Source organism: Oncorhynchus nerka, linkage group LG6, assembly GCF_034236695.1.
Source record: "Oncorhynchus nerka isolate Pitt River linkage group LG6, Oner_Uvic_2.0, whole genome shotgun sequence".
NCBI classification, from domain to species: domain Eukaryota; kingdom Metazoa; phylum Chordata; class Actinopteri; order Salmoniformes; family Salmonidae; genus Oncorhynchus; species Oncorhynchus nerka.
Genome location: NC_088401.1, coordinates 68,330,644 through 68,474,822, shown reverse-complemented (window position 1 = coordinate 68,474,822; position 144,179 = coordinate 68,330,644). Strand labels below are relative to the sequence as shown.

The 144,179-nt window shown below is 43.4% G+C and overlaps 3 protein-coding genes across 5 annotated transcripts in view; 1 reads left to right on the top strand and 2 right to left on the bottom strand.

Moving 5' to 3' along the window:
* Positions 1 to 37,481: 37,481 nt before the first annotated feature.
* On the bottom strand, positions 37,482 to 44,715 carry ky (kyphoscoliosis peptidase). The gene is made up of 7 exons (XM_029662436.2): positions 44,608 to 44,715; positions 42,789 to 43,565; positions 42,436 to 42,574; positions 41,632 to 41,749; positions 41,287 to 41,478; positions 40,393 to 40,583; positions 37,482 to 40,124 (listed from the first exon to the last, which is right to left on the bottom strand). Exons 2-7 carry the CDS (start codon positions 43,530 to 43,532, stop codon positions 38,812 to 38,814), a joined length of 2,697 nt encoding a protein of 898 aa, XP_029518296.1. The 5' UTR covers positions 43,533 to 43,565; positions 44,608 to 44,715; the 3' UTR covers positions 37,482 to 38,811.
* A 1,115-nt stretch (positions 44,716 to 45,830) lies between these two features.
* Positions 45,831 to 88,549, top strand: LOC115130879 (solute carrier family 4 member 11). Of its 3 annotated transcripts, none has more exons than XM_029662433.2 (20): positions 45,831 to 46,030; positions 64,580 to 64,630; positions 65,638 to 65,742; positions 66,319 to 66,374; positions 66,614 to 66,833; positions 67,366 to 67,447; positions 67,586 to 67,709; positions 67,909 to 68,127; positions 69,688 to 69,772; positions 70,159 to 70,284; positions 70,520 to 70,633; positions 70,743 to 70,875; positions 71,224 to 71,297; positions 71,681 to 71,951; positions 72,249 to 72,355; positions 72,518 to 72,683; positions 74,384 to 74,557; positions 74,884 to 75,079; positions 84,434 to 84,603; positions 84,968 to 88,549. In XM_029662433.2, the coding sequence occupies exons 1-20, from the start codon at positions 45,973 to 45,975 to the stop codon at positions 85,032 to 85,034; spliced, it is 2,598 nt and encodes an 865-aa protein (XP_029518293.1). In that variant the 5' UTR covers positions 45,831 to 45,972; the 3' UTR covers positions 85,035 to 88,549. The 3 variants fall into 3 exon arrangements, with proteins under 3 accessions (XP_029518293.1, XP_029518295.1, XP_029518294.1); XM_029662435.2 differs by lacking the exon at positions 45,831 to 46,030 and adding an exon at positions 55,179 to 55,349; XM_029662434.2 differs by lacking the exon at positions 45,831 to 46,030 and adding an exon at positions 59,094 to 59,246.
* Positions 88,550 to 106,232: 17,683 nt separating this feature from the next.
* The window catches only part of LOC115130060 (ecto-NOX disulfide-thiol exchanger 2-like), a 203,399-nt gene continuing 165,452 nt past the window's right edge, over positions 106,233 to 144,179 (bottom strand). The window contains exons 12-13 of the mRNA XM_029660835.2: positions 123,846 to 123,931; positions 106,233 to 107,933 (exon numbers count right to left, since the gene is read on the bottom strand). Of these exons, the coding sequence (XP_029516695.2) occupies positions 107,802 to 107,933; positions 123,846 to 123,931 (218 nt within the window). The 3' untranslated portion in view covers positions 106,233 to 107,801. The remainder of the gene's footprint in view (positions 107,934 to 123,845; positions 123,932 to 144,179) is intronic.

Here is a 144,179-nt window from a genome sequence, read left to right as displayed (position 1 = left end):
ACCGAGAGACTGAAAAACAGCTTCTATCTCAAGGCCATCAGACTGTTAAACAGCCACCACTAACATTGAGTGGCTGCTGCCAACACACTGACATTGACTCTGACCCAACTCCAGCCACTTTAATAATGGGAATTGATGGGAAATGATGTAAATATATCACTAGCCACTTTAAACAATGCTACCTTATATAATGTTACTTACCCTACATTATTCATCTCATATGCATACGTATATACTGTACTCTATATCATCGACTGCATCCTTATGTAATACATGTATCACTAGCCACTTTAATTATGCCACTTTGTTTACTTTGTCTACATACTCATCTCATATGTATATACTGTACTCGATACCATCTACTGTATGCTGCCCTGTACCATCACTCATTCATATATCCTTATGTACATATTCTTTATCCCCTTACACTGTGTATAAGACAGTAGTTTTGGAATTATTAGTTAGATTACTTGTTGGTTATTACTGCATTGTCGGAACTAGAAGCACAAGCATTTCGCTACACTCGCATTAACATCTGCTAACCATGTGTATGTGACAAAAAATAAAAATTTGATTTGATTTGTATAGTTAATACAGGTATCACCATCCAGACTCTTGAGGCTTCTATGTAGCTATTGCATGGCTACCTGGAAATGGGTGGCAATAAGGTTTTACATTGATGCTATTTCCTTAATCCAGACTTGTAAAGTCTTTGTGAGTGAAGACATGGCGAGAAGGCACGGTAGTGCATATTAAAGTGACATCTGAATTCTGGTACAATACATCTACAGTGTGAGATATCTGCTCTATGGCTCCTTACTGCTGGTTTGCACTCTGTACAGGAGAGGACAAAAAGGCCCAACGACACATCAACACAACTCCCACCCTCACGTCCTTGGAGACTTCTGTATTATATGTATTGCTTGTTTTCCCACCGTTGACTCTGCCTCATAGCAATATGTGTCAAACCTGTGTCACTGAAAGGGTGCACTCTAATTAAGCCGGTCCAAGGTAACATACGCTTGCACTGTAATAACCAGCGAGAAGAGTGCGAACAAATCAATAAACAGACTGAATAGAGACACGTCGCAGGAATTCTCATCTCACACAAGACGAAAGTAGGGGTCAATACACCCTTGATGGGTGTTGAAGAGCTCTGTTCCAGATAATATGGACTTCCAGTTTTGCACATTTAAATTGGAAAGCACCACGGTATCATCAAATTGAGCATAAGAATAGAGAAGCAGAATGTCAACAGCGTGCTTGACAGTTGAAAAAGCCCCAGACTCCCATTAATTGGCTGACGAAGCTGAGAAACCCCTTGACTTTACACAACTTTCAAGTGGGAAGTCGAGATTTCCAGCCACCATTAGAATACTTCATTGGGAAATTACTTTGAAGTTTCTCAAGTAATTCATCGCTTAATCTACATCTGTCGTCTCTCTCGACAGATCAACTGTGGGCTTTGAGCTATTCCTGCTGAAAAGAGAGAAAAAACTAACCTAGTTCTCAGTCTGTGGCTCAATCTCAATTAATCTTTCCACGATTCCTTGATCGCCAGGGCTTGCACTATTTATATATTTGTTATAATATTTTCAACCTATACATGTAACTCAAGCAGTAAACAATGTGAGGTTCTGGTACTCAATACTGATGTGTTCAGGCCGAATTCAAGTACTGTCGGTCGCACAATCGCCATGCCTCTTGAATTAAAGGTCCCAGGTCCCTCCCCTTGGACATTCTTCTCCAATGCGTTTTAATAAGGAGGTGAGGAGAGAGAATACGAGGTATCAAGGAAAGATGAATTGAGAAAGAGCCTTTGTTTCGGTCTCGATGTCTTGACTCAAAATTATTCGTTGACCGTAAATCTCTTTTGAGCGTTGTTTGTGCATTTCTGGTTGGTTGCGAAATAAGACATTCTGAACGCAACAGGCTGGTGAGGTCAGTGCACGGGGATGTCAGTTCGCATGACATCTGATCCCCTGGATGTCCTCGCTTGGTCAGTATTGTTATGAGGGAAGCTGTGCTGAGTGGAGCCGGCATAGTATTTTGCCCTGGGCGAAGACTCTGGATAGGTAAAGATATGGGCTGGGGGTTAGCATGTTGACTCTGTCGCTCGCTCTCTTCTACGTTCTGAGACAGACATCAATCACTGCCGTGTATTTCCATCCATATGGCTCCAGCTGCAAGCCAAAGCCAGCACCTGTCTGTAATGTATAAAGAGCCTGACCCAGGCTCACCTAGAGCTAACAATGAAAACAGCGTTAGCTAAACAGATGTGTCTGCTCTATACCTAATAAGAGCCAGAATGACATTGCACAACACAATGAAACCAACTGCCTTGATATCAACTCATGACCTTTTACTGAGCTTAATGTTAAAGATGATAGCCTAGTAAAAATATAACATGTTTCCGGTCTTCAAAAGCAAACTTTTCTGATTGTATTTGATTGTGTTGAATCCTTCTTTTTACAGATTTGTGCAGTATACAGACGACAAATGCTTTTGGCTTGCCAATATTTTGTCAAGATGCAAAGGCAATACTCATTGTATGTTTTCAATTGTATGATTGTAATTGTGATCCGCAGCTAAGCTAAGTTCAGGTGGCGTGAACGTTTGTTAGAACACAGGCAGGGTGCAATTAGCAATCAAAACACACGGAACAGGCAATCAGTAGAGTACCTTAGACAATCAAACACTGATATAGGTCATTAAATGCTTTAGCAACACAGGTCCGCTTTAGGCTACTGCTGTTTGCTGAGATACCCAGGCAACAATCTAATTTCCATGCGCTCTTATTCAAAGGCAAGACCTTAGTTAACAAAAGGAGGAAGGAACAGAGGGAGACAGGGTAGGAGCTCTTGCTTAGGTGACTCATATGAATAACAGACTTTGGCTCTGTCTCAGATGCTTGAAAATCCATCCTCTCCTCATCTCCTCCCCCTAATCAAGACTGGACAGGTGAAAACAATGTAGTGGAAGCTCATAAGGTTAGCTTTCACCTGGTCAGTTCCTTTAGATGGGAGTGTTGAAGGAGCGGCGAAGGAGAGGAATAATTGCGACAGAACCCTGGAGCTGTTAGTGGAGGAAACGAGGCTGTTGCTAGACTGCCCCCTTCTGTTTAGAAAGTGCACTGCAGACCTACTCCAACAAATCTCATTCAATGGAATACAGAAGTGAGTCAATAATAACTTTAAATCCAGTTCACTCCAGTTCAGAAAGATTTTGCTTTCTTTAATCACTTAGTTCTAAAATGAAAAAACATAATTACTTGGAATGGACACGGCAGACCACAGTATGTCATTTGTTCATTACAAGGTTGTGGAATAGTCCCTGTAGCTTTTTCTTTTTTTTACATTAGAGGTCTGTAATAAGCACACTCTAGGGCTAGGCAGCAGGTGGCCAATCAGCCTCGCTGCTGTCATGGTAACCCAGGGGGTGGAGAGAGGACATCCTTCACAGGTGGTCAGACACTCATATCAAGAAATGTCAAGTTTAATGCAGGCCACCAAAGGTTGATATCTGCAAATGGCAAACTGCATTTATTAGAATAGAACTTCCAGGTAATCTCATGGAAATAAATTACGCATTTCTCTTGTGGTACATTTCAGTCACCATAAACAATGCTCCGATAGCTTTTATTTGAAGCAAGCCTGGACCTGAAGTTGATACTGACATCTGGGACATCTGGGAAGTAGTGTTAAAGCAACAGGAAACACTGACTGGCAAGTTGTGTGACCACTGAGTGTGACTATCAGTGGTCATTTAGGTTTATTGCACATATCGCAAGAGTAGCGTCGTTAACGCCAGTGAACAAGTGGAATTCCTAACCTGGATACTACCATGGCTGTCTGATAAACCTCGGCTTGACCCCTCTTCTCTTCTCTTCTCTTCACTTCTCTTCTCTTCTCTTCACTTCTCTTCACTTCTCTTCTCTTCTCTTCTCTTCTCTTCACTTCTCTTCACTTCTCTTCTCTTTCTCTTCTCTTCACTTCACTTCACTTCTCTTCACTTCACTTCTCTTCTCTTCTCTTCTCTTCACTTCTCTTCTCTTCACTTCACTTCACTTCTCTTCACTTCTCTTCTCTTCACTTCTCTTCTCTTCACTTCTCTTCTCTTCACTTATCTTCTCTTCTCTTCACTTCTCTTCACTTCACTTCTCTTAACTTCTCTTCTCTTCTCTTCACTTCTCTTCTCTTCACTTCACTTCTCTTCACTTCTCTTCACTTCTCTTCTCTTCTCTTCTTATCTTCTCTTCTCTTCACTTCTCTTCACTTCTCTTCTCTTCACTTCACTTCTCTTCACTTCACTACTCTTTTCTTCTCTTCACATGTTACTCTGGTTGTTGTAAATGATGAGTCTTCAATCAACCTACCTGGTAAAATAAAGTAAATCTTCAAAATTTAGTTAATGCAGAAAATGTATTCATGTTTGAACCAACACAAAATATCAGAGAACACTGATATCCTAATCAGATTTTGGAAAGTATAAGGAATCCTGGAGTGGCCTGCTAGAGTACCATCAAGATGGCACTGTGGTACTGTTGTAAGTGGTGGCATCACTAGTTTTACACCCAGCACCAGCTGGAGTGTATCAACAATGCCATGCCACTTAAGTCTCAGCACTCGCCTTCTGATCTAGAGGGTGTGGAGTGGAAGAGGGCACTGAACACTATCCCAGCATGCACAGCAGTGTGGAGGGAGGGAAGGAGGGAGGGAGGGAAAGCCACATGTTGGGGCTATTACTTTACTATCACTGACTCCTGTGGGAGCAGAACCACATGGGACACTGTACTGCTCATAACCTCACTGACCTTGGCCTCCCTGACCTTGGCCTCCAGCTCTTAGGCAACCTGACAGACATTACCTCCAGGTTACCAGCTATGAAGCTGAAAGTGTGGTTTAGGGGGCTGAGAGTTTGGGGCTTGAATATTATTCTTCAGCTGGCACAAGTACTTGAAAGATCACCGCTTAAGGGATGGTTTGAAATGTACAGAATGGGGACCTGTACATAATAGGGGGAGGGTCATACTTTTTCAATTTCAGTTAAGGGGAGGGTTTAGCATTTTTTTAAAATCTAGTCCAGGGGAGGGTCATGTAATTTCTAATTGATAAAAACATTTTTTTTAATTAGTTGCTTATTAGGCTATATATCAATGTGTGCCCGATGCCATTCCTCATCTCTGATTCTCTTCTGGGCGTGCAATATCAAGTGAACTTACAGGCTATTTATTTTAGTATGATTTAGTACTACGAAGTGCATGCTCGGAGAAGCACAGAGCAAAGTTATATTTCTAAGAAAATATACTTCCTTTCCAAGTATTTTGCACTGCTGGTATGGTGTAAATAAAACGAGGTTGCATTACACACTTCAATGGATATTCCAACCCGTAACCCTCGCCTGCTCTGCTCTTGCTGATCAAAAATGTGTTTTGTGCTACCTAATCATTGGCTGTGCTGTGTAGGCCTATAATGGCAGTTCAGGAGAAGTCCAAGGCTTCTTCACAAAAATAATTTTTGATTAGACCTAGTCAAAAAACGTCAATATTGTGTACATATTCTGTTCAGCTTGGAAAGAATAGAGCGATGACGAGAAAGAGGACCAGAGGTCAACTTTGATAACTTGCTACTACTATAATATATTTTATAAAAAATAATATGTTTCTAGTCCATTATCTATTTATCCAGATTTGAGTAATTTACTGTACATAGTGGTGCTGAAACTTGAAGTGGCATCCGCAGCACAATAATTTGGAAATGGACAGCACATGTTTAAATTATTTATTTTTTAATCCACCTTTATTTAACCAGGTAGGCCAGTTGAGAACAAGTTCTCATTTACAACTGCGACCAAGATAAAGCAAAGCAGTGTGACAAAAACAACAACACAGAGGTACACATGGCATAAACAAACGTACAGTCAATAACACAATGGAAAATCTGTATACAGTGTGTGCAAATGAAGCAAGGAGGTAAGGCAATAAAAAGGCCCTAGTGGCGAAGTACAGTGAGGGGGAAAAAGTATTTGATCCCTGCTGATTTTGTACGTTTGCCCACTGACAAAGAAATGATCAGTCTATAATTTTAATGGTAGATTTATTTGAACAGTGAGAGACAGAATAACAACAAAAAAATCCAGAAAAACATGTCAAAAATGCATTTTAATGAGGGAAATAAGTATTTGACCGCCTCTCAATCAGAATGATTTCTGGCTCCCAGGTGTCTTTTATACAGGTAACGAGCTGAGATTAAGAGCACACTCTTAAAGAGAGTGCTCCTAATCTCAGTCTGTTGCCTGTAAAAAAGACACCTGTCCACAGAAGCAATCAATCAATCAGATTCCAAACTCTCCACCATGGCCAAGACCAAAGAGCTCTCCAAGGATGTCAGGGACAAGATTGTAGACCTACACAAGGCTGGAATGGGCTACAAGACCATCGCCAAGCAGCTTGGTGAGAAGGTGACAACAGTTGGTGCGATTATTTGCAAATGGGAAGAAACACAAAATAACTGTCAATCTCCCTTGGCCTGGGGCTCCATACAAGATCTCACCTCATGGAGTTGCAATGATCATGAGAACGGTGAGGAATCAGCCCAGAACTACACTGGAGGCTCTTGTCAATGATCTCAAGGCAGCTGGGACCATAGTCACCAAGAAAACAATTGGTAAAACACTATGCCGTGAAGGACTGAAATCCTGCAGCTCCCGCAAGGTCCCCCTGCTCAAGAAAGCACATATACATGCCAGTCTGACGATTGCCAATGAACATCTGAATTATTCAGAGGACAACTGAGTGAAAGTGTTTGGAGGAGGAATGCTGCCTATGACCCCAAGAACACCATTGTGGAAACATTATGCTTTGGGGGTGTTTTTCTGCAAAGGGGACAGGACAACTTCACCGCATCAAAGGGACAATGGACGGGGCCATGTACCGTCAAATCTTGGGTGAGAACCTCCTTCCCTCAGCCAGGGCATTGCAAATGTGTCGTGGATGGGTATTCCAGCATGACAATGACCTAAAACACACATCCAAGGCAACAAAGGAGTGGCTCAAGAAGAAGCACATTAAGGTCCTGGAGTGGCCTAGCCAGTCTCCAGACCTTAATCCCATTGAAAATCTGTGGAGGGAGCTGAAGGGTCGAGTTGCCAAACATCAGCCTCGAAACCTTAATGACTTGGAGAAGATCTGCAAAGAGGAGTGGGACAGATGTGTGATGTGTGCAAACTAGGTGGCCAACTACAAGAAACGTCTGACCTCTGTGATTGCCAACAAGGGTTTTGCCACCAAGTACTAAGTCATGTTTTGCAGAGGGGTCAAATACTTATTTCCCTCATTAAAATGCAAATCAATTTATAACATTTTTGACATGCATTTTTCTGGATTTTTTGTTGTTATTCAGTCTATCATTGTTCAAATAAACCTACCATTAAAATTATAGAGTGATCATTTCTTTGTTAGTGGACAAATGTACAAAATCAGCAGGGGATCAAATACTTTTCCCCCTCACTGTAATTACAATTTAGCAATTGACACTGGAGTGATAGATGTGCAGATGAGGCTGTGCAAGTGGAAATACTGGTGTGCAAAAGAGCAGAATAAAACAAAAAACAAATATAGGGATGAGGTAGATAGTTGGTTGGATGGGCTATTTACAGATGGGCTGTGTACAGCTGCAGCGATCGGTAAGCTACTCTGGCAGCAGATGCTTGAAGTTAGTGAGGGAGGTATAAGTCTCCAACTTCATTGATTTTTGCAATTCGCTCCAGTCATTGGCAATAGAGAATTGGAAGAAATGATGGCCAAAGGACGTGTTGGCTTTGGGGATGACCAGTGAGATATACCTGCTGGAGCGTGTGCTACGGGTGGGTGTTGCTATGGTGACCAGTGAGTTGAGATAAGGCGGAGCTTTACCTAGCAAAGACTTATGGATGACCTGGAGCCAGTGGGTTTGGCGACGAATATGTAGCAAAAGAAGGCACATTTGAATAGGCATAATTCATTTGACCCGTCTTAATTTTAAATTGACTTTACTAGCAACAAGAGGGCTTTGTGTTGAAGCCTATTTCTTCTTATACTTGTTTGACAGACAAAATTAAGCTATAGGCTTGTCGGCCAATTACACCCACCATGCACTCTTTAATAGCCTAGCCTAGCCCAGTGTCAGTGAAGGGCTATTAAGTTAAAACCAGTACTCGGATTGAGTGGGAATGAGAGGGTATGCCACCTGTTATTACAGAAAATGGCAAAAAGCATAGACCTTGTCACGCCCTGACCATCGAGAGCCTTTTTATTCTCTATTTTGGTTAGGCCAGGGTGTGACTAGGGTGGGTAATCTAGGTTGTTTTATTTCTATGTTGGCCTGGTAAGGTTCCCATTCAGAGGCAGCTGTTTAGCGAGCGTTGTCTCTGATTGGGGATCATATTTAGGCAGCCATTTCCCCACTGGGTTTTTTTGTGGGATCTTGTTTATGTGTAGTTGCCTGTGAGCACTCCATAGCTTCATGTGTCGTTTGCTCTTTATTGTTTCTGTGCGTTTCACTAATAAAAAGATGTGGAACCCATATCACTCTGCGTCTTGGTCCGAATGTTATTACGACGATCGTGACAGAAGATCCCACCACACCAGGACCAAGGTATCCTGGGCTTGGGAGGAGATCAAGGAGGAGAAGATATCCTGGACTTGGGAGGAAATAATGGGAGGACACGAAAGCCTTCCTTGGAAGCAGATGCAAGGAGAGAAGGGAGGACAGCGACAACGCTGGGGTTCGCTGCCACAAAGAAAGCCCAAAAGACAGCCCAATTTTTTTTGGGGGGGTGGGGCACACGGGGTGGTCGGCAGAGCCGAGCAGTGAACCAGAGCCAATCTGGGAGAAGATGGAGACATTGGAGGAGACTGAACGGAGGGAGTCAGAGACCGTCAGTGAGTTGTTGGAGAAATTGGATGAGAGAGAAATGAGAGAGTTGTTGTGTTGGTGTCTGAAGCACGGCATTCGCCCTAAGGAGCGTGTTATCAGTCTGATGCCAGCTGAGTCAGCTCTCCGGACTCGTCCCGAGGAGCGTGCTATCAGTCTGGTAAAATCTGTGCCGGCTCCACGAACCAGGTCTCCAGTACGCCTCCCCAGCCCTGTACGTCCTGTGCCAGCTCTCTGCACTTGCCTTGAGGTGTGTGTCACCAGTCCGGTACCACCTGTGCCGGCTCCCCGCACTAGGCCTCCAGTGTGCCTTCCCAGTCCGGTACATCCTGTGCCTCCTCCTCGCACTTGCCCTGAAGTGTGTGTCACCAGTCCGGTACCACCTGTACCGGCTCCACACACCAGGCCTCCAGTGCGCCTCCCCAGTCCGGTATGTCCTGTGCCTGCTCCTCGCACTCGCCCCGAAGTGCGTGTCACCAGTCCGGTGCCACCTGTGCCAGCTCCACGCACAAGTTCAGAGCTTCCGGCGACGGTCCCCAGTCCAGATCTTCCGGCGACGGTCCCCAGTCCAGAGCTTCCGGCGACGGACCCCAGTCCAGAGCTACCGGCAGCGGTCACCAGTCCAGAGGTTCCGGTGACGGTCCACAGTCCGGAACCTCCTGCAACGGTCCACAGTCCAGAACCTCCTACGACCATCCACAGTCCGGAACCTCCTACGACTGCCCACAGTCCGGAACCTCCTACGACTGTCCACAGTCCGGAACCTCCTACGACGGTCCACAGTCTGGAACCTTCTGCGACAGTCCACAGTCCGGAACCTCCTGCGACGGTCCACAGTCTGGAACCTGCGACAGTCCACAGTCTGGAACCTTCTGCGACAGTCCACAGTCCAGAACCTCCTGTGACAGTCCACAGTCCGGAACCTTCTGCGACAGTCCACAGTCTGGAACCTTCTGCGACAGTCCACAGTCCGGAACTTCCTGCGACAGTCCACAGTCCGGAACCTCCTACGACGGTCCACAGTCTGGAACCTTCTGCGAAAGTCCACAGTCCGGAACCTCCTGCGACAGTCCACAGTCCGGAACCTCCTGCGACGGTCCACAGTCTGGAACCTTTTACGACGGTCCACAGTCCAGAACCTCCTACGACGGTTCACAGTCCGGAACCTCCTGCGACGGTCCACAGTCTGGAACCTCCTGCGATGTCCACAGTCCGGAACCTCCTGCGATGGTCAACGGTCCGGAGCTTCCAGGCAAGGCGTCGAGTCCAGCCTCAAGGCCGGAGCCTCCCTCTGTGCCGGTACCCAGTCCGGGTACGGTGTCCAGTCCAGCTCCATGGCCAGAGCCTTCCTCTGCGCCGGTGCCCAGTCCAGGCATGTCATCCAGTCCAGCTCTAAGGCCGGAGCCTTCATCTGCGTCGGGGGCCCAGTCCGGAACCTCCTGCGACGGTCCATGGTCCGGAACCTCCTGCGACAGTCCATGGTCCGGAACCTCCTGCGACAGTCAATGTTCCGGAGTCAGCGGTCCGGAGTTAGGTTTTGCGGCCGGAGTCTGCACCTTTTGGGGGGGGTGGGGACACTGTCACGCCCTGACCAAAGGGAACCTTTTTATTCTCTATTGTGGTTAGGTCGGGGTGTGACTAGGGTGGGTATTCTTGGTTGTTTTATTTCTATGTTTGCCTGGTATGGTTCCCAATCAGAGGCAGCTCTTTAGCATTGTCTCTGATTGGGGATCATATTTAGGCAGCCATTTCCCCACTGGGTTCTTGTGGGATCTTGTTTATGTGTAGTTGCCTGTGAGCACTCCATAGCTTCACGTGTGGTTTGCTCTTTAATGTTTTTGTACGTTTCACGAATAAAAAGATGTGGAACCCATATCACGCTGCGCCTTGGTCCGAATGTTATTACGACGATCATGACAGACCTACCCCTTTTTAGCTTAAGATTTTGAATACAATTAAACAGATTGATTATATAAAGGGATCTATAAGAGCACTTTGGTCTGTGATGCTTTATTTTAGAAAGACTGTGACTCCAATGCATATGGGGATATCATTGTTTTGTTTCTTTGACAACCTTCTATAGCTGAGGAGACAAAAAATGTACTTTGCTTGGGAAGTAATCTAATTCTGTCACTATCAATTAATTAAGCTATTCACTTTCTGTAGAATAGAAGATGTTTAAATCCAGACAGCTTTTAGAGAAACACTTGTGACCTTCTCTCGTTGGGTTAAGCCACAGAAGAAGAGTAGCCAGCAGATAAAGCATACATTATTCTTTGTCAGTTGGCCTACTCTGTCTGGGGTGGAAAGGTAGGCCTAACTTTTGAAAGTACCATGCTCAGATTCATAATGTTTCAGGTGACATTTTTTGCAAACCGGGACAGTTGTGTGGCAAACAAGACACACTGATTTGGCATTGGAGAAATACGATAAGATGAACACACAGGCCTATCTCTCTGCCTATCTCTCTGTCCTGTAATTAAAACAAATGTGTGTGGTATTAAAACATATTCTGCTAAATTCTCCAGTCCTGTAAAAGGATGTCGAATTGTATGAAATATTTTATGCTATGTTTTATTGGACCCGCAAATATGATAGTTTCATGGAATGCATTTACATTAAAGGAGATCTTTCCACCCCTACTCTTGTCCATGTTGGTCTGCGAAACTGTAATCATCTCGCCCGCAGTCCTGTGTTACCATGTAATGCTCACAGGGCATAAATGCTAAAAACTGCCTATCTAAGTATCTGGTCTGTCCTAGTAGTGAGGGTAAACCGTAGACATGTTCTCTGCTATCCACTTTGTTTTAATGATTATTTTGGGTATATATATATATATATATATATATATATATATATATATATATATATATACAGTGCATTTGGAAAGTATTCAGACCGTGTGACTTTTTCCACATTTTGTTACGTTACAGCCTTACTCTAAAATGGATTAAATAAATGTTTTTCCTCATCAATCTACACACAATACCCAAAATGATAAAGCGAAAACAGGGTTTATTAAGAAATGTTAGCAAATTTATTACAAATGAAAAACAGAAATACCTTATTTCCAAAAGTATTCAGACCCTTTGCTATGAGACTGGAAGTTGAGCTCAGGTGCATCTTGTTTCCATTGATCATCCTTGAGATGTTTCTACAACTTGATCCACCTGTGGTAAATTCAATTGATTGGACATGAGTTGGAAAGGCACCCACCTGTCTATATAAGTTTCCACAGTTGCATTTCAGAGCAAAAACCAAGCCATGAGGTTGAAGGAATTCTCTGTAGAGCTCCGAGACAGCATTGTGTCGAGGCACAGATCTGGGGTAGGGTACCAAAACATTTCTGCAGCATTGAAGGTCCCCAAGAACACAGTGGCTTCCAGGGAGGTGACCAAGAGGCCAATGGTCATGCTGACAGAGCTCCAGGGTTCCTCTGTGGAGATGGGAGAACCTTCCTGAAGGACAGCCATTTCTGCAGCACTCCACCATTCAGGCCTTTATGGTAAAGTAGCCAGACAGACTCCTCAGTAAAAGGCACATGGCAGCCTGCTAGGAGTTTGCCAAAAGGCAACTAAAGGACTCAGTCCATGAGAGACAAGATTCTCTGGTTTGATGAAACCAAGATTGAACTCTGTGGCCTGAATGTCAAGCGTCACGTCTGGAGAAAACCTAATACAGTCCCTACGGTGCTGTGGGGATGGTTTTCAGCGGCAGGGACTGGGAGACTGGTCAGGACTGAGGGAAAGATGAATGGAGCAAAGTACAGAGATGTCCTTGATGAAAACCTTCTCCAGAGTGCTCAGGACCTCAGACTTGGGGGCAAAGGTTCACCTTACAACAGGACAAGGACCCTAAGCACACAGCCAAGACAACACACGAGCGGCTTTGGGAGACATCTCTGAATGTCCTTGAGTGGCCCAGCCACTTGAACCTGATCAAATATCTCTGGAGAGAAGATCTCGTACAAATAGCTGTGCAGTGACGCTCCCCATCCAACCTGATGACTTGAGAGGATCTGCAGAGAAAAATGGGAGAAATTCCTCAAATACAGGTGTGCCAAGCTTGTAGCGTCATACCCAAGAAGACTCGAGGCTGTAATCGCTGTCAAAGGTGCTTCAACAAAGTACCCAGTCAAGGGATTGATCAAGGGGGGGAAAAACAATTGAATCAATTTTAAAACAAGGCTGTAACATAACAAAACGCAGAAAAATGTAAGGGGTCTGAATACTTTCCGAATGCACTGTATATACACTACCGTTCAAAAGTTTGGGGTCACATAGAAATATTCTAGTTTTTGAAAGAAAAGCACATTTTTGGTCCATTAAAATAACATCAAATTGATCAAAAATACAGTGCACATTAATCAACATTTCAGTAAACGTGCCGGTTTTAGCCAGCCTGTTAATTTTCAACCGCAGTCCCTGGGCAGGTTATTAAAAACAATTACATTAACAATATAGACAATCATTGAGCAGTGAGCACACACAGAGCAACATAGGACAAGCAAGACGTAGCATGCAGACAGAGCAACATAGGACAAAAAGCAACAAGATAAAACCCATAAAAGCAACAGTCTTTCCACACCTCACAAGCTACAGACAACATAGAAAGCGTCAATACAAAACTGTTCACAAATCTGATTGGCCTTTAGCCATGTCTTCATGTTTTTTGTGAAAGTGTGATAGGTGGTGCAGTTATGTGTGTCTGATGGCAGTGTATTTCAAACATGGGAAGCTCTCACAGAGAATGCAGATTGACTAAAGGTGCTCTTCCTTAAGGGAACTATACAGTCACCTCTCATGGCAGACCTTGTGGATCTGCTGCCATATGTTTGGGTTTTCTGTTTAACAAAAGTACTGAGTGGAGGGGGAGCCAGGCCATTTAGGATCTTGAATACAAGATATGCATTGGTGTATTGCACATGATTTTTCCAACTCAGGAGCTCATGCTGTCTGAGGATGTAACAGTGATGATGGCTACCAAGCACTTTGAGAGCCTTTTTTGTAAACAGACTGAACAATGTTGTACAGCAAGCTTGGGCCCAACTAGTCAAGCAGTATGTTAAGTGGGGGAGTACCATAGATTTGAAGTACAGTTTTGCTACCTCTGTCGTCAAACAATTTTGTATACATCGGAAATTAACTAGGTTGAATTTGGTTATTTCAATTACCTTCTTCACCTGCTTTTAAAAAGAGAGGTTGGAATCAAGTATGATGCCAAGGTACTTAAAATCAGATACCACCTGGAGCTTCTCCCCTGACACATAGACATCTGGCTCAGTAGCATCAGTTTCCCTCTTTGTGAAGAACATGCAGACAGTTTTTCTCACATTGAGATGCAAAATGAGTCACTGAGCCACTTTGTAACCTGGACCATTACAGTAGTGAGTTCTTGTGCAACTTATTGTTTGCTCTTTGCATGCACATATATCACTGTATCATCTGCATACATTTGAACTTCAGACCCAGTACAGACAGAAGGCAGACCCATGTACAGGCTGAATAGGAGGGGCCCCGGTATTGACCCTTGGGGCACGCCCACATCATAGCTAAGAGTGGGTGACAGCTCATTGCTCACTCTGACACAGTGAATTCTGCCTTCAAGGTATAATTTCATCCATCGCAAGGCATCGGGGGAAAAGTTGAACTTGGACAATTTTATGATGAGCACCTCGGTTAACAGTATCAAAAGCCTTCTTTAGGTCCAGAAACACAGCCCCAACAAGGCCCCCCCCCATCTTGGACTTCACATTTTCCAGAATAAGCAGTTGGTCGTTTCTGTGGTGTGTTTTGCTCTGAAGCCAAACTGCGTGTAATGTGAAGGGGCTGTTGTTGAGGTGGGCAATCAGTTGCTCTGCTACACACTTTCCAACAACCTTCAACACCACAGGTAGTATACTAATGGGCCTGTAGTTACTCACGTCAGCAGGGTAACCCGATTTAAAGATGGCCGTTATTATGGCCGACTTCCAAACCCTTGGAAACAGCCCCCCACCAATATATGTGTTGGTGACCTTAGTAATGGGGCCAATGAGTGCCTCTTTGTAGTTTTTAAGAAAGGTAGAGTCCAGCCCAAACACATCTTTGGCTTTAGAGTTCTTTAGTGAGCTAATCACCTTGTTCACCTCTGACTCAGAAACCTCCCTTATAATGAAGACAGGTTGAGTGTCATTCACTAGCACATAGCCCAAGAAACCAGTGGAGGGGTGCTGTGTCAGTACCCTGACAGAGTCAATAAAGTAGGAATTGAAGGCTATTGCTATTTCGTTCTTTCATCAATTTCCAGATTTCTCCATTTAGCCAAGAAAGAGTGCTATTTTGGCCAGGTTTGGATTTTATTTTATTTAGGAAGCCATTTATTGTATTCTGAATTGTGGATAGAAAAACCTGACTATCAGCTTCCACATCTGTAAAGGGCAAGAGATCATTCCAGTTAATTCCCTTATTTGCGTTTTCAAGATAATGTAATTCACTCTTAGGTATTCTGAGTTGATCAGGCTTTCTGACAGTAGCGAGGTTAAACCTGTTCTTAGAAAGCTTTCTGGCTATAGTGTCAGATTATGATCAGATAGCCCAGTAACCATATTGAATGATTTAGTCACTCTCTCTGGTTTATTACTGAACACCAAATCAGTGTTTTAGAGCAACAAGTCACCCTGGTTGGCCCTTTAACTAGCTGTGTAAGGTCAAAGGTATTAGTGATCTGTTTGAGGGTTTTCCTACAAGACTTGTCTTCATAATTAATGTTAAAATCTCCCATTAAGATGACCTCTTTCCCAAAATCACATTCCCTAAGCATGTTATTAAACTGTTCAAAAAACACACTTTTGGTGGAAGGTGTTCAATACATTCCAATAAGGGTAAAAGACATTTGGGGAGACAGTGTAACGTTCAGGCCAATACATTCTAGTTCATTATCACATGACCACTCAATTTGTTTACATCGGATATGTTCTTTAATGTAAATCATCAGACCCCCTCCTCTTCCTTCAATCCTGTCTCTCCTGAAAACATTGTAGCCAGGCACAATCAAAGCAGCACATGGAGAGGTTTTATGGAGCCAGGGCTCTGAAAGGAAGAGGAAGTCAAGGTTGGAGTCTGTGAGAAGATGTCGAATTTGATCACTTTTTGGAATGACACTGTGAATGTTCAAGTGCCCCCCTAGTGGTCCCTTGGGCTTAGCTCGTGGGTCCCAGATGACTCGAGAGTGAATGACACATTGAAAAAAAGTTAAATTTTCTGTGTTTTCTGACAGCTTGGTTTAGGCTGTTTTGTTTTTGTTTTGATTAGGGGCAGTTCGGTGCAGTGCAATTAACGATCCCTCCCGCTTGCACTTAATGTTGTAAATGACTATTGTAGCTGGAAAAGTCTGATTTGTAATGGAATATCTACATACGCGTACAGAGGCCCATTATCAGCAACCATCACTCCTGTTTTCCAATGGCACGTTGTGTTAGCTAATCCAAGTTTATAATTTTAAAAGGCTACTTGATCATTAGAAAACCATTTTGCGATTTTGTTAGCACAGCTGAAAACTGTTGTCCTGATTAAAGAAGCAATAAAACTGTCCTTCTTTAGACTAGTTGTGTATCTAGAGCATCAGCATTTGTGGGTTCGATTACAGCTTCAAAATGGCCAGAAACAAATAACTTTCTTCTGAAAATCATCAGTTTATTCTTGTTCTGATAAATGAAGGCTATTCCATGCGAGAAATTGCCAAGAAACTGAAGATCTCGTACAACGCTGTGTACTACTCCCTTCACAGAACAGCGCAAACTGGCTCTAACCAGAATATAAATAGGAGTGGGAGGCCGCAGTGCACAACTGAGCAAGAGGACAAGTACATTAGAGTGTCTAGTTTGAGAACAGATGCCTCACAAGTCCTCAACTGGCAGCTTTTTAAATAGTACCAACAAACCACCAGTCTCAACGTCAACAGTGAAGAGGCGACTCCGGGAAGCTGGCCTTCTAGGCAGAGTTGCAAAGAAAAAGCCATATCTCAGACTGTCCAATACAAACAAATATTAAGATGGGCAAAAGAACACAGACACTGGACAGAGCAACTCTGCCTAGAAGGCCAGCACCCAGGAGTCACCTCTTCACTGTTGATGTTGAGACTGGTGTTTTATATTTTGATTTGATGAACAATTTTTGCCAACTACATGATTCCATATGTGCTATTTCATAGTTTTGATGTCTTCACTACTATTCTACAATGTAGAATATAGTAAAAATAAAGAAAAACCTTGCAATGAGTAGGTGTCCGAACCTTTGACTAGTACTGTAAGTATATATTGCTAAAGGGAGGGACATCCATTTTCAATTCAGAGAGGTCCGTCTTTCTCCATGTAACCCTTATTATAAATAAAGCTCACTCCCTTATGTTGTAACTTTACCTCACACCACTGTCCTTTTTGGATTGATCCGAATGTCATATGTTTTATTTTCAAATATTATGATTCGTGTTAAAGTTTTCCGAATGACACTCATGATCATCCCAACAGAAACAATCAGTCTCGGTTCAATGCATTTGAGAATGAATGGTCAGATGTGTGGTTGAACTGCAGTGATAGGAGTTCCTCTAGTCACCTCATTAGTGCTGCTTCACAGCGCCGGGCCTGCTAGTTCAGCAAATATGTCACCTTTGTGTCACATCATGTCCTCAGGTCTCTGAGAGCTCACAGTCCACATCTCACCCCAATTCACGTCCATTGTCTTGCTTTAAAGGTCCAATGCAGCCTATTTTAAATCTCAGTATCAAATCATTTGTGGGTTACAATGAAGTACCTTTCTGTGATTATTTTCAAGTGGCAAATTTCTCATTCAATCATTTTTCTAGGACTGTATGGGAGTAGTCTGTGTGGGGAGGGGGAAACTGAAAACTAGCTGTTATTTGCAGAGCTTTTAGGAACTCTGAAATATCTTTTCAAACAGATCTTTTCAAACAGGGGATTATCATCATTTGTACAATTTCACTTTATTTTTCCAAACTCACAGTGTGCAAATATATTTCAAACACAAGAAATTAATGTTTTTGGCAGCACTGGGCCTTTAACCAGCCACCAAGGAGACCTCCATTCTCTGCACAATTCAGCAAACCTGAGTCACTGATTATCTCATCCTCTCTCATTAACTCGGAAAGACATTTGATACCTTCGTAACAGTTACATAGACCTGTTCCAGCAAGCCAACTGATGGCATTCTGAAAAAGGTTTGGGTAGCACTTCATGGGCCGGTTTCCCAGACCTAGATTAAGCCTAGTCCTGGACTAAAAAGTTTGGCCAATAAAGAGTTGAAGAGAAGCTGTCGCTAGGCCCAATGAATATCAAGTAATCATGTGGTCCTATGTAGCATGTCTAAGCAAAACAGAACACCTTCAGAAACGGCATGTTTGTGGGCTGCAATAGTTCCTAGTTATTCGAATACATACGATGGGAATAAGGCACTTGTCCAGTCCACCATGTGTTGAAACAGAGTAAGATTTCTAGCAGCTCTGTGTTTGTCAAGCTGAGGCAAGTTTCAAGTTTTATTGTCACACGCACAAGTACAGTGAAATTCCTTTCTTGTTTTCTCTTTCCCAACAATGCAGTAATCAATATCAGTAGCACTATACAAAAAACGAGGGGAAAGGTGACTATAGGGGTAAGGTGACTAGGCATCAGGATATATGTTAAACAGAGTAGCAGCAGCATATTATGTGTGTGTGTGTGTGTGTGTGTGTGTGTGTGTGTGTGTGTGTGTGTGTGTGTGTGTGTGTGTGTGTGTGTGTGTGTGTGTTGAAGTGTACGTGTGAGTGTGTATGGGTGTGTAGAGTCCTGTGAGTGTGCATAGGGTCAAGGCAAAACTAAAACTAAAGTATAAGGTTCAATGCAGATAGTCCATGTAGTCATTTTGTTAGCAAAAAAAAAAGCAAAAATGTAGTAGTAGGGGGTTTAGTAGGTCAGGTACTGGACCTAGTCAGGTACAGGTCAGGTCAGGCCAGGTACTGGTCAAGTCAGGTACTGGACCTAGTCAGGTACTGGTCAGGTCAGGTCAGGTACTGGTCAAGTCAGGTACAGGTCAGGTACTGGCACTGGTCAGGTACAGCTCAGGCCAGGTACAGGTCAGATACTGGCACTGGACAGGTACTGGTCAAGTCAGGTACTGGACCTAGTCAGGTACTGGTCAGGTCAGGTACTGGTCAGGTCAGGTACTGGTCAAGTCAGGTACAGGACCTAGTCAGGTACAGGTCAGGTCAGGTACAGGTCAGGTCAGGTACTGGTCAAGTCAGGTACAAGACCTAGTCAGCTACAGGTCAGGTACTGGTCAAGTCAGGTACAAGACCTAGTCAGGTACAGGTTAGGTACTGGTCAAGTCAGGTACAGGACCTAGTCAGGTACAGGTCAGGTATAGGTCAAGTCAGGTACAGGACCTAGTCAGGTACATGTCAGGTCAGGTACTGGATCTAGTCAGGTACAGGTCAGGTCAGGTACTGGTCAGGTCAGGTACAGGTCAGGTACAGGTACAGGTACAGGTACAGGTACAGGTCAGGTCAGGTACAGGTCAGGTACAGGTCAGGTTAGGTCAGGTACAGGTCAGGTCAGGTACAGGTCAGGTACAGGTCAGGTCAGGTCAGGTACAGGTCAGGTCAGGTCAGGTCAGGTACAGGTCAAGTCAGGTAATGGACCTAGTCAGGTACATACAGGTCAGGTCAGGTACAGGTCAAGTCAGGTACAGGTCAGGTCAGGTACTAGTCAAGTCAGGTACTGGACCTACATTTACATTTACATTTAAGTCATTTAGCAGACGCTCTTATCCAGAGCGACTTACAAATTGGTGCATTCACCTTATGACCTCCAGTGGAACAGTAGTGCATCTAAATCTTTTCAGGGGAGGGGGTGAGAGGGATTACTTTATCCTATCCTAGGTATTCCTTAAAGAGGTGGGGTTTCAGGTGTCTCCGGAAGGTGGTGATTGACTCCGCTGTCCTGGCGTCGTGAGGGAGTTTGTTCCACCATTGGGGGCCAGAGCAGCGAACAGTTTTGACTGGGCTGAGCGGGAACTGTACTTCCTCAGTGGTAGGGAGGCGAGCAGGCCAGAGGTGGATGAACGCAGTGCCCTTGTTTGGGTGTAGGGCCTGATCAGAGCCTGGAGGTACTGAGGTGCCGTTCCCCTCACAGCTCCGTAGGCAAGCACCATGGTCTTGTAGCGGATGCGAGCTTCAACTGGAAGCCAGTGGAGGGAGCGGAGGAGCGGGGTGACGTGAGAGAACTTGGGAAGGTTGAACACCAGACGGGCTGCGGCGTTCTGGATGAGTTGTAGGGGTTTAATGGCACAGGCAGGGGAGCCCAGCCAACAGCGAGTTGCAGTAATCCAGACGGGAGATGACAAGTGCCTGGATTAGGACCTGCGCCGCTTCCTGTGTGAGGCAGGGTCGTACTCTGCGGATGTTGTAGAGCATGAACCTACAGGAACGGGCCACCGCCTTGATGTTAGTTGAGAACGACAGGGTGTTGTCCAGGATCACGCCAAGGTTCTTAGCGCTCTGGGAGGAGGACACAATGGAGTTGTCAACCGTGATGGCGAGATCATGGAACGGGCAGTCCTTCCCCGGGAGGAAGAGCAGCTCCGTCTTGCCGAGGTTCAGCTTGAGGTGGTGATCCGTCATCCACACGGATATGTCTGCCAGACATGCAGAGATGCGATTCGCCACCTGGTCATCAGAAGGGGGAAAGGAGAAGATTAATTGTGTGTCGTCTGCATAGCAATGATAGGAGAGACCATGTGAGGTTATGACAGAGCCAAGTGACTTGGTGTATAGCGAGAATAGGAGAGGGCCTAGAACAGAGCCCTGGGGACACCAGTGGTGAGAGCACGTGGTGTGGAGACGGATTCTCGCCACGCCACCTGGTAGGAGCGACCTGTCAGGTAGGACGCAATCCAAGCGTGGGCCGCGCCGGAGATGCCCAACTCGGAGAGGGTGGAGAGGAGGATCTGATGGTTCACAGTATCGAAGGCAGCCGATAGGTCTAGAAGGATGAGAGCAGAGGAGAGAGAGTTAGCTTTAGCAGTGCGGAGCGCCTCCGTGATACAGAGAAGAGCAGTCTCAGTTGAATGACTAGTCTTGAAACCTGACTGATTTGGATCAAGAAGGTCATTCTGAGAGAGATAGCGGGAGAGCTGGCCAAGGACGGCACGTTCAAGAGTTTTGGAGAGAAAAGAAAGAAGGGATACTGGTCTGTAGTTGTTGACATCGGAGGGATCGAGTGTAGGTTTTTTCAGAAGGGGTGCAACTCTCGCTCTCTTGAAGACGGAAGGGACGTAGCCAGCGGTCAGGGATGAGTTGATGAGCGAGGTGAGGTAAGGGAGGAGGTCTCCGGAAATGGTCTGGAGAAGAGAGGAGGGGATAGGGTCAGCCGTCACAAGACGCGAGATTTCATCTGGAGAGAGAGGGGAGAAAGAGGTCAGAGCACAGGGTAGGGCAGTGTGAGCAGAACCAGCGGTGTCGTTTGACTTAGCAAACGAGGATCGGATGTCGTCGACCTTCTTTTCAAAATGGTTGACGAAGTCATCTGCAGAGAGGGAGGAGGGGGAGGGGGAGGAGGATTCAGGAGGGAGGAGAAGGTTGCAAAGAGCTTCCTAGGGTTAGAGGCAGATGCTTGGAATTTAGAGTGGTAGAAAGTGGCTTTAGCAGCAGAGAGAGAAGAGGAAAATGTAGAGAGGAGGGAGTGAAAGGATGTCAGGTCCGCAGGGGAGGCGAGTTTTCCTCCATTTCCGCTCGGCTGCCCGGAGCCCTGTTCTGTGAACTCGCAATGAGTCGTTGAGCCACGGAGCGGGAGGGGAGGACCGAGCCGGCCTGGAGGATAGGGGACATAGAGAGTCAAAGGATGCAGAAAGGGAGGAGAGGAGGGTTGAGGAGGCAGAATCAGGAGATAGGTTGGAGAAGGTTTGAGCAGAGGGAAGAGATGATAGGATGGAAGAGGAGAGAGTAGCGGGGGAGAGAGAGCGAAGGTTGGGACGGCGCGATACCATCCGAGTAGGGGCAGTGTGGGAAGTGTTGGATGAGAGCGAGAGGGAAAAGGATACAAGGTAGTGGTCGGAGACTTGGAGGGGAGTTGCAACGAGGTTAGTGGAAGAACAGCATCTAGTAAAGATGAGGTCGAGCGTATTTCCTGCCTTGTGAGTAGGGGGAAGGTGAGAGGGTGAGGTCAAAAGAGGAGAGGAGTGGAAAGAAGGAGGCAGAGAGGAATGAGTCAAAGGTAGGCGTGGGGAGGTTAAAGTCGCCCAGAACTGTGAGAGGTGAGCCGTCCTCAGGAAAGGAGCTTATCAAGGCATCAAGCTCATTGATGAACTCTCCGAGGGAACCTGGAGGGCGATAAATGATAAGGATGTTAAGCTTGAAAGGGCTGGTAACTGTGACAGCATGGAATTCAAAGGAGGCGATAGACAGATGGGTAAGGGGAGAAAGAGAGAATGACCACTTGGGAGAGATGAGGATCCCGGTGCCACCACCCCGCTGACCTGACCTAGTCAGGTACAGGTCAGGTACTGGTCAAGTCAGGTCAGGTACAGGTCGGGTACAGGTCAGGTCCAGGTCAGGTCAGGTCAGGTCAGGTACTGGACCTAGTCAGGCACAGGTCAGGTCAGGTACTGGACCTAGTCAGGTACTGGTCAAGTCAGGTACAGGACCTAGTCAGGTACTGGTCAAGTCAGGTACAGGACCTAGTCAGGCACAGGTCAGGTCAGGTACAGGACCTAGTCAGGTACTGGTCAAGTCAGGTACAGGACCTAGTCAGGTACAGGTTAGGTACTGGTCAAGTCAGGTACAGGACCTAGTAAGGTACAGGTCAGGTCAGGTACTGGACCTAGTCAGGTACAGGTCAGGTCAGGTACAGGTCAGGTACTGGACCTAGTCAGGTACAGGTCAGGTCAGGTACAGGTCAGGTACAGGTACAGGTACAGGTACAGGTCAGGTACAGGTCAGGTCAGGTACTGGTCAAGTCAGGTACAGGTCAGGTGCAGGTCAAGTACAGGTCAAGTCAGGTACAGGTCAGGTACAGGTCAAGTACAGGTCAAGTCAGGTACAGGTCAGGTCAGGTACTGGCACTGGTCAGGTACAGGTCAGGTCAGGTCAGATACAGGTCAGGTACAGGTCAGGTCAGGTCAGATACAGGTCAGGTACTGGCACTGGTCAGATACAGGTCAGGTACTGGCACTGATCAGGTACAGGTCAGGTCAGGTCAGATACAGGTCAGGTACTGGCACTGGTCAGGTACAGGTCAGGTACTGGCACTGGTCAGATACAGGTCAGGTCAGGTACTGGACCTAGTCAGGTACAGGTCAGGTCAGGCCAGGTACTGGTCAAGTCAGGTACTGGACCTAGTCAGGTACTGGTCAGGTCAGGTCAGATACTGGTCAAGTCAGGTACAGGTCAGGTACTGGCACTGGTCAGGTACAGCTCAGGTCAGGCACAGGTCAGATACTGGCACTGGTCAGGTACTGGTCAAGTCAGGTACTGGACCTAGTCAGGTACTGGTCAGGTCAGGTACTGGTCAGGTCAGGTACCTGTCAAGTCAGGTACAGGACCTAGTCAGGTACAGGTCAGGTCAGGTACAGGTCAGGTCAGGTACTGGTCAAGTCAGGTACAAGACCTAGTCAGGTACAGGTCAGGTACTGGTCAAGTCAGGTACAAGACCTAGTCAGGTACAGGTTAGGTACTGGTCAAGTCAGGTACAGGACCTAGTCAGGTACAGGTCAGGTATAGGTCAATTCAGGTTCAGGACCTAGTCAGGTACAGGTCAGGTCAGGTACTGGATCTAGTCAGGTACAGGTCAGGTCAGGTACTGGTCAGGTCAGGTACAGGTCAGGTACAGGTACAGGTACAGGTCAGGTCAGGTACAGGTCAGGTACAGGTCAGGTTAGGTCAGGTACAGGTCAGGTTAGGTCAGGTACAGGTCAGGTCAGGTCAGGTCAGGTACAGGTCAGGTCAGGTCAGGTACTGGTCAAGTCAGGTAATGGACCTAGTCAGGTACATACAGGTCAGGTCAGGTACAGGTCAAGTCAGGTACAGGTCAGGTCAGGTACTAGTCAAGTCAGGTACTGGACCTAGTCAGGTACAGGTCAGGTACTGGTCAAGTCAGGTCAGGTACAGGTCGGGTACAGGTCAGGTCCAGGTCAGGTCAGGTCAGGTCAGGTACTGGACCTAGTCAGGCACAGGTCAGGTCAGGTACTGGACCTAGTCAGGCACAGGTCAGGTCAGGTACAGGACCTAGTCAGGTACTGGTCAAGTCAGGTACAGGACCTAGTCAGGTACAGGTTAGGTACTGGTCAAGTCAGGTACAGGACCTAGTAAGGTACAGGTCAGGTCAGGTACTGGACCTAGTCAGGTACAGGTCAGGTCAGGTACAGGTCAGGTACTGGACCTAGTCAGGTACAGGTCAGGTCAGGTACAGGTCAGGTCAGGTACAGGTCAGGTACAGGTACAGGTACAGGTACAGGTACAGGTCAGGTACAGGTCAGGTCAGCTACTGGTCAAGTCAGGTACAGGTCAGGTCAGGTACAGGTCAGGTACAGGTCAAGTACAGTTCAAGTCAGGTACAGGTCAGGTACAGGTCAAGTACAGGTCAAGTCAGGTACAGGTCAGGTCAGGTACTGGCACTGGTCAGGTACAGGTCAGGTCAGATACAGGTCAGGTACAGGTCAGGTCAGGTCAGGTCAGATACAGGTCAGGTACTGGCACTGGTCAGATACAGGTCAGGTACTGGCACTGGTCAGGTACAGGTCAGGTCAGATACAGGTCAGGTACAGGTCAGGTCAGGTCAGGTCAGATACAGGTCAGGTACTGGCACTGGTCAGATACAGGTCAGGTACTGGCACTGGTCAGGTACAGGTCAGGTCAGGTCAGATACAGGTCAGGTACTGGCACTGGTCAGATACAGGTCAGGTCAGGTACTGGCACTGGTCAGGTACAGGTCAGGTCAGGTCAGATACAGGTCAGGTACAGGTCAGGTCAGATACAAGTCAGGTACTGGTCAAGTCAGGTACAGGTCAGGTACAGGTCAGGTCAGGTCAGATACATCTACTGGTCAGGTACTGGCACTGGTCAGATACAGGTCAGGTCAGGTACAGGTCAGGTCAGGTACGGGTCAGGTACTGGTCAAGTCAGGTACTGGACCTAGTCAGGTACAGGTCAGGTACAGGTACTGGTCAAGTCAGGTACTGGACCTAGTCAGGTACAGGTCAGGTCAGGTACTGGCACTGGTCAGGTCAGGTACAGGTCAGGTACTGGTCAAGTCAGGTACTGGACCTAGTCAGGCACTGGCACTGGTCAGATATAGGTCAGGTCAGGTATTGGACCTAGTTAGGTATAGGTCAGCTCAGGTCAGGTACAGGTCGGGTACTGGCACTGGTCAGGAACAGATCAGGTCAGGTCAGGTACAGGTCAGGTACAGGTCAGCTCAGGTACATGTCAGGTACAGGTCAGGTACTGGTCAGGTACAGGTCAGCTCAGGTACATGTCAGGTACAGGTCAGGTACTGGTCAGGTACAGGTCAGCTCAGGTACAGGTCAGGTACAGGTCCGGTCATATACAGGTCAGGTCAGGTCAGCTCAGGTACATGTCAGGTCTTGTGCAGGTCAGCTCAGGTACAGGTCAGGTACAGGTCCGGTCATATACAGGTCAGGTCAGCTCAGGTACATGTCAGGTACAGGTCCGGTCATATACAGGTCAGGTACAGGTCAGGTACAGGTCAGGTACAGGTCAGGTACAGGTCAGCTCAGGTACAGGTCAGGTACAGGTCCGGTCATATACAGGTCAGGTCAGGTCAGCTCAGGTACATGTCAGTTCTTGTGCAGGTCAGCTCAGGTACAGGTCAGGTACAGGTCCGGTCATATACAGGTCAGGTCAGCTCAGGTACATGTCAGGTACAGGTCCGGTCATATACAGGTCAGGTACAGGTCAGGTCAGGTCAGCTCAGGTACATGTCAAGTCTTGTGCAGGTCAGGTACAGGTTAGGTCAGGTACTTGTCAGGTCAGGTCAGGTACTTGTCTGGTCAGGTACAGGTCAGGTCAGGTACTTGTCTGGTCAGGTACATGTCAGGTCTTGTGCAGGTCAGGTACAGGTTAGGTCAGGTACTTGTCTGGTCAGGTACAGGTCAGGTCAGGTACAGGTCAGGCAACCCCTTGTCCTGGTTCAGTCCTCTAACACTAATGAACACAGATTATAGAGTTGGACTCTGCCAAGTGCGTACCACTAGTATTACTGCCCTTTCACCACTCACCCACTGGTTCTGCTGATAAAGGCATCACTCCAGTTGGCCAACTACCTCGACTGAGGCATTTGCTAACGTGCTCATGTCCTATTGAATAGCATATTACATACCCTTCATGTCAGAATATTAGCTCTACTGTTTATATTGCTTATTAAAGGGATAGTTTAGTCAAAGTGTACATTTGTTTCTTTACCTTAAAAGCAGTCTATGGACAAATAAAGGACATTTTGACATTTTGACATTTTGGTTTAGTTCAACTAGCTACTGCCTCCAACCACTAATATCTCTGTGTTAAATATCATGACTAAATCTGCTTTAAGGAACGGAAACAAATATGTGAATTTGTAATTTGGCTTAGCTATAACTTTAACGTGACATACCGTATACTGTTAAACTGTTAATGGCTGTGTAATGTAGTTTTACACACAGTCCAGACTGTAGACTAGGGACTATATCAGTTTTACTGAAAATCCTTGTTCAACCCTGTTAATGCATTGCCAATCTTCCCTTCCAAGATCATGTGATTACCCTGCTACAGTTAGCAGGCTACTTGGTCTTTCCCACACTGTCAGGACTAGTGATCAGACGGCTTGCAGACACACACCTCAGCTGACTAATCTGGACACAGGACCCTGGCTCGCTACAGACAGTTGACACCTACTGTATGACTTCCTGTAATATTCCACTGGAATGGAAGTCCCATGGATAGAGCTGGCAGGGGAGCAGGTCTTAATTCAAAGATCATGCTGAAAGTAATGGGAGAAAAAGGACTGACATGATGGGAGAAAGATAGAGATTTTCATGGAACATAAAAAGAAAATCAAAGTAGACATTTTTTTCTAGAATTCAAACAAACTGCAATGTGCCAACATCGATCGCACCTGACTTTTAATATCAATAATAATAATATATGCTATTTATCGGACTCTTTTATCCAAAGCCATTTACAGGAATACGTGCATACATTTTACGTATGGGTGTTCCCGGGACTTGAACCCACTATCCTGGCGTTGCACGTGTTAACAACAAATATAATTGCGCAAACGTCTGGGAAATTGCCTTTAAATGTCAAGTGTAGTGAGATGTCGGCGCAGTGTGGGTTCTTTGAATCCAGCTTAAGTTCAGTATCTGATGACCTAATGATAATGATAATAATAATTTAAAAACATACAAAATAATTAAAAAGTCACTAGATAGCGAGCAACAAAATCCGACTTATATCACTCTCATTAGTTAGTTTAGTTTCCGCCATGATCACAACACATCTCCCACGTGAGTGTCCTCTCCAATATGTATTCAGGCTCATAATGTGTTACATTTGTGTCATAGCTACTTAAAGGCCTCCATCCCTGGTTGAGTACATTGTGTTCCTTCCCAGAACCTCCAGCGCTGCTGTCAGGGAGCCTGTCTGGCAAGCAGCCAATGGGGCACACGTTGAAAGCCTCTTGATGCATAGCTGTGTGTAAGTGCGTGGCTGTGCATCATCAATAAGGATATAGTGCTCCACTGTCAATACGAACCTTTCGAGCTGTACATAAATTGAATATAAATTACACTGTCTCAAACTCTTGAGTTTTCACAGTGGGTATCATAAGTATCCGCCTCCCTTGGAATTTTGCACATTTTGTTTCGTTACAAAGTGGGATTGACATAAATTTAAATATGATTTTTTTTGTCATTACCACATTTCCACCCACAGTTTTTATGCAAGTAGTCAAAGTTTCAGTACAGATTTGTATATAGTACCAGTCAAACGTTTGGACACATACTCATTCAAGGTTTTTTCACATTTATTTTTACTATTTTTTACATTGTAGAATAATAGTGAAGACATTAAAACTATGAAATAAGACATAGGGAATCATGTAGTAACCAAAAAAGTGTTAAACAAATCCAAATATATTTTATATTGGAGATTCTTCAAAGTAGCCACCCCTTGACATGATTACAGCTTTACACACTCTTGGCACTCTCTCAACCAGCTTTACAAGTCACCTGGAATATATTTCAATTAACAGGTGTGCCTTGTTAAAAGTTAATTTGTGGAATTTCTTTCCTTCTTAATACGTTTTAGCCAATCAGTTGTGTTATGACAAGGTAGGGGGGACTTTGAGAAGATTGCCCTATTTGATAAAAAGACCAAATCCAAATTATGGCAAGAACTGCTCAAATTAGCAAAGAGAAATGACAGTCCATCATTACTTGAAGACATGAAGGTCAGTCAATGTGGAAAATGTCAAGAACTTTGAAAGTTTCTTCAAGTGCAGTCGAAAAAACCATCAAGCACTATGATGAAACTGGCACTCATGAGGAACGCCACAGGAAAAGAAGACCCAGATTGGAAATCTCTCCTTTGGTCTGATGAATCCAAATTTGAGATTTTTGGTTCCAGTCCCTGTGTCTTTGTGAGACGCAGAGTACTGTAGGCGAATGGATGAGCTCCGCGTGTGTGGTTCCCACCGTGAAACATGGAGGAGGAGGTATGATGGTGTGGGGGTGCTTTGCTTGGACAAGCATCCAACAAGTTCTCAGCATATGTGGGAACTTCTTCAAGTGTTGGAAAAGCATTCCAGGTGAAACTGGTTGAGAGACTGCAAAGAGTGTGCAAAGCTGTCATCAAGGCAAAGGGTGGCTACTTTGAAGAATCTTAAATCTAAAATAAATGTTGATTTGTTTAACATTTGTTTGGTTACTACATGATTCCATATGTGTTTATTTCTTAGTTTTGATGTCTTCACTATTATTCTATAATGTAGAATATAGTAAAATAAAGAAAAGTATGTGTGTATACCCATACCAAGTATACCCATACCATGATGCAGCCACCAACACTCTTGAAAATAAGGAGGCAGTTACTCAGTGATGTGTTGTGTTGGATTTTCCCCAAACATAAGGCTTTGCATTTAGGCCAAAAGGTTCATTCCTTTGCAGTGTTTTTTAAACTTCAGTATTACATTAGTGCCTTGTTGCAAACAGGATGCATGTTTTGGAAATATTTTATTCTGTATATTTGTATTCTTCTATTCACTCTGTCATTTAGGTCATTATTGTGGAGCGACTGCAATGTTTTTGATCCATCCTCAGTTTTCTCCATTCACAGCCATTGTAGCTGTTTTAAAATCATCAATGGTCTCATTGTGACATCCCTGAGCAGTTTCCTTCCTGTCCTACAGCTCAGTCTAGAAGGATGACTGTATCTTTGATCTGTCTGGGTAGTTTAATACATCATCCACAGCATAATTGTTTACTTGACCCTGCTTAAATATGCACTGTGAGTGTACAAAGCATTATGAACACGTGCTCGTTCCATGACATAGACTGACCAGTTGAATCCAGGTGAAAGCTATGATTACTTATTGACGTCACATGTTAAATCCACTTGAATCAGTGGAGATGAAGGGGAGGAGACAGGTTAAATAAGTTGTTGACCCTTGAGACAATTGAGACATGGATTGTGTATGTGTACCATTTAGAGGGTGAATGGGCAAGAAAAGTGGCTTTGAATGGGGTATGGTAGTAGGTGCCAGGCATACCGGTTTGTGTCAAGAACAACATCCAGCCAACTTGACAAAACTGTGCCATATTTCCTGTGCTTTTTTATATGTCCTAGGACAGACACTTCAAAACCTTATTCTTTATCATTTTTTTCACTCTCTTGTTTTGCTATTTATGAATGTGTTATTCAATGTGTTTCTATGGGCACATTTTATTTCCATTTTTTGTTGGATACCTAAAAGGGTCCTAAAATGTGAAATCAAATAACTAAATTGTCCATGGTATGAACATCTTAAAACAATTCCATATGTTAACTTAGACCAGAACTTGATGTTAGATTTCACTTGTTTAGCATTTACATGGGCAATCTCAGGACTATGTCTCCTTACAAGCAATGCTAACTTGGCTGTCACTTGTCTCCTTACAAGCAAGGCTAACTTGGCTGTCACTTGTCTCCTTACAAGCAAGGCTAACTTGGCTGTCACTTGTCTCCTTACAAGCAAGGCTAACTTGGCTGTCACTTGTCTCCTTACAAGCAAGGCTAACTTGGCTGTCACTTGTCTCCTTACTATTATTCTTCAAGCAAGATGACATCACATTTGACCATCAGACCAATTCATTAAATGCCCTACTCCTTGAAGTGTGCAGCATTGAATCCAGGCCTAGGTCTGTTTACATCTGTCTTAAAGATGATTTCCACATAGCATGATCATTTGGATAGCCACTCTAGCTTAGCCCTCATGTGCGCTCAAGCAAGCATGCTAGGTAGTGCTAGGTATCAACAGCCAATCCAGGGAGTGAACCACAGTGAGTGAATCACAGGGAGTGAACCACAATGAGTGAATCACAGTGTGTGAATCACAGGGAGTGAACCACGGTGAGTGAATCACAGGGAGTGAACCACAGTGAGTGAAACAGTAACTGATAGTGTGGTGTAATAATCACCTCTCTCTGAGTGGGAGGTTGCCTGGTAATTTGTCTCCAGCCTGGGACATGGGGAACTGGGGCTATTTATAGTGCAGCTGACCTTTACCCAAATGTCTGTTTGTCTTCAAGAGACCATGGCTTTGTTCATTCACTGTGCCAAGCCGCGTCCAAGCCACGCATGGTCAAATGTGAAGTTATTGTTTGTGACTAAGTTCTGCTTATCAAGTGAATACAATGTTATTTCTCAGACTGTTGAAAGTTTTCATCTTGGGGGGTATTATTAAATAAGTCTATGTTGTAATTACGTAATTGTGTGTGTTTTAGGCCTTGGGTTGGTCTTAAAAATACTGTACAAGAAAGTGGTCAAACTTTCCGCTTAACAACTGCTAGTGTACACTGAGTATACCCAACAAATTTTGGTCTCAATTAGTCAGAGCAAGGTGTTGAAAGCATTCCACAGGGATTCTGGCCCATGTTGACTCAAATGCTTCCCACAGTTGTCTCAAGTTCGCTGGATGTCCTTTGGGTGGTGGACCATTCTTGATACACACGGGAAACTGTTGAGTGTGAAAAACCCAGTGGCGTTGCAGTTCTTGACACAAACCGATGCACTACCATACCCTGTTCAAAGGCACTTAAATCTTCTGTATGCCCATTCGCCCTCTGAATGGCACACATACCTAATCCATGTCGCAATTATCTCAAGGCTTGAAAATCGGTACATAACCTGTCTCCTTCCCTTCATTGATTGATGTGAATTTAACTAGTGACATCAATAAGAGATCATAGTTTTGGATTCACCTGGTCAGTCTACGTTATGGAAAGAGTTCTTAATGTTTTGTACGATCAGTGTAAATTACTATACTTTTGCTAATACGTGTATTACAGGATCCTGTAATAAATGGTTAACACATAATAAATGTGTTCACAAATTAGGACAAACATCTTTACACATTTCTACAAACTGTATGAATGGTCAACATACTATGTCTGTAATGGTTTACCAACCGCTTCTAAAGACTTTACCAACTGTTTATGAACAGACTATATCAACCGTTTATAAACAGACTTTACCAACTGTTTATGAACAGACTATATCAACTGTTTATAAACAGACTTTACCAACCGTTTATAAACAGACTTTACCAACTGTTTATGAACAGACTATATCAACCGTTTATAAACAGACTTTACCAACCGCTTATAAACAGACATCACCAACCGTTTATAAACAGACTTTACCAACCGTTTATAAACAGACTTTACCAACCGTTTATAAACAGACTTTACCAACCGTTTATAAACAGACTTTACCAACCGCTTATAAACAGACATCACCAACCGTTTATAAACAGACTTTACCAACCGTTTATAAACAGACTTTACCAACCGTTTATAAACAGACTTTACCAACCGCTTATAAACAGACATCACCAACCGTTTATAAACAGACTATATCAACTGTTTATAAACAGACTTTACCAACCGCTTATAAACAGACATCACCAACCGTTTATAAACAGACTTTACCAACCGTTTATAAACAGACTTTACCAACCGTTTATAAACAGACTTTACCAACCGTTTATAAACAGACTTTACCAACCGCTTATAAACAGACATCACCAACCGTTTATAAACAGACTTTACCAACCGTTTATAAACAGACTTTACCAACCGCTTATAAACAGACATCACCAACCGTTTATAAACAGACTATATCAACTGTTTATAAACAGACTTTACCAACCGTTTATAAACAGACTTTACCAACCGTTTATAAACAGACTTTACCAACTGTTTATGAACAGACTATATCAACCGTTTATAAACAGACTTTACCAACTGTTTATGAACAGACTATATCAGCCGTTTATAAACAGACTTTACCAACCGCTTATAAACAGACATCACCAACCGTTTATAAACAGACTTTACCAACTGTTTATGAACAGACTATATCAGCCGTTTATAAACAGACTTTACCAACCATTAATAAAGACTATACGAACTGTTTATAAACAAACTTTACCATTAGTTTATAAACAGAGCTCACCAACTGTTTAGAAACAGACTTTACCAACCATTTAGAAACAGATGTACCATTAGTTGTATGCCTGTGTATCCACCAGAAAGTGACAAAGATATTGTATAGGCTATGTATGAGACAAGAGTATCCTAAAATAAACTTGAACAATGGTACGTTGATTGATTGGGAAATGATATCTCCATTTAAAAAATATTGGCAATTGTTATGCTATTTATCTGAGCTCATCAGGCACCTCAATTTCTATTCTAATTTCTTTTGAATTTCAGAAATTATACACAGATTATCTTTAACAAAAGAACACCTAGGTACACCTTTTTCATCGTCAATCTGTGTGTGCATGTGTGATATGCACACCTTAAAAGTTGTTTCCCTTTATATCGGCACAACCTTTCTGTGTTGAATGGATGCAACAATAGACCTTATTATCTAGAACCTGCTGTGAATTATATTGTCTCTCACATTGCTTAACTCAACCATGCAGTGACAGCTGTGGGTACGTGTATTCAACTGAAGTGAGTGACACTAATTGTGATGATAAATACACCCGTATTCACGCCATCCTTTTCAAATACAGGGGACCCCAATATACAAGAGGACACATCTGTGTCATAACAGAATCATCTAAATAATATGACTGTCAGTGATGAAATAGGAGGAGAATAGGCAGCGTGTGGACATCTTTGTCGTTGGCACATGGATATATCATCACATAATTGACTGTAATTTGAGCACACTCCAAGTGTTGTTCAGATAACATTTGGCAGCAACACCCTCCCAGGGGCATGTGCTAAGCCCTACAGTATAAATGTATTACTCAAGCATATATGTATCATGACGACCAAGTATGTGTACACTGAATAATGCATCTACATGAAATGCATTGATTACATAATGTCCTCATTTACATTATGCCTTCATAATCAAGGGCTAAATATGTATGTTGGTACACTCTGTACTACACCATTAGACAGTCATTGACTTCTAACTCATTCAAATGAATAACAGAGAAATATGACAAGGCAAAATACACAATAGTTCACTATTTAGTGAGCAACTATATCCGCAGTTATATTTAAAGCCACTGTTAAATCCTTAATGGTGAAACTAGCATGTCCGTTTGTGATGTTACAACAACAAAGAAATTACTTCAAACAACAAACACTGTATTTTCCCCCTCGGAAATCATTGCACATCATTGCACTTCATTGCACTTCATTGCACATCATTGCACAACATTGCACATCATTGCACATCATTGCACATCATTACACACATGATAGAACAGTAGAGTATGTATTGCCATGTTTTTACCACGATGCTGGACGCTCCTCGATGCTGGACACCCCTCTCCTCCATTTCATCAACAAAACCAAAAACAATAACAGATGTGCTGGGGGGCCAACAGTGCTTCCCCTTATGCAGATTCCAGCTTTAAGGCATTAGAGGTACCAAAAGTCCAGCATTCACAGTTTCAAACCTTATGCTACAGTACATAGCCACTAGTATGTGCTAGGCTATAGTAGGTTGCGTTATGTGTAATGTGCTGTCCCTCAGGGGAATGGTGATAATCAGTCCATCCGGTGGAAGATTGTCAAGCAGACCAACACCCCTCGATGGCACAGCCAGACATAGACTTTGCCTGGGTTCAACTGACTGGTCACTACTGAGCCCCTATTGAATCAGGCTTTAATGGAAGCTCTAGCCACTTCAAATGGGACGGCTGATTGAGGTGTGTGTATTAAAACTAATCAGACGCCTGCTCACCTTGAATAAGGTGCGTATGTGTCTGTTAAAGGGACAGGTTTTCCTTGCAGTGGGGAGAGTTTTATTGAAGTCTCATCAGATGCATTTTATTCTATCAATCATATTTATATGTTTACTTGTTTAATCAGTTCACTATTACATCAGGAGAGGGGGGGGGGGTTAAATACTAGTCAATTAGCTGTGGCTGTTAGCTAGAGCTGAATGGGCATTAGTTAGGTAACTTAGCTAGCTTGCGCTTGGTTCCAAAACTGAACAAAATTTCACTGTCATTATTGATGTCCATGGGGTTCAATCTAATTGACATGTTTTGGCCATAATGATCTTTCCACCAAATTTCCCTCCATTATAAAAAATGTAGCTCGCTGGCATAGGCAGGTCAGTCCTTAAGTAGCAATGCCCCACCCAGGATCTGTCTTTTTCAGCCATCTATTTCCTGTGTTTTTAGGGTGCAAAATACACTTCTCACTTACATTTCCCTCTGTTGATTTTTTTCATTTTACTACTACGACTCTTTCATACTCTTGCTTGTGCCTGTTGTTTTTTCCCCGTTAACATTGCGACGTTATGATGTTACGTTGGTAAAAAATAAACCAAAATAGCTTCTTAGCAAAGAGCAATCTCCCAAGCAAGAACCCCGCTAGCACTTTCTGGGAGTGGTCTGAGTGGGGAGTTGAAAACGAAAAACCAGCTATTACTGGCAGAGAGGTTTGGAACTTTCTTATTGGTCTACCCTTATCGATAATAATTTTACAAATTCTTTGAATAACGTGGCTAGTACAGATATACTTTCATTGACATTCCTGACCACTTTCCATTTTTCTACTTCTCGTTGGCAGCTGGATATAAACAGACATTCTCATTGACCTCCATACAAAAGTTCCTTGCTTGGTGAGCGAAAAAAACAACATCAAAAAATGCCACCTGCAGGAGAAGACAGATTTTGGGCCCAGTTATCTCTCTCTCTCTCTCTGGTGCAGGTAGGCCTAGCCAGAGGAAGTTTTTGTGGTTACACCCCTTTATGTTAATGAATTCATAAATAAAAAATATCTTCACCCTTTCTTCAACTTTTACATTTATTAGAATTGTTTTGAAAACATTTGAACAATTTTGATGACCGTTGCTACTTTAAGTTAACAACATCGGCTAAGGTGTCCAACTTCGGTTGGAAAAGATGCACTGACTGCCTTTCCCAAGAGCAGTGGCAGCTTGCAAGTCGTGTCATTAGCTTCTGCTAGCTCGTTAGCCTCCTTCACAGCCAACTGTCTCCTATCAAACTATTAGATAGCAAGTTAAGTGTTGGCTTTTCCAAATATATATGTTGTTGAAAACACAATTTCCCGATCAGTAGGGATATAATGAATTATGCTTTCTGCGCTTATAATGCATATCAATGTTTTATAATGATACTATAACTACTTATGAGCAATTATAGTGAGTATTATAAGGAACTATAAGTGTATTATACGGCATTATAAATTGACTTACCTTGTAAGGCATTATATGTGTAAATCTCATAGAAAGTGTAACTAAATGTAACTAAATATTACATGTAATTGGCTGTTATCGAGTCTTGGATGTGTATCACAATGGACTGTGCGGCTTTGACTAGACCACTCTTAGACATGAATGGTCTGCTTGTGTACCACAATAGCAATTTCATGGAGATCAGTGTATTGCTAGGTCTCAAACATGCTGTAGTGGCTTCCTTTCGTCTTTACCATAGCCACTGCCCAAGCCTGAAGCGGGGTTGTTTGGTACGCATACAGTCCACACTCAAGGTTTCCAAACGGCCAAACATTCAATGACATCCAGGGATATGGTGCAACAAAAATGTTTATTCTTCTTATATCTAACAAATAAATTATTCTCCAATCAACTTAAAGCATAGAATACTTGATATGGAAAATACATATTATGACCTGTCTGTGTGTCTGTATGGTCAAAAAACTATACCGCTCCCGCATCTAGCAAGGACTCCCTCCCCCGAAGGCCCAACTTCCTGCCTTTATCCTAACACACTTACCACAATACAATGAATAGGCAAGAGGGGGGGAAAAAACTGAGTTACACTAACAACAAATGAATATATCTCAATCAGGTAAATATAAATCATAAAGGTACGTACCTAATATTTCATCATTTACATTAATATTTAATATATTTACACAAATATACATGGAGCTCCATATGTTCGGTCTTTATACAAATATGTCCAAATCGGCTCTAACACATGCAGTCTCATACTCTTTGCCTTAGCCTCTACCTTTGATGTTGCCAAGCAATGTTCGCAACTACAGACTGGCTGAACAAATGTTTGTCATTCTCTTTGGTGTATAAATATTGAAGGTGTGAAGCAAAGTGCAAGAGGGGAAAAATGGTCTTTGATTTGCGTGAGCGAGCAGCAGGTACAGGGAATGGTGCGAACAGGGATGAACATGATCCGTGCCTACAAGTGTAGGATCTTAATTTGATCACCCTGTTGCAGTAGAACTTTAAACATTTAAAACATGTAGTGTATCTGAGATTTAAAAGTTTTAAATATCAACCCCTACAAAAATGTCAATTTATTATAATCCACATAATTCACTGGTGTAGCAAAATGGCTCAAATTAAGATCCTACATATTTAAAAGACTATGTCTGGCTTTAGCCAGGGGGTGACATCATCTAGCAGGCAGGCTGACTAATGGAAAATATGCTGAGCTCGCTGTTGACATAGCAACTGACACAACAGTAAAGAAGGTGAGATCCACAGCCCAGATGTAAAATAAAACCAAAAATAAGTTGATGGTGAGGTGGTGACAATGTCCACAGAGCCAGGGTTCATAACTCTTCAGATTTCATAACATCTTATAAAGAAGACTGTTCATGAGATAGTGTTGCATTACTTAGACATACAGTATCAGTACATAGTGTTCATTATGAAATGAGTTTCTGTGCTAGAGGCCAAGTACAAGCTAAAGGTGTAAAGGGCTTCAGACACTGATTTCACCTTCATATAAGCTGTCAATAATGAAAGAAATCATATCCAACGGGAGTCTAATTGTCACATTCGTTGTACAGAGGTGACCAAGGCGCAGTGTGATGAGAATACATGATACTTTAATGAAGACGAAGACCACTAAACAAACTATACAAAACGAACGTGAAGCTATAATATACTGAGTGCAAACACAGGCAACTAGACATAGACAATAACCCACAAAATACCCAAAGAAAATGGCTGCCTAAATATGGTTCCCAATCAGAGACAACGATAAACAGCTGCCTTTAATTGAGAACCAATCTAGGCAACCATAGACATACATAAAACACCTAGATGGTAAACAACCCCATGAACATACAAAAACCCTAGACAGTGCAAAAAACACATTTATTTATTATTTATTTACCTTTATTTTACTAGGCAAGTCAGTTAAGAACAAAATCTTATTTTCAATGACAGCCTAGGAACAGTGGGTTAACTGCCTGTTCAGGGGCAGAACGACAGATTTGTACCATGTCAGCTCGGGGATTTGAACTTGCAACCTTTCGGTTACTAGTCCAACACTCTAACACATACATCACCCACGTCACACCCTGACCTAAGAAAACAAAGAATACTAAGGTCAAGGCGTGACACTAATATAGAGATAAACACCCATCTAGACAAAAAAAGACTTGAATAAAAAAGGAAACAACAATGATTTGTGATTTAAAAGGGTTTTATTAACCTTCAAGAGAACAGAACCTTTTGAAAACTTGAAAGTCTAACCACTAGCACCTTCTTTAGCAGTAAAAACACAAGTCAATAACGTGTAACAGACAATATAGGATCAAAGTATTGCACAGGATAAAATAACTATCATTTTTACTATTTTCTACATTGTAGAATAATAGTGAAGACTTGGCCTCCACAATCACCCGACCTCAACCCAAGACCCTTGAATGAGTGTGTCCAAACTTCTGACTGGTACTGTAAGTATAATAACTGTTTCATCCATCATTGCACAGCTCATAAAGCATTCAGCAATTCATGTTACTACTAATTTAATAGGATTCTGACAAATGGTAATGATTCTAAATGCATTTTTATACAGAGCAGCAAAGTCCATACTAATAATTATTATACACAGGAAGAATGAATTTGTGTTTCATACAGCACCTTGCAAGGAAACTTTGAGGCATAGTCAGGTATAATTCTCTGATGAACTAAACAAACAAACAAATCGGAACCAGAAACGAAAGCTACAAATCATTTCACATTTATGCCATTCAGTACCTCTGTCAAACCAAGGTATTTCTGATGGAGCACCTTATTCCTTGAGCCTAACCCATCCGTGCTTTACTGTGCTTCAACAAGGCTATGGTAAAAGACCTGTTTATACAGTCTCTTATTAATCCCTCGCCTCCCCGCCCACCTGCTTATCGCTTTACATTTCGTTCTGCTGGCTCAGCACGTCGAAGGACATGATAATGGCCATGTCAGTGGAGCCCCCTCCACCCCCGCTGGCTGCCAGTTTGAGCTGGGACATGCTGGCCCCGGTGAACACCTCTCCCTCCCACACACGGCTCTTACTGAGCTGCAGCTCCATCAGCTGCTCTCCCACCACGCTCACCCTCTGGGCCCCAGGCACCCTGACCCTGAACAGCACCCAGGACAGGGGCTCCAGGAGACCCCCGCGGGGCTCGAACAGCACGCTGCCCCTCTGCCAGGCTGTGTAGGTGCAGGGGAACGGAGGCCAGCTGCTCCCTGAGCTGTTGCACAGCACAAAGTCACATAGCAGACTGAAGTCCTGGTCAGTGGAGGTTTTGGCGTAAAGGCCCAGCTTGTAGACTCCGGCCTCGGGTAGGGCCACGCTGATGGTTACTTTGCTGCTGTTGTAGGTGAAGAAGACGTGCCGGCAGAGTGGGTGCCCCAGTCTCTTGCGTTGTTCCTTGAACAGCACAGCGTGGAGCTCCAGGTCTTGTTGGTTTTGGAAGGTAATGTTGCATTTGCCTTGCTGGGTGCTCACCAGCGCCCCCGTGTGGCTGAACTTGGAGAGGCCAGCGTCTTGCGTCCGGATGCCAGGCCCACAAGCAGTGCTAAGGGCAGTGGGAAAGAGCTCATTGAGGTTGATAGTGCCTCCTGTGCAGTGCAAGAGGAAGTTGCCTCCATTCTGGAAGCCGTCTTGGGGCCGCTCGTAGTTCCGAACAAACACAGACAACCGATAGTAACCTAGATAGGGACAGAGGACGTTACAGGTGAGGCGGTCAGATTGGATTTGAGTTGCCAGACACCTCTTGGCTATGGACGGATCAAGGTCTTTCTGGGTCAGTTCACACAGCATCATGAGTGGTCTGGAGGTGTGCAGGACAAGCTCGAAGGAGCCAGTCTCCGACACCGCAGCCTCTGCTCCGTTGCTGCACTTCTTAACCCCCAGGCTCTCTGCGCTCCGCTGCAGACCCCAGGACAAGAAGGGGTTCTCAGGGAGTTCTTCAGTTGGTTCCTGTTCTGGACACTCCACCAGGAGAGAGCAGACCCAGCTGAACGTCCCTGAGTTGTTGCCTGACCGGGCAAAGATCATGACGTCATACGTGCCACCTGTAGGGGGCAGCAGTCGTAACCTCATGCTCTCCCGGGTCACAGTGAGCAGGCCAGATGAGCTATTGACCGCTTTGGGTTCACAGCCGCTCCGCTGAGAGATCTGGTAGGTGAAGTCGACAGGCTTGGTGAACTTCATGGACACCGAGGCCTCACCATTTTCTGACCAGAAACAGAAACAGCAATTAGCAAAATCAACATATTGTACAGTATAGGCCTGAATGATGGTACCTCTTCAATGGTAACTCTTCAATGACATATTCATCTACAACTACTTTATGACTAACTGTGAATAACTTCTGTGAACAGTGTCCACTTTCAACAACGTGTTAGCCTACCATTTATGTTGTATAATTCAACCTTGAGCACTAGTCTCCAGTTTTTTATGGACTGTGCCGCCATTTTTGTTTTATATGGATGCAGGACTGACCTGTGACCAGCAGGAAGTGTTTGGGATGGAGGAGGGTCAGACCCAGTCTGTAGAACTCCGAGGTCTTTAGAACCCTCTTCTCAAACTCCTCCAGTGGGATGGGATCGTCCAGAAGCTGCCACTCTTTCTCATCTGGACAGTGGGAGTTGATGAAGTCCTCAGGGTCTGTCAGGAAGTAGAAGTCATCGTACCTGGACGACAAGGAGAATGGCTTAATAGCAGAAAAGCTAATGCTAATGCTAATCAAAGTGACAATGTTTGGGAGATGTTGCAATAGTGTTTTTAAAATAAATTCCACAAGTACACTCTGATAAAAAGATGGTATCTATAACCTAAAAGTTTTTTTTTGCTGTTCCCATAGCAGAACCCCTTGAAGAACCCTTTTTGGTTCCAGGTAGAACTCTTTTAGGTTCCATTATAAAGCCCTTTCCACATCTGGAACTAAAAAGTGTTCTACCTGGAACCGAAAAGTGTTATCATATGGGGACAGCCGGAGAATCCTTTTTGGAACTCTATTTTTACATGATTGTAGTGAGGTAATTCCAGTCTTATTTGGCACTAGTACTGTTGTATGTATGGTCCTGTGGACCACCTTGTTAGAATTGGTCCATTACAAAAATAGCCTTTGTAATGAGTGGCAATCATCATTACTTGTTTTCATCATTATCAAGTAACACGGTTCTTGACATTCCATGCACAAATAACCCACAGGGTTTATTTTAGAATAGCTAATCAGACACTAGCTCTTTGCTATTCTTAGTGATTCAATTGCATCTATTGGCAGCTTGTCAACATAATAAATGTTGTGCTCAACAGTATAGTATGTACTTAACTCTGTGCTAGCACAGTTACCAATCATGTAGGCCAATTGCTTTACTTGGAACTCATATTCACCTCTTAATAAAGGCTTTGTTGTCCATGTCTACTCTCCCTGCTCCCCAACATGCGTCCAGTAGATACCAGTGGCCTCCCAGTTTCACTGCGTTCCACATGTGGAGAGACTTGGTGTTTTGGTAGCTCTGGCCTTGCCTGTACCCAATACCTTTGCCATGGCCAGACACCTCTTGGCATTCGATTCCTGCCTCCCTGCAAATAAGCAGGAAACATGTAAGGGTGGAGTGCCTGATGTGTTTATTACTGACAATGGCATGCAATTTTAGACCACTCAATTGTCAATATGTTTGATGTTTTTATTTGATTTTTACAAATGATTTTTCAATGGACCAAATGCTGTCTTACTGGCACATCTGCATGCAGACGCTGGAGTACCCACAGCACACGCCCCGACCCGTCTCAATGACCCTTTCTGGGGAGCACAACTTGTCCGTCAGGCCAAGGTAGCCACTTACGTCGTACTCTGCAAAAAGAACCGCCCACCCCATAACATTTAGGGAAGGATATGTAGAGAATTATGCCACTATCTTGCATAACTCAAAATGTCACGATCAAGGTATTTTGCAATCAACTTCCCTGGAAAGACTCCATGTCTAACATTGGGACATATGAAAAAAGACACAGTGTAACTTAAATTGAATTATAAGGATTTAATCCCCCACTATAACCACGGGACTGCTTGCCCATTTAATTAGATAACGAGGCCACTTATCACGTCAGACTGAAACTGTGCGGCTATTTCATTAACATTTCCAGTGGACCCAGAGTGAGATGAATGAATGTCTATTTTAATGAACGTCTGTCCTCGTTAGGTTGAACCGCAAGGTCCCATCCACCAACAGCTGATCCCTGTATATACGCAGTGGAAATACCTTAGGGTAGCATTGTTAGGACAGCTGTGTAGGGATGGAAAGTTTGGGATGTATATCTAGTATGGTAAAGAGCCTAATGAGACCAACTCTTACCTTTTAGTATGGGGCTCTAGAGTAAAGCTCTCTGATGCACAGTGTTCTAAGTGGTGTTATGTTATTGGCAGGTTGCTGCATTGTCGCTGCGCTGTCGTGAGTAAGCCGTGGGTTGGATAATTGAGAAGGTGTGTAGGAGTGTACGGCTGTTAAAAGTGTGTGTGTGTGTGTGTGTGTTACTGACCGATGTTGTGGCAGAGCCAGATCCAGATGGCTCTCAGTTTCTCCAGCTCATTCTGTGCTCCTTCTGTGATGGTCTGCGTGATGGTCTGGGTGATGGTCTGGGTGATGGTCGGAACTGAGAAGATCTTTTGACTGAGCAACTGCAAAACAAACAGGATTTATGGAGAAAAATAAACTTAAATGCACACACACACACACACACACTCACACACACTCACTCAAGCATTTAAGTGCACAAATATACACACGCACGCAGAGATGTACAAATATATGCATAGACACACATACACATACACACACACACAGTGGTATCCTACATGCACACACAAAAATAATACACTATTAGAAACAGACTTTTCCAGTATTGATGGCATGGTTATCCACACTGCTGAATACTTCTGTGGTGGCAAAGAGTTCCCTTTTGAGCATTTTTTTTGAGACGCTTCCACTCTTCACTGTACTGGAGCTCTCCCTTGGTCTTGGCTGGAGTTTGGGCTTCACCGGGGCTCGTCCTTCCACATCCCTCTGTATGTCCCCCTCCTCCCTCCTCACTGTACTCTTCTTCACCACCCTGAGGGAGTAAGCAGCGCACTCATCTGACAGCTGTCGCTTGGTCATGGGTCTCTGGACCTCCAACTCCATGGCAGCCCATTTCTGAAACACAGAACTAGTCTTGGACTGGGCCGCACCGGCAACAGTTTCCACTGTCGTTTTGGTTGCTACGGTTGACGCTACAGTTTTGTGGCTTTTCATGATATTGCTGTTATTTAGTGACAGCTTCCACTCTTGCTGGACAACTGACGGACCTTTTTTGTCGTCTGACGTTGTTTTTGAGGTGTCTTTAGAGTGGCCATCTTGGGGTTTGGAGGCTTTCTTTTCACCACTTTCCCCAGTTTTGACCTCCTGACCTGAGGCCTTCTGTGTGGCCTGAGGGTAGGACTCCTCCTCGGTCACTTTAGTGTTGTTGCTGTTGTTGCTGTTGTAGCAGTAGTGCTGTTGGTACTTGTTGGTAGGGAGGGGGCAATGGACGCTGCGGAGGTTGAGGGATCTCTTTGGGAAAGGGACCTCTACAGACCTCATGTGAAGAACATTGCCCATCGTTTCCAGTTTTGGTTATATCGGAGCAGAAAACTGAGAGAGAAAAATAACTGTTAATTAAAGACACAATATTAAACCAATTAAAACTGATCCTGGGACACAGAGGTGTAAATAATAACACTGCAATAAGAGTGAAAGTTATTTGAATCTGCACCTCTGCACTGTGAAGTGAAGGGCAAATAATACTAAATTCAGACTGAAACTTGGTATCTTCAAAAAAGACAATGGTGTAAAAAAGAAGGTTCACACTCAAGGCAATGCTGCTGGAGAAAAAATATAGGCATCAAATTATACCTGAAAGCAGATGGTTACTATTGATAGTGTGGGTAAATAGTAGCTTTATGATATCTTCTTCCTCTATACATCTGTACTCATATGCCCTTCATACACACAAATATACTTCTGTAAACGCATCAAATAAATGACAGACGAAGTCATTACGAAGAGAGACCATGCTATTGCACTTGACATGTTAATTAAGGTAAAATACAAGTTTTCTCTGTGTGTTTCTGAAAATGTGACAGCAATATGTGAGTTGCAGATGATTTGTGCTATGTGCAGACGATGTTGTCTTAGTGTGTGCTATGTTAATCATATACAGTAGCAGCAGTCTGTACAGTTAGTCTTATGTTAGTCTATGTTAGGGCTGGATTCAATCCATATCGCCGAGGTATCCTGGAAGATCAACTTTAAAATGTATCGGTAACTTCCGATTGAGCTGACATATGCAGCGTTTACCGTGAATGCAGTTTCATTGCCTTTGTCAATCGCACTATAAAGTGGATCTTCAGCGCAACAGATTGAATTGAGCCCTTTGTCTTATCGCAGCAGCTTGCAGAGTTTCATGATAACCTCAAACTGAACTATACAGATAATAACTTGCAAATGAATCGTAATAATGCCCAGAAGTAAACACACACGCCATGCCTCATATTCAAGTGATATTCTCAATAAATCCTAAAAAATGGATTGGTAAGAGAGTAATGTATTTTTGTTGTGTTTATGGATCCCAGGAAGATTAGTTTTCCTCATGGTGTCAGCTAATGGGATCCCAATAAAGATAAATTATTCCTACCTGGTGTTGATGCTTTGTCAGCAATGGTAAATCTGTCTGGCTGTCTGTCTGTGTTCTCTCCATCTATGTCTTGACCGATCTCACCTCCCGAACCTGTGTCTGTTTTATACTCTGTGTGTCTCTCCTCGGGGCTGGGATGTGTAGGGTTTCCACGGCGAGGGGATGACAGACCTAAAAATACTACAAAGCAGCTGATAGAGACCAATGGCACAACTTTCCACGAGCGCTACCCTCCAGGGGTAGGGGTGGGCTGAGGGTCTGGGGCTGCAGAAGGGAGCCAATGGGGGGCTCTGGGAAAGGTGTGAGATTTTGAGGAGGTTAGAGGTGAACTGGGTTCATGCTAACACATTTTTTTGTTTGTTTACTTCAATTGTGGTACATTTGAAAGTACTGTATTTAAGGCTGACAGAGCTGTAGTTTTATCTGAGAAATGTTCCACGTGTGGGAGATAAACTCCATGGGTGGCAACATAAGTATGTTGAAAGCATTAGATTAGATTTTTATTTAGTCACACGCACACGGTCACCGATGTAGTTGCAGTGTACAGTGAAATACTGAAGATCCAAGCTCCAACAGTGGAGGTGTGAAGGAAACAAGAAAAATAAAATATAATAATAACAATACTTATAATATATACATATTTACAACTGTGACCATTATTCCGCCGTCTCCAGGAATTTGTTACAGTCGGGTGGAAAGTGAGTACCCATACTCATATTCATACTCCAATATTTCTGCCCAGGTGTATGAAGTGATGCACAAAACAAACTGAGTAAGCACATTTGAGAAAAGCACTAGACAAAAAGAGAATGTTTTTTAGCAGCTCTAGGCGATGTGCCATCTGTTGGTGCCATCTTAGCCATTGAAGGTGTTACTGTTTGCTCAATATATATGGCTGCACACCCCACCCCTTGTCTTTGATGGAATTTAGGAGTTATATCACAGGCTGCTAAGTGCCATTGCAGCAGTTGGTGCTGCAGCCACAACCAAGGTGGTCCATTGCAGAACATTCAGTTTAACAGTGAGATAGTCCATTGGTAAGTGGAAGGTCCTTCGTTCAATCTGTCATCTACATTTAAATATCAAAGGTGCCCCCCCCTTCTTACCTCAAGCATAAGTGACCAACTCCACTGTGATTGGTTAAGAAGACTGTGAAATGTTATTCATTGATAGTCCCCTGTACCCTCTACCTGTGGGGCCTGGCTGGCTTTGTGACAGTAACCACTCATGCTACACATCCCACAAAGCCTCACGAGTCTCTGTCACACCGTCTCATAGCTTCACATAGCATTTCTGGTCTGTGTCCAGCAACCTCTGACTCTGAAGTGACTGACAAAACGACAAAACAACAACCTTGACGGTGAGATGAAAACTGAGAAGGAGCCGGGGGTCGTACTCATCACAGCGAATAGTGTTTTGGAAGGTAAGAGAGTGTATTGTGTATCTCACGGTCTACAACGACTTGATGATGGTTCAAGTACAATGATGATTAACACTATGAAACACTGAATATGGGTTATTTATGAAAGCTTGTTAATTGTCAGCAGTCAAGTTAGACATATGGACTGAGTTTGGAGTATTTTGATAAATGTTCAGGGGCGGACTGGGACATACTGTGTCTCAAAGCCATATAAAATATATTGGTTGTAAAATAGTTGCTATTGAGTTGAATATTGGGAAATGCAAATTATACCTACAGAAAGCTGAGGCCCTCCTCTTTTCGACAGGGACATGGGGGCGAAGCTTCCAAGGCTGTGTTTTTCCTGTAATTGCATTTTGAAATGTTACATGATCGGAACACATTTTTCTTTCAAGTGCATGGATGGGGGAGGAGGCGAGGGCGCAGGGGCAGGGCAGACACTTTCATTACAGGAATCCTGTGGATAATGCACTTTACTGTTTTACCAAATCATGGTTTTAGCCTTCCAAAAAAAGGAAGTTTTGAGTGAGGTGACAATGTAGAATGTATTTTTTCAACGTTTACAGGCACCCTTTCCGATGACAGAGGCCCAGCAGGTCTCTTTACTGATGCTGTATTTGAGTTTGCATGACCCCAGCTCAGCTGGCCCATCTTGGTAGGGGGGCCGGCCGTTGCCCACTGATCAGCTAAAGGCTCATTATAGTACAGTGGTTCCCAACCAGGGTACTAGGACCCCTGGGGGTACTTGGCCTATCCACAGTGGGTAGTTAAGAGACCATAGGCCTACTGGTAAAATGCACAGAGAGACATTGTGCAACAACAACAAAAAACTATTATCTTAAAGGCTCAGTCCCCTTTTTTCATAGTTTTATTTTTATATAAAAAATATATTTTGGTTTGTTTGTGTCATCAACCCCAAAAATGGTGGTGGGGGTGGGGGTGGGGGGGGGGGGTTCCTTATTATTTTCTATGTTTGGTTAGGTCAGATCAGGGTGTGACTCGGGTGGGAAAATGTTTTCTATTTCTTTGCTTTTGGCCGTGTGTGTTTCCCAATCAGGGGCAGCTGTCTATTGTTGTCTCTGATTGGGGATCACATATAAGTTGTCATTTTCCTTTTGGGTTTTGTGGGATCTTGTTTTCTGTATAGTTTCTTAGCCTTACAGAACTGTGCGCTTGTTGTTTTTTTTGCAGGTTTAGCACTACGAAGTTTTACATTCGTTGTGTTGCTTATTGGTTTTTGGTGGAACATTAATAGAGAAAATGTACGCCTACCACGCTGCACCTTGGTCCGGTCATTCTCCACACGAGGAGTGTAACAGTAACAATAAAACCAAACCAACACCTAGCTCCACTTTGAGCCTTTCTACATGGGTCTTCCGGTCCCTCTCTGCTAATGGACAGCTAAGCTGTTTACCGGCATATCCAACAAAAGAGAACAGAGATCCAACAGACTTGCCCTTATTGGGATCAGGTCTACGGCCAAGTAACATCCGGTAGGTTCCTGTCCAGTTGGGTTTAATTTCCCTCCCAGTATTAGGAGGGCCCTGCATGTCAGCTCTTGCTGCTCCAGACCAAAAAACAGATCTGGCCGAAGCCAGGTTAAAACAGCCACCACCTAACCTCCAAGCTAATTATATTCAGGTGTGTGTAATTAGGCTCTTACCCTTCCGGGCCACCCTCTCTCCCAAGCAGAAATATACCGGCCTTCACACACCCACCTTCTCTCTCCATCACACTTGGTTTGTACCTGGAAATGAAAACTTTATTTCCAAAACGTTATATTCACCAATTTTTTGTATAATTGCTTATGGGTACCTTCATGTGTGTGTGTAAAATATGACTGTTCTCAGATTTTTTATTCATAGATTGTATGTGTTTTTTGCAAAACGCTATATATCCATTGTTTAGCTGGAATACACGGTTCATATCCTGCATATTTGACTGTGATATGTGCTTGTCTCACCTAGCTATCATAAGATGAATGCACTTCTGGATAAGAGCATCTGCTAAATGACAAAAATGTAAATGTTTTATGTACCGATCGTAACATTATGACTAGAACTACTGTTCCCTGAAGGAGGGAAAAGAGGTACAACATACTATATGGAGTCACACAGTTGAAGGATCTACAATCATGCCTGACAAGGCCAATGAAATCTGCACCTCCCTGGAAGCCCGCCTTCCACAGGTGATAAGCGTGAGGCTTGGATTCATTCCTTCAATTTAATACCGTTCTTCGACAAGCCCAGGGGCTAAACATGTGTTGTACCTCATTTCCCATCCGTAAAGATCTACATCGCCTCCTGCCAATAATGTCCCATACCTGAGAGAGCTTCCACTTCTGAGAGAGATGGTCCAACATAGATAAAAGATCTGCATCCTCCAAAGCGAAAGCATGTGCGCACTGCTCTCCAGCAATAGGGAGCGAGCCAAGGTTAGGAGGGAGACAGTCTCTCCCCATCTGTTGATGCATGCCGCCAGCCGGCCCAACAAAATCAGGGGGATGCGCTTGAGCGCCAGAAACTCTGGATAATCTGTCGTGATCACCTTGCAGGATACAACTCAGCCCATAGGAGCCCCCTGACAATAACAGAGGGTCCCACCACTGGGTCAAGATCCGTAGGCCTATCAGAGACACCCGAAGTGATCGGCTAAGGCTGCGAGATGCGTCCAGGTGAGGGGCTAGCACAGTATCAACAATAGCCACACGGGAATTACTTCCTCACAGAAGCCATCTTCCCCAGTAGGCATAGGCAGTGGCGTAAGCGCACAGTGTTCCCCAGCCAAAATGTGGCTAAGCAAAGCAATAACCCAGACACCCTCCGTGGGGATAGAAAAGCGTGATACGCGAGTGAGTCTAGCTCGAGACCCAGAAACAGAATGCACTGAGCTGGAGTCAGACAGCTCTTATTCTGGTTTCTTATGAAGCCTAGAGATTAAATATGGGACAGTAGCATGGATATGTGTAACAATGCTTGCCCCCTCGACTCCACCGCCACCAGCCAATCGCTGTAACAGCCGGCGGCTCGTGAGCATTCTGAGCATGTAGACTCTGAGGTACTTGCTGAGGGCTCGTAGGTCTAGAACACAATGCAAAGTCCCGCCCCTTTTCGTAACCAGGAATACCGGCTTTACCAGCAGTCCCTGATCTTCCACATAGCAACCACTTGGATTGCCTGCTTCTAGAGAAGGGAGGATATTTCCTCAAAACAGGCACTGACGCCTCATGAACAGTCGATGTGATGACGCTGCCGAAGTGTGCGGGACACACAACAAATTGTAGCCTGTACCCTGACATCACTGTTAGCATGATCCAGGGCCACACTGCGCATGCGCTCCATTGGTCGGAACAGACAGCGAGACTCCTGTGAAGTACCATCTGATGGGGCGGGATGCCACCTTGTGGACTGGGAGAGATTGGTTCTTCTTCCATTTCAACCACTCTTGAAAACCATGTGTCAGAGCATGGAGAAAGAACACTTTTCATAGAACTCACATACGGGAGACAACACTTTTAACACCTGTGAACACTGTGGTACTCAGTTGAATCAACTGTGTTTATGTGGCAAGGTTTGCCTAAAGCCCGGCCCACTCTTGGTACACGGGCTCCGGCGATCAGTGCCGTACCCTGATTACACGGGCTCCGGCGATCAGTGCCGTACCCTGATTACACGGGCTCCGGCGATCAGTGCCATACCCTGATTACACGGGCTCCGGCGATCAGTGCCGTACCCTGATTACACGGGCTCCGGCGATCAGTGCCGTACCCTGATTACATGGGCTCCGGCGATCAGTGCCGTACCCTGATTACACGGGCTCCGGCGATCAGTGCCGTACCCTGATTACACGGGCTCCGGCGATCAGTGCCGTACCCTGATTGGCCATGCCACTTGGGGGTACTGTTGTCACAACTAACCTCACTCAGTTTAGGTGGTAAGATGCGTTCAGGTAACCGGCTGGAACCCAGTGCTGGACCGCACACATTAAAAATAGACCCAGAGAAAAAACTTTATTATGGAGGTTACCCTACCGACCAGTCATGGGTACTGGTGACAAAGAGCCTTGTAACCTAGCTGAGAATGGGACAGGCAGCTCTGAAAAATGTACCCTTTCTGTTGTAACAGACATGGGTGATTTGTAATTGAATTGAATTCCCAGGAATGAAAAGCGTTGAACTGGAGACAGACAGCTTATTTGGGGGCTCATATAACCACAGAGACTGCGTGTGGGATAATAGGGTGGTCGTATCCAACTCTGCTCCTTTCCTCAACTCCGCTACTAACAACTAATCGCCTATAGAGCCAATAACCTGTACCACTAGACACCTCATAGGGACTAATGAGCTACAGGCAGGAATCAGCAAGGAATCCCAATAATGAGCCACCCATGGGGGAAGGGCGCCCCCTTGTGGACAGTGACCCAACTTGTCATTTTCACTATGGGGAGAATGATATATACCCTTTGAATTTTTTAAGTATATTTTTTCATTGAACCTTTATTTAACTGTGAACCCTGTGAAGACTGTGGAATGTGGAGTAACAGAGGGGGCAGCAATAAACATGGACAAGCGTCCAACATTCGCTGTGCTTCCATGAGACTGTATAGCCTGCAGGAAGCCTGGCACCTTTACGGGCACAGGGGGCTCTGGCAATGGCTGACATAGTACCTTGTTTACAAACATGGGGGGCATTTTTGTCACATTGTTTTCTGCCGGAGGGGGGCACGGATCACTCAGACCCGTGCCAAGGCATCTTGCTCCAGGGTCAGCCCAGCCAAGTGCTCGGGGGGCTGCTTCTTCATCAGAGGTGCATGCCAACCCCGTTTCCTTCACTGCCATACCGCTTGGGGAAATCTTGCAAGTTTCACTTGCTGGAAGTTAAGCATGCTAGCTGAAGTTAGTCAGCACAAGCTAGGCTATCTAGCCTCTTTGACCACAGCACGGTCCGTTTAGAATAACTTATTTTAAATTTATTTTTTAAAAAATGATTGTACCCCCTTTTTTCTCCCCAATTTCGTGGTATCCAATTGTTAGTAGCTACTATCTTATCTCATCGCTAGATCGCTCCCGTACGGGCTCGGGAGGGACGAAGTTTGAATGTCATGCATCCTCCGATACACAACCCAACCCACAACCCACAACCAAGCCGCACTGCTTCTTAACACAGCGCACATCCAACCCGGAAGCCAGCCGCACCAATGTATCTGAGGAAGCAACCTTGGTTAGTGTGCACTGCGCCCGGCCCGCCACAGGAGTCGCTGGTGCGCGATGAGACAAGGATATCCCTGTCACTGCATCCCCCACGCCCGTACGGGAGCGATGTAGCTCCCTAACCCGGACGACGCTATGCCAATTGTGCGTGGCCCCACGGACCTCCCGGTCGCGGCTGGTTACGACAGAGCCTGGGCGCGAACCCAGAGTCTCTGGTGGCTCTTAACCACTGCGCCACCCGGGAGGCCCCAATTTAGAATAACTTAACAACTTAAATCTCTGTATACTAAACAGGAGAGCTACCCCAGAAAATCCACCATGGGCAGGGACGAATAGCTAGTAATAGCTAGCTCACCTCGACAAGTTACCCTGGCTAGCACGCTATGCAGCCCTGTTTAGCTAGTCTGGTCTCAAAAGTCCACTTAGGACCAGATCCATTCATCAAGAAGTCTGGGAAGAGAGGCAAGCTGTGCTTGACCGAGGTGGCAGGGGGTACCCACCAAACCTGGCCACCCTCTGTCTTCAAGTAGACTCCCGTAACCGGCGACAGACTGCACAGCCACCGCATGACCCACGCCCAGGCAGGCACTGCATTCCCCACGCCCAGACAGCCACCGCATCCCCCACACCCAGGCAGGCACTGCATTCCCCACGCCCAGGCAGCTACCGCATCCCCCACACCCAGGCAGGCACTGCATTCCCCACGCCCAGGCAGCCACCGCATCCCCCACACCCAGGCAGGCACTGCATTCCCCACGCCCAGACAGCCACCGCATCCCCCACACCCAGGCAGGCACTGCATTCCCCACGCACAGGCAGCTACCGCATCCCCCACACCCAGGCAGGCACTGCATTCCCCACACCCAGGCAGCCACTGCATCCCCCACACCCAGGCAGCCACTGCATCCCCTACGCCCAGGCAGCCACTGCATCCCACGCCCAGGCAGCCACTGCATCCCCACACCCAGGCAGCCACTGCATCCCCCACACCCAGGCAGCCACTGCATCCCCCACACCCAGGCAGCCACCGCATCCCCCACACCCAGGCAGCCACTGCATCCCCCACACCCAGGCAGCCACCGCATCCCCCACACCCAGGCAGCCACCGCATCCCCCACACCCAGGCAGCCACTGCATCCCCCACACCCAGGCAGCCACTGCATCCCCCACACCCAGGCAGCCACTGCATCCCCACACCCAGGCAGCCACTGCATCCCCCACACCCAGGCAGCCACTGCATCCCCACACCCAGGCAGCCACTGCATCCCCCACACCCAGGCAGCCACCGCATCCCCACACCCAGGCAGCCACCGCATCCCCCACACCCAGGCAGCCACCGCATCCCCCACGCCCAGGCAGCCACCACAGCTTGTCATTTGCTAATCTGTAAAGGGTATGGAGAGTCACATATCCCGTTAACAATTCTGTAGCTACAGTATGTGCTATTCTGAAGTTTTGTCTGAATCAGATCATCTTGATGGGAACATTTTAAACTGATTTATTTGAAAGACATTTTAAAAAGCAAACAGTGATTTCCCAACAAAGGAATGGACACGGAGTGAATCATGCGGTCATAAATCTCCATATACTGCCTTCATTTTTTTTTGTATTCCTGTACTGAACACAATCATATTACAGTATGGAATGAAAAAGTACCTGAACTGTAGAACATATTCAAACAATCTTATTCACTGCGGGGAGTATAGTTGTTTATTGACTAGACAAGTACTGTAGTTGATTAAGGCCTAGTGTTATTGTCAGTGTTTGACCACCTCATTCAGACTGTTTGGTATGATTTGTGATTTAAGATCATTGAGTCCCTCCGTGTGTGTGCATATTTAGTTTCAAGTTTCTAGTTTCAATTAAATTGTTAACTGGATTGTTGATCTAACATGAGTTCAATCTGTACTTGACCATGCACCCAGTTAAAATAAAATAGCTTTATTTTTCCAGAGGGAATTTGGTTATACATTTGTAGCTCCAGTTCAGTAAATGATTTCACAGTTTACATTCCTCCAGTGAGTTGTTATGATGACATGGCACAGCGGGGAGAGCTTTCCTCTTTTGTTCTCTATTGCTCCTCTATTCTTCCTTAAGCGAGGGGGAGGCCGATAGCATGACGAAGCCCCATTAGACCAACTCCTTGAATGGCCTACTCCTTGAAGTTTGCGGTTGTGCCCAAGGTTTGAAATTAGAGAGCATGCAGAAGCCATTTCAATTGGTTTATCTTTTTTTTCTATATTTGTATTGGACATATGAGAGCATACAATTTACAATTGTTTACAAATATATATATATTTTTATAGTAGTATTCCAGACAGTGTTTCTCCCAGTTTGTCTGTACTGGACATGGAATTTGATTCATGTTTTACAGTAGCTATTGTGTGAAAAACTTTGTTCCTGCAATGAACCCGCTGACCATGCACCATGGTTTACAAACATCACCAATCAGCACCCCTGGGGCGGCAGGGTAGCCGAGTGGTTAGAGCGTTGGACTAGTAAGGTTGCAAGTTCAAACCCCCGAGCTGACAAGGTACAAATCTGTCGTTCTACCCCTGAACAGGCAGTTAACCCACTGTTCCTAGGCCGTCATTGAAAATAAGAATTTGTTCTTAACTGACTTGCCTGGTAAAAAAAAAAAAAAAAAAGCTATTAAGCTGCAATATGTAACTTTTTGCGCGACCCGATCAAATTCACATAGAAATGTAAGTTATTGATCTGTCATTCTCATTGAAAGCAAGTCTAAGAGGCGGTTGTCACACCCTGACCTTAGTATTCTTTGTTTTCCTTGTTATTTTGGTTAGGTCAGGGTGTGCCATGGGTGATGTATGTGTTTTTTGTTTTTGTATGTTTATGAGGCTGTCTCTTTTCTATATATAGTGTATGTCTATGGTTGCCTAGATTGGTTCTCAATTAGAGGCAGCTGTCTATCGTTGTCTCTGATTGGGAACCATATTTAGGCAGCCATATTCTGTGGGTACTTTGTGGGTGATAGTTTCCTGTCTTTGTGTTCTCTGCACCAGATAGGACTGTTTCAGACAAAGAGGAGGAAATCAGCTGTGACAGAATCACCCACCAAAACAGGACCAAGCAGCGTGGTGACAGGCAGTGGCAGGAGGAGCAGCGCAATCAGGACTATTGGACTTGGGAGGAAATACTGGATGGAGATGGACCCTGGACGCAGCCGGGGGAATATCGCCGCCCCAAGGCAGAGCTTAGAGGCAGCCAAAGCGGAGAGGCGGTGGTTTGAAGAGGCAGCACGGAAGCAGGGCTGGAAGCCCGAGAGTCAGCCCCAAAAATGTATTGGGGGGGGCACACAGGAAGTATGGCGAAGCCAGGTAGGAGACCTGCTAGAGTGGGCATCGAGCCAGGTGCCTTGAAGCCGGCTCTACGCATCTGGTCTCCAGTGCAGTCTCCTTGGGCCGGTGTACATGGCACCAGCCTTACGCATGGTGTCCCCGGTTCGCCTGCACAGCCCAGTGCGGGCTATTCCACCTCGCCGCATGGCAGGGCAACCGGGAGCATTCAACCAGGTAAGGTTGGGCATGTTCAGTGCTCAAGAGCTCCAGTCCGCCTGCACGGTCCGGTCTATCCAGTGCCACCTCCACGCACCAGCCCTCCGGTGGCAGCCCCCCGCACCAGGCTTCCTGTGCGTGTCCAGAGCCCAGTACTCCCTGTTCCTCCTCCCCGCACTCTCCCTGAGGTGCGTGTCCTCGGCCCAGTACCACCAGCGCCGGCACCAGCGCCGCTAGAGTCTTCCGCCTGTCCAGAGCCGCTAGAGTCTTCCGCCTGTCCAGAGCCGCTAGAGTCTTCCGCCTGTCCAGAGCTGCTAGAGTCTTCCGCCTGTCCAGAGCCGCTAGAGTCTTCCGCCTGTCCAGAGCCGCTAGAGTCTTCCGCCTGTCCAGAGCCGCTAGAGTCTTCCGCCTGTCCAGAGCCGCTAGAGACCTCCGCCTGTCCAGAGCCGCTAGAGTCTTCCGCCTGTCCAGGGCCGCTAGAGTCTTCCGTCTGTCCAGGGCCGCTAGAGTCTCCCGCCTGTCCAGAGCTGCTAGAGTGTCCCGCCTGTCCAGAGCTGCTAGAGTTCAGACGAAGAGAAGGAAATCAGCCGTGACAGCGGTAGATCTGTTCTATGTGTGCTATTTCCATGCTTCCTTTTCATTATGTTTAGTTTTTGCGTCTTTTGCTTTGGGGTTTGGTACACTAGCTTCAAACAGCTGAAAATACAATATTTGCAGTTTTTGAAAATATATTTCACAGTGGTTTAGATGGTACAATGATTATCTTGTCACATAAAATTAAATCAGGAGAACTATTAGAATTTTCGCAACCAGGAAATGGCAGAGCAATTTCTGCATATTGCACCTTTAAAGAGCGACTGCCTTTAAAAAGCAAGGAACCCCTTTGGAAACAGAAACAGTTATTCTAGTGTCAAAATTGAGTACATAGTGTAAATAGGATCATTTGATCATAAAGTCACTCTGCAAAAATTGAGTTTGGAACATCCATGTGTCACAACAGGTAAATTAAGGTTGGGTTTGATTTGAAGCTGTCCATCAGCCCACTAACATGGGCTGAACATCTGCGGTCATTTCTATCTATCTAATAGCTTAGCCAGAATTCAGTGGCTCTTTAAGGCTCCTGCACAGAGCCTTTGTACATGTGACTCTGCAACTACTACTGTAAACAGTATAATTTTCACTGTATGTTAGCAAATAGTGTCATGTATATGTTTTAATTGATGTGTTTGAGCTGATCTTGGACCTAGCGGTATCCCACTTTGGGTGAGGTTATATGAAGGTAACATTTAATATCCATACAGACATGCCAGATATGAGCAGAGAATACTTTTTAATTGGAGTAATGAACAGCCAGTTTTCTGGTTAAGATCACGACAGATCAGTTACACACTCTAGTAAGGCTGTTCCCTATTGGTCCACAAGATGGTGCTGTGTTGATGTGATTGGGAACTCTGCCTCCCTTTCCCTCCATCACCTTATGCTAAGCACACAGTCCGACTCCACAGCTCAGCTGCATATGGGTGTCAGATAAAATTGCCTCTCGAGCCTGATCTTGGGTCAGTTTAGCATTTTCCCCACTAATGGTTAGTGTTAGGATTGGAGGAGGGGAGCCTCTGTATGAAAGCTTATGTTTTAATTGATTACTCTGACTGGGAATGGTATGTTACCCATTTATCCAAAATGCTTAAGGCTGAATGCTCAAGTGCATGTCAACAAAAACTGGAGGGTGCAAAATTCTCCATGCCCTGAGGTCTTGTGTAAATCAACTGTCCGTCATACAGTCCTACATTTGAATGATCTCCCACATGAAGAAATTCTACAGTTTACTATAGAATACTACAGTACTTACTACAGAATTATATAGTAAACTGTAGTATACTGTAGAATAATATAATACACACTGTAGTATCCCCCAACCATGTTATACAATAGTAAATACTACAGTATTATCAGCAAAAAAAGCACTGTAGTAAATATTACAGTAATATCTGCAAAAACACTACAGTCAACAAAAACACACTGCTTTAGCTATAGTAAATAATACAGTATTTAATTTGTATATGCTATTCCCAATCCCCTCACAATTTGTGCCACCCATAAGCGTGAAACCTACAGCAACCATTACAACGTAAAATATTTGAAGAGATTCAGACATCTTTATCTTTATCTCTATTTTAAGGGGTTTTCATTATTCGCTCTTCTATAAATCCATAATCTTAATGTATATCCTGCAGAAACTTGTCTTCTCAAGCTCAGACAGCTTGTATAGTTCAGAGCTACCATTGTAAGGTGCTGCTCCCGACCCCTGGCTTTAGCCTCAGGCTACATCACACTTGGCAACAGAAACCAGCAATGAAACCACATGCACAGAGGTAACATAGTGCCTTTCCCACCTTATTACGATGCCTATAGCATCTCAGCGAGAGGCTTTACTATCTAGACTTGTTTGGCATCTGTCTATTAACACACATGCTATCTTTGTACTATCTGAAATGAAAGTTTACTGTGAGCCTACGGTGTGTTGCGGAACTGCCTTTGATGTCAATTTAAAAAGTTTTACAAGGTTTGTAACCTTTGCAGAAATAACAAGCAGGTACGACAGTTGTAATTACATCCCGATAGGAGGAATTCGATGGAAGGTATCCATGGAAATATAACACAGGGTCATCCAAACAGAGCAGACCTATTTTAAAAATATGAGCATAAAATCACTAAGCTCATTATTTGGTTGGGAAATGATTTTGAAGTCCCCCATCCTTTTATCTTTTCCCTCTGAAACTATTTTCTGAGAATATTTTACCGTATCAAATTCAAAAAGTAAAAAGGAATTAAGGATATGCTAAACTGAATCTATTTTTCATCTTGGACAAACCCCAGGAGAAGGAGGAACTATAACCAACCAGCCCAACAGAACAGGGTAATTCATTATTATGCTATTTGGTCATCAGTAAGACACATGCATCCAAAGCACCTACAGTAAAAACACGAGGCTCTGCAGATATTCTGATGCATCTTTAGACAAATTCAGACTATGGCGTAAAACATTTCGTTGCTTCATTTATTTATTTTTCCTATCAAGGCCAGTTTTCTTGGCCCCAGCCAGTAGATATGGTCTCAAGGCCCAAAACGGTTTCTATGTCTTCAATCGTACACAGTGTTACAACAACAACCTTCCACTCCCTGATGAGTAAGCCTATTCAGGCCATACCCTGAATGGAGATTTTATATAAACCCATTCCAACAAATTAAAACTGCAGTAGCGGAATGCATATTGTCTTTTATTTTCCTATGTTTATACAATATGATGTTCTAGGACATATTGAACAACAACAACATCTGTATCAGGTGTACAAAGCTGCATGTCACATTTCATCTTTTTTTGTATTTGATCCTAATCCATTTATACCAATAATTCATTTTATTTGTAGAGCGCTTTTCATTTACAGGCAGACTCTCAATGCTCTTACCAGGTTCAAAGTAATCTGATAGTAATAGGAGATAGACATGAGATTTATTCTATCTTCTTATAGTCCATACATGCTAAGATCAATACGTATTCGTTTGACAAATCATAGCTACCCTGCTCTGGCTGACGGCAAAGTCGGCTCAAAACCAAAGTGACATGGGTTAAGCATGTGGAGTAATGAGTAGTATTCAGTGTTTTCACATGCAAAAGTGATTGCTTTTGATAAAAAACACTTTACCCTACCTTCCCCCTGTACCCTACCTTTATGAAAATGTATGTTATATGGAAAAGGTGTTGTATGTTTTGAACAATGCATTATGCTGCCTTGTTGACGACATGACAGAGCGACTCAGATTACGATTTGATTAAAGAAGGGTGCTCCTCCCTCACAGCTTTTGTCCGTTCACGTCATGAGCCAAAGACCGGTGCACAGTGGTTCAGCTTAATCGAACACCCTTCATGTTCCAAATGCAGATTCTAGCTTTAAAGTGATAGTTTATTTGATCTTATTTTCCTCAAATTGTTAGCTGGTTAATTACCGATCTCTTGAGTCACTTGGCTGCTATTTTTGGATGTAGTAATGCTAGTGGAAACAAATTGCATAAATTAGTGCTTTGGAAGACACAAAAATAAAATGCAACGTCCCTTTAACTTCCAAGCATTCATTATTCGTTGTCCCAGAAATCCATTTTGATTGAATAGGCACCTTTTATGAGTGAAGGCCATACAGACATTGAAATTAACCAGGTTTACCAAATATCAAAAAAGTGGGCATGTTACTATTTGTACATGAAAGATAGACACAAGGACCCAGGAGTTGACAGCCCCCCCCCTTCCCCATGTGCTAGGGGAGGTACTGATATCCTCCCTTCCTGAGTGTGAACTCCAGTGAAGACTGTGGGCATAGGGAGTATAGCTGAGGTGATCCCACTAGAACTTCTGAGGATGATGGGTTGACCTGGGAGGGTCTCTCACCTGAAAACTTGGAAATTATGGAAGCCATAAAGGTCCTTCATTTTGTGCCATCTGGTAAGTCAGTTTGCCCAGGATTGGAGGGTTTCCCTGCTGTGCAACCAGAGAACCCTTGTGCCAGACGTGCAAGCGTGTACCATTTGCCTTCTAGACTTTACACCTGACAACCCGGAGGGAAGTCTTGTATGTTTAGTGAATAAGTAGAATTTTAGGGTAGGACTGTCCTTTTACACTTCAACAAGACTTGCCTTGATATTTGTCTAGTTTTACATGTATAATGTGTGAGTGAGTATTGTTTTTAAATGAATCTGTGGCATTATCTACGTGTGCTTACAACTTGTTACAACTGGTTACTGAATTAATCATGTTTGATATTTTTCCACCAGCATCTTGATATTGAAACCATTCATGCTAAATGAGAAGCCTTTATTGGCCTGGACAGCTGGAAATTTCAAAAGCAAATGGTGTGGGTCAATATTTACAATATGACTGTAAATGGAACCCTGGCCGTGCCATGGGAAGTACAGCTGCAGCCGTTAACTATCATTCTGAAGTGGGCTGACACATTTTATCTGGTTGCCCATGGGTGAACATAACAAGGATATCATCTGATGCGTATTTGACCATTTCTGATATGACTCGGGTTGTTTGCTTGGTGACTGACTCTTTGTCTGAGGCGCAGGACTGTTTGCCTGAGGTGAATAGTATTATGGGTTTTCTTAGGGCAGAAGATGTGCCTCTGTAACAGTCGTCCTCCCAAACACCAAGATAACCTCCTACTTATTCCTACATATAGGCTACATACAACCACAACGTCCACACCTTTTGTATTCGGCGCATGTGACTAATAACATTTGATTTCATTTCATTTGAACTATAACGTCTTACCAACTCAAGTCCTTCACCACACAAACTTCTCACTGTACAAACAACGTAGACGGCTGCATGCCACCAACCAATTAGTTACAGTATGTAGGGCACTATATATGAATAGCACAACAGGGCAGTTATGAATAGCACAGCCTTTTACTAAAAATATGTATGACACAGGTAGCTCAGACAATCTCTGTAGTTATCATTGGGGCATCCACCCCTTTCCACTTCCTGTATTGGCTCTTCTGTGGTCTTCATGGGTTAATGTGCTCTGGTTGAATTTTCTCAGGCAAGGGATTAAGTAAGATTATCCAGTAGAAAAAAGCCACATGTTCTAATCTGGTAAATTTCAAGGTTTCCACTCGTTGAATGTATTATTAGACCTGGGATGGTTTGTTGAGACTTATTTAATAATACAAATATCATGACCATACGGATTGATTTAATAAGGCACTTCATGGAGCGGATAAGACGCTCTTCCCTGTGGCCTTACTTTGAACCAGTTGCTTGAGATAGAGTTTTATTTAATCCACTTAAAAACAGAAGATAATTAGCTTGATTTTTCTCGTCGTTACATTCTTTGCCTCCAAAAGGATTATCCCTCGTTGCCACACAGAATTGGTGTCAAGGAGAAGCAACTGTTTGAAGTTGTCTTTTACTATTCATGTATTGGCACCAAGCTGGAACTTGTTATACTTTGACTGATTTCCTTGTTCTTCTACAGCATGTGTGTGCATATCTGTAACATCAGCACAGCTGCAGGGTAGGGCTTCAGTGCCTTGAAACAACGGGAGAGCATAATGGCAGTAGTTGGCATCTGAGATTCTGATGCCAGAAACCCCACAATCATACACTATTGGTCCGGTTATCTTTACGGAGACAAACCTATTGTGCACCTTGACAAGGTAATCACTCCACCTGGCATGCAAAAGCACTCTCACCGGTGTAAGGTATTGTGGTAGAAAGAGCTGTATGTCTTGCTTTCACACTGGCTTAGTGCCATGGTCTACATTACACAACACAACCTGCCGTTAATGTTATTACACCCTGTACATGTGAGGCAGTACGACTATTTTTTCTGCCGGTTGCTTTCCATGTTTACGGTAGTCCTGCATTTTTTATTCATTAATTTAATTTCTCATCCACATAAATTATACAATATGGGGAGACTGTATTTCAGAAGGGGAGATAATCATTTGATTTAGCCAAATGTATCCCATTCTTCCAGAGGGGTTATGACCTTGATAATATTTATCCCAAAGGGGGTAAAAGAAACTGCTCAAACGGAATAAAGAATTCATAACATTTCCCACTTTTTGCAACTAGCTGAATGTACTATTTGAAAAGACTTAACTAGGACAAGGCTATTCTGTTTCTAAACTCCCAAGGCCAGTTGCCTCAAGCTGATAGCCTTTTCCCTAAACAACGATAGTGAGGCTTTCCGAGCCACGCCCCAGGTATGAACCTAGCTTCTTGTCCTTATTCAAGGTAATAACTTTTCCCCAAACCACAAATATTCCCTCATTAGCTGTCATTCGGAGAGTTGAAACCATACCATTAACCGTACAGTTAACCTTACAGTTTACCATACCATTAACCATACCGTTTACCATACAGTTATCATACAGTTTACCATACAGTTTACCATACAGTTGATCATACAGTTTACCATGCAGTTTACCATACCATTTACCATACAGTTTACCATACAGTTTACCATACCATTTACCATACAGTTTACCATACAGTTTACCATACCATTTACCATACAGTTTAGCATACAGTTTACCATACAGTTTACCATACCATTTACGGTACAGTTAACCCTACCGTTTACCATACAGTTTACCATACAGTTTACCATACCATTTACCATACAGTTTAGCATACAGTTTACCATACAGTTTACCATACCATTAACGGTACAGTTTACCATACCATTTACCATACAGTTTAGCATACAGTTTACCATACAGTTTACCATACCATTAACGGTACAGTTAACCCTACAGTTTAGCATACAGTTTAGCATACAGTTTACCATACAGTTTACCATACCATTAACGGTACAGTTAACCCTACCGTTTACCATACAGTTTACCATACAGTTTACCATACCATTAACGGTACAGTTAACCCTACCGTTTACCATACAGTTTACCATACCATTAACGGTACAGTTAACCCTACCGTTTACCATACAGTTTACCATACTGTGTACCTCAAAGAGAACATAGGAATGACATGTTATCATACCTTGGAAGGCAATACAAAACAACCAGCATCATTAGAATAGAAATATAAAAGGAGATAAATAGAATTTCCCTCGAGCAGTTGTCTGAAGACATGTTAGCTCAGAACCCATATGGCTTTCTGGAAACAAAACAGCCATTTTAATGAAAAACATGCTGGGAATATCAAACCGTCAAATTTAAAACTCTATTTCTAGTCCAAGAATCTGCCTCAGAGCGCAATGTGACTGTAAAATAGATCATGTGGTCAATTAAAAGCAGATTGAATAAAAACAAAATAAAAAAATGTCACCTTCCAAAGCAAACAGGAAGATACACATTTTAGCAACTGAATACAACCAGGAGCAGGACAGTGGAAGGTAACTATTTTGGGGATTGATTTCGATGGCCAAGTTGCCATGCGGCCTGCAGCAGGACAGTATATCTCTGTCAACACCACGAGACAGCGCCCTCAGGAAGTCAGACAGCCTTCTAAACAGGACATCCACAAGCACAAGCACATGAAGAAGCCCTGGGGAGGAGACATGCTGTAGTGGAGGGAGGTGTACAGTAGTACTGCATTTTTTGTTGTTGACATGTCTTGGTAAGACTACCAGCCCACAGGGATCATCCTTTACTGCATGTGTACACCTTACTGTTACATCTGTTCACGTAGGAAACTTCTACAACAGACTGAATGGCTGTTATTTAGTCACTGTCTTTCTGAGATGACAATAACACACTGTAAGGGATCATACATCCGTATGAGGAAGTATTCCAGTGCGTTATGACCACTTCATAATGCATTATGCATAATTTCATGTATTTTTGTTTGTAATCCCCGGGAGGCCGTGGTCATCTATATAACACACAAAAAAGGCTGGCATAAAATATCATAGGGTCTCCTCACACATTGCTCACAGTCACATAAGGGCCCTGTTACGTAAGGTCCACAGTCAGTTGATGAGGTGAAACCCTGTGAAATGGGAGAGGCATGAGAATCTTCCCTCTAATCACCATAGAGATACAGTATACTGGAGCCATAGAAATAGAAGTCATTGAATGGACACTCCCATTCAAGTCGATGTGCTGTGGTCTGAATTTTTTTCTCTCTTCTAGTCCTTTTATTTCTATAGCAGAAAGGCTGTGAGGCTACTCTCTCCCAGTAGTTTGCTAGGAACAGGACTGTCTCTATGAGATACCTGACTACACACACAAACATTTCCTCATGCCCTTCAAACATCATCTGGGGTCAGGTTCACGGTAACTTAACTGAATTCATGTGTTTCTTTTGGGGATCAAATGTCTTGACACTTTCAATGATACAAATAAGAGACATATGAGAAGACACCTCTTTCAATGTCCTAAATATCTTCTCATAGTGCTCTGGCATTCTACAAAATACAATATTTCTCCTTACAGACGCATACATAAAACTATAAATTCATAGGAAATAAAAACCTTCCAGATTAAATGGAATTTACTTCAACTATGTTAGCAATGCCATTTGCAATGCTATGACTTTACACACAACTTGCTGCTGTATATCTGTCAGGCGTTTCAGTTCTACGAGCCTGCCGGTGGATTTGAAAGCTAACGAACGACATTTATTGTTGTCGCCTGCATTCTGTGAGCTGTTTTTGAAGGCATGCTAATGCCAAGAACATTGGGTTCACCCTGTGTCAGCTCTGTGTCAGATCGACTCTGTGTCAGATCCATTTTCACTGAGACCTGGGGACATTCTCTACTACACCCTTAACCTTTTACTTTGCACTGTATGGTGCCAGGTTCCACTATGTCCTAGTAACACGTAGGGGACAGGATATCCCATGTGGAAATAACAAAGTCGTTTACATACAGTATAAAGAGAAGGGACATCTGCAAGCGTTATGATTGATACATTTTTCTTAAGGGAAAATCAAGCATGACATTTCTAAGTGGAAATTACAAACTTCAGAAGCCTTTTTAAACCTCAACTACACTGCACATTTTATATTTCCAGCATTGCAGGAAAGTTCTCCTTCAACAGGGTGATCAAATGAAGATCCTACATCTGTATACTGTAAGGCCTATGCTATCTATGTTGTACAGCCAGAGTACAAATATGTCATGAGTAATTAAACATTTACAACATTGATTTGTTCAGTCTCTTGGTACACATTATAGCTGGCTTGACCGATTGTTTTATCGATTCAAGTGAAAATATCGAAAACACTCTTTGACATTACAAAACTCAGACCATTTCCTCTTTTTTAATACCCATATTTCTCTTTTTTTTCCCCACAGAGGCTCCATCATCTGGGAGGTCAAAGAATGGATATGTTTTCCAGGAGATGGGTGAGTATGGAACAGAGTTTCATTGTTGACTTTGATCCCTTTGCTCAGCGGTGCTCTCATCTGCTGCGGTCTCTATCACATGATAGGATGATGGATAGGATGTGACATGACATCATAGAATGATAGATAGGATGTGACATGACATTATATCACATGATGAGATATTTCATATTTGTTTGACAAAATGTGTCCATTTTGAATAGGTACTGACCAGTGGTAAGACATACTGTAGATCACTCTGAGCAAAGCTAATATGCACTGATTGCAGTGGTTACTTATGCTAATCCTTCATTTCATACACCAATGAGCACCGTCAGGCCTTTAGCGGTAGTAACAAAGAAAACAAACTAGTAAATAACTAGGTAGATGACAAATGAGCCGATGCCATGGAGGAATACTCATATATCACATGTGTGCAAAGTTATAGCTCAGCCAAGCTAATTACCAGATCAAGCTGCATTGTTGTTCATGGATACAGTCTTTGTGCCCTCTTTCTCTCTCATAAAACATGCATGAATCTACAACACATATTTCTCTTCAATACGATGAAAGAATTTACGAGGGGACGTCTATTGTTATATTGTGCCATTTCTGGTTTTAGGGGGATTATTTTATAGGACCTCAATGTTCTGTACTGTGTGTTCTATAACAGATGGTAATACAGCCAGAGGGCAGACCAATAGCTTCATACTCTAAATACTGTTGACCTTGTCTAATACCTTAACCTTGAGACCAAAACAGGGTTATCGTCCTGACTGAATCAATCGATATTGTAGTAGCTACATCCATTAGGCTAACACTATGCGTTTTCTGGAGGGAAAGGTTCTGAAAATATAACTGTACTTTTCCATCATTCATATATGAATGTACCATAACATCAAGCAAGGCACTCCAGTGAAGTAAACTAGCCTATTCAGAGATAGAAGAACCTGCATGGTAATTTATGACATTGGAGAGGGTATCCTAATCCCTGACCTCTGACCTTTGCTGTGTTGTTGTGTCTGCAGAGTTGCGAGACGTGGAGCGGGAGGAATGTGTTGAGGGCAAAGTGGGGAACCATGACAATACACCTAAGGACCACCATGACACTCCGATCCAAACAGGGATTTCAGGTCAGTGTGTGTGTGTGTGTGCGTGTGTGTGTGTGCATCATACTAATCAATTAAACATTATTTACCAAGGGCTGCCAACAACCACTATTCTCTGTCTATCTTCCATATTTTAGAAGAAAAGAAACGCACACCTATTTAGGCGAGGTGCTGGCTAGCGGAGTAGAAAACTTTAAAATAAAGTAGAGCCGCACACTCTAGGAGCTCAGATGCAAAAATGTAATATCCAAAGTTTCGACAGCCAGGCTGTCTTCATCAGGGTATAAACGTGATGAAGACAGCTTGACTGTCGAAACGTTGGATATTACATTTTTGCATCTGAGCTCCTAGAGTGTGCGGCTCTCCTTTATTTTCTAACTTCCATATTTTGACATTTTGTTATAGTAATGAGGTACTAGTCAGTGCCAAGAGTTCCTCAGAAGTCAAGGAAATAAACAGTCTGTCATTGTGTGTCCTTCTACTATTCCACCTGCTGTCAGAACGGACTATTTATAAATATGGAGAAACACATCTCTTGAGAGCTATGTGCCTATGTGGTCTGTTGAAAACCATGCCGACTTAAAAACCTTTCATCTGTAGTTCCAGATGACCCTGGGGATGACCCTGGGTTTGGGCTCCTGAACACATCAAGAAAAGTAAGCTACTCTTTTACAACACTCTCTGTAGAGCTCTAATATTAGCTAAAGGAACTTGAGAAGTGAATCCCAGTGGAATTATGACATATTTGAAATCAAACTTTCACCCAGACCGAGTACTAACTTCAATGGGATGTTTGCATGAGAAGGTTTGAGATTCGCATAGTGTATCTGTATGGTGTTGGTACCCTTTACAAGTCTACTCCTACCAACATCTTCCCTGGCTTTGCCTCCACCAGTATGTGAAGCCGATGAACTTCCAGGAGGAAGTGCGCGGCCACCGGGACCTAGATGGCTTCCTGGCCCAGGCCAGTATCCTATTGGATGATAAGGCAACCACTCTAGACGAGGTGCTAAGGTGCATGCTGACCCATGTAACAGAAGACGGCCACGGGGGCTGTGACATGGACGAGGTCATGAACACTGTGTTCGCAGACACAGGAGGAGATGAGGACAATGGTGTGCATCGGGGAATAAAATGCAAAATGCAGTTTGCAAATGGCAATTGCTGGAAGAGGCCAATGTAGTTCTAAAACGAGGAAGTTGATAGAATCTCGTTTTTTATGATTATCAGTAAAAATGTCCATATGTAAAAATGATAGATTACTACGTAAAGCTTTGTCAGACTATAAATGACCAACCACCCAGCTTTGGAATAGTTAGGTCAATTTCTATGCTTTTGAGAGGAGCTGGCTACTGTGCCCGGAGACTTCCAGCAATTGTGCTAAGCTAACAATAAGCTAACTTCAATTATTTTTAAACTCCACGTACAGACATAAAACTTATATCTGACTTTGGGTAAGTAGAATCCCCAAAATCGTGCAGTATCCCTTGAAGCACACAAGGTATTGGTGATAAATGAGATGGAATATTATATCAAGGTAGGCCTAATATCTCAGTGAAAACATTTATCATGATTTAGCTTTGTTTTTCAATGTACTAGAAAAAGATACACTTGTTGATATTAGTACCCTCTGTTTGCTCTCTCCAGTACAATTGTTATCCGAGACCATTCAGGGTGTGACTGCTTCTGCCACTGGAGTCCGCTACCAGCAGTCCTGGCTCTGTGTCCTGTGAGTAACAGCTGACGTACTGCATTATCGGTCATTACTTGTTATTACTTTACGTAAGTAATGTTTCCAACACAGTCAAACCTCTGAGTAGGGACAAGAGGTTTGACTGAATTTGTCTGTCTGTGTACGTCTGTCCAGATGCAATGTGAAGAGCCTCCAGAGACGCCACGTCTGCATCGCCCGTCTGGAGAGACCACAGAACTGGGGAGCAAACTGTTGTGAGGCTCGATATGTCATCCTCATTCTCTCCCCACCTAGAACGGTAAATGCTCCATTTGACCCATCTACGATTTAACAAGCAGAACATGATATTACACTAATACCAATATGTCTGGCAATATTACAGTAATGCCCATATTTATGTGTTTTGTGAGTTGAGAAATTTACTGGCAACTGATTAATATCTTAATAGTTCTATTATGTTCCTCAAATATTCTCTAAGTATTCTCTCGCTCCCCCAGAAAAGCACCAAGACAGCTATCGAGCTGGGCCGCACATTCGCCACCATGTTCTCAGACATCTCCTTCAGACAGAAACTGCTGGACGCCAAGACCCAGGAGGAGTTCAAACAAGAGCTGGTGCACCAGCGTCATCATCTCTCCATAGTCAATGAGAAACCAGCTACAGAGAAGCAGATGATCCATGCAGAAACGGACCCACGCAGCAAAAAAACACTAAAAGTAGGCAGGGACTACCTCATCAATCTGACGGGGACTGACATGGCCAACATGTAGCAGCTTCACTGTTCAGTTGGAAACACAGTGCCGTCGGAAAGTATTCAGATGGCTTGACTTTTTCCACATTTTGTTAGGTTAGGCCTTATTCTAAAATGTATTAAGTTGCTTTTTCCCCTCATCAATCAACACACTGTGTTCTTGGGGACCTTCAATGTTGCAGAAATGTTTTGGTACCCTTCCTCAGATCTGTGCCTCGACACAATCCTGTCTCGGCGATCTACAGACAATTCCTTCGACCTCATGGTTTTGTTTTTGCTCTGACATGCACTGTCAACTGTGGAACCTTATATAGACAGGTGTGTGCCTTTACAAATGATGTCCAATCAATTGAATTTACCACAGGTGGACTCCAGTCAAGTTGTAGAAACATCTCAAGGATGATCAATGGAAACAGGATGCACCTGAGCTCAATTTTGAGTCTCATACCAAAGGGTCTGAATACTTATGTAAAGGGTGTTTCTGTTGTTTATTTTAATACATTTGCTAACATTTCTAAAAACCTGTTTTTGCTTCGTCATTATGGGGTATTGTGTGTAGATTGCTGAGTATTTTTTGTATTTTTAATCCATTTTAGAATGAGGCTGTAACATAACAAAATGTGGAAAAAGTCAAGGGGTCTGAATACGTTCCGAAGTCACTGTACCTGTTAATTAAAGGGATGGTTCACTGTTTTTCAATCTTATTTTTGACACAGGGTGTGGGTTGTTTCATTCAAAAGATTCTGGAAGTAAATAACCAGCTAACAATCTTAAATTTGGTTTGGATGAAACACTAAGTCGAAAATAAGCTAAAACGCAAATAAAATAAAGAGCATTACTTTACTTTTACTTTGAGTAACTATTCCTTTAAAGCGGCATGATAAAAGTATTTTCCCTGTTAGTGGTGTGGTCCCCTTATGAGATTTCCCCCATGTGGAGATGGACCACCCTCAGGTTTTCCTTTATCCAGACATATAAAGACTCGCTCCACTATGTAGTAATACTTCAGCCAATTTATTTAATCCCTTTCCCCCCTCTATCATCAAGTCCTCAGGAATGGTAAGCAGCTGGACTGCACATTCAGCTGTATGCCAAAATGTTGTATTTCCCTGGCAGCAGACTGCATCTAGGCTCTTGTAACGACAAAGTACTTCATTATGTAGCCTTCTTTAATCAAGGGGAAATTTCTAGACTTAGTGTGTAGAGACGCAACACAGAAATGCCTGCCCGGTTAAAGAAAAGTTGCGCTTGAAGTACCTTAGTAAAAATGATTTTGAATAACCAACCAACACATCCACAATAATCCAGGTCAAATACTTATTCCAGAGGGCTTTTATTTCTGTGTGCCTTAACAAACACAACTGTGGTGGATGTTGTGGTTTCAGGCCCCTCTGGTTTAGTGTCTTGTATTACTGTATATAGACTTTATTATCCCTAAAGGACTACGTGCTTTGCAGTAGACCTACAGACCACATAATAGTACAGGATAGTTCAACCAATCAATAAAACGTTTGTTTCTCCACAGTGTGCAGATTTCTTTAAAGTTGGCCGAGGTATCTATGAGGATCTTCGTCGGCGACTACCACTCTATCCCTCAGACTTCACAGACGGTATAACTTTTAAGCTTAGCCTTCCTCTTGTCACTACATTTTAAAAGATACTTTGCCGTTACGACCCCTCTATTTAGACCGGTCATGGATAATTATTTTAGATAATTGACTTCAATATGACATTCAGTTTTTTAAATCAACACATCACATAGCCTAAACTTGTGAAAAAAGCTCAATCTTTCACCTTACAATTGCTGTTGTCATTACGATTATCACAGCTAGTTCATATCCAAGATTGTACCTGTATTTACAGTTGGCTGAGTTGTAAACTGCTCTCTGGTTGGTTAGCAGAGTTGTAAACTGCTCTCTGGTTGGTTGGCAGAGTTGTAAACTGCTTTCTGTTTGGTTGGCAAAGTTCTAAACTGCTCACCTGTTGGTCTGTACAGGTATGTACGGCAAAGACCGCTCCTGGCTGAAGTACACCACCACCGCCATCTTCCTGTACATTGCAATTCTACTTCCTAACATCGCCTTTGGTTCGCTGAACGATGAGAGCACGCGGGGAGAGATAGGTACAATCATCTGGATGTCTCCCTATCCCCCTGTCTTGTGCCTGTCCATCTGTCAAAGCCTGAATGACCCTGACTTAAATGTTTGAATAATTCAGCTTTCAATTAAAGTCAAATAAATTATATTTTCTGTTGATTGAATCCTGAAAATGTATATAGTCACTCACTGCATCTTGAAAAAAAAAAAATATATAAAATCTTTGCCTACACTAACATTATAATGGTCTGTTCTTGATAGATGTCCGGAAAGTCATCGTTGGCCAGAGCATCGGAGGAGTGATCTACTCTCTGTTCGCTGGTGCTCCTTTGGTTATCCCACTGACTACTGCACCCCTGGCCATCTTTATTAGTGGTAGGTCTACTACACTGGAAGATGATCGTAGAGAAACATCTGGACATCATAAATACTACATCAATATCCTGTAGACTTGAATTATTTGTCTGATATTTTATGTTTGTAGTGATCCGGGGAATCTGTGATGACTACGATTTGGACTTCCCTGCCTTCTATGCCTGCATTGGCTTGTGGAACAGCTTCTTTCTCATCCTGGGAGCACTTTTGAATGTCAGTCTGTTCATGAAGCTCTTCAAACGGTCAGTGGACAAACAGCCATTCAGTGAATCAGGCTTCTGCTGGATGTATAGCCAGACCAGTGCAGGCCATTGCAGTACAGCTTGGTTCAGCTCTGTTTGGCTCAACTTTGTAGTTAGGAAAGGACCTTGACAGCATGACTACTGAACCCACTAAACATGTGACATTCCTGTCTGTTTTGACTTCATTTTTCCCATAAACATCATTGAAGGTACTCATCATTTCATTGAAGGTACTCACTTGTAATCAGTGTTGTGACTTTGCCTTGGTTTGTTATGTCTTGGTCTGTGGTTTATTCTGTTCAGATAAAGGGGTATACTCTGTGTTTCTTTTATACCCTTTCCTTACAGCTCATCAGAGGAAATCATAGCCCTGTTCATTTCAATAGCCTTTGTTGGGGACTCGGTGAAAGGCACTGTCAAAAGTGAGTCTGGGGATGGGGGGCTTACATTTACACAACATATTCAGGTGTTCCGCCCACCGTGGAAATCCATCTTAGTGTAAATGTAGAGGAACCTAAGCGGGCTGCCCGTCATCTGCACAGTAAATGTACCCAGCATATATCCATCAGTCTTTTTAAGAGGCCAGCGAAGCATGCAATCAAACCATTCCCCTGGGCAGGCTCTGAAGGGAACTGACATGTGTTCCGGAGGACGCCCTTGAGTTAAGCACAAGTCAGTGGCTGAGGAAGTGGCAGACGAGCGTATACATATGTTGCGGTCTCTCTCTTATCCTTGGGCTGCCCGATTAACTCTTTCTTTCCCTGCCCTTATCCCTATTTCTACCCCTTTCTTTCTCTCCCTATAGTCTTTAATTACTTCTACCACGGGCCCACGCTGGCAACCAATAACAGCACTCGGGTGCTTCTAGAGATCAAGGAGTTAATGGAGAAGGCTGCAAATGCAACAGAGAGGCTGGGGAGTAGGACCAGCGATGGGGCCCCTGTGGTGAAGCATGTCACGCATGTGTTTCTGCCCGAGTCTCTGGTCCTGTGTACCAGGGAGAGGCCTATCCTCTGTCTCCTGCTCATGCTGGGGACTCTGTGGTTGGGGTATGCCCTCTACCAGCTGAGAAGGAGGTAAGTTCAGATCAAGTTGCACTAATATGCGGGCTGACCGCTGCCAGGCTGACCACTGCCAGGCTGACCACTGCCAGGCTGACCACTGCCCGTTCAATGGTGGCTAAAGGACACACGTTATCTCAGGGGTCTCCAACTCCAGTCTGCTGATTGTTTTTGTTCCAGCCCAGCACTATCACTTCATTGTCGAACCGTCTACTGCTAAATTCAATTTATATAATTTAGAGTAGCAAAATGTTATTGTGTGCCCAATGCATAGTTGACATACTGCTATGTGGCTTGGTTTACTTCCCACAGTCCTTATCTGCATGCCAAAGTGAGAGAGGTGGTGTCCGACTGTGCCTTACCCATCGCTGTCGTTATATTCTCCTTCATTGGTTCCTTCCTTTTCCTTGATGTAGAGCGTGAGTAGTACACATTATTGTTCAGAAAGGGGAATTGTCTGTTTTAAAATGACCAATTTGTCATTGATCAAAATGTTTCAAGCAAGCCTTGAAAAAGACTAGATAAATACCACAAGACAAATCTTGCCACTTTTCTAAACTGTTCCCAACATTTCAAAACAGTTCCTGTGTTCAACTTCCACAACGGGAAGATCTTCAGGCTGGCCCAGTTTGACAAGCTGACGGGCATGAACTGTCTGAGCGCTGTAGGCTTAGGCTTCCTCCTGGCGCTGCTCATCTTCATCGACCAGAATATTGTCATATCACTCACCCACGTCCCCGAAGCAAAGTAGGATCTTCCATATTTTTACTTTATACTCTAGGTAAAGAACGTGTGCTGCAAAGTGGATATAACTGCACCACCAGGAGAATATTGCAGAATCATTACATTAATGTTTGATGATTGCAAACAAACCTGCAAGAGAGTTTGTCACAATGATGTACTTTTGCTGCAGCACAGCACATGCATGTTTTCAACACACTCAACTGTATAGTATACTCTATAACGCTACTCTATTATTCTGAATATAATATTTGGTTTTCATTAAATATGACTTTGTCGTAAGGCTTTGACCAGTGCTTAATTTGAGGCGGATTCGGTACCTCTCGTGGCATGAAAAATTGTCACTTTTTGCAATGTAAAAATTCTAACAAACGCGATCAAAGTTCATTCGAGTTGCCTCTTCGTTAATTCTAGAGCCGCGCGAAGGGTTCTGGAGGAGCTTCAGCACGCCTGATAAATTGAAATACATTTTCCAAAGTTATAGAGTTACTGCTGTGTGTTCCAAAATAAATGAAATAATTCAGAATAGCCTACTACACCATGAGAAAGACAAAATATTTGCTACAGAGGATAAATTGCTTATTTAAAAAATAGCCTAGCTGTGGAGTGTAGCCCAATGAGGCATAGCCTACAGTAGGGAATGCAGCAACAAATCTCTCAGTGAACAAACAGCATGCAGACACAACTGGCCTTTCGCAATATTTCAAATAGTCTACAATCATGGAAAACACAGGTTGGAAAGCAAATGTCTAACGCTGAAAGGAGAATACTGTAATTTGTCAGCTGTAAGCTAACCAAATATTTGATAAACTTCCAAATATTGTTTAACAAAGTAAAACAAGAGAGAGAGGCTTTTGGCATGAGTGCATTATGCCATCACCAGTGAGTGAGCTAAGATTCATTGGGAGAGTCAGTGAAACTGGAAAGCATTTTTAGGACTATAATTTCCTCCTCATATTGTAGCCTACAATATGCGTCGACACACACAGGACTAGACTATTGATGGATTCAAGACAAGGTCGTTTTCATTGATCTCAGAAACTCAGTTTGTCAGTGTCAAAGTAGCCTGCCATTTCCATAATTTGTGGGGTATTATGGTGCTTTTAACTCTGAAAAAAACAAGGTCGAATCATGATGTCAGTGATCTTCAGATCGGAAAATTGGAGCTCTAGAAAGAATCCAGAGTTCCCACTTGGAATTCCGTGTTAAATTCCCCCATTACCCAGTTCTAAAGTCGCACTAAAGTCGGAAGTCTGAGATTTCCATAAAAAGATTATGCCAAAGTCTACATTCATGTAAAATGAGGTAGAATTGCATGAAATTAGTTTATTAAAGGCCCAATATGTCCTGGACCATAGGCCACTAAAATGTGGCCTTAGGGTCCCATGTGTGCTACTTCTGTAAGTGCCTCTACTCTACTGCTCTATGCCACTACACAAATATGATGATATGCATGCAATGCTTTTTGGTGCCCCACTCTTTTGCTCAGTTTTTGTTCCGGCCCCTCCCGATTTACAAATTATGCACTGGCTTTGACCAGCTCAACCAACACGTTGGTAGCCTATCCAGCCAGTATGTTGGTAGCCTATCCAGCCAGTATGTTAGTAGCTTATCCAGCGCGATGTCATCCATGGTCCACGATTAGTCCATGTTTGTCTGAATTGTATAATGCCAAACTGTTCTGTGTCTATGTGGTAATGTTTCAGGTTGTTGAAGGGAACTGCATTCCACTGGGACCTGATGCTGACCGGCTTCATCAACATCCTCATGTCGTGTCTGGGTTTGCCGTGGATGCACGCCGCATTCCCACACTCCTCCCTGCACGCACGTCAGCTGGCCAAGGTGGAGCTGCACGTGGAGGGGGGACACCTCTATGAAACGTGAGTGAGGGCAGCTTGACCAAAGATTTAGAGGCAGTTTTCTGCATAACTTATTGTGAACATTTATTATTTTTTGAAGCAGTTACTTACAAGGACGGTTGCACAGTCCCAGATGAAGACAACTTAAGCCTACTTTAATGAAGATTTTTCATTTAATTTCATTAATTTACATTTTTATTCCTGTAGTCTGTGCAATCTCCAATATTCTATTTGGAATCTGTTGTTCAATGGCCCTTGGAACAAGATTATGGGTGGGTGTTTCTAATGAGACTAAACAAGAGGCTCTCTCTTCAAGAATGCCTGTTTCTGTTTCTGTCGGTTTACAGCATTGTCAATGTGAAGGAGACGCGGATCACGGCTCTGACGGCTAACATCCTGATCGGCCTGTCAGTGTTCTTGTTACCCATCCCTCTGCAGTGGATCCCCAAGCCTGTCCTCTACGGCCTTTTCCTCTACATAGCAGCTACCTCCCTCGACGGCAACCAGATGTTTGACCGCATGCTCCTCCTCCTCAAAGAACAGGTGAGAGTGAGGAAAATAGGGGCATGTATGTGTTTGTGTGTGCGTGTACGTGTGTGTGTGTGTGTGTCTATTCCATCCATCCATCCATACTGTACATACATAAGTCTGTCCATCCATCCGTATGTATGTATGTATGTATGTATGTATGTATGTATGTATGTATGTATGTATGTATGTGTGTATGTATGTATGTATGTATGTATGTATGTATGTATGTATGTGTGTATGTATGTATGTATGTATGTATGTATGTATGTATGTATGTATGTATGTATGTATGTATGTATGTATGTATGTATGTATGTATGTATGTATGTATGTGTGTATGTATGTATGTATGTATGTATGTATGTATGTATGTATGTATGTATGTATGTATGTATGTATGTATGTATGTGTGTATGTATGTATTTATACAGTTGAAGTCGGAAGTTTACATACACTTAGGTTGGAGTCATTTTTCAACCACTCAAATTTCTTGTTAACAAACTATAGTTTTGGCAAGTCGGTTAGGACATTTACTTTGTGCATGACACAAGTAATTTTTCAAAAAATTGTTTACAGACAGATTATTTCACTTATAATTCACTAAATCACAATTGCAGTGGGTCAGAGGTTTACATACACTAAGTTGACTGTGCCTTTAAACAGCTTGGAAAATTCCAGAAAATGATGTCATGGCTTTAGAAGCTTCTGATAGGCTAATTGACCTCATTTGAGTCAATTGGAGGTGTATGTGTGGATGTATTTCAAAGCCTACCTTCAAACTCAGTGCCTCTTTGCTTGACATCATGGGAAAATCTAAAGAAATCAGCCAAGACCTCAGAAAAATCATTGGAAACCTCCACAGGTCTGTTTCATCCTTGGGAGAAATTTCCAAACACCTGAAGGTGCCATGTTCATCTGTACAAACAATAGTACGCAAGAATAAACACCACGGGACAACGCAGCCGTCATACCGCTCAGGAAGGAGATGCGTTCCGTCTCCTAGAGATGAATGTACTCTGGTGCGAAAAGTGCAAATCAATCCCAGAACAACAGCAAAGGACCTTGTGAAGATGCTGGAAGAAACTGGTACAAAAGTTTCTATATCCACAGTAAAACGAGTCCTATATCGACCTAACATGAAAGGCCGCTCAGCAAGGAAGAAGCCACTGCTCCAAAACCACAATAAAAAGCCAGACTACGGTTTGCAACTGCACATGGGGACAAAGACTGTACTTTCTGGAGAAATATCCTCTGGTCTGATGAAACAGAAATATAAATGTTTGGCCATAATGACCATTGTTATGTTTGGAAGAAAAGGGGGAGGATTGCAAGCTGAAGAACACCATTCCAACCGTGAAGCACGGGGGTGGCAGCATCATGTTGTGGGGGTGCTTTGCTGCCGGAGGGACTGGTGCACTTCACAAAATAGATGGCATCATGAGGTAGGACAATTATGTGGATATATTGAAGCAACATATCAAGACATCAGTCAGGAAGTTAAAGCTTGCTCGCAAATGGGTCTTCCAAATGGACAATGACCCCAAGCATACTTCCAAAATTGTGTCAAAATGGCTCAAAGACAACAAAGTGAAAGTATTGGAGTGGCCATCACAAAGTCCTGACCTCAATCCTATAGAAGATTTCCTTGGCAGAACTGAAAAAGAGTGTGCGAGCAAGGAGGCCCACAAACATGACTCAGTTACACCAGCTCTGTCAGGAGCAATGGGCCAAAATTCACCCAACCTATTGTGGGAAGCTTGTGGAAGGCTACCCGAAACATTTGACCCAAGTTAAACAATTTAAAGGCAATGCTTCCAAACACTAACTGAGTGTATGTAAACTTCTGACCCACTGGGAATGTGATGAAAGAACGTCACGTGCGCCGAATACAACAGAGTGAAATGAGTGAAATCAGTGAAATGAGTGAAATGCTTACTTACAGGCTCTAACCAACAGTGCAAAAAATGTATGAAGTGAACAATTAGTAATTAGTAAGTAAAGAAATAAAAACAACAGTAAAAAGAAAAAATAGCAGTTGTGAGGCCATAACAGTAGCGAGGACACGGTTAGTCGGTCTGATTGAGGTAGTATGTACATGTAAATATGGTTAAAGTGACTATGCATATATGATAAACAGAGAGTAGCAGTAGCGTAAAAGAGGGGTTGGCGGGTGGTGGGTGGCGGGACACAATGCAGATAGCCCGGTTAGCCAATGTGCGGGAGCACTGGTTGGTCGGCCCAATTTACATGAATGTATAGTTAAAGTGATTATGCATATATGACAAACAGAGAGTAGCAGCAGCTTAAAAAGAGGGGTTGGGTGGGGCACACAATGCAAATAGTCCGGGTAGGCTTTGATTACCTGTTCAGGAGTCTTATGGCCTGGGGGGAAAGCCATTTTGTCCTAGACTTGGCACTCCGGTACTGCTTGCCATGAAGTAGTAGAGAGAACAGTCTATGACTGGGGTGGCTGGGGTCTTTTACCATTTTTAGGGCCTTCCTCTGACACCGCCTGGTGTAGAGGTCCTGGATGGCAGGCAGCTTAGCCCCAGTGATGTACTGGGCCGTACGCACTACCCTCTGTAGTGCCTTGCGGTCAGAGGCCGAGCAATTGCCGTACCAGGCAGTGATGCAGTGATGCAACCATGCTCTTGATGTTGCAGCTGTAGAACCTTTTGAGGATCTCAGGACCCATGCCAAATATTTTTAGTTTCCTGAGGGGAAATAGGCTTTGTCGTGGCCTCTTCACGACTGTCTTGCTGTGTTTGGACCATCCTAGTTTGTTGTTGATTTGGACAACAAGGACCTTGAAGCTCTCAACCTGCTCCACTACAGCCCCTTCGATGAGAAAGGGGGCGTGCTCGGTCCTCCTTGTCCTGTAGTCCACAATCATCTACCTAGTCTTGGTTAACTTGAGGGATAGGTTGTTATTCTGGCACCACCCGGCCAGGTCTCTGACCTCCTCTCTATAGGCTGTCTCGTCATTGTCGGTGATCAGGCATAACACTGTTGTGTCGTCTGCAAACTTAATGATGGTGTTGGAGTCGTGCCTGGCCATGCAGTCGTGGGTGAACAGGGACTACAGGAGGGGACTGAGCACGCATCCCTGTGGAGCTCCAGTGTCGAGGATTAGCATGGCAGATGTGTTGCTACCTACCCTCACCACCTGGGGTTGGCCCGTCAGGAAGTCCAGGATCCAGTTGCAGAGGGAGGTGTTTATTCCCAGGATCCTTAGCTTAGTGATGAGCTTTGAGGGTACTATGGTGTTGAACGCTGAGCTGCAGTCAATGAATAGCATTCTCACATAAGTGTTCCTTTTGTCCAGGTGGGAAAGGGCATTGTGGAGTGCAATAGAGATTGTATCATCTGGGGATATGTTTGGGCGGTATGCAAATTGGAGTGGGTCTAGGGTTTCTGGGATAATGGTGTTGATGTGAGCCATTTCCAACATTTCAAAGCACTTCATGGCTATGGACGTGAGTGCTACGGGTCTATAGTCATTTAGGCAGGTTGCCTTTGTGTTCTTGGGCACAGGGTCTATGGGGGTCTGCTTGAAACATGTTGGTATTACAGACTCAATCAGGGACATGTTGAAAATGTCAGTGAATACACCTGCCAGTTGGTCAGCACATGCCGGAGCACATGTCCTGGTAATCTGTCTGGCCCCGCAGCCTGGTGTATGTTGACCTGTTTAAAGGTCTTACTCATGTTGGCTACGGAGAGCGTGATCACACAGTCGTCCGGAACAGCTGATGCTCTCATGCATGCCTCAGTGTTGCTTGCCTCGAAGCGAGCATAGAAGTGATTTAGCTCGTCTGGTAGGCTTGTGTCATGGGCAGTTCGTGGCTGTGCTTCCCTTTGTAGTCTGTAATAGTTTGCAAGCCTTTCCACATAAGACGAACATCGTAGCCGGTGTAGTATGATTCAATCTTAGCCCTGTATTGACACTTTGCCTGTTTGATCTTTCGTCGCAGGGCATAGCAGGATTTCTTGTAAGCTTCCGGGTTAGAGTCCCGCACATTGAAAGCGGCAGCTCTACCCTTTAGCTCAGTGCGAATGTTGCCTGTAATCCATGGCTTCTGGTTGGGATATGTACGTACAGTCACTGTGGGGGGGACGTCCTCGATGCACTTATTGATAAAGCCAGTGACTGATGTGGTTTACTCCTCAATGCCATCGGAAGAATCCCGGAACATGTTTCAGTCTGTGATAGCAAAACTGTCCTGTAGTTTAGTATCTGCTTCATCTGACCACTTTTTTATAGACTGAGTCACTGGTGCTTCCTGCTTTAATTTTTGCTTGTAAGCGGAAATCAGAAGGATAGAGTTGTGGTCGGATTTACCAAATGGAGGGAGAGGGAGAGCTTTGTAAGCGTCTCTGTGTGTGGAGTACAGGTGATCTAGAATTTTTTTCCCTCTGGTTGTACATTTAACATGTTGATAGAAATTTGGTAGAACTGATTTAAGTTTCCCTGCATTAAAGTCTCTGGCCACTAGTAGCGCTGCCTCTGGGTGAGTGGTTTCCTGTTTGCTTATTTCCTTATACAACTGACTGAGTGCGGTCTTAGTGCCAGCATCTGTCTGTGGTGGTGAATAAACAGCCACGAAAAGTATAGCTGAAAACTCTCTTTGCAGATAGTGTGGCCTGCAATTTATCACAATATACTCTACTTCAGAAATCTAGAGACTTCCTTAGATTTCGTGCACCAGCTGTTGTTTACCAATATGCACAGACTGCCCCCCCCTCATCTTAATGGAGTGTGCTGTTCTATCTTGCCGGTGCAGCATATATCCCGCTAGCTGAATATCCATGTCGTCATTCAGCCACTATTCCATGAAACATAGGATATTACAGTTTTTGATGTCCCATTGGTAGGACATTCGTGATCGTACCTCGTCTAATTTGTTGTCCAATGATTGCACGTTGGCGAGTAGTATTGGCAGTAACGGCAGCTTTCCCTGTCGCCTTCTCCGGGTCCTGACCAGGCATCCAGCTCTTTGTCCTCTGTACCTGCATCACTTCCTCTTGCAAATAACGGGGATGTCGGCCCTGTGGGGTGTTTGGAGAATGTCTTGTGCGTCGTCTTTGTTGTAGAAATATATACAGTGGGAAGAACAAGTATTTGATACACTGCCGATTTTGCAGGTTTTCCTACTTACAAAGCATGTAGAGGTCTGTAATTTTTTATCATAGGTACACTTCAACTGCGAGAGACGGAATCAAAAATCCAGAAAATCACATTGTATGATTTTTAAGTAATTGATTTGCATTTTATTGCATGACATAAGTATTTGATCACCTACCAACCAGTAAGAATTCCGGCTCTCACAGACCTGTTAGTTTTTCTTTAAGAAGCCCTCCTGTTCTCCACTCATTACCTGTATTAACTGCACCTGTTCGAACTCGTTACCTGTATAAAAGACACCTGTCCACACACTCAATCAAACAGACTCCAACCTCTCCACAATGGCCAAGACCAGAGAGCTGTGTAAGGACATCAGGGATAAAATTGTAGACCTGCACAAGGCTGGGATGGGCTACAGGACAATAGGCAAGCAGCTTGGTGAGAAGGCAACAACTGTTGACGCAATTATTCGAAAATGGAAGAAGTTAAAGATGACGGTCAATCACCCTCGGTCTGGGACTCTCATGCAAGATCTCACCTCGTGGGGTATCAATGATCATGAGAAAGGTGAGGGGTCAGCCCAGAACTACACGGCAGGACCTGGTCAATGACCTGAAGAGAGCTGGGACCACAGTCTCAAAGAAAACCATTAGTAACACACTACGCCGTCATGGATTAAAATCCTGTAGCGCACGCAAGGTCCCGCTGCTCAAGCCAGCGCATGTCCAGTTCCGTCTAAAGTTTGCCAATGACCACCTGGATGATCCAGAGGAGGAATGGTAGAAGGTCATGTGGTCTGATGAGATAAAAATAGAGCTTTTTGGTCTAAACTCCACTCGCCGTGTTTGGAGGAAGAAGAAGGAGGAGTACAACCCCAAGAACACCAACCCAACCGTGAAGCATGGAGGTGGAAACATCATTCTTTGGGGATGCTTTTCTGCAAAGGGGACAGGGTGACTGCACTGTATTGAGGGGAGGATGGATGGGGCCATGTATCGCGAGATCTTGCCCAGTAAGAGCATTGAAGATGGGTGGTGGCTGGGTCTTCCAGCATGACAACGACCCGAAACACACAGCCAGGGCAACTAAGGAGTGGCTCCGTAAGAAGCATCTCAAGGTCCTGGAGTGGCCTAGTCAGTCTCCAGACCTGAACCCAATAGAAAATCTTTGGAGGGAGCTGAAAGTCCGTATTGCCCAGCGACAGACCCGAAACCTGAAGTATCTGGAGAAGGTCTGTATGGAGGAGTGGGCCAAAATCACTGCTGCAGTGTGTGCAAACCTGGTCAAGAACTACAGGAAACGTATGATCTCTGTAATTGCAAACAAAGGTTTCTGCACCAAATATTAAGTTCTGCTTTTCTGATGTATCAAATACTTATGTCATGCAATAAAATGCAAATTAATTACTTAAAAATCATACATCGTGATTTTCTGGATTTTTGTTTTAGATTCCGTCTCTCACAGTGTACATATGATAAAAAATTACAGATCTCTACATGCTTTGTAAGTGGGAAAACCTGCAAAATCGGCAGTGTTTCAAATACTTGTTCTCCCCACTGTATCTATCTTAGCAATAAGTGATGTAATGGTGAATAGCAGAGCAGCTAAAATGGTTAACCATGATGTTAAACCATCTCCTCTCCCTCCCCTCAGACCTCCCAGTCAACCATGATGCTAAACCATCTCCTCTCCTTCTGCCTCCTCTCAGACATCCTAGTCAACCACAATGTTAAACCATCTCCTCTCCTTCCCCTCACACGTCCCAGTCAACCATGATGTTAAACCATCTCCTCTCCCTCTCCCTCCCCTCAGACCTCCTAGTCAACCATGATGTTAAACCATCTCCTCTCCCTCCCCTTAGACCTCCTAGTCAGCCATGATGTTAAACCATCTCCTCTCCCTCCCCTCAGACCTCCTAGTCAACCATGATGTTAAACCATCTGCTCTCCCTCTGCCTCTTCTCAGACGTCCTAGTCAACCATGATGTTAAACCATCTCCTCTCCCTCTGCCTCCCCTCACACATCCCAGTCAACCGGGGCGGCAGCGTAGCCTAGTGGTTAGAGCGCTGGACTAGTAACCGGAAGGTTGCGAGTTCAAACCCCCGAGCTGACAAGGTACAAATCTGTCGTTCTGCCCCTGAACAGGCAGTTAACCCACTGTTCCCAGGCCGTCATTGAAAATAAGAATATGTTCTTAACTGACTTGCCTGGTTAAATAAAGGTAAAAAAAAAAAAAAAAAACATGATGTTAAACCATCTCCTCTCCCTCCCCTCAGACCTCCTAGTCAACCATGATGTTAAACCATCTCCTCTCCCTCTGCCTCCCCTCACACATCCCAGTCAACCGGGGCGGCAGCGTAGCCTAGTGGTTAGAGCGCTGGACTAGTAACCGGAAGGTTGCGAGTTCAAACCCCCGAGCTGACAAGGTACAAATCTGTCGTTCTGCCCCTGAACAGGCAGTTAACCCACTGTTCCCAGGCAGTCATTGAAAATAAGAATATGTTCTTAACTGACTTGCCTGGTTTTTTTTTTTTTAAAGGTAAAAAAAAAAAAAAAAACATGATGTTAAACCATCTCCTCTGCCTCCCCTCAGACGTTCTAGTCAACCATGATGTTAAACCATCTCCTCTCCCTCTGCCTCCCCTCACACATCCCAGTCAACCATGATGTTAAACCATCACCTCTGCCTCCCCTCAGACGTTCTAGTCAACCATGATGTTAAACCATCTCCTCTCCCTCTGCCTCCCCTCACACATCCCAGTCAGCCATGATGTTAAACCATCTCCTCTGCCTCCCCTCAGACGTTCTAGTCAACCATGATGTTAAACCATCACCTCTGCCTCCCCTCAGACGTTCTAGTCAACCATGATGTTAAACCATCTCCTCTGCCTCCCCTCAGACGTTCTAGTCAACCATGATGTTAAACCATCTCCTCTGCCTCCCCTCAGACGTTCTAGTCAACCATGATGTTAAACCATCTCCTCTCCCTCTGCCTCCCCTCACACATCCCAGTCAACCATGATGTTAAACCATCACCTCTGCCTCCCCTCAGACGTTCAAGTCAACCATGATGTTAAACCATCTCCTCTGCCTCCCCTCAGACGTTCTAGTCAACCATGATGTTAAACCATCTCCTCTGCCTCCCCTCAGACGTTCTAGTCAACCATGATGTTAAACCATCTCCTCTGCCTCCCCTCAGACGTTCTAGTCAACCATGATGTTAAACCATCTCCTCTCCCTCTGCCTCCCCTCACACATCCCAGTCAACCATGATGTTAAACCATCTCCTCTGCCTCCCCTCAGACGTTCTAGTCAACCATGATGTTAAACCATCTCCTCTGCCTCCCCTCACACATCCCAGTCAACCATGATGTTAAACCATCTCCTCTCCCTCCCCCATGATGTTAAGGGATAGGTGGGGCACTACCGTCCTACCTCAACAACATCCAGTGAAATAGAAATTCAAAATACAGAAATAGTAATATTAAACATTCATGAACATACAAGTGTCTTACATCGTTTAAAAGCTTAACTTCTTATTAATCCAACCGCCATGTCAGATTTCAAAAAGGCTTTATGGTGAAAGCATATCATGAGATGGTCTGAGGATAGCGCCCCACACACAAAAGCATTAAAAACATTTTCCAAACCAGCAGAGGTGTCACAAAAGTCAGAAACAGCGATAGAATAAATCACTTACCTTTGAAGATCTTCCCCCATCTCCTATCCCTCCCCTCAGATGTGCTAGTCAACCATGATGTTAAACAATCTCCTCTCCCTCTGCCTCCCCTCAAAAATCCTAGTCAACCAAGATGTTAAACCACCTCTTCTCCATCTCTCTCCCCTCTGATGTCCTAGTCAACCACAATGTTAAACCATCTCCTCTCTCTCCCCTCAGATGTCCTAGTCAACCATGATGTTAAACCATCTCCTCTGCCTCCCCTCAGACGTCCTAGTCAACCATAATGTTAAACCATCTCCTCTGCCTCCCCTCAGACGTCGTAGTCAACCACAATGTTAAACCATCTCCTCTCTCGCCCCTCAGACTTCCTAGTCAACCATAATGTTAAACCATCTCCTCTGCCTCCCCTCAGACGTCGTAGTCAACCACAATGTTAAACCATCTCCTCTCTCGCCCCTCAGACTTCCTAGTCAACCATGATGTTCAACCATCTCCTCTCCCTCCCCTCAGATGTCCTTGTCAACCATGATGTTAAACCATCTCCTCTCCCTCCCCTCAGACTTCCTACCCCCCCACCCACTACATTCGGAGGGTGCCCCAGAAGAAGGTGCACTTCTTCACAGCCCTGCAGATACTGCAGTTGATCATCCTGTGTGCGTTTGGCATGTACCCTCTGCCCTATATTAAGATGATCTTCCCCTTCTTGATGATCCTGCTCATTCCCATCAGGTAACAGTCACATAATTAAATAGAACACATTTTATTGTACCTCTATTGAATTGGTATGGTCCTCCTGACCAGCAGGGGACAGAGAAGTCCACAAAAAACTGGGAAGCTGAACCAGGGGCTTTTGGCTTTGAACAAGGGTAGCAGTAGCCTCTAGTGGTTAGAAAAACGTGCCTGGTTGATTTCCATGGTTAAATATTCAAGATCACCAATAATTGATTGTTGTGGCTTTCTATTAATAAAGATTATAACAGGTGTATTTACCATTGAAAACAACCAAGACTGTAGTTCAATGACACTTACTACAGTAGTGAGTTTGATTTTGAATTAATTGGGTTTAATGTGTGTCTCTGTATCTCTTCACCAGGACTAACCTGCTGCCAAGGGTAATTGAGGCGAAGTATCTGGACATCATGGATTCTCAGCACATGTAGACAGACGGAGGGAGAACTCTGAAAGGACTGATACCAAGGCCTTGATTCAATTTGTAGCGTTGAACTAAAGCTCAATAGAAATTTAAAGATAATGTTCCCGCATTTGCGGAGACTGCATTCAAAGAAGGTGCTGTCGGCTCGATCAGAAATTACCGTTCATTTAAAATCGCACTACAGTGCAAATCTTCAGCTCTATGAATTGATTTGAGCCCCCTAAAATACAAAATCTATTTTGTAAACTGGGTCAAAGACGTATAAGGTTTTCAAAGTAGCAACATTTTTTAACAGCAATTACAATTCCCTTCAAATCCTTTTTATGTTCATTGGAGTGTCATATATGCCCTTATATTAGTTATATTCAAGAATAAAGCCAATAAAAAAATGTGATTGATATGAATGTACCCTAGTAAAATGTCATTCAGTATAACACTAAGTGTTAAAAAAAAAATATATGCCCATTTTTCATAATCCCAAGGTTATATTCATGCTTAGACTGGCAAAAATATAACTACCCAGAAAAAATGACCATTATTTTATTTTGAATACCACATATTTTATGTGTCACAGGTACAACTCAAAATCTATTGAAGGTATTTTACAAAAACTTCCTGCCTTACACTGAAAAAAATTGTAAAATCGCCGAAAATATCTTTCACTTCATCCTTTGAGATTTGTTTTTATCTATCGGAGTCAACAAAACAAAGTTATTGCATTTTAATATAAAATACTGGTGTTATATTGTACGACAATATTTTGTTACCCTGAATGACACATCACTACGGCCCAAAAATATTGATTAAATGTGATTCCTTTAGCAACAACAATAATGCTATGAATGATTATTAGTAGCCACAATAGTATTTTTCAAGGACTCAGATGGTTGATCCAGTTCTGGAGGTGCAGGTTCATGTTGTACTTGTACAAGTTGTTCAGGGGGCTGCTCAAAAGAGTTTCCTTCAGTGGATACTGGAGTTAAGTTCATCACCACATTCATTTGTTCGATTCTTTCACGGTGCTTTCTCTAATTTAATCTCACATTTTCCCTCTTTTTCAGCATGAGATTGTGTCATTGTATGGATCGGTGGATGATCAGGATAGACATCCTTTTTTCTTCTCTGATAGCTAAAAAACTAAAATGTAATAGTTATGACACTGGCACAGAATAGGATTCACATCCATGAAATGTTATTAGTAGTCTATTAAAAGTAGGCTATACAATGATAACATTTAATCAAAGTTTAAAAGTTAAATCAACTCCCTCTCCTTTTCTCTTTCAAGCATGTTTTGTTACTATTTCATTGCTAATGTTAATAATAATCACTTTACTATAATTTGAGCCTGTGGCAACACTTTACGTTGCATTAAATTGCATTATTACACGATTATTACATAATAGTTAATGTTATAATTATACATTGTTACACTGTAACTGGTAAATTTATTTTTAATGCAGGTACACAAATGTAATTCCAAGATACCTACACAAAATAGCTACATAAAATGGCCATCAAACTACTTCAATTCAAATTTGTAGTCTCGATTTTTCATATAGTGCCCCAAATGTGAAGCAGCAATAAACCAAAATCCATGTTTAATCCATAATCGTGTGTGTGTTTGTAATATTATATGAACTAATATACTCCATCAGTTATACCTTAACTGCAGTGCAATAAAACATTAACTACAGTGTAATAGTGCAACTTAATGTTAAGCGTTATCCACCCAGCTTTATATGCTATTGTATCCTATTCTGTTGCTGACAGTAGCATGAAACAATGAAAACAATACCTTGCTTTTCTTCTGGCTAGTCTTTCCTCCCTAGCAACTGGATCTGCATCAATCTGTTGTCTGTGCCGTGCAGCCCTCTTCTTATTAGACAACGGCATCTACAGTATGAACATAATGTGCCTTGAAATACCTTAAAATGTCATAAATTAGTTTACAATGTTAATATTCAGTATTCAAACATCAAGTAAATATCAATTGCATGATTAAATGTTGTAAACTAGTAAAAACATGGGATAACAAAGCTACTGTCATTCAGCATAATGGTGACAATGTGGTATAACATGAAACTTTTGTTGTGCTGAAGAACAAAAGCGTGATACTTAAGGATGGATTTCATAAATAAACATATTTAACAGGCAGTTCCTTGGCCATCTATATAAATGAATGACATTGACCTATAAAGATTATTCTTACTTTTTATATTTAATAGAGCTTTTTATAAAATAATAACATTAAAATAATATAATATTTTATGTATTGTCCTGAAGGAACTGCATTTTCGTTACAATGGTTACTAGAGGGTGAAAAGGTGAAATCATCAAATATTTCAGAGAGATTTACTCACCTCATTACATTGATAGAGGGTCTTCAATGGGTCTCCTTTGTGATGTCACACACTGTCACATGATTACCATCATGTGATATGCTTAAAAATGGCTTTTTACCTTTGTTATACTGAATGACTTTGATGAAACTCAAAATATATTATATTTTTTAGATACAGTATGTCGCCCATTATTCTATATATTGTTGCAAACACTAACACAATTATGCCATGGGTGTTCATTTATATTTTTAGGATTAATTTTTACATTTTAAAAACACTTTTGTCATTCTAATTTTACCCGGACAGTTACACAGAAGGACATTTTGACAGTTTAGAGCTCAATACCTCTCTTAATTTAATAGTTTGCAACACAAATATTTCTGGGTGAAAAGAAGGGTAAGAGTTGAGTGATTTAATATTATATTCATACATATTTATCCTTTTCTGTTAAATGAATGGCCTTCGGACACCAAATTTACACGTCTTTGACCCAGTACATGTTAAGGCCCTTTGACTCCAAGAGTACTAGACTGTGGGTTGCAACCGGTAGTTGACTGAAATTGAAATCTGGATGGACCACAATTTTCACCTTTTTTATTTGTTATGTATAAGCCGTGCTTCTACATCTGCATTGCTTGCTGTTTGGGGTTTTAGGCTGGGTTTCTGTATAGCACTTTGTGACATCGGCTGATGTAAAAAGCGCTTTATAAATAAATGTGATTGATTGACGTACAGTAGTTGCTTAATCTATGTAGTTGCTTTATCTATATAGTTGCTAAAATATTTAGCATACTCTTTAACCTCTCTTCTTATTGTATTATGAGAAATTCTGTACAACACAAGGCATTATCTAATTCTGCCCCTGACCCACATCCTACCTTTATATAACATGTTTAAGCTCATTGTATTGTTGTATATGAATAAGGTAAACATTTAGAAAGATCAACATTGTTTTGGTTTTAGGCTGGGATCTGCAGGTTGTTTATAGTTCAATATTTTTGGTTACTTATACAAAATCAATTCACAATGAATTGGCCAGATTGCAATGCAATTGTGCCATAACTTCAGCAATTACAAAGTAACATACAGGATAATAATGTAAAACAAACAAATATGTTGCACAGTATACTGCTTTCCTGCTGTTTAAGCTGTTACCAAACAAATAAAGCCTTTTAAATGATTTGAATGTTTGTATTTAATTATAATCATACTGCGACAGATTAACATGTTCATATTGCTAACTTTCTATACTGTATTAGCTCATTCTGAAGACGTGTAAAACAGTCCTCCCTTTCGAGTTCTTGGTTGATGGTTTCACAGCATTGCAGATCTGTGAGAGAGTTCATCCTGTGCAATTGGCCCAATAGATGGCACTATAAGCCCAACTAGAATAACCTAAACCTGGATTTTCAGAGGAGAGTTCTGTGTAGTCTTATTGTCAGACGTGTTACTTGTCAGCTGTTCTTTGCAGTGGTTTCTAGTGTCACTGCTTTTAAAGCCATTGTATACATTTCAAAAGGTGTTATGAACAAACTGTTCCCTAAAGATCACTGCTGTGTCAGATAAATTGTGTTGCCTTCAACACTTCAGAGTAGAGTTGACTTTTTTTAAGGGAAGTGCAGTCAAAAACGTATTTTCCCTGTATTTTTAAATTATATTTCCACATTATGAGGTGGAAAAAACAAAATAAAAATGTGGATTGAGCAGACATATGCAGTGTTTACCAACATTGCCTATAAAATGTGCAGTGTTGACATAGCGCGGTCGGATTGAATCCCAGTCCTTTTATTTAACTAGGCAAGTCAGTTAAGAACAAATTCTTACTTACAATAACGGCTAATGGCTAAACTTTGATTTCACTTAAGATAAATTGACAATAAATCTAGGTGAGTGAACATATACAGCTCAAACGTTTGTGTGAATTACGAACCTCAAATAGGTTCTGGATGACATCCCATCTTTGAGGAATAGAAATGTGATTCCAGAACTTCCATGCTGGCAGGCAGCAATCAGTGTTAAAGAAACTGAGCAATACTACCGCACAACTCCTTCACAATTACCATACACAGGCTGTTCTCGTATGCCTACGTCGATGCTGGCTATTTCGAGACAGAAACTCATAAGCACAACATTGTAGAAAAAGTCCAATTGATTAAATGATCCTGTTTAAAAACCACGATACATTGAACATGGATGGGCAGACTTAAGACAAGAACACAATCTGCAAAAACCACCAGCCACGGCGGGTAGTTTGAAGAGTCATTTGAATAGTACAATACTTTTGTATTATCAACAGTATGCTAATAACTGACAGTTTATCAGAACTTTTCATTCAGATCCTTTGATGTGATAAATTCTGCTCCACTTCAAGACAAAACAGAACCAAATCTTTAGGATCCAGATATAAGATCTTAATTTGAGACAGTTTGCTACAGCAGGAAAATAATCCTGAAGCAACAATACATTAGAATTATTACCGCAAAACATACGGTTATAATATAACTACTGTTCCCTGAAGAAGGGAATGAGTTATAACATACTATAGGGGAGTCAACGACCAATCAAAAATGAAATCATACCCAACAGGCTTGCACCCATTTCAGCGAGCATAAATCCCCTGACAGCGCTGGGCAAAAATATGTTACACCTCATTCCCTCTTTCAAGGAACAGTGGTTATATTCATAACCGTATACTTCCTTTCAGTCGGTCACTCTGTATAACATTCTATGGGGACATACAATCACGCCCCAAGCCGGCTCAGAGGGTACCCATGGCAGCCCAAACACATACAGGTTCCACCGGCTCCAAAAAAGGGTTCCAGAAGCCACTTTGTTCCCTAATACTTAACCAAGACACCTGAACTGTCAGAGCCTCACGAGGGCTGAACTGTCACAGCCTCATATAAGGAACCAGAACCTGCTGCAACTTGGCAATGCACACAGACACGCCGGTGTCAGGCGGTGTCAGAGGAAGGCCCCAAAAATTGTCAAAGACCCCAGCCACCCCAGTCATAGACTATTCTCTCTACTACCGCATGGCAAACGGTACCGGAGTGCCAAGTCTAGGACAAAAAGGCTTCTCAACATTTTTTACCCCCAAGCCATAAGACTCCTGAACAGGTAATCAAATGGTTACCCGGACTATTTGCATTGTGTTCATCCTCCCCCCAACCCCTCTTTTACACTGCTGCTACTCTCTGTTTATCATATATGCATAGTCACTTTAACTATACATTCATGTACATACTACCTCAATTGGCCCGACCAACCAGTGCCCCTCCACATTTGCTAACAGGGCTATCTGCATTGTGTCCCGCCACCCGCCACCCACCACCAGCCAACCCCTCTTTTACGCTACTGCTACTCTCTGTTTATCATATATGCATAGTCACTTTAACCATATCTACATGTACATACTACCTCAATCAGCCCGACTAACCGGTGCCTGTATGTAGCCTCGCTACAGTTATGGCCTCACTACTGTTATTTTTCACTGTCTTTTTACTGTTGTTTTTATTTCTTTACTTACCAATACCTTTTTTGCACTGTTGGTTAGAGCCTATAAGTAAGCATTTCACTCATTTCACTCTCACTCTGTTGTATTCGGCGCACGTGGCGAATAAACTTTGAAGGCTCAAACCTACTGGGAACTGTGGTAACCCGGATAAATGTGCAACCTGCGTCCTGCCTAACACCCAATCCCGGGCCCAGCAATACGAACACTATGAGCCACACTTGGAGCAGGTACATGCAAGCGATAAAACCTCAAAGGTATTTCACGAACCCCAACTCGCTGCAGCAGAGATTTCACCAACTGTTATGCCCTGGATAATGCCCAAGAAGCCTCCACACCTCTAGTGTGAACACACACACCGCTAGGCAACCCTTGTGCTTCGCTGTCATACGGCAGAGAGAGAGATTCCACAATTCAATGAGAGACGTTGCTTAGAAAACGTCCTATCCCGAGCTGGATTAGCGAAACAGACAAAAAAGCTCACAAACACGGATATCATTGGTCCTATCCATTCATGCATAAAGCGACCCTCAAACGCTCTCCACTTATATGTATGCAATCCTCTCATAAAAGGCGCATGCGCCAACTGTATAGTCATAATCAGGTTCGAGGGTAAACCCCTAGCCGTCAAATGCAACCTTTCAGGGGCCAAACCCACAGATCCCATTGCTGCGGTTGTGGGTGCCAAACTCTCCCCTGTGCATGGGACAATAGATTCTGACGATACTGAACCCTCCACAGGTCTCCACCCAACAGGCGGATGAAATCCAGGAACCAGCGTTGTCTGGGCCAAAGTGGCGCCACCAGAATAAACAACACACCCTCCTGACAGACCCTCTCCAAGGTGGATTGAATCAGGCCAGACCCCTCATTGAGAAGAACAGACTACAATGCGTGTTTTCTCTCTATGCTTAAAGATCTAAGTCGGCCCTGCCCGAATTTGTTGCTAAAAAACCTGCTAATATAACAACCAAATTTTAAAATACCAGTTGCTGAAAACAGGTGGTCAAGCTAGAAACATGAAGGAGAATTTGACAGCATAGCTCCACATGCGTCATGACTGCAACAGTAGGGACCAGAGAAATTAATGTTCTTCACTCACCACGTTTGAGTACGTTGGACCAGCGTTTTGAATGTGTCAAATTTCTGTGGTTTTGTGTGGTTGTTGGCATAGCTTTCTGTAACTTTGTAACAAGTATTTGTAGGCACATTTTGTGTTATGATTGCAAGGTGTCCTGATATCTTTTCTGATATCTTATCTTTTCTGATATCTTGTATAAGGGAATGATAATAGAGTACTACAGTATGAGTCATAATACCCATAAAATCTAGCGGTCAAACAGGGAAATGTTCCAATAGTTTTTCCACCATTCATTTTTATCACTTCAAATCAGGGCTGTGTTTCGTGAAGGCTATCATAAAGAACTACAAATGCCATGACGATCTGGACGACACTGCCGAATCGAGACAAAGGCGAATCGAGACAAAGGTAAGAATCTCTGGATTAATTATCAATGTTACTAAATGTAGTAACGAAAAAATGTGCTACATTTCTTCAAATTAACAATTTTGTGAACTGTCTTGTTGACACAATACCTGTCAGCAAAGGTGTCAGCTAGAGATGACATGCAGGAACTTGCAGGGATTTGTAGTTTTGCATGAAGTCTACTTTGATGCAAATTAGCATTTTCGATTTTGAAAGTAAATAGAGCCGAAAAATGTTGATAAAAATCATATTGATCGAGAGAGATTTACAGCACATGGTTATCAAAACGTCACGCCAGGGTAAGCCTAAACAAAACACGGCCCTTTTTTGAAGTGTTTCTAAAATCCCCTATAGGAAAAATGAATGGTGGAAAAACTATCGGAACCATTTCCCTGTTTGACCTCAAGGTGTTATGACTATTATGACACCTCCACTGTGGGGCTCTGTCTCATACTTGGCTACAGTTAAAAATGAGTTAGGAATTAAAAGTTAATTTCAAGAAATGTATATTTTACATATTTTGGACAAAGCATTCAGAGCAATCTTGAGGGAACCCTGAAATTTCCATCCCTAACTATAACATTTTCCGACAAGATAGAACTGCCAAAGGGGGCGGTGTTGCAATCTACTGCAGAGATTGCCTGCAGAGTTCTGTCTTACTATCCAGGTCTGCACCATCCTACAATCTAAGCTTGATGCCCTCAATCTCACACACATTATCAATGAACCTACCAGGTTCAACCCCAAATCCGTAAACACGGGCACCCTCATAGATATCATCCTAACTTAGTCGCGCTCCAAATACACCTCTGCTGTTTTCAACCAAGATCTCAGCGATCACTGCCTCATTGCCTGCATCCGTAATGGGTCTGCGGTCAAACGACCAACCCTCATCACTGTCAAACGCTCCCTAAAACACTTCAGCAAACAGTCCTTTCTAATATACCTGGCCGGGGTATCCTGGAATGACATTGACCTCATCCCGTCAGTAGAGGATGCCTGGTTATTCTTTAAAAGTGCCTTCCTCACCATCTTAAATAAGCATGCTCCATTCAAAAAATGTTGAACCAGGAATAGATATAGCCCTTGGTTCACTCCAGATCTGTCTGCCCTTGACTAGCACAAAAACATCCTGCATTAGCATCGAATAGCCCCCGTTATGCAACTTTACAGGGAAGTTAGGAACCAATATACACAGGCAGTTAGGAAAGCTAAGGCTAACTTTTTCAAACAGAAATTTGCATCCTGTAGTACAAACTCAAAAAAGTTCTGGGACACCGTAAAGTCCATGGAGAATAAGAGCACCTCCTCCCAGCTGCCCGTTGCACTGAGGCTAGGAAACACTGTCACTACCGATAAATCCACTATTATTGAGAATTGTAATAAGCATTTCTCTACGGCTGGCCATGCTTAATACCTGGCAACCTCTTCCCCGGTCAACTGCCCGGCACCCTCCACAGCATCCCGCCCAAGCCCTCACCATTTCTCCTTCACCAAAATCCAGAGAGCTGATGTTCTGAAAGAGCTGCAAAATCTGGACCCCTACAAATCAGCCGGGCTAGACAATCTGGACGCTCTCTTTCTAAAATGATCTGCCGAAATTGTTGCAACCCCTATTACTAGCCTTTTCAACCTCTCTTTCGTATCATCTGAGATTCCCAAAAGATTGGAAAGCTGCCACGGTCATCCCCCTCTTCAATGGGGGAGACACTGTAGAAGAAAACTGCTACAGACCTATATCTATCCTACCCTGCCTTTCTAAGGTCTTCGAAAGCGAAGTTAGACAGATTACCGACCATTTTGAATCCCACCATAGCTTCTCCGCTATGTAATCTGGTTTCAGAGCTGGTCATGATTGCACCTCAGCCCCGCTCAAGGTCCTAAACGATATCATAACTGCCATCGATAAGAGACATTACTGTGCAGCCGTATTCATCAACCTGGCCAAGGCTTTCGACTCTGTCAATCACCACATTCTTATCAGCAAACGTAACAGCCTTGGTTTCTCAAATGACTGCCTCACCTGGTTCACCAACTACTTCTCTCGGAGTTCAGTGTGTCAAATCGGAGGGCCTGTTGTCCGGACCTCTGGCAGTCTCTATGGGAGTGCCACAGGGTTCAATTCTCGGGCCGACTCTCTTCTCTGTATATATTTACATTTACATTACATTTAAGTCATTTAGCAGACGCTCTTATCCAGAGCGACTTACAAATTGGTGCGTTCACCTTAAGACATCCAGTGGAACAGCCACTTTACAATAGTGCATCTAAATCTTTTAAGGGGGGGTGAGAAGGATTACTTTATCCTATCCTAGGTATTCCTGAAAGAGGTGGGGTTTCAGGTGTCTCCGGAAGGTGGTGATTGACTCCGCTGTCTTGGCGTCGTGAGGGAGTTTGTTCCACCATTGGGGGGCCAGAGCAGCGAACAGTTTTGACTGGGCTGCGCGGGAACTGTACTTCCTCAGTGGTAGGGAGGCGAGCAGGCCAGAGGTGGATGAACGCAGTGCCCTTGTTTGGGTGTAGGGCCTGATCAGAGCCTGGAGGTACTGAGGTGCCGTTCCCCTCACAGCTCCGTAGGCAAGCACCATGGTCTTGTAGCGGATGTGAGCTTCAACTGGAAGCCAGTGGAGAGAGCGGAGGAGCGGGGTGACGTGAGAGAACTTGGGAAGGTTGAACACCAGACGGGCTGCGGCGTTCTGGATGAGTTGTAGGGGTTTAATGGCACAGGCAGGGAGCCCAGCCAACAGCGAGTTGCAGTAATCCAGACGGGAGATGACAAGTGCCTGGATTAGGACCTGCGCTACTTCCTGTGTGAGGCAGGGTCGTACTCTGCGGATGTTGTAGAGCATGAACCTACAAGAACGGGCCACCGCCTTGATGTTAGTTGAGAACGACAGGGTGTTGTCCAGGATCACGCCAAGGTTCTTAGCGCTCTGGGAGGAGGACACAATGGAGTTGTCAACCGTGATGGCGAGATCATGGAACGGGCAGTCCTTCCCGGGAGGAAGAGCAGCTCCGTCTTGCCGAGGTTCAGCTTGAGGTGATGATCCGTCATCCACACTGATATGTCTGCCAGACATGCAGAGATGCGATTCGCCACCTGGTCATCAGAAGGGGAAAGGAGAAGATTAATTGTGTGTCGTCTGCATAGCAATGATAGGAGAGACCATGTGAGGTTATGACAGAGCCAAGTGACTTGGTGTATAGCGAGAATAGGAGAGGGCCTAGAACAGAGCCCTGGGGACGCCAGTGGTGAGAGCGCGTGGTGAGGAGACAGATTCTCGCCACGCCACCTGGTAGGAGCGACCTGTCAGGTAGGACGCAATCAAGCGTGGGCCGCGCCGGAGATGCCCAACTCGGAGATGGTGGAGAGGAGGATCTGATGGTTCACAGTATCGAAGGCAGCCGATAGGTCTAGAAGGATGAGAGCAGAGGAGAGAGAGTTAGCTTTAGCAGTGCGGAGGGCCTCCGTGATACAGAGAAGAGCAGTCTCAGTTGAATGACTAGTCTTGAAACCTGACTGATTTGGATCAAGAAGGTCATTCTGAGAGAGATAGCGGGAGAGCTGGCCAAGGACGGCACGTTCAAGAGTTTTGGAGAGAAAAGAAAGAAGGGATACTGGTCTGTAGTTGTTGACATCGGAGGGATCGAGTGTAGGTTTTTTTCAGAAGGGGTGCAACTCTCGCTCTCTTGAAGACAGAAGGGACGTAGCCAGCGGTCAGGGATGAGTTGATGAGCGAGGTGAGGTAAGGAGAAGGTCTCCGGAAATGGTCTGGAGAAGAGAGGAGGGAATAGGGTCAAGCGGGCAGGTTGTTGGGCGGCCGGCCGTCACAAGACGCGAGATTTCATCTGGAGAGAGAGGGGAGAAAGAGGTCAGAGCACAGGGTAGGGCAGTGTGAGCAGAACCAGCGGTGTCGTTTGACTTAGCAAACGAGGATCGGATGTCGTCGACCTTCTTTTCAAAATGGTTGACGAAGTCATCTGCAGAGAGGGAGGAGGGGGGAGGGGGAGGAGGATTCAGGAGGGAGGAGAAGGTGGCAAAGAGCTTCCTAGGGTTAGAGGCAGATGCTTGGATTTTAGAGTGGTAGAAAGTGGCTTTAGCAGCAGAGACAGAAGAGGAAAATGTAGAGAGGAGGGAGTGAAAGGATGCCAGGTCCGCAGGGAGGCGAGTTTTCCTCCATTTCCGCTCCGCTGCCCGGAGCCCTGTTCTGTGAGCTCGCAATGAGTCGTCGAGCCACGGAGCAGGAGGGGAGGACCGAGCCGGCCTGGAGGATAGGGGACATAGAGAATCAAGGGATGCAGAAAGGGAGGAGACATCAATGATGTCGCTCTTGCTGTTGGTGATTCTCTGATCCACCTCGAAGCAGATGACACCATTCTGTATACTTCTGGCCCTTCTTTGAAGACTGTGTTAACTAACCTCCAGACGAGCTTCAATGCCATACAACTCTCCTTCCGTGGCCTCCAACTCCTCTTAAATGCAAGTAAAACCAAATGCATGCTCTTCAACCGATCGCTGCCCACACCTGCCCGCCCGCCCAGCATCACTACTCTGATGTAGAATATGTGGACAACTACAAATACCTAGGTGTCTGGTTAGACATCTCCAATCCAAGCATCTCCAATCCAAAATTAAATGTAGAATCGGGCTTCCTATTTCGCAACAAAGCAACCTTCACTCATGCTGCCAAACATACCCTCGTAAAACTGACCATCCTACCAATCCTCGACTTCAGCGAAGTCATTTACAAAATAGGCGCCAACACTCTACTCAGCAAATTAGATGCAGTCTATCACAGTGCCATCCGTTTTGTCACCAAAGCCCTATATACTACCCACCACTGCGACCTGTACGCTCTCACTGGCTTCAGGTCATCTACAAGTCTCTGATAGGTAAGGCCCGCCTTATCTCAGCTCACTGGTCACCATAGCAGCACCTACCCGTAGCACGCGCTCCAGCAGTTATATCTCTCTAGTCACCCCCAAAGCCAATTCCTAATTTGGCCGCCTTTCCTTCCAGTTCTCTGCTGCCAATGACTGGAATGAATTGCAAAAATCACTGAAGCTGGAGACTCTTATCTCCCTCACTAGCTTTAAGCACCATCTGTCTGAGCAGCTCACAGATCACTGCACCTGTACATAGCCCATCTGTAATTAGCCCATCCAACTACCTCATCCCCATACTCTATTTATTTATTTATTTTGCTCCTTTGCACCCCTGTATCTCTAATTGCATGTTCATATTCTGCACATCAATCACTCTAGTGTCTAATTGGTATATTGTAATTTCTTCACCACCATGGCCTACTTATTGCCTTAACTCCCCTTTCTTACCTCATTTGCACACACTGTATATAGATATTCTTCAACTGTATTATTGACTATGTTTTATTTATTCCATGTGTAACCCTGTGTTGTTGTATATGTCGAACTGCTTTGCTTTATTCTTGAGGTTAAGACTGTTCGGAATGATGATATGATAAGAGGTAATGATTAATAAGATTACTGTTTATCGATGTAATAGATATATACCTTCTAGAGCTTAATTCAGGTGACGCTTTAAACAACCTCTTCCGTGGTGCCCCAAATCCTAATGAGGTCATTGTTACATGACTAATTTAATTGGGTAACAATTAAACATAGTCAGATGATTAAATAAGTAACAGTCATCAGATTAATGAAAGTAAGGTCACGCCAAGTGCTTTCAGAAAGTGTTCACACCACTTTACTTTTTCCACATTTTGTTGTGTTACATTCTGAATTTAAAATGGTTTGAATGACCTACAAACATTTTCCCATTATTTCAAAGTAGAATTGTGTTTTTTTTATTTGTACAAATTCATAAAAAATGAAAAGGTGAATGTCTTGAGTCAATAAGCATTCAACCCTTTTTAATGTAATTGAATGGGTGAAATGATGGAAGCTTGTACAGAATAAAAATATCTCAAAACATGCATCCTGTATAAAACAATGCACTAAAGAAATTCCACGAAACATTTGGCATAGCAATTCACTTTTTGGGGCAAATCCAATACAACACATTACACACTACCCATCTCCATATTTTCAAGCATAATCTTTGCTGCATCATATTATGTGTATGCTTATAATCATTAAGGACTGGAGAGTTTTTCAGGATAAAAATAGTAATAAATGGACCTAAGCACAGGCAAAATCCTAGAGGAAAATCTGGTTCAGTCTGCTTTGCACCTGACACCGGGAGATGAATTCACCTTTCAGCAGGAGAATAACCTAAAACACAAGACAGAATCTACACTGGAGTTGCTTACCAAGAAGATAGTGAATGTTCCTGAGTGGCCAAAAATCTATGGCAAGACTTGATAATGGTTTTCTAGCACTGATCAACAGACACATTTTCCGAGCTTGAAGAATTTAAAAAAGAACAATGGGCAAAAAGTTTATAATCCAGGTGAGTGAAGCTCTTCGAGATTTACCCAGAAAGTATTTAACCGCTACCAAAAGTGATTATAATATGTATTGACTCAGGGTTATGAATACTTGTAAATTAGATATTTCTGTGTTTCATTTTCAGTAAATTTGCAAAAAATATGTTTTCACTTTGAAATTATGGGTATTGTGGGTAAATGGGTGAGCATTTTTTAAAATCCATATATACAGTACCAGTCAAAAGTTTGAATACACCTACTCATTCAAGGGTTTTTCTTTTTTTTTACATTGTAGAATAATAGTGAAGACATCAAAACTATGAAATAACACATATGGAATTATGTAGAAACCAGAAAAGTGTTAAACAAATCTAAATATATTTTATATTTGAGATTCTTTAAAGTAGCTACCCTTTGCCTTGATGACAGCTTTGCACACTCTTCCATCCATAGGTGGTGTGCAACGAGCCCTTCTTCCATACAATGTACATTCATGAATTCGCCATAACCTGGTAGCACCAGCCTGGCTGAATGAAATTCCAGGTGTACTTTAGCTCGTCGGCGAAATCTTTAAACAGGGATAGGCGACACTTCACCGCTGCAGGGACAGGAGGTAAATACCTTCCCCAAAACCTGGAGGAACTGCGGGGGAGAAGGCGGCCAATCCACCCCCAGGTGATCTGCTGCCCTAAGAGTTCACCCTCTCATGCCGAATCCAAAGCCCGGGCTTTAGACTGTTCCAGAATGATGTCGTCCATTTTATACTCTGAAAACCCTCCAGAGCCAACCAAGGATAGTATATCATTCCTGTAATCTGGACTCTGAACACTGCCAGAGAAACCGGAGTGAGCCTCACTCGGCTGGGATGACACCCCTATCAACTCCGACCACCGCTGCTGCTCTTTCCCGGCCTTAGACATCCCAATTCCCGAGATTGCTTCACCGAAAGACCCTTCCCCAGCAGCCCCAATCTTTCTCACAAAGTCAGCCCAACATCCAATGGAAGTTGAGCCCAGTGGGCGACATTGGTCACATCAATTGTTCTGAGCCAAAGCCACCCCAGGTAAACAGGACAGCACTAGGGCACGGTCGGAGTTTCAAACTTGGCTGGTTAGCCTTTTTGAACTTAACCACTGGCCATCTTACTCAAGCAAAGAAGCACTGGCTCCACAAGCAGAGCAGAAAGTAATGGATTTTTAGCAAACACAAAAACCGAAACCAAGACCCAAAACTGTCAACAACTAGGGGGACGAGTACTCTCTTCCCAATAAAAGACACCTATGCCGGAGCCAAATCTCATAGTCTTCGTCTGCATGAATAGTTTGAAAATTGCGTGATTCGTTCTTTCTTCAGGGGAGCAAAGGATTGAGGAAATGGATGCTAGCCCTGACATTATAGCTAGGAAGGCGGGGCTTCCGAGGGCGGGCTCGGCATCCATTGGCCCATTGGGCGTGATTTCTGTTTTCTTCAGGTGAATATGATTGTTCGTTGACTCCTCCATAGTATGTCGTATAGAGTGACTGACTGAAAGGGAAAATCAGTTAATAGCCCAGGGGTTTATTTGCTTCAATCACTGAACACAACAGCGCTTATTAGAGACAGGCTTCTATTTGAGACAAGCGTCTATTTCCTTTCTGGAAACAGCTTTTGCTAAATAAAATGTTGAAAAAACTCCCACACTGTTTATTGTGACCAGTACGACCCGTATAAACATTATAGTAACAAATCCATCACAGAGACTATAGGCTGCCTATCATACGTATACCCCTTATTTTGTGTTTCAGCACCATTCTCTTAGTTATTGCACCTCCTTGCACCTTGTATCCCCTGTAGTTGCAACACAATCACACCAGATAGACTTTAGTATTCAACGTTTGTCCAGGTTCCCAGGACATTGGGAGTTGCCTTTAAAACCATCCACTAGGAGCAATTTAATCGTCGAGTTGTTTATGCTTAACCGTCAACCTTAACCCTTACCCACTTTCACTTCACCATAGATGTTTATCCCTCCCTGGACAAACATTGAATACTGAAGTAAGACCACTAGTTAAGCCGAGCATTGCAATGTCTGCTTCCAATTCACACCCTCAAACACGTAGATCCCCTGAACGCAGCTCACTTTCCAGCCCACACTCTCAAACACCTAGATCCCCTGAACGCAGCTCACTCTCCAGATCCCAATCACCTGAATTCTAATCACCTGTTCACACACCTGTATGTCATTATCACACACTATTTAGTTCAGTTCTTTGCACCCCATTACTGTGAGGTATTGTTTGTTTTGTGACACACGTCTTCAGAGCGCTGGTTTCCCCGTGTATTATAGTTTTTGCCTACCTCGCTAACGACCCCTATTCCCTGCCTGTACTTTAGCCTATCGGATTTCCTGTTGTCTACCTATTGCCTGATCTCCCGGACTACTTAACTAGCCTTTTCCCTGCCTGTACTGTTGCCCTTTTGGACCCCCTGTGTATGGTTTTCTGCCTGCCCCTGTGGTCCTATGCAATAAACACCTGGTGCGCCCTGCGCTTGAAACCAGCTCTCTGTCGCCCCTCGTGTTCATTACAAACATGTCAAATCACCCTGCTGTTTCATGCATGGCAATAATGTTGTTCTTCTTTTGTGTAATCTTTACAGTACTCACTGAAGTACACTCCTAAACAACTAATTTACACCCTGTGTTAATTTGAAACAGGAGGTTATTTCCTTAAATGTGTGTCCCTATTAAAAGGGACAGGCGTCTATTTGAGATTCAGTTTCACGGTATGTGGATTAGACTTAATGGACATCTTTAATGAACAAAAAGCACATAAAAGGCTTCACACTTCATAAAGGTCATGTTAGCTGAATGATATTATCTCACAGAACCAAATGTATAAGATCTAAGCCTGTGTTAACCTCAGACCTTATTTTCTGCATTTATCCCAACACTCTATTCCTTCCCCATTAACTCTCCCCATAGGACAGACTGAACTCATATCTGTTTTTTAGGACTACAAGCTGAAAAAAGTCTAGTTGTCTGGGCATTTGGGGCAAGTTCCTTTTCTTCCTTGTTAGAAACATTTTCTATCAAGTTATCTAGCTAAGTTAAGCTACTTCATAGCTATGCTATGGGGCGGCAGAGTAGCCTAGTGGTTAGAGCATTGGACTAGTAACCGAAAAGTTGCAAGTTCAAATCCCCGAGCTGACAAGGTACAAAATCTGTCGTTCTGCCCCTGAACAGGCAGTTCACTGTTCCTAGGCCGTCATTGAAAATAAGAATGTGTTCTTAACTGACTTGCCTAGTTAAATAAATAAAAATATGCTGTCTGTCCATAGTTAGCGTTAGTTGGCTAGCTGCTATTTAAAAAGAGACCACCAAGTACCAGTTCTAAAGTCTTTTTGCTTGTTAGAGCTAAGAAGAGAGGTTAACCAAACATAAGTGTTTGTTTTATTTTGATAGCTAGCTATTAACAAAGGGATTTATTTTGATTTTTTACAATAGATCCCATAAAATATTAGGCAGTCTTTTAGCTTTATCTCAGAGGAAGGAATGTCCTGAATTCTAATTGGGTGAGACTTGGCCTCCTCTATTTCCGCCAACGCACATCAGATGAAGATTCAAGCCAAATACTCAGTGACAGCTTAAATGCCCAATAGCAGAGTTTAAAGTTGGGTAGAGAAATCCCTCCATACTAATTTTAGGATGTTTACCATTCCAAATTACATTTCTCACCGAGATATCTATTTATGTCCTCAAAGAATAATGAGGAAGCATTGAAAACAAGAAATTCATACGGGGGAGGACATTCATTTTAATAACGAAACTCTCGCATAAAGAGTAACATGAAGTGGGGACCATCTACTTAGATCTTTTTTATTTATGTTGCACTAAAATTCTCATTAATCATGAGTTGCAAATTGGATGGAATTTGAATGCCCAGGTATGTAAATCCCTTATTTTTTAAAGCGATGGGTAAGAAGGTAATCTGACTTGTTCGACTGTGGGATTTAGAGGCATTAAGATAGACCTGGACCAGTTACATTTATATCCAGATAAAGAGCCTAAATCTTTAAAGATGTCATGTCCGTATGGTATAGAATTAGAGACATTGGACAAATACAGTAAGATGACAGTATACTGGGAGATATGGTATACTGTTTCTTTGATCTTAATAGGCAAGATATTAATATTTGCCTAATGGACTAGCACTTTAATGAAAGGGCAAATAGGCCATGATTCAGAGGACAATCATGTCTTGTGGGTCTTTGTAGGGAAAACTCTGTGGCAGCGAAATGACCAGTTCGGACATTGCAGTTGAGCCGGTCTATAGGGTGCGGACCATACTAGTAAATGATGATCCGAAGCCAAAATGTTCCAAAACAGCCCATAAATACTCCAATTCCACACGGTCAAACATTTTCTGCACATCTAATGAGAGGACAGTGCAAGTCTGTGGTTGAGAAGCGGCGGAGTCTATAATATGGAATAGTATGTTGTCCGAGGACCACCGACACTTTATGAATCCTGATTGGTCAGGATTAACCAATGATGATATGCAAGTTCCTAGTCGTTTTGACAAGACCTTGGCTAAGTTAAAAATGCGCAGTTCAAAATTGATAAGGCCCTGTAGCTTGAAAATTCAAGAGGGTTCTTGCCACCTTTCAATAGCAAGGAAATAAGAACTGTTTTGTGGTCGCTATGGAATGTCCCAATCTCCAGCAAGTGGTTTATTAAGTCTAGTATTACAGATATGACTAAATTCGACACAGCCAACAATAATTCAAGAGGGATATCATCCAAACCTGGAGACTTGGATTTTGACATTGTCAGTCTTCAGTTCACTTGTTAAATCCACTCCAGTTAGTGTAGATGAAGGGGAGACAGGTTAAAGAAGGATTTTTAAGCCTTGAGACAATTGACATGGATTGTGTATTTTGTCTTATCAAGAGAGGCGGATTGTTATGGCTGCAATAACAGCAGGCACAAAAACTATTCTAAGGAGTTACTTTGAACCCAGTATTACCCTTTGCAGATGTTGGTTGTTTATGTACTTGGACATTGCACAGCTGGAAAGAGCCACTGTCAGAACACGTGGGGCCAAGCCCGCAACTCTGATCATTTGGTCACATGCTATCTCCCACTTGCAAGAGCTAATTTAACAACAATGTTTAGTTTGGTGGATGGCAGATAGCACTGCCCGGCTCTGTCATTTATCTGTTTTCTATGCCACTCTGGGTTGGTAGCCTTTGAGAATTAGATTTGAATGGACCGACTGAATTTGGAAATACTTAAACATATTTGTCTTTAATCTGTTCAGTTTTGTCCTTTTTCATTTGTATGGTGTACTTTTTTTGTTTTTATAAATGTTGTACTTGTTTCCCCCCCTACTGAACCGTACATACAGTATGTGTATGTATTGTATCTTGAAACTGTAATTGTTTAGCACATGCAAAAATAAAAGCAAATAAATAATTGTTCACAATTATGTAATTAGCTCCAATGTAGTTTCCTCCATATTAAAGGAATAGTTTGAGATTTTAGCAATAAAGCCCTTTCTCTACTTCCCCAGAGTTGAAAGAAGAGGAACAGCTAACCTGCTAACTGTTCCTGTAGACTTCCAGTCATTGTGCTAATGCTAGTTAGTATTGGCTCGTGAAACTACCTATAACTTCCTTCATTCTGAACACAGAGACATAAAAATGCTATCCACAATGTTATTCTGTTGCAGCTAGCACATAATCCCCACTTATAAAAATCCTCCCAAAATATTTTGATCACAAAACCCCTGCAGTACCCCCTCGGACTCTAGTTTAATTAGACCTACAGTTGCATAGTGCAGGACTACAAGATGCAAAACCGCATATAGCAAGCTAAGCCCTGTCAGTTTAATTGTCCTATCATGTTGCCTTCTCTGTGTATAGGAAACCCTCATTTAAAGAAGGACTTCTTTAAAAATATAATTAATATGAACAGTACATGGTTGCTGCAGTTTGACAGGGTTTTCATCCTCCCCAAGGCCAGGAGTTTTCCAGGAGTTTTTTAAACCATGTGACCTGATAAGAAAAAAATGTGAAACATTTAAAAAAGGTATCAATTTTAGATAAAACTATACTAAATATAATCACCTCACCAAATAACAGATTAAAACACAATTTCGCAAAGAAGGTCTACAGTAGCCTCAACAGCACTCTGTAGAGTAGCACAATGGTGTAGCCGGAGGACAGCTAGCTTCCGTCCTCCTCTGGATACATTGACTTCAATACAAAACCTAGGAGGCTCATAGTTCTCACCACGTTCCATACACTTACACAGTAATTGTTGACAACTTCTGGAGGACGTCCTCCAGCCTATCAGAGCTCTTGCAGCATGAACTGACATGTTTTCCACCCAATCAAAGGATCAAAGAATTACTCTAGTACTGAAAGCATAAGCTACAGCTAGTGAGCACTGCAGTGTACAACATGTGGTGAGTAGTTAACTCAAAGAGAGAGAAAGACAATAGTTGAACAGTTTTGAACAAATTAATTCCTTCCAAAATTAAGGAGATGCAAGAGAGAAATAGAGAGAGAGATTTCTTCATTCTTTTTCAGTTTCAGTTTCAGTTACTTAGCTAGCAAATGCAGCTAGCTAGTTTAGCCTACTGAAACACCCTGCTTAAACAGAGGGATGCTATGTTAGCTAGCTGGCTATGACTTTCCAACACAACACTGGAACTCTTCCAAGTCAAGGTAAGCTTTTGGTATTACTAAATGTATTGCCACCGGGGCCCGCCGGTATAACTGCTTACTGACTGTACAGTAACGTTACTGCATGATTGTAGCGGGTTTACTAGCGCATTAGTTCTATTAGCTATGCTGACTATGACGTGACTTTAGCTAATATGCTGACAATGATGTCCGCTGTGTGCAGAGGTTTGGCTTGGAACGTTTTTTTTCTTGGTCACATACAGCTGAAGTGTTGTGTGTTTAATTCCACAAGCAAATGGAAGAGGTGAGAGGAAGAGAGTTGCGAGAATGAATACAACGTGGCGGCTATGAAAGTAAACTGTGTTTACGCGTGATCAGGGGTATTCATTCCGCCGATTCTGTTGAAAAACACTTCTTAAACGGAAGCAAACGGAACAAAAGGTGGATAAACATACCTGAATTTGTCCAAAATAAACTATTGTTTGCAACTGTTGGACTAATGATTACACCCTATATCAGCTAGACGCAGGGAAGAGTGTGCAAGGCGATATTGAATGTCACTGTCTATCTACCTACGTTGTAAACTTTCATTCATGCGTTGTAGCAACCTCATGATGGGTATAGGTCAAATTTAAGTATCATGTAGTAGCCTTAATCTATCGCTGTTGCATTTCAGGATATGGTTGTTCACTTTTACACACCGCATAACCCCCTAATGTTATTCTTTAAGCTGTTTGAGATGCATGTAAATCATGTTTACCCTCTGACAAAATAAATCACATCATCGTGTCATCAAACTAACATTTTTATCAAAACGCACTTCACCAAACATCTTCAAATAACGACACAAAAATGTACATCAAATGATTGGCTGGTCAAGTAACGGCAGGAGCGTTGGGCCAGTAACAGCAAGTTCTGTGGTTTGAATACCCGAGCTGACAAGGTGCAAACATCTGTCAATGTGCCATTGAGCAATGCACTTAACCCTAACTTTCTCCAGGGGCACTGTACTACTATGCTGTATATGATGATAACACTTTTTTTTTTACACAGTAAGACATCAAGTATGGTTGATATCAAGTAAAATAAGAAAATAAAAACATACAAACAAACAATCCCAACAATCCTCAAATGAACTAGCCACAACAGGAAGGCACTGCGTAATAATAATTTGGTGGGTGCTTATATTTGTTCTATTTCACACATGTACAAGTGTGTATTAATACACGTGTGAATTGGAAATGTGGTTTTTGCATCCACCCTCGGAGAGTGGGATCATAGCTAGGGTCTGCCATTATCAACAGCAAACCTGGTGCAATTAGGGTTAAGTGCCTTGCTCAAGAGCACATCAACAGATTTTTCACCTTGTCAGCTAGGGATTCGACTAGAGACCTTTTGGTTACAGGCCCAACGCTCTAACCTAGACTACCTAACACCCCTACCACATGAAAGTATACTCGTAAAAACGCTATTACCCCTGCCAACTGCTGGAAGTCCATTATGTTTACCAGGGTTGTGTTCATTAGTTACCAAACAGAAAAATGCAGATTGTAGCGGGGAGGGACTACCTAGACTTGGGCATAGGAAATGCTAATTGTTGGTCCTTGATTATTCTTTGAGTTCAAACAAAGAGCGCTGAATACTAAATTAAAACTGAATACACATTGGTTGAGAATTTTCAGTTGGTTCACATGGAAAACAAACAACAACCACCTGATAGCTCCTGAAATCATCTGGTATGACGATGCCCATACAAAAAGTATGGTAATATATACAATCTATTTATAGAATTGCCCAAACAAGGAACAAAAGAGAGAAAAGAGAAAGGCAGAAGGAGGTGGAAAGTGTTCAGCAGACCCTGATATCCTCCCTGGGGCACGTTCAGCAGACCACAACATTTAGGAACTTTCCGATAGAAATGTACAACATAGAACAAACATGCCTTTCCGAACTCGTTGACTGAGGAATCATGTTGGCTATTCATGGCATTTCTATTTGCAACTTTCAACAACGTTTGGCAACTGAACGTGGCCCTGGGTAGTAGTCTTGGTTGATTGACAGCAGAGTTAACCAGTTAGAGGCTCTGAGAACGGTTCAGTCCACCAATGTGATGGACTAACAGCCAATCCCCTGGCACCTCTGGACTGATACTCCTCTGGGAATCCCAGTGTTCTATCTCATGAGGCGTTGCAGAGTCGGGCACAGAGCAGAGCAGTGTGGTGTTGGAGGTGTCACCCTGGAGACGAGTCACCCTCTCTGTCACGTACACAGAGGTTGTTTCCTCAGTGTCCTCATAATGCAGCCTAATGCTGTTTCTTCTGTGTCTCTGTGATATCCGCTGTGTCTCTGTAATGCTCTATTTGGTCTTGATTCCCTCGAAACCACAGAACTTCCAGCGTTTCTCCAGGCTGGCACCCACCCCTGTCAGCTCCTGTCTGAAGGTACAGGGCAGCCGACCCAGTAGAGCCCCCACCTGTCCGGTGTTTATCTGAAACACACACACACACACACTATAAATACACATTTGATAAATACACTGACACACATCCACAGATACAATCACAATACAAACGTAACACACAGATTTGATACACACTCCTACAAACTCAAAGAGCCCCACATCTCAGATGAACTGATCTGAGTGACAAACGCCAACACCAACACAATACTCATCACAAGATGATTGCATACAAGGCCCTCCCCCGCCCCCCTTTTGGCAAATCTGACCATGACCTCATCTTGTTGCTCAAGTAACTAAAACAGGAAACGCCTGTGCTATCTATTGCTGGTCTGACCAATCGGATTCCATGCTTCAAGATTGCTTCGATCACATGGACTGGGATATGTTCTGGGTTGCCTCAGATAATAACATTGACGTACAGTATACGCTGACTCGGTGAGCGAGTTTATAAGGAAGTGTATAGGAGATGCTGTACACACTGTGACTATTAACACCTTCCCTAACCAGAAACCATGGATTGATGGCATAATTCGCGCAAAACTGAAAACACATACCATCACATTTAATCATGGCAAGGCGACTGGAAATATGGCCGAATATAAACAGTGTAGTTATTCCCTCAGTAAGGCAATCAATCAAGCAAAGTGTCAGTATAGAGACAAAGTGGAGTCGCAATTCAAAGGCTCAAACACGAGACGTATGTTGCAGGGTCCACAGACCATCTCAGATTACAAAAAGAAAACCAGCCGTCGCGGACATCGAGGTCTTGGCTGCCAGAGAAATTAAACAACTTCTTTGCACGCCTTGAGGACAATACAGTGCCACTGACGCGGCCTGCTACCAAAGACTGTAGTCTCTCCTTCTCCGTGGCCGACGTGAGTAAAACATTTAAACGTGTTAACCCGCGCAAGGCTGCCAGCCCAGACTGCATCTCTAGTCTTGTCCTCAGAGCATGCACAGACCAGCTGGCTGGTGTGTTTACGGACATATTAAATCAATCCCTATCCCAGTCTGCTGTCCCCACATGCTTCAAGATGGGCACCATTGTTCCTGTTCCCAAGAAAGCTAAGGTAACTGAACTAAATGACTATCGCCCTGTAGCACTCACTTCTGTCATCATGAAGTGCTTTGAGAGACTAGTCAAGGACCATATCACCTCCACCCTACCTGACACTCTAGACCAGTGGTCACCAAACTACGGCCCGCGGGCCGGATACGGCCCGTCAGCACATTTGGCCCGGCCCTCTGAACAATACCAGAGACGCTATCGAATTTTTTTCCTATTTGGCCTCCAGAAAAAAAATCCTAGGCCCGGCCCTGTCAAAGAGAGAACGGAATAATGGCGAAAAGGTTAGTTAAGAGAAAAATTGATTCAGAATGCAGGGTATTTAACCTGCAGTGGACAAACGATTTTTTTTTGTTCAATGCAAAGAAAAGGCTGTTTGTCTCATCTGTCAAGAGACGGTGGCGGTATTCAAAGAATACAATCTTCGCCGACACTATGAATCCCGTCACAAAGACAAGTACGATAGCTTGCAAGGCCAAATACGAGCAGACAAACTCTCAAAGCTAAAAAGTGGACTACTATCTCAGCAGAATACATTTGTACGCCAAGCTCAGCTGAACCAGGCATCCGTTCGGGCCAGCTTTCGGGTTGCTAAACTGATAGCAAGAAGCGGTAAGCCTTTCACTGACGGAGAGTTTGTTAACCTCTTCAGTCGACCCTCTACTTTTTTGAACATTCTGTTAAAAATCGCGCAACATTTCAGCGCCCTGCTACTCATGCCAGGAATATGGTATATGCATTTGCTTAGTCTGTGTGGATAGAAAACACTCAGACGTTTAAAAAACTGGTTAAATCACTGCTGTGGCTTTACCAGAACGGCATTTACATCGAAAAGCACAGGAAAAACTGATCACTGAAAATGGGGAAAATATATCCATGCGCTACTTGAACCCATTGATAAACGTGAACCACAATTAATTGACTGAGGTTGCAGTACCTACAGCTTCCACAGGGTGTCTAGAGTCTTGTCATTTCCCTTCGAGTTTTTTCTTGGTCAAACACATACAGGACACCGTATCTAATCCGGTCTAGGACCGGATATTTTCGTTGAGTTTCTAGCCGGACATTTTTCCAGACGGACAGCTAATGATCTTTACATCGCCTCCTGATGAATTTTATCGCTTATTAACGTTTACTAATACCTAAAGTTGCATTACAAACGTATTTCGAAGTGTTTTGTGAAAGTTTATCGTCGACTTTTTGAATTAAAAAAAAATGACGTTACGTTTTGAAACAATGTTTTTTTCGTTTATCACACAGTCTACATATAACAATATCTAGGCTTTATATGGACCGATTTAATCGAAATAAAGACCCAAATAGTGTTTATGGGACATCTAGGAGTGCCAACAAAGAAGATGGTGAAAGGTAATGAATGTTTTCTATTTTATTGTGCGGTTTGTGTAACGCCGAAATGCTAATTATTTTGTTTACGTCCCCTGTGGGTCTTTTGGGGTGTTGCATGCTATCAGATAATAGCTTATCATGCTTTCGCCGAAAAGCATTTTAAAAATCTGACTTGTTGCCTGGATTCACAACGAGTGTAGCTTTAGTTCGATACCCTGCATGTGTATTTTAATGAACTTTTGAGTTTTAACTAATACTATTAGCATTTAGCGTAGCGCATTTGCATTTCCAGAGCTCTAGTTGGGACGCAAGCATCCCGAGTAGAAGCAACAGGTTAAGAAATGTATGGATGCTGTCGCGGAGGAGGTGTGTCCCGAGAAGAAAGATGCATTTAATGCCGTAAGTCTGTCGGCGAGTACAATCACCAGACGCGTTGAAGAAATCGGGAGTAATGTATATGCCCAGCGGTCCCGTTCCCAGCTGAAAAGTGCGTGGAAGCACTGGAAATGCTGAAGGCGGAGTTCGGTGTGCGATTCAGTGAACTACATGTTCATGCAAAAGAAATCCGTCTTTTTCAGAACCCCTTTGTTGCCGACATTGATGAAGCCCAGCCTTCATATCAGTTTGAGTTGGCTGAGTTACAGAACTGTGATGTTCTGAAAGACGCATTCAAGCCCAACAGTCTCATTGACTTCTATGCCGCCCTCCCAAACGATACATATCCAAACATCAAAAAACACGCAATGAAAATGTCCACAGTTTTTGGCAGCACGTATATCTGCGAGAAAACCTTTTCTCGCATGAAACTGCTGAAAACCCCGATGAGATCAAGATTGACAGATGAACATTTGCATCAGTGCTTGAGACTGGCTGTAACTAGAATGGAACCTGATATTCAACTTCTCACCAGCCAGATGCAGGCCCACAGTTCACACTGATGAACATACATAGGTAAGCTCACTTTTCTCATTCTGAGCATAAACAAATATAATCATAATAAAATCTACTGGGATAAAATCCATCTTTACAACCATACTGGTAGTGAAATGTATTGTGCTGTGTAGGTGCTGTATCACTTAGTTCAGTTTCTCAACCTGCTTCTTTTGTGGTTTTCACAGGGAAGTTGATGAGAGAGAGCTGCAAACAGCGGTGTCTACAAGCCTACTGGAACCTACAAAAGGATTATAAGGAAGGAACACAAGAACTTTAAGAGACTGCTCATATGTGTCAGAGAGATTCTGCTCTGACAACTGAGCTGAACTTTTATCTGTTAAGATTGTGCATGGCACGACAGAAAGTTAATGTTCCATGGCTTTTTTTTCTATGAAGAACCCAGAGAGAGTTATTTAGTTATTATTTATTTCCTGTTTTTTCTGTGAAGAACTCAGAGAGGGTTATTTAGTTATTATTTATTTCATTAATAGTGTTATTATTTGTTTCCTGACTTTTTTTCTGTAAAGAACCTGGAAAGGGTTATTTGGTTATGTGTGGCTTTCTGGAAAACAATAAATTTTTTAAGCTCCCCTACGATCGTCACACTTTTTCTGTTACAAACTGACACCGGCCCCCCATCAGAGAAGGGAAAAGTTATGTGGCCCTCACAGGAAAAAGTTTGGGGACCCCTGCTCTAGACCCACTTCAATTTGCTTACTGCCCCAATAGGTCCACAGTCGATGCAATCGCCAACACACTGCACATTGCCCTATCCCATCTGGACAAGAGGAATACCTATGTAAGAATGCTGTTCATTGACTACAGCTCAGCATTCAATACCATAGTACCCTCCAAACACATCATTAAGCTTGAGACCCTGGGTCTTGACCCAGCCCTGTGCAACTGGTTCCTGGACTTCCTGACGGGCCGCCCAAAGGTGGTGAAGGTAGGAAACAACATCTCGACTCTGCTGATCCTCAACACTGGGGTCCCACAAGGGTGCGTTCTCAGCCCCCTTCTGTACTCCCTGTTCACCCACGACTGCGATGCCATGCACACCTCCAACTCAATCATGAAGTTTGCAGACTACACAACAGTGTTAGGCTTGATTACCAACAACAACGAGACAGCCTACAGGGAGGAGGTGAGGGCCCTCGGAATGTGGTGTCAGGAAAATAACTTCTCACTCAATGTCAGCAAAACAAAAGAGATAATCGTGGACTTCGGGAAACAGCAAAGGGAGCACCCCCCTATCCACATTGATGGGACAGCAGTGGAGAAGGTGGAAAGTTTTAAGTTCCTCAGTGTACATTTCACAGACAAACTGAAATGGTCCATGCACACAGACAGTGTGGTGAAGAAGGTGCCACTACAACTCTTCAACCTCAGGAGGCTGAAAGAATTTGGCTTGACACCAAAAACCCTCACTAGCTTTTACAGGTGCACAATTGAGAGCATCCTGTCGGGCTGTATCACCGACTGGTATGGGAACTGCACCACCCACAACTGCAAGGCTCTCCAGAGGGTGGTGCGGTCTGCACAATGCATCACATGGGGCAAATTACCTGCCCTCCAGGACACCTACAACACCCGATGTCACAGGAAGGCAAAAAACATAATCAGGGACAATAACCACCCGAGCCACTGCATGTTCACCCTGCTTCTGTCCAGAAGGCGAGGTCAGTACAGGTGCATCAACGCTGGGACAGAGAGATTGAATATTAGCTTCTATCTCAAGGTAATTAGATTGTTAAACAACCACCACTAGCACAGAGAGGCAGCTGTCTACCTACAGCTGGCCACTTTAATAAATGGAACACTAGTCACTTTAATAATGCCACTTTAATAATGTTTACATATCTCGCATTACTCATCTCATATGTATATTATGTATACTATATCCTTCACTATCTATTGCATCTTAGCTGCTCTATCACTGCTCGCTCATCCAAATATTTTATGCTTATATATTCTTATCCCATTCCTTTACTAGATTGTGTGTATAAGATTTTGTTGTGGAATTTGTTAAATATTAGGTTTTGTTGTGGAATTGTTAGATATTACCTGTTAGATACTGCTGCACTGTTGGATCTAGAAACATTTAAAAAGCATTTCGCTACACTCGCAATAACATCTGGTAATCATGTGTATGTGACCAATAACATTTGATTTGATTTGACAAACCCACACGTACAGTTGAAGTCAGAAGTTTACATACACTTAGGTTGGAATCATTAAAACTTGTTTTCAACCACTCCACAAATGTCTTGTTCAAAAAACAATAGTTTTGGCAAGTTGGTTAGGACATCTACTTTGTGCATGATACAAGTCATTTTTCCAAAAATTGTTTACAGACAGATTATTTCACTTATAATTCATGGTATGACATTTCCAGTGGGTCAGAAGTTACATTACACTAAGTTGACTGTGCCTTTAAACAGCTTGGAAAATTCCAGAAAATTATGTCATGGCTTTAGAAGCTTCTGGTAGGCTAATTGACCTCATTTGAGTCCATTGGAGGTGTATATGTGGATGTATTTCAAGGCCTACCTTCAAACTCAGTGCCTCTTTGCTTGACATCATGGGAAAATCAAGAGAAATCAGTCAAGACCTCAGAAAAAAAATTTAGACCTCCACAAGTCTGGTTCATCCATGGGAGCAATTTCCAAATGCCTGAAGGTACCACGTTCATCTGTACAAACAAAAGTAAAACATCATGGGACCACGCAGCCATCATACCGCTCAGGAAGGAGATGTATTCTGTCTCCTAAAGATGAACGTACTTTGGTGCGAAAAGTGCAAATTGATCCCAGAACAACAGCAAAGGACCTTGTGAAGATGCTGGAGGAAACTGGTACAAAAGTTTCTATATCCACAGTAAAACGAGTCCTATATCGTCATAACATGAAAGGCCGCTCAGCAAGGAAGAAGCCACTGCTCCAAAACCGCCATAAAAAAAGCCAGACTACGGTTTGCAACTGCACATGGGTACAAAGATCGTACTTTTGGAGAAATGTCCTCTGATCTGATGAAACAAAAATAGAACTGTTTGGCCATAATGACCATCATTATGTTTGGAGGGAATAGGGGGAGGCTTGCAAGCCGAAGAACACCATTCCAACTGTAAAGCACGGGGGTGGCAGCATCATGTTGTGGGGGCGCTTTACTGCAGGAGGGACTGGTGCACTTCACAAAATAGATGGCATCATGAGGTAGGAAAATGATGCGGATATATTGAAGCAACATCTCAAGACATCAGTCAGGAAGTGAAAGCTTGGTCGCAAAGGGGTCTTCAAAATTGACAATGACAAAGCATACTTCCAAAGTTGTGGCAAAATGGCTTAAGGACAACAAAGTCAAGGTATTGGAGTGGCCATTACAAATTCCTGACCTCAATCCCATAGAAAATGTGTGGGCAGAACTGAAAAAGTGTGTGCGAACAAGGAGGCCCACAAACCTGACACAGTTACACCAGCTCTGTCAGGAGGAATGGGCCAAAATCCACCCAACTTCTTGTGGGAAGCTTGTGGAAGGCCACCCATTAATGTTTGACCCAAGTTAAACAATTTAAAGGCAATGCTACCAAATACTAATTGAGTGTATGTAAACTTCTTACCCACTGGGAATGTGATGAAAGAAACAAAAGCTGAAATAAATCATTCTCTCTACTATTATTCTGACATTTCACATTCTTAAAATACAGTGGTGATCCTAACTGACCTAAGACAGGGAATTTTTACTATGTCAGGAATTGTGAAAAACTGAATGAATTTTGGCTAAGGTGTATGTAAACTTCCGACTTCAACTGTACATATGCAATACCATCAAACTAGGATATAGCGTCACTTTAAAAAGGTGAGATTACACAAAACAATGACAGCAGGAAGCACTGTATCATTGTATACCGAGAAAAAACATGTGTAAGTACCAGATGGGTAAAACCCTGTCAGTATGTATTAAACACTATATCATGAAGATGTCAATGGTGTGTCATCTTCAACAATGTAGTAGTGAATCATGAACACAGTAGATAAGTAGAGAGTAATGTAGTTAGTGGAGAATCCAGTGATGACTGTTGACAAAGCTCTGTGGACTTGTTGTGTGGTGTTACAGAGAAGCAGCGTGGGAACAAACACACCCTCCGACCTTAATGGAAAATCCAAACGGAGAAAAAAGGAATGAGTCAGTGTGTTGATAAGTGCAGAGAGGTTGTAAAAATGGTCTATCCTCGGTTGCAACACACAGTACCGAGTTCTAAACTGCGTCTGAAAGCAACGTCAGCACAAGAACTGTTCATCGGGAGATTCATGAAATGGGTTTCCATGGCCGAGCAGCCGCATACAAGCCTGAGATCACAATGTGCAATGTGAAGTGACGACTGGAGTGGTGTGACTCTCGCCGCCATTGGACTCTGGAGCCGTGGAAACGCATTCTCTGGAGTGATGAATCACACTTCACCATCTGACAGTCCGACGGACTAATCTAGATTTGGGGGAAGCCAGGAGAACGCTACCTGCCGAATGCATAGGGCCAACTGTAAAGTTGTTGGAGGAGATTTAATGATCTGGGGCTGTTTTTCATAGTTCGGTCTAGGCCCCTTAGTCCAGTGAAGGGAAATCTTAACGCTACAGCATACAATTAAATTCAAGATAATTCTGTATTTCCAAATGTGTGGCAGATTGGGGAAGGTCTTGTGGAAGGTAGCGCTCTCCTGTTTGGGGAAGGTCCGTTCCTGTTTCAGCATGCCAATGCCCCTGTGCACAAAGCAAGTTCCATACAGAAATAGTTTGTCGAGATTGGTGTGGAGAACTTGACTGGCCTGCACAGAGCCCTGACCTCAACCCCATCGAACACCTTTGGGATGAATTGGAACGATGATTGCGAGCTAGGCCTAATCAACCAACGTCAGTGTCTGACCTCAAAAATGCTCTCGTGGCTGAATCAAATCAAGTTCCCGCAGCAATGTTCCAACATCTAGTGGAAAGCCTTCCCAGAACAGCGGAGGCTGTTATAACAGCAAAATGAGGACCAACTCCATATTAATGCCCATGATTTTGTAATGAGATGTTCGACGAGCTCGTATCCACATACTTTTGGTAAAGTAGTGTATAAGAGTGCCTCTTCATGGAGGTGGCAGTAAGAGGAGTCATGCCTGAGGGCTTCATCATAGAGGTGACAGTAAGAGTAGTCATGTCTGAGGGGCTCCACATTGAGGTAATAGTAAGAGGAGTCATGTCTGAGGTCCTCATCATGGAGGTAGCAGTAAGAGTAGTCATATCCGAGGGCCTCCTCATGGAGGTGGCAGTAAGAGTAGTCATATCTGAGGGCCTCCACATTGAGGTAACAGTAAGAGTAGTCATGTCTGAGGGCCTCATCATGGAACGGGCAGTAAGAGTAGTCATGTCTGAGAGTCTCCTCATGGAGGCAGTAGTAAGAGTAGTCATGTCTGAGCGCCTCCTCATGGAGATAGCAGTAAGAGTGGCCATATAGCATACCTGAAGGCCTCCTTGCGGAGGTGTCAGTGAGTGTGGTGGTCATATGTGGAGGAGAGAAAAGAACAGAATCAATCTGACAGTCGAGAGCAGAGGAGTGCTGAGATCCCAGAAAGGCCCCTGAGGAGCCCGACGTGGAGACGGGTGTTTTAGCAAAGTGTCAGAATAAATAAAACCGCTCTGCTTCGTCAGGGAGAGACAGGAAGGATCCAGATGTAACAGGTCTCAGTGTCCAGGGAAATCACACTGAGACACTTCCACAAGAGCACTGGGATAATAGAGATATCCTATATTCATGGCTATAGTACTGTAGCACTGGGATAATAGAGATATCCTATATTAATGTCTATAGTACTGTAGCACTGAGAGATAGAGATATCCTATATTCATGTCTATAGTACTGTAGCACTGAGAGATACAGAGATATCCTATATTCATGTCTATAGTACTGTAGCACTGGGAGATATAGAGATATCCTATATTCATGTCTATAGTACTGTAGCACTGAGAGATACAAAGATATCCTATATTCATGTCTATAGTACTGTAGCACTGGGAGATACAGAGATATCCTATATTCATGTCTATAGTACTGTAGCACTGAGAGATACAGAGATATCCTATATTCATGTCTATAGTACTGTAGCACTGGGAGATACAGAGATATCCTATATTAATGTCTATAGTACTGTAGCACTGGGAGATATAGATATCCTATATTCATGTCTATAGTACTGTAGCACTGGGAGATATAGAGATATCCTATATTCATGTCTATAGTACTGTAGCACTGAGAGATACAGAGATATCCTATATTCATGTCTATAGTACTGTAGCACTGGGAGATACAGAGATATCCTATATTCATGTCTATAGTACTGTAGCTAAGGGAGATATAGATATCCTATATTCATGTCTATAGTACTGTAGCACTGGGGGATGCAGAGATATCCTATATTCATGTCTATAGTACTGTAGCACTGGGGGATGCAGAGATATCCTATATTCATGTCTATAGTACTGTAGCACTGGGAGATGGATATCCTATATTCATGTCTATAGTACTGTAGTACTGGGAGATACAGATGGATATCCTATATGAATGTCTATAGTACTGTAGCATTGGGAGATACAGAGATAAATAATATATTCATGTCTATTGTACTGTAGCTATGGGAGATAGAGATACAGTTGAAGTCGGAAGTTTACATACACTTAGGTTGGAGTCATTAAAACTAGTTTTTCAACCACTCCACAAATTTCTTGTTAAAAAACAATAGTTTTGGCAAGTCGGTTAGGATATCTACTTTGTGCATGACACAAGTAATTTTTCCAATAATTGTTTACAGACAGATTATTTCACATATAATTCACAGTATCACAATTCCAGTGGGTCAGAGGTTTACATACACTAAGTTGCCTGTGCCTGTAAACAGCTTGGAAAATTCCAGAAAATTATGTCATGGCTTTAGAAGCTTCTGGTAGGCTAATTGACCTCATTTGAGTCAATTGGAGGTGTATCTGTGGATGTATTTCAAGGCCTACCTTCAAACTCAGTGCTTCTTTGCTTGACATCATGGGAAAATCAAGAGAAATCAGTCAAGACCTCAGAAAAAAAAGTAGACCTCCACGAGTCTGGTTCATCCATGGGAGCAATTTCCAAATGCCTGAAGGTAGCACGTTCATTTGTACAAACAATAGTACGCAACTATAAACACCATGGGACCACACAGCCGTCATATCACTCAGGAAGGAGAGATGAACGTACTTTGGTGCGAAAAGTGCAAATCAATCCCAGAACAACAGCAAAGAACAACAGCAAAGGACCTTGTGAAGATTCTGGAGGAAACAGGCACAAAAAGTATCTATATCTACAGTAAAACGAGTCCTATATCGACATAACCTGAAAGGCCGCTCAGCAAGGAAGAAGCCACTGCTCCAAAACCACCATAACAAGGCCAGACTACGGTTTGCAACTGCACATGGGGACAAAGATCGTACTTTAGAGAAATGTCCTCTGGTCTGATGAAACAAAAATAGAACTGTTTGGCCATAATGACCATCATTATGTTTGGAGGAAAAGGGGGAAGGCTAGCAAGCCGAAGAACACCATCCCAACAGTGAAGCACGGGGGTGGCAGCATCATGTTGTGTGGGTGCTTTGCTGCAGGAGGGACTGGTGCACTTCACAAAATAGATGGCATCATGAGGTAAAAATATGTGGATATATTGAAGCAACATATCAAGACATCAGTCAGGAGGTTAAAGCTTGCTCGCAAATGGGACTTCCAAATGGACAATGATCCCAAGCATACTTCCAGTTGTGGCAAAATGGCTTAAGGACAACAATGTCAAGGTATTGGAGTGGCCATCACAATGCCCTGACCTCAATCCCATAGAAAATGTGTGGGCAGAACTGAAAAAGCCTGTATGAGCAAGGAGGCCTACAAACCTAACTCAGTTACACCAGCTCTGTCGAGAAGAATGGGCCAACTTATTCACCCAACTTACTGTGGGAAGTTTGTGGAAGGCTACCCGAAATGTTTGACCCAAGTTAAACAATTTAAAGGCAATGCTACCAAGTACTAATTGAGTGTATGTAAACTTCTGACCCACTGAGAATGTGATGAAAGAAATAAAAGCTGAAATAAATAATTCTCTGCTATTATTCTGACATTTCACATTCTTAAAATAAAGTGGTGATTCTAACTGACCTAAGATGAGGATTAAATGTCAGGAATTGTGAAAACTGAGTTAAATTTATTTGTAAACTTCCAACTGTACATCCTATATTCATGTATATAGTACTGAAGCACTGGGAGATACAGAGAGATATCCTTTCCTTGTTTCTACAGTGCTGGAGCTATGGGAGATAATAGGAAATAGCATACACTGTATCTGGAGGGAGTGAGAGGAGAGGAAAGTTAATGGCTTAGCATCAACCCCAACTCAAACCTGAAGCGGAGCCTGCATCAAGGGCCTGAAATTAGATGAGACTGCACAAGAAGACTTTGGCTGCACCATGGGACTCTGCCCGCACTAGGGGATTCAAGGCTGACTGAGCCAGGAGGCTCAAACTGCGCAGTGGGGCTCTGGCATACATCAGGCCCATATGTCAACCCAGTGGGGATGCTTAATCCGTGACATGGTGTGTGTGTTGGAGCGAGGAGACAGGACAGCTCGCTGTGTGTGTGTGTGTGTGTGTGTGTGTGTGTGTGTGTGTGTGTGTGTGTGCGTGTGTGTGTATGTGTGTATATGTGTGTGTGTGTGTGTGTGTGTGTGTATATGTGTGTGTGTGTGTGTGTGTGTGTGTGTGTGTGTGTGTGTGTGTGTGTGTGTGTGTGTGTGTGTGTGTGTGTGTGTGTGCGTGCGTGCGTGCGCGTGGAGCAAGGTGCCAGGATGCCTCTATTGCTCAGCTGGTTGTGTGTGATGTGTGTGATAATGTATTGTAAGGGTGTTTTCATACCTAGCCCTCATAAAAATAACCAATCTCAGGCCTCTTTAAAGTGGACTCTGGGGTAAAACAAGCTAAATAACTCAGTTATCTTTGTGTTTACACTGCCCTAGCCTTTGAATGAGGACCCAACTCTACCCTCATGACCAAAAACACACATTGCTCTAAATGTCATAACCCTCTGAAGTCTTCAGTGGTCTTACAGTGGGGCAAAAAAGTATTTAGTCAGCCACCAATTGTGCAAGTTCTCCCACTTAAAAAGATGAGAGAGGCCTGTCATTTTCATCATAGGTACACTTCAACTATGACAGACAAATGAGGGAAAAAAATCCAGAAAATCACATTGTAGGATTTTTTATGAATTTATTTTCAAATTATGGTGGAAAAATAAGTATTTGGTCAATAACAAAAGTTTATCTCAATACTTTGTTATATACCCTTTGTTGGTAATGACAGAGGTCAAACGTTTTCTGTAAGTCTTCACAAGGTTTTCACACACTGTTGCTGGTATTTTGGCCCATTCCTCCAAGCAGATCTCCTCTAGAGCAGTGATGTTTTGGGGCTGTTGCTGGGCAACACGGACTTTCAACTCCCTCCAAAGATTTTCTATGGGGTTGAGATCTGGAGACTGGCTAGGCCACTCCAGGACCTTGAAATGCTTCTTACGAAGCCTCTTCATTGCGGTGTGTTTGGGATCATTGTCATGCTGAAAGACCCAGCCACATTTCATATTCAATGCCCTCCCTGATGGAAGGAGGTTTTCACTCAAAATCTCACGATACATGGCCACATTCATTCTTTCCTTTACACGGATCAGTCGTTCTGGTCCCTTTGCAGAAAAACAGCCCCAAAGCATGATGTTTCCACCCCCATGCTTCACAGTAGGTATGGTGTTCTTTGGATGCAACTCAGCATTCTTTGTCCTCCAAACACGACGAGTTGAGTTTTTACCAAAAAGTTATATTTTGGTTTCAGCTGACCATATGACATTCTCCCAATCTTCTTCTGGATCATCCAAATGCTCTCTAGCAAACTTCAGACGGGCCTGGACATGTACTGGCTTAAGCAGGGGGACACGTCTGGCACTGCAGGATTTGAATCCCTGGCGGCGTAGTGTGTTACTGATGGTAGGCTTTGTTACTTTGGTCCCAGCTCTCTGCAGGTCATTCACTAGGTCCCACCGTGTGGTTCTGGGATTTTTACTCACTGTTCTTGTGATCATTTTGACCTCACGGGGTGAGATCTTGCGTGGAGCCCCAGATCGAGGGAGATTATCAGTGGTCTTATATGTCTTCCATTCCTAATAATTGCTCCCACAGTTGATTTCCTCAAACCAAGCTGCTTACCTATTGCAGATTCAGTCTTCCCAGCCTGGTGCAGGTCTACAATTTTGTTTCTGGTGTCCTTTGACAGCTCTTTGGTCTTGGCCATAGTGGAGTTTGGAGTGTGACTGTTTGAGGTTGTGGACAGGTGTCTTTTATAGCGCTTTAAGATGCTTCAGTTTGATCCTCCTGATGTAATGGAGGTGATGGAGGTAATTGATCATTTAAAGATATCAGCAGCAGGTCATGATGAGATTGGTGCCTCTTTGGTGAAATCAGTGTCTTCCTCGATTACTGAGCCTCTAACGTATATCTTCACCAAATCTATGCAAACTGGGATTGTTCCTGAAGATTTGAAAATTACCAAAGTTATACCCCTCTATAAATCTGGGATCTTTAACAAATTATCGTCCAATATCTGCACCACCATGTTTTTCTAAAATTGTCACGACTCCCACCAAAGGTGGCTCCTCTTCCTGTTCGGGCGGCGCTCGGCGCTCGTCGTCGCCGGTCTACTAGTCGCCACCGATCCCCTTTTCCTTTTCTGTTTGTTTGGTCTTATTGGTTGCACCTGTCTCTTATTTCGTTTCTTGATTCATGTCTATTTAAGCCTGTTAGGCCGCCTATTTTTGTGTGGGATTGTTTTTCTGTTAGTCAGGTTGTGCGTGTTGTGTTCCTGTCCGTTTGTGCCATGTGTTGGGTTGGACTATCTTCTGTCGATTTTTCGCCCGTTGTTTTGGGCGTTGGTTTTGGGAATTCTAATAAAGTCGGTTTCCCCAGTATCCTCTGCTCTCTGCATTTGACTCTGCACCCACCACTCCAGGCGTTTGTGACAAAAATCCTAGAACAATGGTGGATAAGAGAATGTTGAAACATTTAAATCAACACTGTATTCTATATGAGCACCAATAAGGTTTTCGTAAAACCTACTCCACAGATATGTCTCATCTGCAACTTGTGGATAAAAGCTTTACAGCCCTTAACAAATCAAATCAAATCAAATGTATTTATATAGCCCTTCGTATATCAGCTGATATCTCAAAGTGCTGTACAGAAACCCAGCCTAAAACCCCAAACAGCAAGCAATGCAGGTGTAAAAGCACGGTGTAAAAGGACGGTGGCTTAACAACAATGAATACGCTCTTGGAATCTTTTTAGATTTATCCAAAGCGTTTGACACGGTTGATCATGAAATATTACTCTCTAAATTGTATTATTAAGGTTTCCATGATTATATATATTATTTATTATATAATTATGTTTATGATAGATGCAAACGGCTGTGCATTTACCAGGGTCACGTCATCCTGCAGTGTGCCACAGGGTTCTATAATTGGACCGTTGTTATTCCTAATTTATACCAATGACCTTGCTGCTGTGTCTTCTACCATACTTCCCTTCTCTTTGCTGATGACACCAATTTGATTTTATCGCACAAGAATGTTGGTTCACTAATTAATGAAGCCAACTCAGGTATGGCCACATCTTTGGAATGGTGTCAGATAAACAAATTATCTTTAAATGTTAAAAAAATCTAACTTTATTGTATTCACTAGTAAGAATAAGAAATATTGTAAAAGAAAGAGCCAGAATCTAAATTGGTGGTAATGAAATGGAACAAGTCACATCCACTAGATTCCCCGAGTTCTAGTTGATGAAAAGTAATCCTGGAAAGATCATATTCAATTTGTCATAAATATTAGTGGTTTGGTTCATCAGGCTTGCTTCCTAACTCTTTACTATAGCTTAATTTATCCATATCTCATTAACTATAATATTGTCTGGGACAGTACATAGGACTCCTACCAACACAAATGACTCATCATACAGCAAGACTTAGCAACCACTTGTCATTACCTGGCTCCATCTACACCTTTGTTTAAAGAAACTAAATTTCTTGTCTATTTACAACATTAATGTACGCCAATTATGCACTTTCATCTACAAATACTCATACTTAGACAGTTTATCTAAACCCTTCAATGGATTCTTCCAGGTTAATTCTGAAATCCATCTATTTAACATAAGACACTGCAATAACCTTCACCCTCCCCATTGCCGCACCTCACATAGTCAATTCTCTTTCAGATACAAAGGTACCATACTCTGGAATTCTTATCTTCACATTGCCACAACCTCATCATCCCTAAATAACTTGAAGCGAACACTAGGGGTCAGCCTGACTACCGAATAATCCCCTCCATGTAGCCTAACTTTCCATGTAGCCTAACTAACTATCATTATTGTAGCTGAAAATGGTTGATCACTGGCAGCTTCATGTGTGGCAGTGTGTGTGTGTGTGTGTGTGTGTGTGTGCCAGCAGTACCTTGGTGTCCAGCTGCTGTAGGTAAGAGAAGATGTATTCGATGCTGGCTCCAAACGGGTGGACATGGAGGAACGTAGAGATGATCCCTGAGGAAGAACAAACAGAGACATCAATACAGCTGTCAATCAAACTGGAATACCATATTAACATGTAGTTTAATTCTCGAAAACTACAACCCTACAATCATATGTACAAACACCTCAATTCAGTCTGAGTGTTGATTTACCCATCTGTCCAAAATGAAAGCCAGCGAGAATATGCCATCCAATAGACATAAGAGTATCAAACTGTATTCTATTAACCTATAGTTAACATACAACTGACCTACAGCTAACCTAGCGCGTCATCTTTTTTTTTTTTTTTTTCACCTTTATTTAACCAGGTAGGCTAGTTGAGAACAAGTTCTCATTTGCAACTGCGACCTGGCCAAGATAAAGCATAGCAAGTGTGAACAGACAACACAGAGTTACACATGGAGTAAACAATTAACAAGTCAATAACACAGTAGAAGAAAAAAATGGGCAGACTATATACAATGTGTGCAAAGGCATGAGGAGGTAGGCGAATAATACAATTTTGCAGATTAACACTGGGGTGATAAATGATCAGATGGTCATGTACAGGTAGAGATATTGGTGTGCAAAAGAGCAGAAAAGTAAATAAATAAATAAAAAAAACAGTATAAAAACAGTATGGGAATGAGGTAGGTGAAAATGGGTGGGCTATTTACCAATAGACTATGTACAGCTGCAGCGATCGGTTAGCTGCTCGGATAGCTGATGTTTGAAGTTGGTGAGGAGATAAAAGTCTCCAACTTCAGCGATTTTGCAGTTCGTTCCAGTCACAGGCAGCAGAGTACTGGAACGAAAGGCGGCCAAATGAGGTGTTGGCTTTAGGGATGATCAGTGAGATACACCTGCTGGAGCGTGTGCTACGGATGGGTGTTGCCATCGTGACCAGTGAACTGAGATAAGGCGGAGCTTTACCTAGCATGGACTTATAGATGACCTGGAGCCAGTGGGTCTGGCGACGAATATGTAGCGAGGGCCAGCCGACTAGAGCATACAAGTCGCAGTGGTGGGTGGTATAAGGTGCTTTGGTGACAAAACGGATGGCACTATGATAGACTGCATCCAGTTTGCTGAGTAGAGTGTTGGAAGCCATTTTGTAGATGACATCGCCGAAATCGAGGATCGGTAGGATAGTCAGTTTTACTAGGGTAAGCTTGGCGGCGTGAGTGAAGGAGGCTTTGTTGCGGAATAGAAAGCCGACTCTTGATTTGATTTTCGATTGGAGATGTTTGATGTGAGTCTGGAAGGAGAGTTTGCAGTCTAGCCAGACACCTAGGTACTTATAGATGTCCACATATTCAAGATCGGAACCATCCAGGGTGGTGATGCTAGTCGGGCATGCGGGTGCAGGCAGCGATCGGTTGAAAGCATGCATTTGGTTTTACTCGCGTTTAAGAGCAGTTGGAGGCCACGGAAGGTGTGCTGTATGGCATTGAAGCTCGTTTGGAGGTTAGATAGCACAGTGTCCAATGACGGGCCGAAAGTATATAGAATGGTGTCGTCTGCGTAGAGGTGGATCAGGGAATCGCCCGCAGCAAGAGCAACATCATTGATATATACAGAGAAAAGAGTCGGCCCGAGAATTGAACCCTGTGGCACCCCCATAGAGACTGCCAGAGGACCGGACAGCATGCCCTCCGATTTAACACACTGAACTCTGTCTGCAAAGTAATTGGTGAACCAGGCAAGGCAGTCATCCGAGAAACCGAGGCTATTGAGTCTGCCGATAAGAATATGGTGATTGACAGAGTCGAAAGCCTTGGCGAGGTCGATGAAGACGGCTGCACAGTACTGTCTTTTATCGATGGCGGTTATGATATCGTTTAGTACCTTGAGCGTGGCTGAGGTGCACCCGTGACCGGCTCGGAAACCAGATTGCACAGCGGAGAAGGTACGGTGGGATTCGAGATGGTCAGTGACCTGTTTGTTGACTTGGCTTTCGAAGACCTTAGATAGGCAGGGCAGGATGGATATAGGTCTATAGCAGTTTGGGTCCAGGGTGTCTCCCCCTTTGAAGAGGGGGATGACTGCGGCAGCTTTCAATCCTTGGGGATCTCAGACGATATGAAAGAGAGGTTGAACAGGCTGGTAATAGGGGTTGCGACAATGGCGGCAGATAGTTTCAGAAATAGAGGGTCCAGATTGTCAAGCCCAGCTGATTTGTACGGGTCTAGGTTTTGCAGCTCTTTCAGAACATCTGCTATCTGGATTTGGGTAAAGGAGAACCTGGAGAGGCTTGGGCGAGGAGCTGCGGGGGGCGGAGCTGTTGGCCGAGGTTGGAGTAGCCAGGCGGAAGGCATGGCCAGCCGTTGAGAAGTGCTTATTGAAGCTTTCGATAATCGTGGATTTATCGGTGGAGACCGTGTTACCTAGCCTCAGTGCAGTGGGCAGCTGGGAGGAGGTGCTCTTGTTCTCCATGGACTTCACAGTGTCCCAGAACTTTTTGGAGTTGGAGCTACAGGATGCAAACTTCTGCCTGAAGAAGCTGGCCTTAGCTTTCCTGACTGACTGCGTGTATTGGTTCCTGACTTCCCTGAACAGTTGCATATCACGGGGCTATTCGATGCTATTGCAGTCCGCCACAGGATGTTTTTGTGCTGGTCGAGGGCAGTCAGGTCTGGAGTGAACCAAGGGCTGTATCTGTTCTTGGTTCTGCATTTTTGAACGGAGCATGCTTATCTAAAATGGTGAGGAAGTTACTTTTAAAGAATGACCAGGCATCCTCAACTGACGGGATGAGGTCAATGTCCTTCCAGGATACCCGGGCCAGGTCGATTAGAAAGGCCTGCTCACAGAAGTGTTTTAGGGAGCGTTTGACAGTGATGAGGGTGGTCGTTTGACTGCGGCTCCGTGGCGGATACAGGCAATGAGGCAGTGATCGCTGAGATCCTGGTTGAAGACAGCGGAGGTGTATTTGGAGGGCCAGTTGGTCAGGATGACGTCTATGAGGGTGCCCTTGTTTACAGAGTTAGGGTTGTACCTGGTGGGTTCCTTGATGATTTGAGTGAGATTGAGGGCATCTAGCTTACATTGTAGGACTGCCGGGGTGTTAAGCATATCCCAGTTTAGGTCACCTAACAGAACAAACTCTGAAGCTAGATGGGGGCGATCAATTCACAAATGGTGTCCAGGGCACAGCTGGGAGCTGAGGGTGGCCGGTAGCAGGCGGCAACAGTGAGAGACTTATTTCTGGAGAGGGTAATTTTCAAAATTAGTAGTTCGAACTGTTTGGGTATGGACCTGGAAAGTATGACATTACTTTGCAGGCTATCTCTGCAGTAGACTGCAACTCCGCCCCCTTTGGTAGTTCTATCTTGACGGAAGATGTTATAGTTGGGTATGGAAATCTCTGAATTTTTGGTGGCCTTCCTGAGCCAGGATTCAGACACGGCAAGGACATCAGGGTTAGCAGAGTGTGCTAAAGCAGTGAGTAAAACAAACTTAGGGAGGAGGCTTCTGATGTTGACATGCATAAAACCAAGGCTTTTTCGATCACAGAAGTCAACAAATGAGGGTACCTGGGGACATGCAGGGCCTGGGTTTACCTCCACATCACCCGCGGAACAGAGAAGGAGTAGTATGAGGGTGCGGCTAAAGGCTATCAAAACTGGTCGCCTAGAGCGTTGGGGGCAGAGGATAAGAGGAGCAGGTTTCTGGGCATGGTAGAATATATTCAGGGCATAATGCGCAGACAGGGGTATGGTGGGGTGCGGGTACAGCGGAGGTAAGCCCAGGCACAGGGTGATGATGAGACAGGTTGTATCTCTGGACATGCTGGTTGTAATGGGTGAGGTCACCACATGTGTGGGAGGTGGGACAAAGGAGGTAACAGGGGTATGCAGAGTGGGTCTAGGGGCTCCATTGTGAACTAAAACAATTATAACTAACCTGAACAACAGTATACAAGGCATATTGACATATGAGAGAGACATACAGCGAGGCATACAGTAATCACAGGTGTTGAATTTGGAAAGCTAGCTAAAAACAGTAGGCGAGGCTAATCCGCTAGCACAACAAACAGCAGGTAAAATGGCGTTGACTAGGCAACGGGGCCGACAGGTAAGACAAACAAGCAGAAAGGAGTACCGTGATTAATGGACAGTCCAGCGTGCGTCAGCTATGTAGCCAAGAGATCAGTGTCCAGGGGCAGCGGTGGATGGGCAGGGGGGCTGGGCTGGCGAGTGTTATCCAGGTTTTTAAAAAACTAACAATGACTAACTAGCTTGTAGCTAGTTAGCTGGTTAGCGTCTGGAGGTTCTTGAGTGTGTCATAAAAATAAAAATAAGAGTAAAAGTAACAGCGATTCCGTATCACATTGGGTGAGGCAGGTTTCCGGAAGGTATAAACAAATTAAAAATCAAAAAGAGATAGAAAGTAAATGGGGTCAGAGAGTGATTGGGACGCGGTGGTTCAGACGGTTAGCAGGCCTGTGCTAACAAGCTAACAGTTCGTAGGCCCGAGCTAGACAAGGTAGCAGTTAGCGGACCGGAGCTTGACAAGCTAGCCGTTAGCAGGCCGAATTAGCAAGCAGGGAGATAGCGAGGGCTAGAGAGTTAACCTTTGGGGGACGTCGCGATGGGGTGAGTCTGTTAATTCCTCTTCATGCGGTGAGCTGGAGATACAGCGATTCAGAAAGCTCGCGGGCCTTGGCCAGCAGATGGATCTTTGGCGATGTCGCAGCGGAAAAGCCTGTTGAAACCCCCTCGGACGATTATGTTGGCGGACCAGTCGTGATGGATCGGCGGGGCTCCGTGTCGGCAGTAGAGGGTCAGTAGAGGGTCCAGGCCAATTGGCAAATTAGGTATTTTTGGACCTCTTCGGCAAGTCGGGAGATGGGCTTAGCTCGAGGCTAGCTCCAGGCTAACTGGTGCTTGCTCTGGGACAGAGACGTTAGCCAGGAGTAGCCACTCGGATTGCAGCTAGCTATTTACGATGATCCGGTATAAAGGTTCAGAGCTTGCGGTAGGAATCCGGAGATGTGGTAGAGAAAAAGCAGTCTGATATGCTTTGGGTAGATGTCGCGCTGGTGTCCTAGTTAGCGTTGAAGACCGCTAGCAGTGGCTAGCTAGTAGCTAGTTAGCGGCTAGCTTCTGATGAGGGTTCCGATTCTAAAGTATAGAAAAAGCAGATCCGTACCACATTGGGTGATGCGGGTTGCAGGAGAGTATATTCAGCCTGTAGTTGGAAAGTGAGATTAAAATATGTACGAAATATATACAGAGAAAAAAACGAGGAAAAACTATATTTACACTATACAGGACGGGACAAGACAAAACACACGTCCGACTGCTACGCCATCTTGGATCAGCCAAAAAAAATATAAAAAATCTACACACAATACCCCATAATGACAAAGTGAATACAGGTTTTTAGAAAAAATGAGCAAATATACAAAAAAAAACAGAAATACCAAAAATATTCAGAGCCTTTGCTATGAGACTCGAAAATTGAGCTCAGGGTGCATCCTGTTTCCATTGATCATCCTTGAGATGTTTCTACAACTTGATTGGAGTCGACCTGTGGTAAATTCAATTGGTTGAACATTATTTGAAAAGGCACACAACTGCAATATAATATCCCACAGTTGACAGTGCATGTCAGAGCAAAAACCAAGCCATGAGGTCGAAGGAATTGTCTGTAGAGCTCCGAGACAGGATCGTGTCAAGGCAAAGATCTGGGGAAGGGTACCAAAAACTTTCTGCAGCATTGAAGGTTCCCCAAAACACAGTGGCCTCCATCATAGTTAAATGGAAGTTTGGAACCACCAAGACTCTTCTTAAAGCTGGCTGCTCGGCCAAACTGAGCAATCGGGGGAGAAGGGCCTTGGTCAGGGAGGTGACCAAGAACCCGATGGTCACTCTGACAGAGCTCCAGCATTCCTCTGTGGAGATGGGAGAACCTTCCAGGAGGACAACCATCTCTGCAACCATCTCTGCAGCACTCCACTAGGCCTTTATGGTAGAGTGGCCAGTTGGAAGACACTCCTCAGTAAAAGGCACATGGCAGCCCGCTTAGAGTTTTGCCAAAAGGCAGCTAAAGGACTCTCAGACCATGGGAAACCAGATTGGCTGGTCCAATGAAACCAAAATATTAAGGGGGGGAGAAGGATTACTTTATCCTATCCTAGGTATTCCTGAAAGAGGTGGGGTTTCAGATGTCTCCGGAAGGTGGTGATTGACTCCGCTGTCCTGGCGTCGTGAGGGAGTTTGTTCCACCATTGGGGGGCCAGAGCAGCGAACAGTTTTGACTGGGCTGCGCGGGAACTGTACTTCCTCAGTGGTAGGGAGGCGAGCAGGCCAGAGGTGGATGAACGCAGTGCCCTTGTTTGGGTGTAGGGCCTGATCAGAGCCTGGAGGTACTGAGGTGCCGTTCCCCTCACAGCTCCGTAGGCAAGCACCTTCCCCAAACTGTTGCCACAAAGTTGGAAACACTGAATGGTCTAGAAAGTCATTGTACGTATGCTTTAGCATTCAGATTTCCCTTCACTGGCCTAGCACGAACCATGAAAAACAGTCCCAGACCATTATTACTCCTACACCAAACTTTACGGTTGGCACTATGCATTGGGGCACGTAGTGTCCTGGCATCCACCAAACCCAGATTCTTCCGTCTGACTGTCAGATGGTGAAGTGTGATTCATCACTCCAGAGAACGCGTTTCACTGTTTCAGAGTCCAATTGCGGCGAATCTGTCCAATTCCGACGCTTGGCATTATGCATGGTAATCTTAGGCTTGTGTGCTGCTACTCAGCCATGGAAACCCATTTCATGGAGCTCCCGACCAACAGTTGTGCTGACGTTGCTTCCAGAGGCAGTTTGGAACTTGGTAGTGAGTGTTGCAACCGAGGACAGATGATTTTTACGTGCTTCAGCACTCGGCGGTCCCGTTCTGTGAGCTTGTGTGGCCTAACACTTCGCGGAGGAGTCATTGTTGCTCTTAGCCGTTTCCAATTCACAATAACAGCATTACTGTTACATACACTTGACCGGGGAAGCTCTAGCAGGGCAGAAATTTGATGAACTGATTTGTTGGAAAGGTGGCATCCTATGACGGTGCCACGTTGAAAGTCACTGAGCTCTTCAGTAAGGCCATTGTACTGCCAATGTTTGGCTATGGAGATTGCATGGCGGTGTGCTCGATTTTATACACCTGTCAGTAATGAGTGTGGCTGAAATGCCGGTTCCACTCATTTGAAGGGGTGTCCACATACGTTTGCATATATAGTGTAGAAGAACTGTCCACATTTAGCCTAATTTTGTCAGCCAACAAGATGAGTAGGCCTAACGAACAGCAAAATCACTAGCCTATGTCAATCTGCTATCGCCCATAGTACAAAAGTTGACCTATTCTATTGATCAACTTATAACAAGAAATAAATATTCCAAAACATACTCTATAACAGTTGTGGGATGCGATAGATCCCAAATTAATACAACCACTTGCATCAAAACATATTTTTAAAGCAATGAGGCTGATGCAACAGATCAGAACATTTAGCTATTTCTTGACATTATGAGCATGGGAATGCGCACATACAGTATCAGTAGGCTATAAGCGCAAATGTTCTAAAATGTTATCAATTAGCAGGAAAACACTGTTCTCAAAAGTGACCACAAATGCGATTATGCATATAATGCTTTATTATAAATGTGCATTTTTATGGTGAAAATTATCTTCTCCGAACTCGAAACTCACGTGCCGCCTATGTATGCCAATTAGGATCTAGACTAGTTGTAAAGCGGATTAATGTGATTCATTTTAAGAAGTTATTTGGCCACTTTAGTTGTGATACAAACCTTATCAAAACATATAGGCCTATGGGCTAGGCTACATGAGGTGTTGAACTATGAGTTGAAAAAGTCGAAAAAATACGGAATGCGCTGTTTCTTGCCTTAACCAGCTGGGCATCATTCACATGTGACAATAAACTCAGCAAAAAAGAAACATACTCTCACTGTCAACTGCGTTTATTTTCAGCAAACTTAAGCAAAAGTTCCACAGACATGTGACTAACAGAAATTGAATAATGTGCCCCTGAACAAAGGGGAAGGGGGGGTCAAAATCAAAAGTAACAGTCAGTATCTGGTGTGGCCACCAGCTGCATTAAGTACTGCAGTGCATCTCCTCCTCATGGACTGCACCAGTTCTGCACCATTTGCCAGTTCTTGAGTTCTTGCTGTGAGATGTTACCCCACTCTTCCACCAAGGCACCTGCAAGTTCCCAGACAATTCTGTGGGGAATGGCCCTAGCCTTCACCCTCCAATCCAACAGGTCCCAGACGTGCTCAATGGGATTGAGATCCGGGCTCTTCGCTGGCCATGGCAGAACACTGACATTCCTCTCTTGCAGGAAATCACGCACAGAACGAACAGTATGGCTGGTGGCATTGTCATGCTGGAGGTTCATGTAAGGATGATCCTGCAGGAAGGGTACCACATGAGGGAGGTGTTCTTCCCTGTAACGCACAGCATTGAGTTTGCCTGCAATGACAACAAGCTCAGTCCGATGATGCTGTGACACACCGCTCACACACCATGACGGACCCTCCACCGCCAAATCGAACCCGCTCCAGAGTACAGGCCTCGGTGTAACGCTCATTCCTTCGACTATGAACGTGAATCCGACCATCACCCCTGGTGAGACAAAACCGTGACTTGTCAGGTGAAGAGCACTTTTTGCCAGTCCTGTCTGGTCCAGCAACGGTAGGTTTGTGCCCATAGGCGACGTTGTTGCTGGTGATGTCTGGTGAGTACCTGCCTTACAACCGGCCTACAAGCACTCAGTCCAGCCTCTCTCAGCCTATTGCGGACAGTCTGAGCACTGATGAAGGGATTGTGCGTTCCTGATGTACAGTAACTCGGGCAGTTGTTGTTGCCATCCTGTACCTGTCCCGCAGGTGTGATGTTCGAATGTACCAATCCTGTACAGGTGTTGTTACACGTAGTCTGCCACTGTGAGGACGATCAGCTGTTCGACCTGTCTCCCTGTAGCGCTGTCTTAGGTGTCTCACAGTATGAACATTGCAATTCTTGCCCTGACCACATCTGCAGTCCTCATCCCTCCTTGCAGCATGCCTAAGGCACGTATGAGCAGGGACCCTGGGCATCTTTCTTTTGGTGTTCTTCAGAGTCAGTAGAAAGCCCTCTTTAGTGTCCTAAGTTTTCATAACTGTGACCTTAATTGCCTACCGTCTGTAAACTGTTAGTGTCTTAACGATCATTTCACAGGTGCATGTTCATTAATTGTTTATGGTTCATTGAACAAGCATGGAAACAGTGTTTAAACCCTTTACAATGAAGATCTGTGAAGTTATTTGTATTTTTACGAATTATCTTTGAAAGACAGGGTCCTGAAAAAGGGACATTTATTTTTTTGCTGAGTTTATATCATTCACAAGTGATAGGCTAAAATTGTCACCCATCAGACTATTCTTAATTTAATGTTGTCTTTCATGTACTAAATAATATGTGTGAAATTAGTTTTGATTTTGAATGAACCATTATCAAGCCCCTGTCTCGGAACAGGGGCATGGGAAAAAAATACATAACATCTATGCACTTAAATAGCAAATGGAGGCCGCCAAGTAGGCTATACTCCTGTTGAAAGAGAAGCAAAAGTGTCATTAGTAAAACAAAGAAAACTCTACACTGATGCAAGCCTCTGAGGTTAAATAACTGTTCGTGTTTGTGTCCAGCAGCTTAACCACAAACCAAATATATTAAATCAATAAGAAAATAGCACAACAGAGAAAATTGTCACTTAGCACAGTGTTACAGGACACCTTCAGCTAAACAATCAGCTATGAAGTGCACAGCAAAGAGCGTCTCTTTTTTTATAGCCAATTCGTTATCTTTCATTTCACGTAAATAGCATCCGAGAATAGCCGACATTTCGCTACAGTTAACCTGCAGCTAACCTTCAGCCAGTGGCAACCCGTACATTTTTAGCCACACATTTTTTGCAAAAAAATGATAAAATACAACTTTGGGCTTGCCTGTTTTGCATGTTATTTTGGCATTAATTAATTTACGTGTCACACATCAGTTTGCAAACAATGTAAAAAAATATATATAAAATCATAGTCATAGACACATGCGCCGAATACAACAGGTCTAAACCTTACAGTGAAATGCTTACTCAAAATATGAAAAAGAATAAGAATAAGAAAGTAACAAATATTAAAGAGCAGAAGTACCTGTACAGAGTCTGTACCTGTACAGAGTCAATGAGCGGGTGCACCGGTTAGTCGAGGTAATTGAGGTAATATGTACATGTAGGTAGAGTTACTAAAGTGACTATGTATAGATGATAACAACAGAGAGTAGCAGCGATGTAAAAGAGAGGAGTGTGGGGAGCAATGCAAATAGTCTTGGTAGCCATTTTATTAGATGTTCAGGAGTCTTATGGCTTGGGGGTAGAAGCTGTTTAGAAGCCTCTTGGACCTAGACTTAGCACTCCGGTACCGCTTGCCGTGCGGTAGCAGAGAGAACAGTCTATGACTGGGTGATTGTAGCCTGACAATTATTAGGGCCTTTCTCTGACATCACCTGGTATAGAGGTCCTAAATGGCAGGAAGGTTGGCCCCAGTGATGTACTGGGACATACGCATTACTCTCTGTAGTGCCTTGCGGTTGGAGGCCGAGCAGTTGCCATACCAGGCAGTGATGTAACCAGTCAGGATGCTTTTGATGGTGCAGCTGTAGTACATTTTGAGGATCTGAGGACCCATGCCAAATTTTCAGTCTTCTGATGGGGAACAGGTTTTATCTTGCCCTCCTCACGACTGTCTTGGTTTACTTGGACCATGTTAGTTTGTTGGTGATGTGGACACCAAGGAACTTGAAGCTCTCCACTGCAGCTCCGTCGATTTGTTAATGGGGGCGTGCTCAGTCCTCTTTTTCCTCTAGTCCGCAATCATCTCCTTTGTCTTGATCACGTTGAGGGAAATTGGAGTGGGTCTAGGGTTTCTGGGATAATGGTGTTGATGTGAGCCATGACCAGCCTTTCAAAGCACTTCATGGCTACAGACGTGAGTGCTACGGGTCAGTAGTCATTTAGGCTGGTTACCTTAGTGTTCCTGGGCACAGGGACTATGGTGGTCTGCTTAAAACATTGTTGGTATTACAGACAGGGAGAGGTTGAAAATGTCAGTGAAGACACTTGCCAGTTGGTCAGCGCATGCTCGCAGTACACGCCCTGGTAATCGGTCTGGCCCTGTGGCCTTGTGAATGTTGACCTGTTAAAAGGTCTTACTCTCATCGGCTGCGGAGAGCGGGATCTTCCGGAACAGCTGCTGCTCTCATGCATGTTTCAGTGTTGCTTGCCTCGAAGCGAGCATATAAGTAGTTTAGCTCGTCTGGTACGATTGTGTCACTTGGCTGTGCTTGCCTTTGTAGTCTGTATTGGTTTGCAAGCCCTGCCACATCTGACAAGCGTCAGAACCGGTGTAGGACGATTCAATCTTAGTCCTGTATTGACGCATTGCCTGTTTGATGATTCTTCGGAGGGCATAGCAGGATTTCTTATAAGCTTCCGGGTTAGAGTCCTGCTCCTTGAAATCAGAAGCTCTAGCCTTTAGCTCAGTGGGATGCTGCCAGTAATCCATGGCTTCTGGTTGGGGTATGTACGTATGGTCACTGTGGGGACGACGTCATTGATGCACTTATTGATGAAGCCAATGACCGATGTGGTGTACTCCTCAATGCCATTGGAGAAATCCCGGAACATATTCCAGTCTGTGCTTGCAAAACAGTCCTGTAGCTTTGCATCTGCTTCATCTCAACACCTTTTTATTGATCAAGTCACTGATGCTTCCTGATTTAATTTTAGCTTGTAAGCAGGAATCAGGAGGATATAATTATAGTCAGATTTGCCAAATGGAGAGCGAGGGAGAGCTTTGTATGCATCTCTGTGTGTGGAGTAAAGGTGGTCCGGGGTTCTTTCCCTCTGGTTGGACATACAACATGCTTAGAGATTTGGTAAGACGGATTTAAGTTTCACTACATTAAAGTCCCCGGCCACTAGGAGTGCCGCCTCTGGGTGAGTGTTTTCCTGTTTGCCAGCATCAGTCTGTGGTGGTTTGTAGACAGCTACAAAACATACAGATGAAAACCCTCTAGATACATAGTGTGGTCTACAGCTTATCATGAGATACTCTACCTTAGGCGAGCAAAACCTTGAGACTTCCTTAAATATGGCGCACCAGCTGTTATTTCCAAAAATACATTGTCTGCCGCCCCTTGTCTTACCAGACGCCCTTGTTCTATCCTGCCGATACAGAGTATAACCAGCCAGCTGTATGTTGATAATGTCGTTGCTCGGCCACGACTCCGTGAAGCATAAGATATTACAGTTTTGAATGTCCCGTTGGTAGTTTAAGCTTCCGTGTAGGTCATTGATTTTATTTTCCAAAGATTGCACGTTTGCTAACAGAATGGAAGGCAGTGGGGGTTTATACGATCATCTATGAATTCTCAGAAGGCAGCCATCCCTCCGGACCCTTTTTCTGTGCCTTCTCTTCACACAAATGAGGGGGATCTGGACCTGTTCCTGGGAAAGCAGTATGTCATTCACGTCGGGCTTGTCAGACTCATTAACCTGTTGCTTCTACTCGGGACGCTTGCGTCCCAACTAGAGCTCTGGAAATGCAAATGCGCTACGCTAAATGCTAATAGTATTAGTTAAAACTCAAAAGTTCATTAAAATACACATGCAGGGTATCGAATTAAAGCTACACTCGTTGTGAATCCAGGCAACAAGTCAGATTTTTAAAATGCTTTTCGGCGAAAGCATGAGAAGCTATTATCTGATAGCATGCAACACCCCAAAAGACCCACAGGGGACGTAAACAAAATAATTAGCATTTCGGCGTTACACAAACCGCACAATAAAATAGAAAACATTCATTACCTTTCACCATCTTCTTTGTTGGCACTCCTAGATGTCCCATAAACACTATTTGGGTCTTTATTTCGATTAAATCGGTCCATATAAAGCCTAGATATCGTTATATGTAGACTGTGTGATAAACGAAAAAACATCATTTCAAACGTAACGTCATTTTTTAAAATTCAAAAAGTCGACGATAAACTTTCACAAAACACTTCGAAATACGTTTGTAATGCAACTTTAGGTATTAGTAAACGTTAATAAGCGATAAAATTCATCAGGAGGCGATGTAAAGATCATTAGCTGTCCGTCTGGAAAAATGTCCGGCTAGAAACTCAACGAAAATATCCGGTCCTAGACCGGAGGAGATACGGTGTCCTGTATGTGTTTGACCAAGAAAAAACTCGAAGGGAAATGACAAGACTCTAGACACCGTGTGGAAGCTGTAAGTACTGCAACCTCAGTCAATTAATTGTGGTTCACCTTTATCAATGGGTTCAAGTAGCGCATGGATATATTTTCCCATTTTCAGTGATCAGTTTTTCCTGTGCTTTTCGATGTAAATGCCGTTCTGGTAAAGCCACAGCAGTGATTTAACCAGTTTTTTAAACGTCTGAGTGTTTTCTATCCACACAGACTAAGCAAATGCATATACTATATTCCTGGCATGAGTAGCAGGGTGCTGAAATGTTGCGCGATTTTTAACAGAATGTTCAAAAAAGTAGAGGGTCGACTTAAGAGGTTAAAGGAAAAAAAGGATTCTGCCTGTTCGTGGTGAGTAATCCCAGTTCTGATGTCCAGAAGTTATTTTCGGTCATAACAGCAACATTATGTACAAAATAAGTTTTAAAAAGTAAGTTACAAACAACAAAGAAACAAACAAAAAAACACAATTGGTTAGGAACACGTAAAACGTCAGCCTTCTATTCCAGCGCCATCTTATCTTTGAGTTAATAAAGCCGCATACAAACATGGTCTCTTTTTTGTTTTCTTAAGTAAGACAGCTCCAAAATGCAGGTGTTTCAGCCTAGCTCAGTGCTTTATGTGATGGTGGGGCAAGCCAACAGAAAACACAGAGCGTTGCTTGTGTTCTCTCATTGGGACAATACGTCACCTCAAAACATTCTCGCCCTTTGGGTTCTGCCATAGAGTTACATTAGAAGTGCCCATCCAAGAAGGCTGAAGGTCATTGGCCACAGATACAATGACGTCAAATCACGTTATATGTACAGCAGCATGTCAACATCATACTTTCAAAATTTTAGCTAGTAGTCAAATCCTTTTTAATCCTTGTCATTGTGAAGATAAATAATGAAAAGAAATTATAGATAAAACGAATCGGTGCTCATCGGCCATTGGACGTAAACATTACACAAGTTGGACATCGCAAAATCAACAATGAGTGTTTTGGAAGGAATCAGTGACAGTGTCTTTGTGGTCCCAAATCTGGGATTAAGGGGCTCTTTTCCAAGATTAAAATGATAAACATTTAACATTGGTCATGCGGTCAATGAAGCATAATTTGTGCTGTGCTCAAATCAGCTGTTAACTCGGAACTGCGAAAACTTGACTTCAGTGAGTTCAAGTCATCTGGGAAGTCAGGAATAAACAAGCTCCGACTGGAAAAATACGTTTTGAACATTCATCCAACTCGGAATTGTAAATCTGGCCCCTTTTCTAGAGCTACGACCTGAAGATCAATGACGTCAGCATGATTCAACCTGTTTTTTTCCCGAGTTCACAGTTGTTTTGAAAGCGCCATAAATCCAGAGAATGCCAGACTTTGATGACAAAATTTGCCCACACAGGAGCGCCGCACCACCTTCCCGTTCAAGTGAGCACAGTACAACAAGGTGAGTCCAAAGATGTATTGTATGCTGCTGCATAAATGATCTAATATGCCAGGGAGATATGTATGTAAATATGTAAAACTAAGCTATGTTAGTAGCGCATGTGCCTCACCCTAATCATTTGATCTATTTACCCCTCTTAATTTCACCTACTGTTCTGATTTGGTGGTGCACATGTAGTCTTTAACCTGTTTTAGAGAAACGTAATCATAGAATATTGTAAGAGGTTTCATTGTCTGCCCCCTTTATTTATTCTATGGTTCTCACTTGGTGTACAGGGAGAAAACTGTAAGACCCAAACCCATTTTCTGAATTCTACTGCTGTACAATTCAAAAGTGCTTCACAAATAGTTACTGTTGACTACGTCCGTCCTAGCTCGCTCATTAATGTCTTATTCGAATTTACGGATTTGCCTCTTAGGCGCTTGTCGTCCCCTTATGCCATAGTTTGTACATCTCAATTGTCATTAGAAACCATATTTGTTTAAGCAGGTCAGCCATATCAGCTACAGTTGAAGTTGGAAGTTTACATACACCTTAGCCAAATACATTGAACTCAGTTTTTCACAATTCATGACATTTAATCTGAGTAAATATTCCCTGTTTTAGGTCAGTTAGGATCACCACTTTATTGTAAGAATGTGAAATGCCAGAATAATAGTAGAGAGAATGACTTGTTTCAGCTATTATTTCTTTCATCACATTCCCAGTGGGTCAGATGTTTACATACACTCAATTAGTATTTGGTAGCATTGCCTTTAAATTGTTTAACTTGGGTCACAATAAGTTGGGTGAATTTTGGCCCATTCCTCCTGACAGAGCTGGTGTAACTGAGTCAGGTTTATAGGCCTTCTTGCTCGCACACGTTTTTTCAGTTCTGCCCACAAATCTTCTATAGGATTGAGGTCAAGGCTTTGTGATGGCCACTCCAATACCTTGACTTTGTTGTCCTTAAGCCATTTTGCCGCAACTTTGGAAGTATGCTTGGGGTCATTGTTCATTTGGAAGACCCATTTGCGAGCAAGCTTTAACTTCCTGACTGATGTCTTGAGATGTTGCTTCCATATATCCACATAATTGTACTACCTCATGATGCCATCTATTTTGTGAAGTGCACCAGTCCCTCCGGCAGCAAAGTACCCCCGCAACATGAGGCTGTCACCCCCATGTTTCATGGTTGGGATGGTGTTCTTCGGCTTGCAAGCCTCGCCCTTTTTCCTCCAAACATAATAATGGTCATTAAGGCCAAACAGTTCTATTTTTGTTTCATCAGACCAGAGGATATTTCTCCAAAAAGTACGATCTTTGTCCTCATGTGCAGTTGCAAACCGCAGTCTGGCTTTTTTTAATGGTGATTTGGAGCAGTGGCTTCTTCCTTGCTGAGTGGCATTTCAAGTTATGTTGATATAGGACTCGTTTAACTGTGGATATAGATACTTTTGTACCAGTTTCCTCCAGATTTGCACTTTTCGCACCAAGGTACGTTCATCTCTAGGAGACAGAACGCGTCTCCTTCCTGAGCGGTATGACGGCTGTGTGGCCCCATGGTGTTTATACTTGGGTACTATTGTTTGTACAGATGAACGTGGTACCTTCAGGCGTTTGGAAATTGTTCTCAATGATGAACCAGACTTGTGGAGGTCTCCAATTTATTTTTTGAGGTCTTGGCTGATTTCCCTTGATTTTCCCATGATGTCAAGCAAAGAGGCACTGCGTTTGAAGGTAGGCCTTGAAATACATCCATAGGCACACCTCTACCTCACTCAAATCATGGAAATCAGCCTATAAGAAGCTTCTAAAGCCATGACATCATATTCTGGAATTTTCCAAGCTGTTTAAAGGCACAGTTAATTAGTGTATGTAAACTTCTGACCCACTGGAATTGGCATACGATGAATTATAAGTGAAATAATCTGTCTGTAAACAATTGTTGGAAGAATGACTTGTGTCATGCACAAAGTAGATGTCCTAACCGAATTGCCAAAACTATAGTTTGTTAACAAGAAATTTGTGGAGTGGTTGAAAAACTAGTTTTAATGACTCCAACCTAAGTGCATGTAAACTTCTGACTTCAACTGTATGTTGAAGGCAGTAAATGAGGCTGAATGAACTGTTTCACTGCTGATATCCAGGTGTAGCAGTGGTGATATGTTGGGACTGCTGTTAGGACAGCTTTATATAGGCCCTAACAGTTTGTGGGCACCGTTTGTCACCGTTACCGTGCAATTAATGTATTGTTTAGTGTTGTGGCTTTTCTGGCATGCATCCCACTTGTTTCCCCCCACCAAAATGTACATGCTAAAATGTACACTGCCTACAGCTAACCTACAACTAACCTATAGCTAACCTACAGCAAACATATAACTAACTCTACCTGCTCTAGAGGGGGATAAAGCAGTTAAAGATGCAGACCTTTCTTTCTTCATGAGTTCACTTAGGAGCCAATGTCCCCTTTTCCCTGTGGTGCTACCTTCAATTAATCTTCAAACAAAACGTCATGTAGAGCGATTCTGGCAGAGAGAACACCCAGAATCCTCACCAGCAGTCTCTACCTCACTGAGCAGCCAGAGTGGGCCGGCATGGAGGGAGGGAGCGGAGCACCCCATTAGCTACCTAACTATGTCTGAGACAATCATATGATCATTCTGGCATGACATTCTCCTATTCCTAAGAAATACCAAAACACTGGGAAAGAGGAGGTAGCCAGGGTTGGAGGCAGGTAGCCAGGGTTGAGTAGGTTACTTTCTAAATGTAATCTGTTACAGTTACTAGTTACCTGTCCAAAATATTTATCAGTAACATAACTTTTGTATTACCCAAACTCAGTAACGTAATCTGATAATATTCAGTTACTTCTAGATTACTTTCCACTTAAGAGGCATTAGAAGAAGACAAAAATGTATGTTACCAATTGAACCACATCTATTGCAAGATAAATCAATGTTAAAGTTTACATAGCTGGCCATATATGGATGTTAAATTGTACTTAATGGGTTGGTTATTTAGGCTTCTTCTAACCCATCCCTTTCTACTACATATAATAGTATGATGAAATTATATGTTTACATTGAAAACCAAAGTCTATCAGAATGCCATTCATTCCAATAAATGTTATACCCCTTGATCTTCAAGAATAGGACTTGGAAATATGGAAGTATAGATTAGACAAATTGTTTTACCTGAGCATAACCTCAAAACAAATTACTTATAAGCCAGCCCTACTCTGTGGTTTATGATTTTGTTGTCATGGAGAACTGATTGGGCTCACTGATTCGAGTTGAAAAATACATGCTGCGCTAATGGAATGGCTGAAAAGTGCTATTTACATGTGAAAAATGAATGCCATATGCTGCATTTGCTATAGGCTTATTGTTTAGCTTTTTGTTGGTGACACTTTGATATCTTGATAATATGCAGCTGTTTAAAGGGAAAATCCACAGATGAAACCATAACAAAACAGTCTCCCCGACTGAGGGATGGAAGGGATGGACTGATGGATGGAATCCGCACTGTGCAGTTGTTGCAAGAGCTCATTTTTCACTGGCTGTACACTGGTTTCAAAAACAATGATTGATAAAATAGACATTTACATTTGTAAACAGAAATTCACAACAGCCACAATCCGTAAGACGCTAATAGCTAAATGAGAGAGCAGCAGTGTGATTCACCTCAATGCGCTATGTAGATATCAATAATAATTGATATCCGTACCGCTGTAGACTACACCACTGCTGTTATCCAAGCATATATTCAAGTTGGATAATCTTTGGATGCCGACAGCTCTTTTCCCGTCATCCATCAAACGCATTTGGTGTGTCATCATATTGGTCTCTGACTTCTGGTCAGACTCGCTCAGGTGGAACAAACTTAAACTTGCGCATTTTTCAATGCTGATTTGAATGTCATTGAGAAAACAGGGAAGTGTCAAATATATTTTTTTTCCGCAAACCTCCTTTCTGAATTTAAAAGTATTCCGAGAAGTAGTCATCTAGTTTTTCAAAAGTATCTGTAATCTGATTACAATATTACAGTTAATGTTTTTTTGTAATCCCTTACATGTAACAGATTACATCTGTTACTCCCCAACCCTGAAGGTAGCCTAGCGGTTAAAAGTGTTGGGCCAGTATCCGAAAAGTGGCTGGTTTTAATCATTGAGCTGATTTGGTGAAACATTTGTTGAAGTGAGATTGAGCAAGGCACATAACCCTTATTGCTCCAGTAAATCGCTTTGGATAAGAGCTTCTGCTTAATGATTTAAATGTCAAATGAAGATATCCAGTCCTGGCAACATATTAGGTAGTACAGCAAACTACCTGGTATACATGTGTGCAGAGACACACACATGGTCGTTTGGTATCATGGCTAAAAGGCTACCCATTAACCTCTTCAACCTATGGGGGCGCTATTTCATTATTGGATAAAAAAACGTGCCCGTTTTAAGCGCAATATTTTGTCACAAAAAGATACTCGACTATGCATATAATTGGCAGCTTTGGAAAGAAAACACTCTGACGTTTCCAAAACTGCAAAGATATTATCTGTGAGTGCCACAGAACTCATGCTACAGGCGAAATCAAGATGAAACCTCAAACAGGAAATGAGCAGAATTTTTGAGGCTCTGTTTTCCATCGTCTCCTTATATGGCTGTGAATGTGCCATGAACGAGCCTAAGCTCTCTGCCGTTCGTCCAAGGTGTCTGCAGCATTGTGACGTATTTGTAGGCATATCATTGGAAGATTGGCCATAAGAGACTACATTTGCCAGGGGTCCGCCCGGTGTCCTTTGTCTAAATTGGTGCGTAATCTTCAGCTGCAGGCATTTTCCCATGGGATTCAGAGGGGAAAGCACACTTCCACGAACGATATATCATCGAAGAGATATGTGAAAAACACATTGAGGATTGATTCTAAACAACGTTTACCATGTTTCAGTCGATATTATGGAGTTAATTTGGAAAAAAGTTTGGCGTTTTGACGAATGAATTTTAGTTTTTTTTTGGTAGCCAAACATGACGCAGAAAACGGACCGATTTCTCCTGCACAAATAATCTTTCAGGAAAAACTGAACATTTGCTATCTAACTGAGAGTCTCCTAATTGAAAACATCCGAAGTTCTTCAAAGGTAAATGATTTTATTTGAATGGTTTTCTGGTTTTTATGAAAATGTTGCCTGCTGAATGCTAACGCTAAATGCTAATGCTAGCTATCAATAGCTATCAATACTGTTACACAAATGCTAGTTTTGCTATGGTTGAGAAGCATATTTTTGAAAATCTGAGATGACAGTGTTGTTAACAAAAGGCTAAGCTTGAGAGCTAGCATATTGATTTAATTTCATTTGCGATTTTCATGAATAGTTAACGTTGCGTTATGGTAATGAGCTTGAGGCTGTATTCACGATCCCGGATCCGGGATGGCTCGACGCAAGAAGTTAACTCCTCTTCCTCATATCTCTGTAGCTTCCTGCTTTCATGAAGCCAAAGAAATCAAGAACCACTTGCCCCCAGAAAATACTGTAAAACCCA

Coding starts and splice junctions, on each gene's coding strand:
- ky (XM_029662436.2), bottom strand. CDS start 43,532: ATGGGCAATGTTCTTCACATGAGGTCTGTAGAGGTCCCTTTCCCAAAG. Junction 40,584..41,286: donor AACAAAGCCTTTATTAAGAG/GTGAATATGAGT, acceptor CTTGTCGTCCAG/GTACGATGACTTCTACTTCC. Junction 40,125..40,392: donor ACACTTCCTGCTGGTCACAG/GTCAGTCCTGCA, acceptor GTTTCTGGTCAG/AAAATGGTGAGGCCTCGGTG.
- LOC115130879 (XM_029662433.2), top strand. CDS start 45,973: ATGAAAACTGAGAAGGAGCCGGGGGTCGTACTCATCACAGCGAATAGT. Junction 64,631..65,637: donor ATATGTTTTCCAGGAGATGG/GTGAGTATGGAA, acceptor TTGTGTCTGCAG/AGTTGCGAGACGTGGAGCGG. Junction 72,356..72,517: donor CCTTTTCCTTGATGTAGAGC/GTGAGTAGTACA, acceptor ATTTCAAAACAG/TTCCTGTGTTCAACTTCCAC.